The sequence below is a fragment of the Dendropsophus ebraccatus genome, chromosome 4, assembly GCF_027789765.1.
Source record: "Dendropsophus ebraccatus isolate aDenEbr1 chromosome 4, aDenEbr1.pat, whole genome shotgun sequence".
Taxonomy (NCBI): Eukaryota; Metazoa; Chordata; class Amphibia; order Anura; family Hylidae; genus Dendropsophus; species Dendropsophus ebraccatus.
In genome coordinates, this window is record NC_091457.1 from 115,448,694 (window position 1) to 115,579,835 (window position 131,142).

Consider the following 131,142-nt stretch of genomic DNA (forward strand, 5'->3'; position numbering starts at 1 on the left):
TGGATGCAACTGAGCTAGGATACAATAGATGACACTGCGGCACACTTGTAATGAGTGAGCATTATATGGGCAAAAAACAAAAACAAAACTAAAGTGCTTCTTTAATAAAATCAGGACTTGTACTGTTTGCTCAGGGAGTTTTGCTGGTTACATTGAGTTTTACATTTACATTTACATTTATGATGTATTTTACAAGTTGAGTGTAACTTTACTGTGCATATATACAGCTGAAATTGTTCTTAGTTTGCACTGTAAAGGTATCAGGGAGTTCATATATTAAGATTTATATAAATGTTTTTGCAGTTATTCAGCACTCCTTCATAAGTGAATATATATTTATTATACATGTGTTTTGCAGGCTTTTGGCAATAGTTGACGCTGAGTCACTTTTTAATACTTTGTGTTACTCATCGTGTAGGATGTTTTCTTCTCTATTCATGTAAAAAAATAAATTCAGAATTCTGCTATTTTCCGGTTATAAAAGATAAGTCTGTTGTGGGAGCTCTGCAGACAGTTGCACAGGTAAGAAGGTCACATGACTGACAGCAGGTGGCAGCTAGATTGTTGTCGGTTTCCAAGGACAACCAGCTGAAATTTTCAAACTGCTCTGGATGCGAATAGAGAAATAGAAATCCACGCTGAAAAAATAGAACAGAGGCCCAGATTTATCAATCTGTGTAAAACAAAAACTGGTGTAGTTAGTCCATAGCAACCAATCATAGCTCACGTTTCATTTTACCATTGATAGCTATGGGCAAATTAAAGTTTTTGTTTTTCACAGATTGATGAATTTGAAGCAAAGAGTTAAAAAAATGATTTGACTTCCAAGTGAATCTGTGAAAACTGCGGACACTGTTAGATGCTGTTATGTAAGTATAAGGAGACACATAGCACCCTTCATATATCTGTCTGTACTTACAGAGCATGGAAAATGCTTTTATTCTTCAGTTTAAAGTGTTAAAAAGACGTTTCCCAGCCCCTGAAGTGTTAAGAGCTGGAATGCCTCCTTGCCCCCCTCCCAGCCTTCTCCCTACTTAATTGACAGTCAGCTAGAAGCTGAGTCCTGACTGTCAGGCAGGGGATGGGCTGAAAAAAAGAGCATGGAGGCATTCCAGCCTGCAGCACTTCAGGAGCTTGGGAAAGCCTCTCTGACACTTTACACTGGAGACAGGGGCGTAGCTAATGTCTCATGGGCCCAGGTGCAAGAGGTCAACTTGGGGCCCCCCTAAAAAAAAGTCCCCTTTACCCTAAGGCTATGTTCACACACTGTTAAAGTATGGCCGTTGTTGCCATCGGCAACAACGGTCGTACTTTGTATGGGTGGAACACTGCCTATTTTCTATGGGATCCCGGCCAGAGTGTACACACATAGTATACGCTCTGGCCGGGATCCTGTACGGCGCTGCAAACAACTGACATGTCAGTTTTCTGTGGCCAAAATTCAGTGAATTGCGGCCGCAGAAAGACCTGTCAGTTCACACAATGAAGTGACCGGCTCCGGATGCTTGCTTCTTTGTGTGCTATGAGGATGATCTGTGCAGAGACCGGCCATTCCGTGACCCGGCCGGATCACGGAACGGCTGGTCTCATACGCTGTGTGAACATACTCTAAAATAGTACAGATAAGTACAGATGAGCACACGACAAATGCACCTCACACAGCTCAGTCCACAGTAGAATACAACATTTACAGGGCTCAGAGAATTGGGATGTAAGGTGATTTCTTCTTTCAAAAGAGTTGTGTCTTTGTTTTAGGCTGCTGCCACACACAGTTCTGTCACACACTGCAGTTTTGAGAGGGCGGGGGGCAAAAAGTATAATTTCTCCCACAATAAAGAGACCTCATAGAAGAAAAAATTGTAATGAAAGATACAAATTATTATGATGGGAACTGTTACTATAATGTGTATGGCAGCTACAGTGTGCAGTGTCAGTGTATACTGCTGCCCTGTCCTTATATTCAGGAGCCAGGGTGAGAAGTCCTCTCCAGTAACCAGTCATAGTAACCAGAAAGTGATTGCTTTCCTAGCAATATTTTGTATGATAGGAAAACACTTTTTAAAGGCTGACTTCCACCTGCCTGGCTGTGTATAGGTGGTGTGAAATATTGAACAGAGGAAACTCCAAGTTTTCTGGTGCTGGACAAGTGGTGATCAATAAACCCCCGATGCAGCTGTTTATAGAGAATAAGAGATCATAAGTTAGGGCTACATGGAGATTGTGTGCAGCAGGGAGGGAACTGGAGGGGACAGGGAAAAAGTGGATTCATTCTGTGAACTCACTAGCAGCTGTATAGTACTTGTAGCTACTACTGAGGAAACTCACAATAAATCCCACTTAAGAGCTCCTGCCCTTGTGTGTGTCCCCTCCAGTCAGGGGGAGGAAGCCTGATAAGGACAGTGTGCAGGAGCCAGACAAACCTGACAGCCTGATACAGCAGATACACAGCACCCCAGCCCCCGACCCACTCACTCTGGTGATGCTTCTTCCCTCCAGTCCCGACAGCTGCTTATGAGGAGGTGAGTGCTGCACATGACCAGCCCCCTGCTTCAGTGGAGAGAGGAGGGGGATGTGCGATCCCTGACTCGTCCTGGTGAGGGTCCTCAGCTCTGCAGCCTGCCGCTGGAGACTGTCAGACATACAGGGGGGAGGGCCTCAGGCCCCCTATCGGCTCCAGCGCTTCCTGTGCAGCGGCAGCAGCCTGCATCCGTGGGTTTGTGGGATGCGAGCAGCTGCACAAGGTTGGTTAGATTGTGAAGTAGCAAGGGGGGGCGGCCGGGCCCCTCTGACTGGTGGGCCAGGTCGCAACTGCGACCCTTGCGACCACTGTAGCTACGCCCCCTGACTGGAGAATGAAAGCATTTTTCTACATTGTGGAAGCAAAGCTGGATATAGGAAAGGTGCCAGGTGTCTCCTTTATCAAGCAGTTATATAACTGTGTCAGCAGTTTGAATTTTTGATGTATCTGACAGATTTCCTTTAAGTTTACATTATGACGTGATTAAAAGTGTCTGATCTGACTGTATTGAATAAAAGTCTATTAACCTTAGTAGAAGGCATATCCAGTGCTGAAATTTAAATAAGGCTGCTGCCTTACAGGGGTTATCCGATTAGGTAAAATATATGTTGAATCACCCTCCTCTCCTGGAGACTAACAGTTTATTCCGTACATGTCATTACCTTTTTTGTCTCCTTGCCTCATTTTGAACATGGGGGAGAGGGGGCGAGGGATCAACATATGCTTTACCTAACTGGGCAACCTTTAAAAGTATTTACCACCACAACTTGTGCTAGGTGGATGCTGTTTCTGTCCATGTATAAAGCTGTAGTGGGACCTGGAGTTAGTTTTAAAGATAATAATACCCAAATGTGGTCCACAGTATAAAAACATTACTAGTGTTAAAACACCTATCCCCTATCCACAAAACGCTGGAGGAAGGGGGGTATCCAACTCCTGGGACTGCCTGCAATCTCAAGAACCGGTTCCTGAGTCACACCTCAGAATGGAGCTCCGCAGACAATAAATGATGCAACGCATATGCACGCCTTGCTGCTTCTTCTAAGGTGCAACTAATTTGCCCGTCCCCAAGATCCCTATAGAGATTCCCTATACTGTGAATAAGGGATTAGAGTTGGAATACCCTTCAAGTACTTCAGAGATCATCACTGTTTTTTGCAGACCCTGTGAAAATTTTGGAAAACTAACAGCTGACATAGTAGAGATTTATGAAAATTAGCGCAAAAGGAAAGTGGAGCTGCTGCCCATGAGTATAGCCATAAGTAGCGGCTCCAGTTTCTTTTGTGCCAATTTTTATTAATCATCCTTATTGCTTTTATGTTACTGTGTCACACGTTCTATACATCGGTCAGCTAGAAATCCTAAAGGGGAAATTCTGTGAAAATGTGAGAAAATGACATTGGTGTCTCCGGTGATCACCAACCACTTACGATATTAATGAATTATGTCCTGTCCAGGACATGTCATATCTAGCTACTTATATACTGTACACTTGTCCAAAAGACTTCTGAGCGTCGTTTTCCCTGTATAGACATAAATAAAATGATAAAATATATAAAACATGACTCGCAGGAGCTTAACACATAGGGGGACATTAAGTCCGGCGTTTTCTGCTCCGGACTTGAAAAGTCCCCGCAGTGCCGACAGTATGGAGATTTATGTAGAGGCGCACTGCCTTTACATAAATCCTGTGCGCACCAGTGCGTACGCCAGGGAACCCACGCCAGCTCAGAGATAGAGTAGGTTTCCTGACTATTTTTAAGCGAAACAAATGATGACTAGAGCGGACTCTGAGTCTGCGCCCCCCCCCCCCCCCCTTGTGAATATTTTATTTGCAAAACGGCCATTTGTGAATAAATGTATTCGCATCTAGCCCCTTTCCGCCGAAAAATACGCTTTTTTACCTTAATAAATGTCCCCCATACTGTTTATATACTGAGCTCAATAATAACAATGTATGAAGTAATCTCCCCCTAGCGGTGACTGAAGGTAGAGGGAATTTATTAATTTACAGTAGCTCTCTGCAGGGGATTTGCTGCTTTTTATCAGAAAGACAAAGCTTGGAAAGTAATGTAGACATGTGAAGTATTTAATCTGTACAGAAAGTTGGACATAAAATTGACTTGATGTTATGAGGAAAGTACTGTTCTTATCAATCCCCGGAGTCTGCACTATACGTAATAATGTATCTGTCAATAAAGAGACATCATATTTTTTCCCCCATGTCCTCTGTCAGTGGTTTGTATATAATCTTTGGTGATCTCAATGTAATAAACAAGCACTATCTATGGGTTCCCTGCCATCAGTGCATTGTTGGAGATCCGAAAACCATCATGTCTGTGTTGTCCCTTCCTTTCCCTCTTCTCATGCAGAACCCAATGACTGTCCAAGTCTACAGAGCAAGATTATAGAGTCAAAGGGAATGCAGGATGATTTGAGCTCAGCAGCCTGCAGAATTGCTTATGCAGCTCTGGATAAGAATGGGCATTCAGTCTGTAAGCGTATCTTTGTGTAAGCAGTACAGATCTCACACTTTAGGAAGTGCTAGTTGGCGGCTTGTATGCCTTACTGTTATAGAAGGGGGCAACATTACACTCTGGGCTCAGCCTCCTCATAGCAGCTGCAGCCAGCAGAGTTGCCCTCAGCATATGACTAATGCACTAGGTTACATCTAGATAGAGGAGACATAGCAAATTGGTTATTCTTTCACATCTTATCATCCTTTCCACGGCCTGACTATTTAACTATGTGTGGGGATGTAGAGGCAGCGGTCCCATTTGGGCCCTGTATCTTCACATTACAACTCCGAAAATCAAATCCCCTGTTGGCGATTTAAAGGAATTTTACAGTATAACGTTTACTAATTCACCACATTGGCCATTACAGACAGTTTTGGGGGGACATTTCATATGTCTCTACCATCTGGAGTCTCTGCTGTCAGAGTAAGGTGGTAATCTCAATCCCTTAGTTATTGCGCCCCTCGATTACACTGCTGTTATTGTTTATGAACGTGCGGCGGAGCAGATGGTGTTCAGGCATAGACGCTGCACTTAGAGAAACTGTTTTGACAGAAAGGTCAGAAAAATCAATAAAACTGGATATAAACTGAAGGTTTTAGAGTGTTACTGTAAAAGGAGCCATGGTGATAGTAATACACTCCACTCCCGTTGGTACTTCATTGCTGCAGAGTGAGGAAAAGATGAAAGGGAAGAGTGACAGGAAGGACACATAGACTGAGGAGTCCTTCCTATAGAACTGCTACAGCTAATGGTATTTTCTAGACACCAGGACTAGATCCCAAATGATCTTTCTTTTATCTGTCATTTATGGATCTTCTGTTGGATTAGGGAGAAAAAAAAAACTAAAAACATAAAAAGAAATCAATATCTGACCATCAGACCTTTAGAAGGTCACATGATTAGTTTGAGTCTGGTTGCAGCTGTCGGTGACATCCATTCCTGCTGGCGCTATAGATTTATCTCTGCCACCACTTTGTAAAGATTTCTCGTATTCAATTACAGCCCAGGAGACAGAGGTCAGATGCGTTTTTCGTGTTTTTCTACCACAGAAGTAATTTATTTACTTACACAGTCCTGTATCCGGCTAAACACTGTCAGGCTGTAGCTGCCGCACCCCTCACATTACTCCACCAGTATATTTGCAATATGCCTTGAATTTTTTAGTACTTTGAAACCGCCCATAAAAGAGACAATTTGGCCTTGGGTGTTCCATTTACTCAGTTTTATCATTACCTCCTTTTGTGAATGTACCCAAAGGGTGGAGAAGTCGTTCTGTTATCATGTCCAGGTATTAGGTAATCATAACAAATACTGTGGTATTGGCTGTAATACTGAACATGACCATTGGGGGGCTCCTCTGCCTGGGACTCTTATAAGCAGGAGAGATCTCTAAAGTTTTAGTTCTTGAGTAACCATGACTAACACACACCTCACCTAAAATACTCTGTACTGCTGTGATTTTTTTTTTTTTTTTTTTTCTGGCTGCACATATATGTAAGTAAGAAATTGTGATTTTTGTAATAGTAAAAAGGCCATCTAATTTGGATTTCTTAAATTAGCTAGGACAAAGAACATTTTATATATATATATATATATATATATATATATATATATATATATACATATATATATCAGCGGGTTATGGAGACCTCAGCATCCTCCTTTCCTCTTTAGCATGGGATGGGGTCATAATCAGTCATCTCCTAAAATACATCACGTTCCACAGGATTACACAATGAACATTCATAACTATGCAGGCTACAATCCAATACTGTATCCTCTATGATAAATGTAATTTAAACTACTCCTCTCAATCATATCTTGTTCCCCATGGACTGGAGTCGTCTCAGCTTCAATAGTCCCTGAATCTGAACAGCGAGCTGGATCAGAGAGAGAGAAGCTTTAATGACTGATCGCCAGCCTGACTGTAATACACTAATGGCAGGGAGAGTAATCCCCTGTGGTCCCTGGCTGGAAATTAGCTCATCTTTCCAGCTGTTTTTTTTTTTTTTGCACTACACATCCCAGCATGCACAGCTCATCCTTTCAATACTTTTCAATGTTCAGTGCTAAGTATCAGCATGAGTTAAGAGGCACACATGATGTAATGAAGGATATGACTTATGAAAGTCCCCGGGGCCTTTCTATTAGAAAGCATGGATGATGAATGGCGTAATATCGAGTGAATGTCACCCGTAGGATTCATTTAGCTGCTGGTGTAAGACGTGCGTGCAGTGTATATCAGTGTAATGTATAGCTATAGTTATTGCATAGAATGATGTTTAGAAATGCCGGATATATATTTACAAGTTGACATACTTCTCCTATAAACTTTTCTTTATTTCAAATAAAAACATTAGAAATAGAAATCTTAGAAATAATCAAATATATTTTCTAATATTATTTTTACCCATTCAGAACCCTCATCAGGAACAAATAAGAGTGTCTCCTGCTCTGGAAGACCCAGTATGTCTATACACAAAAATTATTTAATGGACAATAGTGTAATTGTGTAATACTTAAAGTGTCACTGTCGTTATAACTTTCAAAATCTAAATCAACAGTAGATGTGATATAAAGCAAGTTTGCAATTTACGTCCATTATTTTTTTTTTAAGTTGTTATCATGGAAAACACGGCACTTCCTGTTTTCTGACATTTTTGTTTTCTCAAAAAACAGGAAATAGCCAGAAAACAGGACGACCTGTGTATCTCAGGCCATCTGAGCGCTCACAGAGAGAAGGCAGTCATGTGACTGATGGACATATTGAGCCGTGACTCTCTGTGCTGGCCGGAATTCCTGGGTTTAGTCTTTTTTTTTTTTCAACCAGCACAAGTCTAAAAAATGACACTTTAATCTTTCCTGTAGTGGTGCAGTAGGGGAATGAAATACCAGGTTCCTACAGATTACACCCCACTGACCTGCTGTTTTGTGTGAGCACTGCACCTTATCGCCATGCTATTAGCAGTGGGGTGATAAAAAACAAAAAGTACTGGAATGAGTGCAAGTAAGCAGCTGATCGGAAGGGCTGCTGGAGTCAGACCCCCACCAATTTAACATTGAGGATGTTTAGGTGAGTAGAAAACAGAGTTATCCAGCGCAAATAGAAAGTAGTGTAAATATTTCATGTCACTGCATTAAGATATACATACAGCCAATATGACACTGAGAGTGGAGATGGCTAACGCATTTCAGGGTCACCACCTCAATATTTGTGTCTGAATAGAACATCTTCATTTTTGCTGTCATATTGGCTGTATGTATATTTTAATGCACTCACAATCAAGATGTTTTTACTGGAATCTATATTAGCTGGTTACATCTTCTTTTGGGCTTTTACCCTCACAAGCTAGTCTTTGTGCCCATGGAAGATGTATCCATGGTGGTCAGCGGATTACTGGGTGTGCATAATGTTTGGGTAAGTGATACATATCAGAGACAAACAAACAAAAAAAGACTCATCAGACCACGTCACTTTCAGGGTTCACAATGCAGTCCGTTTAACATATCCATTTTATGTGGATATAAAGCCAATGAAATTGTGTACATCAGTTTAAAGGGGTACTCCGACGGGGGGGGGCATTTTTTTCCTGACACCGGGGAGGAGATGGCTGTGGGAAACGACGTCCACTCTCCTCCCCGGTTCCAGCGGCGGGTCCCGCATCGTGGCGCTCCGGTTCCCGGACGCTTCCTAGTGTCTAACGCAAACCCGAGACAATACGTCTCAGGTCCGCTCAGCCAGTCAGTGACAGAGGCAGGATCTGAGCGGACTTGAAACGGATTCCGCCTCCGTCACTGACTGGCTGAGCGGACCTGAGACGTCACCTCTCGGGCCCACGTCAGACACCAGGAAGCAGTTGGGAACCGGGGACCGGAGCGCCGTGATGCGGGACCCGCCACTGGAACCGGGGAGGTAAGTGGACGTTGTTTCCCTCAGCCACCTACTGCCCGGTGTCACGAAAAAAATGCCCCTCCGCCAAACTACCCCTTTAATCTGTTTTTCCATTTTTCTGTACGTTAAAAGTAACCATTTGAAAACTGATCCATTATATGGACGTCAAAAACGCAGTTTGAACCCGGCCTTGTGTGTCCAAAATTTGAAGGTTTTCAGCATGGATATTCTGACCGATCCGCAGCTGTTGCCCTGTACACCTTTCTATCATAGCCTTCAGTAGCATTTTCAGCAAATCTTGCTACAGTAACCCTTCCGTGGCATTGCCATGTGCATCAATAAGCCTTGGGCACCCATGACCCTCTTGCTGGTTTGCCAGTTGGAACGCTTTTGGTTGGTACCAACCACAACATACAGGGGAAGACCTGCTGTTTTGGAGATGCTGTGACCCCCATTATTTAGTCATCATAATTTGGCCCTTGTTAATGTTAATGAGATCCATATATTTGCCTGCAAATCTACTCTCTAATCACTCGCTGACTAATATAAGCCCCCCATTGCCATCATAGAATCCGTGTTATTTATGGCTGGACACTTGACTTACAGATCCTAGTGTTGACCACCAGAGGGAGCCACAGGGCTAAATGTTCTGAAAAAAGATAATTTATGTACCAAGCGGTGACAGTTTTATTGCTAGGCTTGGAATCTGATTGGCAGCGTGTACCAATATACTAAATCTATAGCTGTAAATATATTTAGTCGCTTCTCATTTCTCTGTCTGCACAGTGATGACTGTTATATTATCAGGTTTTATGTCATACACAATAATACAGACTATCTGGCCCATTGGCTTGTTATTTATAAGGAACACTATGGTACTATTATGGATGCTGGTAACTGATGGGGACTGCTCCACAATGTACCTTACATTACCTCATTCATTAATGATAAGGACTATTTTGGGATATCCTGGGGCGTTCTGCCCGTTCAGACAATGGAGCGCTGCCTAAGGGCCCAGAGCCAAACACCATGCAGGGATGGATCTCCTAATTCCTTGGTTCCCTTTATAGATTTGACACCTTTGGAGTCATTTTTTTAAAATATAAGGATTGTATTTATGCATAATATAATCCTGCACGATGAACCGCGTCAACAAAAAGCGATAAAAAAGGGCCAGGATTTCAAATAAAATTAATAAAAATTTATCAATTATGTTTCATCTACACAAATATGGTATTAATAAAAACTAGAGATCATGGCGCAAAAAATGACGCCCCATACAGCCCTGTACATGAAAAACTAAAAGCGCTATAAGAGTAAAAAAAGGGCCATTATAATCACACCTGTTTGCAAAAAAAGTTTTACTGTTAATAAAAATAGTAAAACATTAGAAAAGCTGTATAAAATGCATATCCCTGTATTCAGACCGACCTATAGACAAATATATCATGTCAGTTTTACTGTAAAGTGCATCAAGTAAACAGGGAACCCCCACACAATTTGCAGAATTGTATTTTCCCCACAATTTCACCCCATAAATTATATTTTGGGGTTCCGTCATACAGTACATGTTATAGTAGATCGAAAGGCGCCTTCACAAAGTCCTCCTGTTCCTGAAAAAAAACAAGCCTTTACATGGCCATGTAGCTGGAAAAATAAGAGTTAAATTAACATTGCACCTTGCTTTCATTGCTGTGTTGTCCCAAGGCTTTGACTGTGACTGTGTAGCAGTCTTCTTGCAGCCTGGCCTATAGAGCTCAGACGACCATCTTTACATAAATTAAGAAAAAATGTTACCATTGGTAATAAAGGGTCCATAACCCTGAGACCCCTGTGGTGCTCAAATTGGGATAGGGGATCTTACATCTGCAGTCACACTCGGTTCTGTATAGTTCAGGATCTTTTCATCACTGGGTTAATGTATGTTTCGCTGCAGAGCCTTGAAGATGTAAGGAGCCGGCACTGCAGGCATCAAGTCATCTCTATAAATACTGTATTTAGTGGCACCTTCATAACCGGACTGCATTGCAGAGGATGGATGCTGATTCTACTGTAATCAGGTGACAACTCCAGATGAAGCGGGGGGTGGGGAACTATTGTACATCTACTCCAGAGGTCTCTCAGATCCTTAATTTTGCATTGTTAATTGTTTTCTGTCATCAGTTAATTTACAGGAGACTCCAAAATGTATATGAACACCTGTTCTGGAAACTGTGTATTAAAAAGCTGCTGATCCTGCACCATAGCCATCTGAGCTGGGGCAGACGAGCACAGCTGATGAACGGGGATCCTCATGTGATTCCAGGGCCCTACATGATACTGGGCCCCCGGTCACAGAAGGGCCCACACGGTCTAGCAGAGTTTAAGATGCAGTTGAAGGGACATGCACCTGTTCTACACAGCTGCATAGCTCCTCTGATAGGTGCAAAGTTCAAATCCCCTTAGATGTATTTCCTGTAAGCACAGTTACTTGAGAAATGTCTATATAAGCACTATTGTAAACCTGGCTTCACATGAGAATTTTCTTAATACAGACCTTTAGATCTCCTGCATGGACATGAAGGGTTAAACTCTGCCTGGCTACAGCCACCACTAGGGGGAGCTTATTAGCTTACTGCCTATGAGACATCCTACTGAATACAATAAGAGTTGTATAAGTCTCTGGCTTACGTCCTATCACTATGTGTTTATCCCCATTAAGATACACCTATATACTTTGTTAATTAAATTTACATATATTACTTTTCCTACAGTGGTGGACAAGGTTGGCAGCTATACTTGATTTCTCATACATTTAGAGGAGAAGCTAGCTACTTCCTGCCTCACTGATATCTGACCTACTCTACTTCCCAGCATCCATTGTTTCTAAAACAATATAAACCCTGTATATGTTATAAATGTGTGAGAAGGTTCTGGTCAGTCTGACACATTGCCGATAGATGGATCCATAACTGTTCGGTCACCAATCATGTTACAGGCCCTACAGCTTCAGATGCCATAAAACCTGCCTCTGCATCATAAGAGAGATGCAGGCAGTGAATGGCTGGCAAGGAGAACTGAGACAGGGAGCTGTGTGGGTGACCAGGTGACAGTAAGGGTACTATTACACGGGCTGATGGGGGCCCGATAATAGCAGTAAACGAGCGCCGATCTGCTAGATTGGCGCTCGTTTACTGGGCCTATTACACGGCCCGATAATCATTTAACAAGGGCTGAATGGACATCATTACCAATGTCCTTGCAGCCCTTGCTAAACTGGCATACATTACCTATCCCGGGTCCAGGGCTCCTCTTGCAGTCCGCTTCTCCCCAGGTCCAGTGCGCTGCAGCTTCAGAGCGGCCTGTCTTAGCTGAAAGTCCGCTCAGCCAATCACTGACCATGGCGGTCCCGGCCTGTGATTGGCTGAGCAGCCTGTCAGCTAAGACAGGCCGCCCTGAAGCTGGAGCGTGCTGAATTCGGGGAGAAGAGAAGCAAGAGGAGCCTTGGACCATGGATAGGTAATGTATTTATTTTGCAAATCGCCAGCCGCCGGCCGAGCACCGCTATTACACGTAGCAGTGCGCGGTTAGTGGCCGACAATTATAGGTCAGAACCTATATCAACGATGATCATTGTGTTTATTACATGGAACGATAACCGGATAGGGACGATTATCGTTCCGTGGAATAGTACCCTAATAGAAGAGCTAATATGGCTGCAAGATAGCTACAACCTGTCATGCCAGGTGACAGCTCGGTGTCCCTTTGGCCACTCATGGCTGCCATCGGAGGTTGTCACTTGTGTAAAAGACCAAGATGACTTAAAGTTTTAGAGAAGGGAGGTGAGGAAGTTTTCTTCTATAGGAGATTCAGTTTACGGCTTGTATTGTTAATGAGTAAATTCCAGCTTCCCTCAGGGACCGTCTTAAGTTTAGCATCCGTGGAAACATTTCTCCTTGCTGTGTCCTTGTCTGGTTTTTTTAAGCCTCTAAATGTGGAGTAAGCGTCACGTTCCTATAAATGTGCTGGGTAAGTAAACTTTTATTACTAGTCACAGGACTGTATTATATCCCTGCAGTCACCACAAGTGACCACCACAGTCATCAGCTTCTTCAATATATCGTCTCCCAGGAAAGCTGGGTGACGATCAGCAGCAAAATCAGCCTGGCTTTCGAATGGATGGTACCCACCTTTTCTAGGTATGAGATTGGCATCATTGTCTAGTAACATGATAATATAATGTACTGCATTTTTGTTGCTGCAAAACTAAGTACATTATTTAGTAGTCTGGGAAAGCTGGGTGACAGTAACCATAGTAATAGAACTGAAATAGGTCATTATTATCATGCATTGTGTCTCAAAGATTTACCCCGGGGAAGAACAGCATAAAATAGGTTGTCACTCAGCTTTTCCAGACACCTGAACGTCAACAGGCCAGCTTCCCATGCATGCAGGTGCATTTTTGCATTTGTATTATATGTTACTGAATCACTAGGCAGGTTGCCATTCAGGGTCCTGGGAAAGCTAAGTAAAAGCCTCGTAGTGATGGACATATTAGTTGTCACCCAACTTTCATAGGCACCTGAATGTCAAACATATCCAGTTACGCAGCAGAGGTTAGCCAGTTAGGAGTTCAGAAACGCTCAGTCTAATGATGGCATGTGTGTTTGTCACCCAGCTTTCCCAGAGACGGATGTAACCAAGAAACTGATAAACCAAAGGCGACTCAAAGCTCCAATATAACAGGATTTGCTTTTTTATTTAAGGGGTAAATGCCCTTTAAATATCAAAGTGAGTAAAAAAAAATAATAGAATTTAATCCGGTGGGAGTTTTCTATGGAGAATGTTTTCGGTCTTCTTCTTCATTTGGCTGGCAGGGACGGGAGAGAACGAGAGAGAGCGAGAGAAAGAGGTGGGGGAAGGAGGAGGAACAGAGAGTCAGATAAAACGTGAAAAGCAGCGGAGGCACAACATGCTGGATGGAGTCTCATCTCCCTGTCACCCTCCATGGAATCAGCACTACAGCCATAGCAGCAGCCCCTCCAGCCATCCTCTAGGACTCTGCCCCCCATCTGGGGAAAGAACTTCTTCATTTCCAAGTGATCTCCAAAGTGCTGGCACTCAGGGGACAGGAATCACTCAAGGTAAGAGCTTCTTGTTTCATTTCTTAAGGGGAGTATGAGTAGAGGTGGGCAATGCCAATGTCCGGACCTTACCAGTCCCTGTGTGGTGCAGCTGGTACAGGAGAAGGCTTATGTAATCCCAACATAAGAGCAATGAGCGTAAAGAAGCTGAGGAGCATCTGCACAACTCCTGGAATATAGAGCGTCCACCATAAGCACAACCAGAGAGAATTCACCAGGAAAGTAACGGGTTGCACGGTTCTTGCACCATTTTGGATTTTGTACAACTGGCATTGGTTCCCCCATATTATGCCCACAGAGACTTAGTTGTGAATGTGGTATATGGTTCCAGATAGAATAAAAGCTTTTATGCTTGTTCCGATTGGTAAGAGCAATGCTTTATATGATTTATAGGAAATCGGTGACCGTGGCTTGCTGATGATTGTAGTTCCACAATTGCATTATTATAGCATGCTGACACTTATAGTTCATCAATTTCTATGGGTTGTTGGGTGCATGCCTTTTATCTACAGACATCTGGCTGACTATGCATGCTGATATTTGTAGTTCTTCGGTCTTTGTGGGTCATCAGATGCATGCCTTTAATCTACACACATCTGGCTAACTACACATGCTGCTGACACTTATAGTTCTTCAATCTCTGTGGGTTGTGGGATGCATGCTTCTAATCCACACTTATCTGGCTAACTACGCATGCTGACACTTGTAGTTCTTTGTGGGTCATCAGATACATGCCTTTAATCTACACACATCTGGTTACAGTTAACGTACCTGGGATTTGTTATTCTCAGATAGCAAAGATTACTGATACTTGTAGTCCTACTACCTCCTGTCAATAATGGCCTTCTTTTGTTTTATAGTATGGAGGCTAGTATAGCTGATACTTATAGTTCTGTAACTTCCACAGAGTCATAGGAAACAAACCTATGATGGATAGAACAAAGCGTGCAGATAATTGTAGTTCTACAACCTCACAGAAAGTGACTCTATAGACCACAGACTAGGTAAGAATGCTGAGACTTGTAGTCCTGACAGTCCAGGGTGCCTTGGCTGTACCCAATAGAACTGACTGGGAGGGCATATGGGACTTACAATCTCATGGACTAAGTGATCTTCTGCTTTTATTTTCTTACATTTCTGCATGTGGTAAGATCGCCAAGGCCATCATTTATTATAATGCAGGCCATTCTAGTTTTAGTGGTATATTAAGCAGGCAGGATGTCTGGGTACTGCGATATAGGACGGGCACTATATGGCTCATTGTGGCTGGACATTGTTAGGGTGCATTGAGGCAGGTGTTTTATTGGGCTTGGGACTGTGCTAGAGGCATTATGGCTCACCCTTCATGATCCATTGTTACTTGCTATGTTATAGGGCACTCTAATGCATTGTGGCTGGCACTGTATGAGGAACTGGCTGACACTGTCATGGGGGATCAGTGGATGGCACTGTTATTGAGGCATCATGGCTGACACAGTAGTTTTAGCCTAAGCTGCTGCACACCTTCTTTTAACAATAAACCAGAATATTCTAGTTATTCTTTCAATGACTAATATGATATAATATACTGCTACCTCTTCAAAAAAGAGGTTCTGCAGCAGCTGGGGTGTGTATTACAAGCAATAATATAACTCCTACCATATATTATAGTGATAGAGGTCACCTTGGCTTCCAAGCTTTTATATTGTCCCGGGGACTTGTAATCTTAGAATCCCCAGTACATTATCCTATATATTATGTATTGTTTAGATCCGCTGCTGGATATACACAAGGAGGATTATTATCATTGCTGTGATGGAAACCCACATTAACATAAAGCTGTCAATAATCCTGGTACCCACAGGACCATTGCGGTCTGAACATTCCTGTTCCAGAAGAGGTTTGAGGTGAGACCTGATAGATTTGGCCCTCAGATCCCAGTATTTTGTATAGGAACTTGCAGCTTTGTCCTTATATGAGATTATTTTTCAACAGGTGAGGAAGGGTCATAATTGCTAAAGCATGAAAGTGGATGGTGTGGGGGATGGGCAGTCACTTGCTTTATAGGCAACAGCAGCGATGTTGTTTCCATTGTATATCCTGTTTTGTCAGTGCAGACAGTGACCTTTAGCTCAGCAATAAGACATATCTGGTACAACCAGAGCTACTCATCATTACACGTAAACTGACTAAGGCCAGCTTCAAACAACCATAACGGGGTCATAATTTAAAAGGGTTTTCCATGACATTGTCATTAATGACCTATCTTAAGGTTAGGTCAACAATTTCCAAAGAGTGATACCTGGCACCTCCACCAATCCAAGCTGCAACACCCACATACACAGTGAGCAGGAAGAAGACAGCGCCATACATAGTATAGTGGCTGTGATGAGTTACTGCAGCTCAATTCCCATTAAAGAAAATAATGTGTGGTGACACAGCTGATACTTGCATACTGATACTTGTAGTTTTGCCAACTCTAGAGGAGACCCAAAAAACAATCTGTAAGCTATAACTTTAAATGACAAAGCATTCCACAACTTCTAATACAGTCACAGGAAGCCTGTAAACACTAGAGCTCAGACTAGCTAAGAAGGCTGGTACATGGAGTCCTGATAATCCAAGATGACAACTAGGAGGGCATACAGGATTTGTAGTGGTGCATATCTTGGCTGACAAACCACTTTGTCTTACAAGAAACAGTTTTATGGACCCAGTGACTTTCTACTTTTATTTTCTTTCTTTCTCAAGTGGTCACAACCTTGGGTGCACTCTTACACAGCTTGGCGGCTGTAGCTGGCACTGGCATTTCTAAATTGCAGACGGGACCTGGACACTTTAAACACTGGAAATTCCAGGTGCAGTTCCCTATTATCCGTATCCCATTATTTTCCCCCTTATGCTCACGGTAACGGGAACAGAGCTTAAAAAGAAAAGTCCAGGTCCCAAACTTCATTAAGGTTATGCGGTACCTGGCACTTTATTCTAGGCTCCTAACAATAAGTTATTTTGCTATAATACAGGTTATTGTGGTTTTCAGTGGTAGGCTGTCAGTATGGGAGGGTGGTTATATATTCTTTTGAAAAGTTTAATTTTAAAAAGTAAAAAAAAGATTTTTGTATTTTACCAATAGGAGTTAGACACCGAAACACCGAAGCTGGAGACATTTAGGGATGTGCTTTACAGCAAGGCCTATGGGCATAGACACAGCAGACTGGAGGGGACCCTATTTATTTTTGTGGAAGAGTTTCTTATCCATTCTCTGTGACATGTGCAGAGGTCATTGTGCATTGGGGATGGGGAGATGGGGAGCTCTGATCATCACCCAATGTGAATGGCCTGATGCCATCTTATCTGTATACAGGTGTCACTTTTCATTGTTCTACTGTCTGTGATGATACAGGACAGAAAGTGTCAGCTTAGTTTTAGGTTTAGTGGTCAGAAAGAAAACGGCTAAATTTCAGGATTATTCCATAATATAGATAGTAAAATGGAAATAAGAAAGGAAAATTAGCAAAACTTCTTAATAAAATTCTTGCATAAGCAATAGGTCATTTTCTTATGAAACATTCCTTTTAAAGGACAATTTAAACCAGATACAATAAGTCAACTAGCACTTCTCTGAGAGTAGTATTATAGCAGCGGTGCTGGAGGAGGGGAAATGTTCTACTTGCTTGCTATGGCTGATTGGTCTTGGAAGGTGATTCTGAGTAATGCGCTCAGAGCAGTTGTCACTTCCCTTTCCCATTCATCCTCTCAGCCACCTATACAAAGTTCAGTTTGGGGGACATTATGTCTGATACTGTATAGGAAACTGTGGTTAACACGGTTATAAGGGATTTGTGTCTGGCACTGCTTGGGGGGCATCTATCTATCTATATAAAGAATAATCCACAGCACTCAAAGCTAACAATGAAAATATTGTGAATTTATTCCATGTGAAAAAAACGTGTCAATCCATACAAATAACAAAGGTGCAGCATACACAAGATACTGGAGCAACGTTTCAGCGAACAGTCTTTGCCATTTTCAAGCATTACCTTTAAGTGCTGTGGATTATCCTGTATATAGTTACCTGAGCCTTTGGTCAAGGCAAGATCCACTGGCACCACCGTCATCTAAGGAGTGCTGCTGAATTATTCTTTGATTATCTATCTATGTAGCGAAGAGTCCACGGCACACCAGCTCAGGTAGTAAAAAAGTGTAAATTTATTCCAAAAAAGTGTACAAAAAACAGGAGATGCGGCATTTCGATTTTCTCACAAAACCATTTCCTGTTTTTGTACACTTTTTTGGAGTAAGTTTACACTTTTTACCACCTGAGCTGGTGTGCTGTGGACTCTTTGCTACATACTTTGGGAATCCCTAGCCTGGGGACTTAATTCATTCAGCACCCGCCACACACTTTTGGATGTGCAGCTTTTCTCTTTCTGCTATCGATCTATCTATCTCCTATCTATCTAAAATTTGGCATGCAAGCTTTATGTTTACCTCTTGAGAGATGTATGAGCGATGAAATGGAAGGGACTGGCTTCCTTCCAGTGAATATTACGTTATCTCTGTGTATTGAAAGAGATGTCAGTTCTGCTTATAATATAACTCAACTAGTGTTGTCACTTGTCGTGTGCCATCAATACGCTGCCATATGAAAGATTACAGCCTGTATATGAATGTCTGCCTACAAAAAAACATACAAACACTTAAGATTTCCAGCCCTGGAAATAAGGCGGTGATCATGGGTGACAGGATATCATTGATCAATGCTACAGTCCGCCTTTGTACACATTGATGGCTGATAACAGAGAGCAGTGGAGTTCCATTTTATTCTAAACTTACAATCATATTTGCCTGCAAGTGGAAAGTTGCTCAGACCTCTGTTTATTCTAAAAGTCTTACTGTTACTTAAAGAACACTTTTGACATTTTACACAGTTATATAAAAACAGAATGTGCAACAGCAACCTACAGGTGCAAGTGCTTACCCTACATACTCCTCCGGCATACACATGATAAAAACCTGCTCTATAGATATTAAAAAATGAGGATCTTAGCAAAGAGCGTGTACCATGTCATCACATTAAGGTGTTCGCAGAGACATGGTTTCTGATCAACTAGTTTGCTAAGATCCTCATTTTTTTTATATCTACAGGGCAGGTTTTTATTGTGTGCATGCCAGGGGTAATATGTACGGTAAGCACTTGCACCTATAGGTTACTGTTGCAATTTCTGTTTTTTGGTCTGTACTTAAGCCACATGCAGCGTGCAACCTACAGTGTGAACAGAGGCATAGGGGTGCTGTAAATTTTTGCTTTTCTATGTTACACAGATATGTCAAAAGTTTTAATCAGTCAGGTTCTCAGAGACTGCTACTAATTGCAAGATATAACCAAAGGAAGCGCACGGCTATGCAATCTATTTCCCAGCTCGATGCTCAATCACACTTGCGGGCTTCATTATCCATCAAGTCAGTAATGCCTATCGGAGCAATGCAGTGTGCTTGGTAGTGAAGTGCGTGGCTGACTGCTTCTAACAGTCATATCTATTGATAGTAGTAGATAATAGTACTGATATCATGTTTTTTTGTAAGTGACAGTGATCTATAGACTGTAAAAGAGTGTAGAGATGGAAGAAATATCCAACTCTGCTGAATCAGACTACTTATAAGGTTTGTTTGTTGTCTGTAACCACGGAGACACATATGTCCGTATAGGAGTTGTGTGCACAGAACATTAGGATATTTTTAAGCAAGACTATTTGCAAAGTTGTTGCTTTTTTATTTTGTTTTAGATTTACAGGAGTGGACCATAACCATGGTTATGTGGCATACCCATTATTTTTTTTAAGTTCAATAAGTGGCCGCAGACACATCTGGTTCAGCTTATCCCTCAAAATCTATAGGATTTAATTCGTTGAAAAAAAAAGTTCACCTAACTTTGTTTCCCAGGATGTGAGATATCGGGAAGAGCAGGCAGTCCACATACACATAGAAACAGATAGGCCTCTTTGAAGCAAAAGCAAAAGATGTCCGAGGAATAGGCAGCTGGCAATGTCTGCTGGCATCTATACACATCAGATGCAGTCTGCTGGCAGAAACCCTAAAACGTGTAGGCAGCCTTAGCCAATGACCAGCGGCGTCTAGTGAATACACAGGCTGCAATGTCACCAATAGTTCAACTGTGTGAAGGAGATGTTAATTATAATGAAGCTCTATGTAATTCCTGGAAGATGGGGAGCGTCACAGAAAGTAACAGATTGGAAGCGAGCATTGTCTTTGTTGTAAAAGGCGAGTAATGCTTTTTGATGCTGTAAATTAAAAAAACACACTGAGACTTTTATCTTCCTATGAAAACAGAAAGAATATCATCAAAGAAACTCCTGCTGGGAAATAAACAGGAAGGCTGGTGGGCTGTGTGGTCTGAGGAATAACTCCATTACTATGGTTCCAGCAAATAATAATAATAACAATAGTTACATTCTGTATCAACCCCTTTGTTTGCTGGTATCCAAAAGCAACCTATCCTGGTGAAGGAAACACGGTGTACGGTACGTTATACGACACAACCCCAATAAACCTGTGTTCACACATCTACAATTTCATTCTCAACATAATAATTTATGTGATCTCCGCTATCTAGTCTAAAGGTCCCCATACACCTTAGACTTTAGTCAGCTATAGCCACCACTCATGGCTGTCAATATAAGGTATATGAGGCTCTCACGACTGACCATCAACAGATGATGCTGGAGTTGGAGATGATGGAGATCGGGGTCGGGAGTGATGGAAAATAACTGCCAAACCCCTTTGTTGTGGGAGAGATAAGCTGCAGTGAGAGCGTTCTGCCTGAGGCTTAATCCTCCCCATAGAGAACACAGGATCGCTCAGCTATGCCGAACGTTCCTGTGTGTGAGGAGGACGGACAGGAGAGATAACTGACAGCTGAATGATCACTTGTCTTCAGTTATTAAAGATGTTTGGGGACCTTAAGTTGACTGGCTGGGCTGTGCCATATGAGTAACATTACCAGTCTTCATCACTGGTGTTTTTGTCCTAAACAATCCGATGAAGCCTGGTAATGTAATACACATGCAACAAGACTGCAAATGTGCAAATACAGCAGAAGTGCAGCAAAAATTCCATTATTTTACAGCAATTGATCAGAAGTAAGAAGGCTGCTCTTACACAGGGCAGTTTATATGCAATTTTTCTGGCACCTTTGAATCTACAATATAACCAGGTGTGGATGACAAATTAGATTATATAAAGAACAGGTACTACCACTACTTACACCTGGTGTGGAATGGATTCATTCAAACAGAATCTTTATTTTATTATAACCCCCCCTAGTGGTGGTTGTAGGGAGTCTTTATTTTACCATTTTTAAAGGGGATTTGGAGCGTCACTTTTCTACCCTAGATCAGATTATATTGCTGCATGGCTCATGGAGAGGGAGTGCACTGTTGTGTACAAGGACACACTACTGGACTGTTTTATTTTTATTTTTTTTTTTTTTTTGGGGGGGGGTCGAGTTTTCTTTGTATACAGTATAGAAATGTTATTTATGTGTGCTGTATGGTGGAATGATTTATTGATACAAATGGCAGCATCATCTGTGCTCTTCCCCGACCTTTAAGGCCTTTGAGATTTTTCTAATAAACAAATCATAAACTCATCTGCTCCATTCAGCGGGGAGTGAGGCATCAGATGCTCGGCTGTCATCGTGCCGCATCTCAGCAATATTCCCAGACTGGATCTCCTGCCAACCTGACCATTATCATCAGAACATTGCTACTATATTGTACAAGGCATCTGCTTATCTTTTAGTTTTCTACTGGAGACAGTGGGGAACATGTATCAAAAGGCGAAAATGCCTTTTTTGGCGCAGATGGGGCAGATTGGCGTAAAAATATTCGCAAAGGGTATTTTTGTGAATATTTTGTTCGCATCTGCCCCATCTGCGCCACCTTTGTCGGTGGGGCGGAGAGGGGTGTGTGGCAGCACGCAGAGGGGGCGCGGTCTCTGCGTGCGCTGCATTTATCATTTTTTTCTGGTGGAAAAAGGACACTGAAACCTAGGTTTAAAATGTTTGATCGAAGAGGCTCCGTGCGATTGGGATTTATGTAGAGGCAGCGCGCCTTTACATAAATCCTCTGAGCTTCGGAGCTGCGGGGACATTTGTAAGCCCGGTGTAAAAAACGCCGGACTTCAAAAATGTCCCCCTTAGAGATGAGCGAACCTGGAGCATGCTCGAGTCGATCCGAACCCGAACTTTCGGCATTTGTTTAGCGGTGGCTGCTGTACTTGGATAAAGCCCTAAGGCTATGTGGAAACCATGGATATAGTCATTGGCTGTATCCATGTTTTCCAGACAACATTAGAGCTTTATCCAAGTTCAGCAGCCCCAGCTAATCAAATACCGAATACTCGAACCCGAACCCGGTTCGCTCATCTCTAGTCCCCCAGTATGTATATATTATAAGGGAGGATATTTGGAATATGAATTCCTGAAATCCTGAACCTATATGCCATCGATATGATGTTGTAATGTCTATTCCTTTGTCAGGGGCACGTGTTAGGCTTGCAGGGGAGAAACCACCTGTGTCTTCCTTGCATTCCCTTTTGTAAAGATTACTGGTTGTCAGCCAATAAATGTTCAGCTTTCTATAAATCTCTGTGATTTATAGCTATGGGCAATGTTTGTATTGTATTTGCTTCCAGGGGCATACGTTAAAGGGGTACGCCAGCCAAAAACGTATTTCTTTCAAATCAACTGGTATCAGAAAGTTTTATTGATCTGTAGTCTTCTAGTCTTCTACAGTACTTATCAGCTACTGTATGTCCTGCAGAAAGTGGTGTATTCTTTCCAGTCTGACTGTTAGGTCCAGGGTACAGGAGGACATGAGACAGGTAATGCTCTAGCACTGGCACACACCCGCTGACCCTGCCTGTTTACCCTGAATGCCCTAAACGGCAGCGGATGACTGGGCGTCAGTCCCTCGCCTGCACAGGTGTGACACAAAACATAGTAGGTTTGACAGACAAACATAATAATACGTGGTCAGAAATCCAAGTCAGCAACAATCGGTCAGCACAGTACCAAAACGTAGTCAAAAGTCAAAGCCAAAATGTAAGAACCAGGATAACAATCTGAAGGAACGCTAGGTCAAGAAAACACTGAGGAACTGAGGCTGTATCGCAGGCGGGGGATGGGGGAATAAACAGGCTTATCTGGGAGGTGAAGTCCCAGCCCCAGGACTGATTGGGGCCTGGGACTACAACCTCCTGCAGAATTCAAAGCTGACTGGCACACCTGTACACCTGAACGCCCGGCCAGGGAGCAGTGCGGCCCTGGCCACGGCATAGTAACTAGGGAAACCGCCGACACGCATCTAGCAACCAGCTGGGCTGATTATTATCAGGGACACCGTCGGCGCTTCTGACACTGACACAGTGCTCTTTACTGACATCTCTGTCCGAGACAGGAACTGTCCAGAGCAGTAGCAAATCCTCATAGAAAACCTTTCGCTCTGTGGATAGTTCCTGAGAACTATTGTCAGACTGGAAAGAATCAACCACTTCTACAGGGCATACAGCAGCTGATAAGTATGGGAAACTTGAGAATTTAAATAGAAATAAATTACAAATCTATATAACTTTCTGAAGCCAGTTTATATGAAAGAAAACACTTTCGCCGGAGTAACCCTTTAATATAGGGCCATACAGCTAGGCCATTGGGCTATACCCCACTGTGACCATTATAAGTATCTAGGCTTCTGCTGCATCTTCCCTTCCAGGCTCCTATACCACCAGTATAAATGTATGCAATTGCTTTAGACATCCACCAGAAGTAGACAATAGGGTCCAAGATGAAGGATGGAAATACAGAAGGCCATGACAATTTGTCTGCATTGGGCCTTGACACTTCTGATGACAGACTGTAGCCCAAGGGCCCATGGCAGTCTGGTTTGTATGCTCTATGGTTGTTGTGGAGTAGACAGGGGCCTCTGTGACTGATGTCCAAAGGGTCCAAATACACTTGGCTAATCCTGTATAAAAGCAGCCTACAGCTGTGAGGGTGGAGGCGACATGTGCTTACTGCTGTCTAATCCCTGGAAACCTTGGTGTACAGATAAGCAGACTGTCAGGTTGATGTAGCTGAAGGTTCAGCCTCTATTTGCTTGAAATGATTTTGCAAGTCCTGGACAACGTTCTGACAGTTCTCCCTGTCGCGTTCCAGCTGGCTGAACATTTTATTAAGTGGATTTTCTGTTCCTTTATATTTCCATAATACCTCAGCAGAGATTCACGCTTGGATGTAGGTAAAGACAATATCTCTGTACAAATCTATTGTAGCTACTGTATAGCAGGTGATCTCATAAGATCCTAGAATCATGACCACCAATTACATTTCTATCCTCTGTCTATGACTTGGCTTGTGCTTATACTTGATATACTCATCTTCTGTATGGAAGTAGCCAAATATATATGTGAAAATAGAAACCAAATCAACATCTACTCATTACATCTAGCATAGACCATTGAACATATTAGAATATAAGTTGGAAAATCACATAAAGAAGGAAAAGATATATGAGATACACTGGAGAATAAAATAGTAATTTATGCCCTCATTGCATTTGCTGCTATAGATGAGGAGGAAGGACCCCAGTTTTTTTGTAACGCCATAGAAAGATACTGTAGCTGAATCTTGTCTATCTATCTATTGATCGATCGATTGGTCTATCACACCTCATCAGTATCCATATAGTAGCGCTATAATAATACATGCACAGAGGTTCCAGTTGACTAAGTTTTAAGCACTTAAAGGAAATCGAATAAGGGTCTCATAGAAAAACAAGATTCGCCTGTGTAATCTCGTCTTCATTTGAGAAGGACAATGCCCTGAGCTTGGGTTACTACCTGGCTCAAGGCAACTTCATGACACTTTAATGTGTGTCTGAGAACCTTCTGCGTCTGTCAGTCTTCTCCGATTGTGTCCAGAAGACAAAGCTTCACACTTACACAATGGTGACCCCAAATAGGAGCCAACCAGTGATTCCTGCCTTATATGAGATGACATTTTCTCAAGGAAGGTCATGCTGTTCATGTTACATTGGGAATAGAATAAACCAAGAAGTGGGACTGTGGTTGAATCACTATAATGCTTCTTATAGTGTGTGTTTATTGACATATATACAAGTGAGTAGACTTCAAACACAAATATATACAAATAAAGTAGATACTAGTATGATTATTTAGCAAGGGTTGGAGATAGAGGATAGGTCACCCCTGTTGAACCCTGCCTATTTCTAAGGAGGGACCCCCTGGTGTAGGCGTCCCCAAACGTCTGGAGGGACTGACCCTGTACTTGGGTTATAGATGTCTGTCCCCTCACTAATGTCAGTGGTCTCGGTATAGATAGATACAGATATGACGTAAGACGTGGCAGCTGTAGAGATAGGTTATAGGTTAATATTATGATATCATTATGATGGCTATGTTCACACAACGTAAGTTCTGCGGTAACAACGGCCAGGATTTCTGTGGTACTTACGTAGTGCTGTAGGCTGAGGGAATCCCAGCCGGAGTGTATACACAGGTCATACACTCCGTCCGGGATCCCTAGCGGCGCAGCGAGAATCTGACATGCCAGTTTTCTGCAGCTGCTATTCGATGAATAGCGGACACAGAAAACCCTGTCAGTTCAAACTATGGAGCGTGCGGCTCCGGCCGCACGCTTCATTGTGTGCAGTGGAGATTTCTGATGCGGGCGCGCAAGGATGCCGGGATGATATTTTCTGAGACCCGACGTTCTGTGACCAGTCGGGTTACGGAACGGCCAGTCTCATACAGCGTCTGAACATGTCCCCTATAGGGACGTAAAGACATTACAGGAGGACCCCTGAGGGAGTTTGTATGTTGTTTTTTTTTATTATTATTTTCTTTGGAGAATCAGCAATATATAACAACTTTGTGTCCTGATTATCCCTTACAAAGGATCCATTATCCATAGTCAATAGTAATGTTAAGACAAAAAAAAAAAAGATGAACTTTGGGGAGTCTGACCTCCAGAGCCCCAGCAACATCAAGAATTGGGACCTGATTCTCCTGTCTGAATGGAGCAGCTGGTTGGCATGCACACCATCTTAGGGGTCATACCCCTCAAAATCAGACACTTATAACCTATCCTGTGGGTTGGGGATATGTTTTCATTTGCTAGACTAACCCTTTAAACTGTGCATGGCATGAAAACAATGCAAAAACATTGAAGATTTTTTTTCTTTCCCCAATTTAACCTAAAGAAGTGGTGAAAAAATACCCATCCAGCAAAAAACAAGCCTCTTTACTATTTTGACAGAACAATTAAAATAATATTGTTGTGGAATGTGGCAATTAAAGAAAACTAAACCATAAAAAATGATAAAGTTAGCATTTCTGTAACTATACTGATCTATGCAGAAAGTTGTCCTGCCAGAGCTGGTGGACCAGAAATCTCCTTGTGTGGATCAGCACAGGTAAGATCGTAATCAGGTATGAATGGCATATAGCCCATGGCAATGAGCAAAGTGCTGCACACATATTATTCCAATAATATGTTTCTTTGCAACGCATTTCAGCCCTTAGGATACAGACAGGCCTTTCTCAAGCATGAGCATCCCAGTACCGAAAAACAGCATAAAATAACTTCCTGGTCCATGACCCCTCACAAAATATATATCTTGGTATACAAATAAATAAACACACAATTTCTATATAAAAACAAACATTCAATTGTTCTAATTCCGATACTTTGTATCTCACAGTATAATTATCCATAGTGCAAAGAACACAAAGTTTCAATTCATCTTACTATTCATATCACTGCACAAAATAGGCAGGCTCTTAAAGTGAACCCATCAGGGTTTTTTACGCTGCCTAAGCAAAGGGAAGCATAAAACAGGGACAGGCGCCTTTATTATTACCAGGTATGACTACATCTTGGTGGTCCCAGATGGCTTCTTCCCTGCTGGGTTTGATTGACAGGTCTTCCCCTAGCTGTGCATAGGGAAATACACCATATTACATGTGTGAAGTATAGTTACAAGATGCTACTACAGAGATCTATAAATATCCCTAAATCAAGCTATGGCAACCAGAATCAAAACCTCCATTCTTTGAATTTCTGTCAACATTTGGGGAAAAAATTGGCCCCCCCACAGTGGCTGCACGTTACCTTCTGCCCGGCGGTTCCCTCCTTCCTCTTCCTCCTCCCTCCCTTGGCTCTCTTCCGGCTGGTGCACGCATCCCTGTCTCCTAAAGGGTGTGTTTGTTGGCTCCGCTTAAATTTAAAGGGACAGTGCATCCCTGACTGGTTTGCACCAAATCACTTGCACACTATAAATACCTGCACCTGTACCGCCCTTGCTTTGTTGGAGCCTCTGCATGCTTCCCTTAGCGTGTGGTCCCAGCTCTCCGTGGTTCCTGCCTCTAGACCTGTTGTGTCCCTGTTACCTGTGCTTCCAGCCGCGAGTCCTACTGTGTTCATATGGCCTGCCTAAATTTTCCCAGCTTCACCTCGCCCGCAGCCGTTAGCAAGCCTAGCCAGGGGTAGCGACATGGGGGTCGTCTGCCACAGCAAGTCCATCCCACCTTGCGGTGGGCACTGGTAAAGACCAGCGTCTCCTTAGACTCTGCTCCCTGGTGCGGCTTACGCCATCGCAATTGGTGGTACAGCGGATCCATGACTCCAGTCATTACAAAAATGGCAGATGATCAATACTAGAAATACTATTTTATTTTATTAAATACCTCTCTTTTTGATTTGATGACTAAACAGCTTAATTTATAAAGAAAAATCTTGAGTAAGCTCTGAATGACTTTTTATTACACCGTGTATAGTTTCCCAAATGTAAAGATATTTTATCCTCTGTCAATCACAAAGCTCAATAAGAAATTCCTCTGTTATAAGAGAGCTCTATCATGGGAGCGCAGTTACACAGAAAGAGCTCCGCCATTAAGTCACATTCGCTAACATTTGGGAAGAGCTGAGCCACGTATGGTTCCCAATTACCTTTGACTTGTTTGTGATGGGAGAAGAATGTCACTTCCGATTTTGATGGAATGTTTTTGAAAAAAAGATAGTCCCTTTAAAAATTGTTAGCTTAGAACAGGTCTTTCCATTGAGGTAGAAACACAAAAAAAAATCTCCAAGCTGGCAGATTCCAATGACAGCGAAATACATCAGTAGCATCAAACCTTAAATCCACCCGAGGCTCTAGCTAATCCTCTTTACAACTGAAAGCATCATGTACGTTTTACTCTGCTTTAATTGATTACCTCAGCTCGGCTCCTCTGATATACTGCCAGGAAATGCTCTGCCAGAGTCACAGCACCATTACAATAGGGATGGGATTTTAACAACTCTATTCTCCATAAAGATTTTTTCGAGAAAAAAAAAAACTCTATTTTTTTCTGTAATTCTACTCATTTTTATTATCCATTGATTCGGCAAGCTCTTCTATTATGGTCTTCAGTGTAGATTGATAATGAGATTTCAGAAAGGACATCATATCTGAAGAAATGGCGCACCCGCTCGGGCCCACAGAGATAATTGTAGCAATTTTCTTCCCGAGAAGCGTCATTGTTCTTTCACGTCTTCAGACAACGACAGTTGGAGATGAACTTTTGTTTCTGATGTTTTGCTGACCCTTATAGGGTCTCTGGGAGGCAGACCTCACTGTCTTGTACCTCGCCTCGAGGTCACTGCTTCCATCAAGCTGCAATTCAAACCCTGTGATTAAGCCATGAAACAGCTAGATGTGGCGGCGTAGGCTATTCATATCTTCCTGTGTCTCTGCAGATACGCTGCAGGCAACAGATTGCTGTACGGAGATAGCTCAGAGCTATGCATTGATCTCAACAGCGGTTTCATTCAGAGGCCGGATAATGTAAAATAATATTTTGGATAAAAAAAAAGTTTTACTTTTTGTAATTTAGTTATAGTTCATCAAAGTTTCCTTTTTTACCTGCTGAGTTAGAACAGTTGTAACCGACTAGAGGGAGACATAAAATAATAAGCCCAATTGGGAAGGGTACAAATGGGGATTGGAACAAATGTGGTCACACCCCAGCGCCACACATACACAAAAAAATACATATATATTAGAGATTAGCGAGCCTCAGGCATGCGGCATTTGGATACCGGTGGACGAAGAAGTTGGATGTAGCCCTAAGGCTGCCTGAAACACAAGACTATAGCCATAGGCCATGTTCACACAACGTATATTTTACATAAATCATGGCACTTGTTGCAAATTGCAACAACGGCCGTGATTTTTGCAAAACATACGTTGAATTTGAATGAAGGGAATCTTGTCCACAGCGTATACACATAGTATACGCTCCGGCCGGTATTCCATCCGGCCACACGAAAAACTGACGTGTCATAAAAAGCAGCCGCACAAGACATGTCAGTTCACACAATGGAGTGTGCAGCTTCGGTCGCACGCTTTATTGTGTGCAGCGGTGAATTGGAATGCGGGTGCACACTGATGCGCCCGCATTCCATTTCATCAGAAATGAAGATCATACCGCCGGTATTGCAGTACCGGCTGGGATGATCTTCTCTAACACTGGCTGTTCTGTGACCCAGCCATAGGGTCATAGAACAGCCGGTGTCTTATGCCATGTGAACATGGCCTAGTGCTGAATATACAAGTCTTCTAGATGGTGCCAGTCAGAGGCTGGAGAACTTTGCACTCTGGGAAGTGTTGTCTGTGCACCAGGCGTTGTATAGTAATTTAATGTAGGAAAAATTATGAAAATTGTGAATGCAGCCCTGGAGTATAATACAGTCAGTAACTCAGGATCAGTATGAGATAAAGAATATCTCAATATTTTATATTATGTCTTTATTTAAACTTTTCAGAGGTGGACATGTTCTTTTAAAGGGGTACCTCATAAAAAAAGTTTGTCTGATCCACAAAATAGGTGATCAGTGTTTAATGGCTGGAAGTCCTATGCATGTGATGGGGACCTAGAACCTCACTCTGTTCCTTGATGGGGGTTCCAGCACTTGGATCTTCATTACATATCCTGTATTTTGTAGGACAACCCTTCTAAAATAGACAGCTGTCATGGAGTAGACCTTTAACTAGTGGTTAAACCTAACACTCCTGGGCCCCAATGCAAAGTCTATAATATGTCCGCCCCCGGCGCCCTCCACCATGTGCCATTTCTAATACTTGTGCCCTCTAAATGTACTTAAGGTGCCACAGTCCAGGTGGCACTGCCACTTCTTTAAAAAGTTTAGCTACATCCTCGCCTTCAATCCTTTCCACTGTGCGGTCTATGATACCACCTAAGCAATATACGTTAAAACGGGTTAGTGCAAAGTGAGTGCCAGTTATTGGCTAGAGGATATCTCATCATAAATGCTCCTAGTATATGAAGTCAATTTATCGAATTAATTTGACGAGGCATTTCAAGTAATCTAACATAAAGCTATGAACAATCCGACTGTCACCAGCAATTACCATACATACTGATACAACAGCTGGGGGGGCATGCCTCAACCATAAAACTGACTGATCACACTGATTTTTTTTGATTAGCTCCCGTTTTGCAATAATTCACAGCAGGCGATCGATTCAATAAAACCTGTAATGGATTCAATGCAATCCTTTCAATAAATGTACCTATTTGCCTCAGCGGTGAGCATCTGTATTAATGCAAAACTCTCTAAAAGATTTCCCCCCTTTCTCCAGCTGTTTACAGAAAGCATGCGTCCGGTGGGGGCTCCGCCATCTCTAATGCCTCATTTATATTTTATGGACTGCTCTTGTAAATAATATATCTCTGGGCTTTTAAGCTGTTAGAGCTCCTAATTTGGACTTGCTCAAGACAAATGAGATGGAAAATCCTAACAACGGCCAATTATCTATGATTTATATAGGTGCTTTATCACCGGCAAAGTGCTGGCTTCTATCCCTCAAAGCTGTTATAAAAACAGACTTCTAGCTATATCTGCTGAGTGACTGACGCACATCCAGAGCCCAACCGAAGACTCCTACCCATATAGACATCATATAGTTACTGTAGTCATAGTGTTAAGAAGCAACTCTGAACAAAAATAAACATATTGCTTGTGGTTATCCATGTTATTGTCCATAAGGGGTAGTTATATTCTTTACATAGGAGGCAGTATTACAGTAGTTATATTCTTGTATATATGGGACAACACTGTATTATTATGTTAAATCTTTTTCATTGAAAGCAAATAATAATGAACTAAAGAGGTAGACAAACCTGTACAGTGATACAAGATATAGGAATACAGGGTCTAGAGTATACAACCAAGCACATCAAACAAGTTGCAGGTAACCCAGAGGGATATGAGAGAAGAAGATAAAGCTGCAAACCACAAATAGGGCAGGACGATCCTGCAACAACCTTATTGGTCCTAAGGAACCCTCTAGGTATAACGTCCATTTCTTTATAATAAAGCATAGTGTAGGAGTCGGCAATAATCTCACAGGAGTTGGCAATAATTTCAGAAGATGAAACAAAGAAGCAGAAAAGAGAGAAACTAAGAACGAGAAAAAGAAAGAAGGAAGGGGGAAAGGGAAAGCCTAAGGGGGGTTGGAGATCCTATCCCCACACGATGTACAATCATTGCAGCCAACTCAGAAAGTCAGCAGACTCACTGAATGTGTCCTACGTGAGCAAAGTCTGGGTAAAGGAAGCGTGTTTATCCATGTCACCCGCCACCAACTCTTTCATTCTTCTAACCTGGTTCAGTGGTTCAACGAATTCTACCCTAAAAGGAGCCTTATCCGCTAGGGTATGACCACCCTAGCTGCTCCCACAAAGTGTCTAAGGAGCCCCCTCCTAGCTTTTGATGCCGAGCAGGACAAAAGTGCAATCTCTGGGGATGCAACTACCGAGGTTGAGCATACCGTATAGAAAAGCTGGAAGACAGTAGCCCAGAATGGTTAGATTATGGGGCAGTCCCACCAGGTATGAAGATACGAGCCAATAGCTCTTCTGCACCACCAACATGTGGCGGTAGCCAACGCTGTGTTATTTTAAACTTGTACCTATAGAGCAGTATTAGGATACAGTAGTGTAGTAGTTATATTCTTGTACATAAATGGCAGTATTATAGTAGGTATGTGAAATGGAGAGAAGAGTGCAGCTGCACCTCACACCTATGGCTGATACTAAAGCCGCTAAGCTACTTTAAAAACAAACACCAGGAATTTGGTATACAATTTGATCAAACCAATACGCCCCGTTTACCACGTGCAGGTATCCTGGTTCACACGGGTCCCTACGCTAACTCTGTACCGTGTCAGTCAGTGACTGCCTCCCCCGCAAGGCGTGCACATGCTGGGAAGTGAGGCCATGGAATGGCCCTGCAACCCCACTGTCACAGGACCAAACCCAAAATGCCCCACACAAACCCTGCCGGCACCGCCGGCGGAGAATGCTACCCCCAAATGACACAAGTATGAATATGATATTACACTCACCACACTGCTGCAGACAGAATGGGAAAACATGGAGGTACTGACGTGTGAGCACAGGTGTGTTCTGCTAATTTGGGTCACGTGGGTCTTATGAAGGGGAGTGCCTTCCTCGCCGGTGGTGCTGGCTGGGACTTTTTGGGGGGGCACTTTGGGTCTGGTCCTGTGACATGGTGGTTGCAGGGCCATTCCTTGGCCTCCCTCCCCTGCATGTGCACGCTTTGCGGGGGTGGCGGTCACTGGCCGACACGGTGTGGAGTTAGCGTAGGGATTAGTATCAGCCATGGGTGTGATGTGCAGCCGCTCCTCTCTCTCTATGTCTGATTATAATAGGTATATTCTTATTTATAAGTAAAGCGACATTTAATGCGATTCTGTACCCACAATCTGCCCTCCCTTCCAAATTGCTTGTACCATAAGATAGCTGCTTTTAATCCAAGATCTGTCCTGGGGTCCGTTCGGCAGGTGATGCAGTTATTGTCATAAAATACAACTTTTAAACTTGCAGCCCTGTGTCAAATTGGCGTGGCCTAAAGTGTCTGTGCCCTAGGCCTGCGACGCCTCTCCATCCCTCCTATCCGCCCTCCTCATCATTAGGAATGCCCCTGGGCAGGCTTTCTCCTAATCATCACTTGTGTGAGCACTGCACATGGGCCTTAATGATCCAGCACATGTGCAGTGTTCAGACAAGTGATGATTTTAGCTCGTAGTGACAGCCGTCTATTGATAATGATGGACATGAAAAATGTTTTTGATCATTATTTGCTGTCTTCATTTTGCTCTACAATCTTGCAGTGGTAACATACCCTTATAACAATTAAATTCTTATACATACGGGGCAGTGTTATAATAGTTTTATTCTTGTACATAGGAGGCAGTATGATACTAGTTATATTCTTGTACATAGGAGCAGTATTATAGTAGATATATTCTTATACACAGGGGGCAGCATTATAGTAGTTATATTCTTGTACATAGAAGCAGTAATATAGCAGATATATTCTTGTACATAGGGGGCAGCATTATAGTAGTTATATTCTTGTACATAGGAGCAGTATTATAGTAGTTTTATATGCACAAGCCAAAAAGACAGAAATGGCTGCACATCGCACCCATGGCTGACACGAAAGCTTATTCAGCTACATTTAAAACCAACATCAGAAGTTAGTATATAATTTGGCCAAACCATATTGCCTCATGTACCACGTGCAGGTCTTCTGATACACATGAGTCCCTAACCAAAAAACATCACTGTGCCGGTCAGCGACCACAATCCCCGCAAAACGTGCGCAAGCAGAGAAGGGGGGCCACGGAATGGCCCTGCAACCCCATTGTCACAGGACCAAACCCAAAAGGGCCCCCCCGAACCCCGCAGGCGGCACCGGCGGAAAAAGTGGAAGCCAAGCAACACAAGTGTGAACAAGCTCTTACCTCTCTCCATTCCTCTACAGGTAGAATAGTAGTTTTATTCTTGTACACAGGGACAGTATTATAGTAGTTATATTCTTGTACATACAGTAGGGGCGGTATTATAGTAGATATATTCTTGTACACAGGGACAGTATTATAGTAGTTATATTCTTGTACATAGGGGCAGTATTATAGTAGTTTTATTCTTGTACACAGGGACAGTATTATAGTAGTTATATTCTTGTACATACAGTAGGGGCGGTATTATAGTAGATATATTCTTGTACACAGGGACAGTATTATAGTAGTTATATTCTTGTACATAGGGGCAGTATTATAGTAGTTATATTCTTGTACATAGGGGGCAGCATTGTAGTAGATATATTCTTGTACACAGGGGGCAGTATTATAGTAGCTATATTCCATGCTAGATGTGCAGCTAGGGAGGGAGGACGGATAGTGTAATTTACTACTTTTTTTTTTTTTTTTTGGAAACTGTCAACAAGTTGCTGTTGACAGACCTGCTACCTCTTCGCAGTTATGTGTATGGTGATTCTGGGTCTTTACACAAGCTATATTTAGAAAACAAACTCAAACTGAATAAGATCCATCAAATGCAGATGCCCATATAATCAGAATTCAAACAGAAACAGATGATGGATTTACTGTTGTTAGAACCATGACGCCTATCCAGAATCCAACAGCCTGCAAATTGCAGCAAGGAAACTCACTTCTGCAAAAATGTCTTAGTCAAGGAAGAGTCTTACTTGTAAAGAACCTTGTACCAACCCATAGCTTCCGTCAGTGTTGCCCCACTTGGGGGTCCACTTACCTGGATCTTGACCCTTCAGATGTGGGTGAAGATGAGTTTTCTCATTTTATGATCCTTTAAACCACATAAAACCCGTCTTTGTGTGTCCCGATCGGAGTGCAGAGACCAGGTAGATCATGAAAGAGCAGTCTACAAGGAGTGTGGTGGCATCTTAATAATTCATGAAGAAACCAGGGTCTGGGAAGCAGAGACATTTGTGTCACCTGAATAATGCAGCATGCGAACAACTTAGTGTAAGCTCTCTGAGAAACTGAGAACTAATATGGGAAGGTTTTCTATCCCTGGTGTCAGCTAGGCCTGAGGCTGAGCAATGAAGCAATATTATTAAACTTCATTCTGTGAAAATGACGCAATACCAGCTCTGCTTAAAGGGGTTTTCCCATCAAGTTAGGTGATATCTATTGGATTGCAGGGGTCCTGACTACTGGGGCCACCCAGAATCCAGAGAGTCATTTTAGAATAGAGATTCGCTCCATTAATTCTCTATGGGAGCCACAGAAACACCTGAGCATTGTACTCTGCTATCCCTGGCAGCTCCCATGTACAGAATAAAGAGAGAGACGAGTAAAGCACTAAGCTGTCTTTGCAGCTCCTATAGAGAGTAAATGGAGAGTTCCTGGACAACCCTCATACAAGGTCCTAGGAGATGAACCTGCTATTCCTGGATTTAGATTCTTCTAACAGGCTGCAAGCCTAAAGTCATACCCTTGCATTATAAGGTATCCACAAAACTGTGTATTCACATTACAAATATAACACATATAATAAATCATTCAGAGAAATCTGTGATCTCAATGACAAGTTTCACTTTAACCATCATATTTAACTGTCTCTTTAATGTTTATAGTGGGAGTGAAGGGTGCAGTGAAGCTAACCCTGTAAAACTTCTCATCAGATATTTCAGAATTAAAGATCTCTTATACAGAGTTTATCTTTTGAATTATATGATACAATTCTGAATATATTTTACCAACAGTAGGGGGAGCATAGGAGCTTGCTGCATACTGTTTATTTATTATTACCACATTATCTTTTCCTATGTGTTCAGATTGGCTTAAAAAAGTTCTGATGGTCCTGCTAATCAGTGCTTCCTGCTTTCATTTCGATATGCTGGAAATACAAACCCAATTACTGGCTGAGGCAGGTATCCGCCATGGCCAGTAATTGGCTGAGCAGGTGCATCTGGAATTTCGAAATTAATTTAGGGCGCCATTAGGGCAACAGCAGTGTGAGATCAGGCAGGTGAATTTTATTTTATTTTTTATTGTAACTTCAGCTTACAACTACAAATTTTGTGTGGCTGAAAGCCCCATTAGACCCCCCTAGTGGTTGCTACATAATGACAGACTCTTACCATTTAGTTCTATGACTATGAAGGCACACATATGGTTTAGAGCTTTGTATCCATAAAACTGAGCTCCGACCATACTGGTATATATTAAATATACTGATATATATTCAGCCCTGAATACTGGACCCAGACCTGTGTTGAATGGTGGATATTTACCTTAATATAGAATTGCTCTTAAACCTGTTGTTCTTGTATACTCACCCTGGGGCCGCTAACAATGTATGGAGCTGGCTCAGGAGTCGTCTATTTTAACTATTTAAAAAAACTTAAAAAGACATTTAAACAGTACTGATGTGTGTCATTGGTGGTATAGGGGTCCATGACTACCATGACAGAGCTGCTTTTACAGGCAATACTAACAGATCACAGATAAATCAATTCAGTGCATAATAGCAATGCATTGAATTAAATGAGCAGTAAAATGATTGCTTATAGAAGTTTCCTAAAAAGTGATACACCCCCCCCCAAAAGAAAAACAGTGAACGAAGTAAAAACAACTCATCCTTAAGAATTTCATAACAAAGTACAATTGGATCCACGAAAAAATCAAGCACTCATATGGCTTTGTAGATGGAAAAAGAAAAGCAAGAAAAGCATTATGGTTCTTTAAAGGCGAGAGGGAAAAATGAAAACCCAACTAGTAACATTTCCTGCCTCATTAAAGGGTTAAATAAGGCTGGCTGGAATATAAAGTGCACAGACTGATAATGTGAATATAATAGGTTTATGGTAATTTAATTTAAATTTGCATATAATTGTGGATCTGTCACATTTTGCCTGTCCTCACTGAAATATAACAGTCAGTGGATTCTCTTGGTATCATCAGTAATATATATATATATATAAATCTAATCAACTGAGAATTGTGTCCGAGGGCTAGAACTTACAGGACAGCATTGCAAAGTGAGATGCTGCAAATTGCATGCTATTGAGACCACAGGCCAAGAGCAGCGGGATTTCAGAGAGCAGGAGATAATTGCTTCATGTAACTTTGTCCATCGTTTTCCTTAAAGGACAAGTACATTCTGACATTAACAATTTTTAGGATAAGAATTGTTAGTTTTGATAAACCTGACTTTCTATTACCGTCATATAAATAATCAGTATATTGGTGGAGTCTCTCCCATGTGCTTCCCACTACTCCCTAGACCCTGACTGCCCTTGTTCTGCATTACTGTATGGCTACAGTCCACATGCCGAGTTTTATTAGTGTTAATGGATGTGTTGCAGGTTCTTGGTGGTAGCCTTTATGGGATAATATAGACCTATACACAGCTCTTTTTGCAGGTGGGAGTCTCAGATGTATTATGTGCGCAACATGAACTTTTTAAATATTTGCTCTTTTTTTTACAGTGAAAGCAAGTCAGCCATATGGTGTTACCCACTGAAGACGATGCTGAATATGGAAAGTATCTGATGTTGTCCTGCCAACCCCTGTTATAATGAAGCGACCATCAGCCATACAATGACTCTGGATCTATAGATTCCTGCCCCAGGAACAACAGATGTTGAGTAATATCATCTACTCCGTAGAAGCCCTGGCTGGTAATCGATGGGATCCTTTCCCTTGGCTGGCTGATCTGCATCACATATATCTAGTTGTCTACAATGCCGGTTTCCATAATGGCCTCCAGTGGCATCACATCCCTCTACTGGGAAGTCTTTCCTTCGATGCCCACATGTCGGGTTTATTGCACACCAGCATACCAAGATGGGCATTTGTACGTGATGGGAGGTTGTAGCAAAACAGGACTTCCTTTGGACACAGTGGAAATGTTGGATGTGGTGTCACAAACTTGGGCCGTGTTACCATCATTGCCAACCCCGCGAGCTGGAGCAGCGGCAGTCACGGTGGGAAAACAGGTTATGGTGATCGGTGGTATGAATTATGAGCAGTGTCCATTAGCAACAGTAGAGATCTACAACAGCGATGAGGGAAAGTGGGAAAAAAAGGCTCCATTGTGCCAGCCATCCATGGGGATCAGTGCCATTGAAAAAGGTGAGATGATGCTTTATATCAATCTTGTTAATTGATGTCACAAATATGAGGGACAAAAGACTTAAAGGGGTTGGCCACTTTATAGTAAAATAGTTTAGTGTACAGTATTAATAAGTGTATTCACATTACTTACTAATAGCAGCTCCCTGTGTGCCTCATAGAGCTTAAATCAGACTGCCCTCCTCCAGGCTGTACTGTCCTACTCTGTGTTGAGTCTGTCCATAAGATGGCTAACATGGAGGAGCATGTGACCATGCCCCGCCCCCAGTGTCCTCCATAGGCATATACAGTGGACACTGTGGGCGGGGCATGGTCACATGCTCCTCCATGTCGGCCATCTTATTGACAGACATATTTTTTAGGTAGATTACATGTTTATGCCAGACTTATCTGTCTACATAAAATGTTGAGTCATTTTGCAAATGCATTACATTAACTTTTTTTTTAATGATCAGGAATAACAGCCTGTATTATACTGTACTCCAAAGCTAAACAATTCTGTTAGATGTTACTAGATACAGTCAACGCACTTAATGAGAATACAGTAGCTTCTCAGTTCTTAAACTGCTCGGTTCTTAAACTGTTTGGAACTTAAACAATATTTTCAAGGAAAGTTTGCTTTGGTTCTCAAACCCTTGCTCGGTTCTCAAACACTTTTTGGGCACCCAATCTTGAAGTACAGTAATACTACAGTATTTGAACGAATATTTACCTGGAAGTAACATTCAGAATTCAAACTGTGCTCAGTATCTAAACGTTTTTGCGAGTGTGGATCATGGGTTGTTCCTAGTGAGTTAAGAACTGGTGAGGCTTCACAGTACAGTACTGTATAAGACTGCTGGAGTGCATATACAGTGCAGTAGAAGTACAGTCAGTGCACCACCATCTCCCATCCTGTAATGTATAAGACTGCTGGAGTGCATATACAGTGCAGTAGTAGTACAGTCAGTGCACCACCATCTCCCATCCTGCACAGTACTGTGTAAGACTGCTGGAGTGCATATACAGTACAGTAGTAGTACAGTCAGTGCACCACCATCTCCCATCCTGTACTGTATAAGATTGCTGGAGTGTATATACAGTACAGTAGTAGTACAGTCAGTGCATCACCATCTCCCATCCTGCACAGTACCATATAATACTGCTGGAGTGCATATACAGTACAGTAGTAGTACAGTCAGTTCAACACCATCTCCTATTGCGTTCAGTACTGTATAAGATTGATGGAGTGCATATACAGTACAGTAGTAGTACAGTTAGTGCAACACCATCTGCCATCCTGCACAGTACTGTGTAAGACTGCTGGAGTGCATATACAGTACAGTAGTAGTACATTCAGTGCACCACCATCTCCTATCGCGTTCAGTACTGTATAAGATTGATGGAGTGCATGTACAGTAGAGCAGTAGTACAGTTAGTGCACCACCATCCCCCATCCTATACAGTACTGTATAAGATTGATGGAGTGCATGTACAGTAGAGCAGTAGTACAGTTAGTGCACCACCATCCCCCATCCTATACAGTACTGTATAAGAGTATGTGCACACTGAGTAATTTTGATGGAAACTCCGTCGGGGAATTCTCAGCTTGATCATTCTTTGGACGGGCGCGAGTGCGAGCTGAGAATTCCGCCACAGAGTTTCCGTCAAAATAACTTTGTGTGCACATACACTAAGACTGCTGGAGTGCATATACAGTACAGTAGTAGTACAGGCAGTGCACCACCATCTCCCATACATTACAGTGCTGGGGGGGGGGCACTATACAGTAAAGGATGAGTGAGGAGTTGGTGACTACTGTACTATAATTGCTGGTTTTGTTGAATGTTTCTTGGTTAAAATGTCCTGTACAGTATAGTGCTGTTCTATATTGTACAGTAGTGATTAAACTGGGCACTTTTCAATGTAATGTATGGGTACTCTATATAATTATTGGTTGTTGCTGGAATCAATTAAACACATTTACATTATTTCCTGTGGGAAAACACTGCTCGGTTCTCAGACTGCCTTCCTGAACCAATTAAGTTTGAGAACCAAGGTACCACTGTATTGTACAATGCCTGTTTTGAAGCCAACAGGTGTGTGTAGCCCATTAACTTCAATGGGAACTATACACTCACCGGCCACTTTATTAGGTACACCATGCTAGTAACGGGTTGGACCCCCTTTTGCCTTCAGAACTGCCTCCATTCTTCATGGCATAGATTTAACAAGGTGCTGGAAGCATTCCTCAGAGATTTTGGTCCATATTGACATGATGGCATCACACAGTTGCCGCAGATTTGTCGGCTGCACATCCATGATGCGAATCTCCCGTTCCACCACATCCCAAAGATGCTCTATTGGATTGAGATCTGGTGACTGTGGAGGCCATTTGAGTACAGTGAACTCATTGTCATGTTCAAGAAACCAGTCTGAGATTATTCTAGCTTTATGACATGGCGCATTATCCTGCTGAAAGTAGCCATCAGATGTTGGGTACATTGTGGTCATAAAGGGATGGACATGGTCAGCAACAATACTCAGGTAGGCTGTGGCGTTGCAACCATGCTCAATTGGTACCAAGGGGCCCAAAGAGTGCCAAGAAAATATTCCCCACACCATGACACCACCACCACCAGCCTGAACCGTTGATACAAGGCAGGATGGATCCATGCTTTCATGTTGTTGACGCCAAATTCTGACCCTACCATCCGAATGTCGCAGCAGAAATCAAGACTCATCAGACCAGGCAACGTTTTTCCAATCTTCTACTGTCCAATTTCGATGAGCTTGTGCAAATTGTAGCCTCAGTTTCCTGTTCTTAGCTGAAAGGAGTGGCACCCAGTGTGGTCTTCTGCTGCTGTAGCCCATCTGCCTCAGAGTTCGACGTACTGTGCGTTCAGAGATGCTCTTCTTCTTACCTTGGTAGTAACGGTTGGCTATTTGAGTCACTGTTGCCTTTCTATCAGCTCAAACCAGTCTGCCCATTCTCCTCTGACCTCTGGCATCAACAAGGCATTTCCGCCCACAGAACTGCCGCTCACTGGATGTTTTTTCTTTTTCGGACCATTCTCTGTAAACCCTAGAGATGGTTGTGCTTGAAAATCCCAGTAGATCAGCAGTTTCTGAAATACTCAGACCAGCCCTTCTGGCACCAACAACCATGCCACGTTCAAAGGCACTCAAATCACCTTTCTTCCCCATACTGATGCTCGGTTTGAACTGCAGGAGATTGTCTTGACCATGTCTACATGCCTAAATGCACTGAGTTGCCGCCATGTGATTAGCTGATTAGAAATTAAGTGGTAACGTGCAGTTGGACAGGTGTACCTAATAAAGTGGCCGGTGAGTGTATATAGCTAGGTACACTTTTGCATTGTTTTTTCTGTTGTTCTGCTCGGTCATTAGAGTGCAGCATGCTTGCTATTTTGTCCACTATTTGGGAGAGATCCATCGACAGAGGCTCCCAATGGTACTGCCAATACAGGTGTGAACCCAGCCTTAATATGTATGCAGTCAGCTTTCCCTGGTAAGAAGCCAGAATTTTCCCAGCTAATTCTAAGGTAGGAAGCCCTCTGCTTAAAGGTATCCTGCCACCATACAAATGCAGCACAATCTACCAGAATAGTATGAAATAGGGATAGCACCTGCAGTAAACAGGAGTTAAAAATAGAAGAATCTTTATTTGGACAACGCATTTCGAAGGGTTCAATGTTCTGTTCATCAATTCCCAACAAGGAGAGTAAAAAGCTTCCTGAAACGTATTGTCTAAAAAACTTTTAGTGCAACGATCCTGCTTACAGCAGTGCTATCTCTGTGTCACACTAGTTCCAATATCTGACTGGTGTTTAGGGAGCTGCAGCCATTGGACACTACCACCCTTGAAGTAAGGTCTCCTACTAGTGTTGTACCTGGCACCTACACAATACCTTAAATTAGTGGGTTTCTACAAATCAGGTATGAACCAATGGTTCATGATCTTGCTTATTCTCTAGTCTCTGAGTAGGACCACCCACTGGACTCTTACAGCGAAAGTACCATCCGGTGCATTTGCTTTAAGTGCAATACTCCTATGGCTGACACTAGTGCCTCTCGGCTGCATATAAAACATCAGAATTTTGTGTATGAATTGATCAAGCCACACTGCCCCATACCGCGTGCAGGTATCTGATACACATGGGTCCCTACACAAAGTCCACACTGTGCCGGTCAGTGACCACCACCCCCGCAGGCATGCACAGTCAGGGAAGGGAGGCCATGGAACGGCCCTGCGACCCCCATATGACAGGACCAGACCCAAAAATGCCACACCAGAACCCGGCCAGCACCACCGGCGGAGAAGGTCGCCCCCAAACAGCACGAGTCTGGATAAGGTATTGCGATCACCATAGCTACTGCAGATAGAATGGGACAAACAGGAGGGATTAAAACCATGTGCACTCAGGTGTCTCCTGCTGATTGCGGTCATGTGGGTCTCACCAGGAGGAGTGCAAAAACACTGAAAAAGAAAGAAAGCAAAATGCAATACAAGAGAGAAAAGAGCGCTGCACCTCACACCTATGGCTGACGCTAGTGCCTCTCGGCTGCATAAAAAAACATCAGAATTTTGTGTATGAATTGATCACCTGTGTACATAAGGGGAGGATCTCCTAGTATTCTCCCATTCTACCTGCAGAGGAATGGAGAGAGAGGTAAGAGCTTGTTCACGCTTGTGTTGCTTGGCGTCCACTTTTTTCGCCGGTGGCGCCTGCGGGGTCCGGGGGGGCCTTTAGGGTCTGGTCCTGTGACAATGGGGTTGCAGGGCCATTCCGTGGCCCCCCTTCTCTGCTTGCGCACGTTTTGCGGGGATTGTGGTCGCTGACCGCCACAGTGATGTTTTTTGGTTAGGGACTCATGTGTATCAGAAGACCTGCACGTGGTACAGGAGGTAATATGGTTTGGCTAAATTATATACTAACTTCTGATGTTGGTTTTAAATCTAGCTGAATAAGCTTTCGTGTCAGCCATGGGTGCGATGTGCAGCCATTTCTGTCTTTTTGGCTTGTGCATTTGCTTTAAGTATTGCCAATGTATACAAAAGCCCCGGAACGGGGAAGCCGTTTCCGCGGTCCTCTTTTTGAACTGTGGCCCAGGTTCCGTGTACGGCGCCATTCTATTCACGGGCACTGGTCCAGGAGTGAAGCACTGGAGGTACCGCTGGCTGCCCGCAGTGGAAGGAAACCCCCACCCCCTCTATGACGCGGCCCAATTACAATCAATGGAGCCGCGTCATACAGGGGCCTGGTGCTCTTGAATAGAACAGTGCCGTACACGGGGATTGGGCTGCGGTTAAAAAAAAGGCCGCAGCATCGGCTTCCCTGCGTCAGCGCCGTTCTATCCATGGACAATATTTAAAGCAAATGTACCCTCATAATTAGCCCATTTATGCCCAGAATAAGCAAAGATTTCAGTTTATAAAATCCTCTGACTCTTTTCCCCCAGCATGATCTATCAATTTGCTCATCTCCTTCTACTCGATAACATGCTGATGCTCAGACTGCTCGTTCAATATGACAGGAGCCCTTTAACTGGAGGGATTCTGATAGCACTTTTGAGTAGGATGCGTGATGTTTATGGGGGTGCTCTGTTTGCAATATCAATAGGTCGAATCTCCCCCCTAAACATTTTTAAGTTTAATTTGCCAAAGTGTTTTTATCCAGACATCACAGTTGTCGTTCACCTTGATCTGAACAGACGGGCAAAAGTCAAATATTGTCCTTGGTACAAATGTCGTCTCCGGTCTTTTCATCATCAGGATTCATTAATTCCGTCCCAAATGTCAGTCGCCTAATTACCAATTTAAACAATTGATCTTTAAAACGCCAGAAGAAACAAAGAATCCTCCCAAATGCAGACTTCATTGCTGACTTCCGACGAGCACCTAATAGCTGACACAATAACTAATTAAAATGTCTTGTAACAACAGATGATTAATGATGAAGTTTTCGCGCTGTCAGTCACCGGAGACGCCGAAGAAAAGCTGAGCTTCTATGATAAAATGTACACAAAAAATAAACAGGCGCGGATTGTTGCCTTGGCAACCGAGCTGAGAGTTGCCATGGAGCCTCTTGCACATACATTATACTGACCTGAGTATAATTAGTCTGGATACCGTGTGTCTTATTAACCTTTCCAAAGGCTAAGGATGGGTCACTTCCATGACAGCTTTCTCTTGCTTGTTGTATGAACTGATATTAGTAGCAAATATGTAGCTTCTAATTTTTGGAAATGGGAAACAGTTACTGGTATATCACATTTTCTCCATTGCAAGAACATTACCAGTGCCCCCACAAGTGCCAGTCAAGGCAATGACAGCCACAAAGTGCCCATACCAAACAAAGGTACCTACCACGGTCTCCCTATAATAATGATAGCTCCATTACTCTGACAGGTGGCTCTTACATGTGGTTGTTAGCCTGCGGCAGTCAGGTGGGTTGAAACATTGCAGCCAGCACCTGCAGTTGCCACTTCAAGCAGCATAATCTGCCTGCCGGTCACAAATATTAGGAAATCTCCAGACTCAGGGCTACCTGTTAGCGTACGGCATATAATTACCGGTAGCCTTAGGCTATGTTCACACGCTGTATAAGACCGTCTGGGATAAACCTCCATTTTATTGAATTGGGATACGGGTGCACACGGATGTGCCTGCATCCCAATTCAATAGAATTAAGGTGTATCTCTGCTGGTACTGCAGTACTGGCTGGGATAAACTTCACTGACCTCGGCTGTTCTGTGACCCAATTCACCATTGAACACAATGGAGAGTGCAGCCGGAGCCGCACACTCCATTGTGTGACCTGTCAGGGATGTGTAGCCACTATTCAATGAATATTGGCCGCACAAAACTGACGTCAGTTTTCGCTGCGGCCGCTAGGGATCCTGGCCGGAGTGTATACTATGTGTATACACTCCGGTCGGGATCCCATTGATACCATAGTGCATAATACAAAACTTATTTTGTGTGAACATAGCTTTAGGAAGCCCTGGAAAAGGGCTATAGGCTGTATCCATGTTATCCAGACAGCCTTTTTCTACCACCGGTAATCAAATACAGAGCATTCAGGTTTGAACAGGTGCTCGAGGTTCGCTCATCTTTACTATAGTCCTTAGTGGTTACAGTGTCTACAGTGGTCCCATCAGTCCTTCGAGAATCCTCTAGGCTAGCACAGCAGAAAGGCAGTAGCATCAATGGTATTGGGAATTAGCTGCCGGGTTAATACATTACCTGTCCTCGCTCCCACCTGCTTCTCCGGCTCCCAGGTCACTGGCGCACTGAAACAGTGACTGCAGCGAGATAGCGCACTGATTGGCTGAGCGGGGTGCCAGTCAGTGTCGGACTGGCCCACCAGAGTACCAGAGGATCCTCCGGTGGGTCCCCAGCTTTAGAACCTGCACTAACACTGACTGACATGTTGTTTGTCTCAGGTTCTTCATTGGTGGGCCCCCAGGATCATTTCCTCTGGTGGGCCCCAGGTACCCCAATCCAACACTGGTGCCAGTAACCCGGGAGCCTGAGAAGCAGGTGGGAGCGCAAACAGGTAATGTATTAGCTTGTTAAATCCTGGCAGCTGCTGGCTTAATAAGGCAGTGGCTACATTCTCACTGTGGAATGAAAAATTTACTGTGAGAATGCAGACCCATAGGCAGGGGCGTAGCTAATGTCTCCTGGGCCCTGGTGCGAGAGGCCAACTTGGGCCCCCCCCCCCCCTCCTTTCACGACCAAGTGATGCTATTGTTGTGTGTGTGTGTGTGTGTGTGTATATATATATATATATATATATATACACACACAGTGGTGCCTTGGATTATGAGCATAATTCGTTCCAGGACCGTGCTTGTAATCCAAATCCACTCTTAAACCAAAGCAAATTTTCCTATAAGAAATCATGTAAATGCAGACAATTGGTTCCGCACCCCAAATATATTTATTATTCTGTACTGTACAGTAATGGAGAGGATGGGAAACACAAGGGCTGACAGAGACTGCAGGGAGCATGAAGGAATGAGCAGGGCAGATGTGGGCACATACATGCAGCACTCTCTGTCCGGGGAGAGAGGGGTTACAGCTATGGAGAGATTACCCCCCCACACACAGTCCTGTCCCCTGATGTAAGCCCCAGCCTGAAGGGGATCTGCTATGATTTGGAAGGTGTTTAGAGTACAGTGCTGTAGACCCCACTATGCAGGCCATGCCCCTTCTCCACTCGCGCTCCCACCCAATACAGGAAGTTCTTAAACCAAAGCAATGTTCTTAAACCAAGTCACAATTTTGAAAAACTGTGAGCTCTTAAACCAAAACGCTCTTAAACGAAGTTACTCTTAAACCAAGGTACCACTGTATGTATATATATATATATATATATATATATATATATATATATATATATATATACACACACACACACACCAAGACAGATATTACCTATTACCGCCATACTGTTACCGACCAAATCCTGTATACTGAGACCAATATTACCAGTAATACCAGTATATAGGGAGGAAACATTACCGCCACACCACAACCACTACCATCACCACCATATTGTTACTGACCAAATCCAGTACACTAAATCACCTCATCCAGTCATATAGAGGTGGCCCCAGCTCCACACAGGTCCTGTACACCATATACATTACAGTGCAGTTATATCAGGTGACTCACAGGAGACGTCTTTTCTGATCGGAGTTCTTTCCTTTTCATCATCTTCTCCATCTGTCCTGGGCCGTTATGAGAACTTCTCCGAGCCACGAATCCACAGAATCTGCCAGACAAACATATTAGGCTCCTTATACTGGCACCATCCTCATCTCTCTACACACTGCACATCTGTACTGTCCCCTTTACACCCTCATTTAGTGGGTAGCCCTGACTCTATGTGACCTCCTAATAATATATGCCCCCCTCTGTGTATTCCCTCTCCCCCTATGTTGCCCCCCCAAATAGATGGCCCCCTCCCTTATAGATGGCCCCCTCTACCCCCTCCCTTATAGATGGCCCCCTCTACCCCCTCCCTTATAGATGGCCCCCTCTACCCCCTCCCTTATAGATGGCCCCCTATACCCCCTCCCTTATAGATGGCCCCCTCTCTCCTCACCCTCCCTTATAGATGGCCCCCTCTCTCCTCACCCTCCCTTATGGATGGTCCCCTCTCCCCCCACCCTCCCTTATAGATGGTCCCCTTCCCCCCCCCTCCCTTATAGATGGTCCCCTTCCCCCCCCTCCCTTATAGATGGTCCCCTTCCTCCCTCCCTTATAGATGGTCCCCTTCCCCCCCCTCCCTTATAGATGGTCCCCTTTCCCCCCCTTTATAGATGGTCCCCTTCCTCCCTCCCTTATAGATGGTCCCCTTCCCCCCCCCACCCTCATAGATGGCCCCCCTCTTTCCCCCCACCCTCATAGATGGCCCCTCTTTCCCCCCACCCTCATAGATGGCCCCCTCCTTCCCCCCACCCTCATAGATGGCCCCCTCTTTCCCCCCACCCTCATAGATGGCCCCCTCCTTTCCCCCCACCCTCATAGATGCCCCCTCCTTTCCCCCCACCTTCATAGATGGCCCCCTCCTTCCCCCCCCACCCTCATAGATGCCCCCCTCCTTTCCCCCCACCCTCATAAATGCCCCCCCTCCTTTCCCCCCACCTTCATAGATGCCCCCCTCCTTTCCCCCCACCCTCATAGATGGCCCCCTCCTTTCCCCCCACCCTCATAGATGGCCCCCTCTTTCCCCCCACCCTCATAGATGCCCCCCTCCTTCCCCCCCACCCTCATAGATGCCCCCCTCCTTTCCCCCCACCCTCATAGATGCCCCCCTCTTTCCCCCCACCCTCATAGATGCCCCCCTCCTTTCCCCCCACCCTCATAGATGCCCCCCTCCTTTCCCCCCACCCTCATAGATGCCCCCCTCCTTTCCCCCCACCCTCATAGATGGCCCCCTCCTTTCCCCCCACCCTCATAGATGGCCCCCTCCTTTCCCCCTCCTTTCCCCCCACCCTCATAGATGGCCCCCTCCTTTCCCCCCACCCTCATAGATGGCCCCCTCCTTTCCCCCCACCCTCATAGATGGCCCCCTCCTTTCCCCCCACCCTCATAGATGGCCCCCTCCTTTCCCCCCACCCTCATAGATGGCCCCCTCCTTTCCCCCTCCTTTCCCCCCACCCGTACAGGCTGATAAAAAAAACAAAACTTAACTCACCTGACATCGCGCTCCCACGTTGATTCTCACTCCTCCTGGTCTGTCCCCGGCTGCTGCGCGGCTGCCGGGGGTGTCGCGTCTTATCCCCGGCAGCGCGCGCATCCCAGAACTCCCTGCGCGCCGGAAACCGGAAGTCAGGGCCCAAGGCGCGCAGGGAGTTCTGGGATGCGCGCGCTGCCGGGGGTAAGACGCGACACCCCCGGCAGCCGCGCAGCAGCCGGGGAAAGACGGAGCCAGACTCTTGTGACCGCAAGCAAAACAATGCTTGCGGTCACAAGAGTGATTGATCGGGGGGCCCCGCGGGCCCCCCTTGTGGCGGGCCCGGTCGCGGCGGCGACCCCCGCGACCACGGTGGCTACGCCACTGCCCATAGGCCATGACAGGCCAGAGTATCGCAGCATATTTTTCTGTGAACCTGCAGAGTGAAATCTGCGGCAAGCTCTGTGTGTGAACGCACCTGAAGTCACAGTATATGTCATACATGTTTTATAATTATAAAGTCCCATCTCTGGTGTTGCAATGCTGGAGATTGCAAGGATTATGTAGATTTTTAAGTGAGTTGTTTAATGCTACCTCCCCAATTTCCATTACAGAAATATTATATTGTTCTAGAGATGTGACCTGCATTTATTGGGAATATATGGCGTCTCCTGGGGATCTGCCATAAATAAGGTGGGAATATACTTTTAACACAGAGATTTGTTCTTCTGTAGCTGCTCTCTAATAGATGAAAGACCTAATGTCTTCCTTTAAACCAGACAACTCTTTTTAGTTTGCCAAATGGACTGTCAAGGGTTAATGGCACTGTTTTACCGTTCACTTTCCTTTTTTTCAGTCCATTGGGCTTTGAGGTTTGAATCTCTTTGCTTTGTGTTTCTGTACATACATGACATTCATCTCTCTCAATCCGCTGAGGCATTTGGCTTTTTTGATGTCAGCTAAGATATAAGATAGAAAATGATGGTTTTACTTCTGCGAGCAAAATGTCAGGATAAATTAGAGCACACTGGGTGACCAGACCAGCGGGAATCAGCAATCGGCTGGGTACACAGACATACTAGCACCTCAGCCTCTTTGTCTCATGCGATATGTGTCTGCAGCCTTCCATGAAAATACGCCAAGAACGCCAACATCGACAGGCAGAACGAACATACTGTCTGCTGGAAATGTTATCAAAACAAATGACTAGGAAGGGATGAAATAACCCAAAGATATAGAGACAGGCAGATGGCACAAGCTAACAAATGTGCTAATTAGATGTCCTGCATTGTCATTATTGGTAGGAGTCCATACACATCTGACAGTGAAGAAGACACTATTAGCCAGAATGGAGAGTGTCTACAAAGAACGTCTCTTGCTCTGGAGGACCTGGCATGTCCATGCATTATATAGCAAACCTATTGATTTCACTGATAACTGTGTAATGCTCTATTTGTCCTGTGGGGGTGCTGCAGGGAGATTTAACAGCTGCTGCCAATAAAAGCTGATCTTTAGGAATCTCAACATCAGGATTACCTGTGATTATATTGTCTGGACGGCCTTATAAGTAATGTCTTTTATATATAGTGTTTTCTGTTTTATAGAGTTTTTATAGGGATTTTTCTGTTTTATAGGGATTTTTCAAAACTGGCATATCTGTACACTGGTCTGGTCTTACCTAAATCCCCGCCCCCATGGCACATACTTCTCAATAGATCCAGCATATTATGGGAGCCATGCAAGCATAAATCATAGTAGGTTACTTAGTATATTGTGTCCCTCCCTGGTGGGTGAGCAGGGCATGGATCAGCAAAAAGTTAAAAATGTTTGTGCAAACCAACTTGGTTGCGTTAAAAATTTACAACACCTATGTAAGCCTGGTGCGGCAATGATAGAGTCCGCCTATGCCTCTGCATTTTTTAAGAAATAAAGGCCATTCTCCATAATTCCTCTAGAACTGTAGACAGCTACTTTGGGATAATTACATCACGTACTTGACTATCAAACGCTCTTTTATTATAAGGTGAAATCAATTGTCTTAGGAAATACATAATGCACGGTCACGTTAGGATGTTCCCAGTTCAGGCCATATGCTTGTAAGGCTTTTCAATAGAGGGTTAAGTGCAGTTAATCTGTATGGACTCAGCTGGAATATCTGTGAGAATTTCATTATCAGGCATGGTGGAGACAGAAAGGGACACTGACGACAATGCGTCTCTGCCAGCTATATTAAGGCCCTATTCCCTATTCGACATCGGCCGCTACGGACGATAATCGTCCGGTCGAATATAGTGCAACGATCAGCCGACATCGTTCATGTCGGCTGATCGTTGCATTCGCTTGTTTTTCAACATGTTGAAAAACAAGCGACTGATACAGCAACGATCTGCTGCCGTCGCTCCGTTGAATAGGAGCATCGGCAACAGACACTGCTGTAGCCTATGGGCTGCCCGGACGATCAGCGATCACCCGGAAGCCCCCCCGCAGCTCCCCGCCGCCCCCTCCCGCACTCACCCGCTCGCTGCAGCCGCGCTGAATAGCGGCGGCAGCGAGCGTGGAACGAGGAGCAAACGAGTGCTGAGAGCTGAGACCCGTGAAATAGGGCCATTAGACATGCCATGAGTTATGTTTTCTTTTCTTTTTTTATTTTGCGCTTGAAAATAATCTCAGCTGGGGCCTCCGGGTTCTTTTACTATAGGTGATCTGCATCTACAGTTGGTTACATGTGTTAGGTTCAGATCATTGAAAGAAAGAATGGAAAGGGTGAAGCTTAAATTAATAGGAGTCTCATTCTGGGGCTGTTTCCATTCAAAGGCAGCACAGCCTGCAGTTTGTTTTTACCATGCTATTTGGGTAATATCTTAAGTTGTAAGGGTATCAGGGGCAGCAGTAGGTGTAGTACTAGGCAAAGAGCAGGATGGTGCAGTTTAAGGGGCAACAGGATGTTAGTTTTGTGTGTAGACTGGAGAATAGATAGGGAGAGTTCTTGAAAAGTGAAGAGCCAAGATGGGAGATCTCTTCCTGGCAGGTATTAGTACTGTGGTCATTTATATCGTCTGTGAAATGCCTTTGTAGAACTTTATAGTAAGCATCTCTGTGGTTGGAAAAACATGCATTACCTGTGTGGGTAGTCCAGTCATGCCTCAGATGTTGCTGAACCTCAAGCACCCCCTTAGGGTGCATTCACACGTACATAATCCACAGCAGATCCGCAGCAGATTTGATGTTGTGTTCAGTTATTTAGTTACATTGATATCTGGGCCATCAAATCTGCTGCGGACCGTGTACGTGTGAATGCACCCTTAAAGGGATTTTCCAGCGCTACAAAAACATGGCCACTTTCTTCCAGAGACAGCCTTACTCTTGTCTCCAGCTTGGGCGGGGTTTTGCTGCTCAGTTCCATTGAAGTGAATGGAGCTTAATTGCAAACCGCACCTGACCAGGAGACAAGAGTCGTGCTGTCTCTGAAAGAAAGTGGCCATGTTTTTGTAGCACTGGATAACCCCTTTAAAGAGTATTTCAATATAAATCGGGCAGCAAATGTAATCTAGGACCGCAATGCTGCGGCTGATGACAACATACCCCCCCCCCCCCCCAATGTTTAGAGGTATCTTCAGCCTCCCCTGCACAGTGCAGGATACTATGTACAGAATGATACCTGTTTCAGTGCGGCTGCCGCCAGGATAGATAAAAAAGTGTTCCCAGTGCAGTTAATGCATAGTCACGTTGCCATGGAGTCTCCAGGGAGACAAGTGATTAAAATTAGATCCGATCTTCTGTTGTGTTTGTAGTATTTACGTGCAGACTAAAGGGGGCTAGGACCAAGGTAGGGGGGCGGCAGAATTACAAAGCTGTCTCGGCCAGAGCATGAGAGAGATTTGTCTGTGTGGCACTATACCCAATTACAAGATAAAAAGTTACCCCGCATGTCCATGGCACTGTGCCCAAGAGTGTGATCTATGTATATTTTGGGGTGTGTTATGATCTTAATAGTTGTACCTTGTCTGAATAGAGGAATATATATTACGCTAATCAACAATCCTGATTAATATTGGACAAACATGGATTTTTGACCAAAGGGTGCCATGTTGTCCTAGCAAATGTTTTTTTTGGAAGATATCATGTGCGGCTAAAAATGAGCACAGATGTTGACTTTTAGTTAAAGACTTCAGTGCAATACAGTTAAAGTAGTAAACAGCTTACTAGGTGAAGTAAGAGTTAAGAGAAGAAGTGTAGCTTGACTAAGAAGAGGTATACGGGCCATCTTTGGGACCTTGTCTAAGTAGTAGTGTAGTAATGTACTGTCTGGATAGCATAGAATGTGACTTAGTGCAGTCATTTTCAACCAGTGTGCCGCGACACATGGTCGGGTGTGCCACGGGGAAAGTTCCCCAAACTATAGTGCCCCTGTGAAACAGGAGAAAACAATGGGGGAGAGAAACCTGGGGTTGTGGGAGAGAAACAGCGGAGAGAAGCAGGGGGGAGAGAAGTTTGGTGGAGAGAAGCACAGGAGAGGAGCATGGGGGAGAGAAGCACAGGAGAGAAGCAGGGGGGAGAAGAAAACAGGCCCAGGTTTCACAGAGTGAGTATAAATACATTTAGAATCTATATTATTAACTATATGTATAATATGTACTGTTTTAGTGTCATTTTGTGCCATTTCGGTTGGTGGTGTCCCCCGGGATTTTTTAAGTATAAAAACTGTGCCACGGCTCAAAAAAGGTTGAATATCACTGACTTAGTGTACTGTGGAGAATCCTCATACTCACAGTTAGAAGTAAACTTTAGTTAGAAGAAGACCCCCTTTTGCCAAACCAGTTTGGAAACTGCGGGGTTTGGTAGGACGAGTCCCAGGCTTGAACAACTGGGCGAAGCAAACTCCTCAAGACTTCTCAAGGTAGTTGAGCGGTGATCAGTAGGATACATCAGCTTAGGCTCTTTGTTTTACTGGGGATCAGTCCCTTGACCTTTATAGATTGATAGACTTTAACCAGGTGGTATAAGACTTAGTGCACACCAGTACCGTAACACTACACTTACAATCTAAAAGATACATCGATTTAGACAGGTCAGTGGGAATGACTTGACTGTTCCAGTGGTCCATAGCCCTCAACACACTTTATGTGTCCTTTATTTTGCTCCAGGATGTGGAATTTGCACTTCTGCCAGTAGGGGGTACCAAGTCACTGTCTAAGAGTGGTCTTGGTGTGGGTAATGGCTGGCCAGGCAAGTCATATAGCCCCAGTGCCATGCAACTGGAAACAAGCAGAGGTGGAATGGTTGCCAGTGTGGGTAGAACAGTTATCGCAGGTGGCACAGGTTAGGTGTGAGCAGATGTGTCATGGCAGGTGGCACAGGAGGATACACACAGGTCAGAGAGAGGCAACATCAATAGAACAGGCACAGGATAATAGATCAGGCACAAAAGACCTTTGCTATGCAAAATTATGCTATTGAGACAGGGGTGAGCTGACATGAAAGCCTTATAGGACAACTGTGGTGATTTTTTTTCAGCTCCTAAGCAAGCTGTCAGTCATTTGAAGTGGAAGGGAAGTGTAATTTTTTTTTTTTTTTTTTTTTTTGCTGGAGTTCCTTTTTAAATAAGTAGTCCCAGACAGGGATAGTTGAGAGGACAAAATAGGAGTGCTGTCCCTTTAAGTTTCAGGAAGAGCATGCATGTGCACCCTATGGACTGGGCCAGGATCTGCAGTCACAGAAAAGGACGCAGGCGGAACTTTGCCTGTGGGTGCTGACTGCTTGAGTATAGTTGGAATCTATTTATTAGAGATGAGCGAGTACTGCTTGATCGAGTAGGTATTCGATGGAATAGTACACTATTCAAAATACTTGTTTTTGAGTATTTGACCAAAAATGCTGTAAAAATTCAATTTCCCTCCCACCTTCCCTGGTGTTTTTTTCAACCAACAACTATGCGGGGGGGGGGGGGGGGGGGGCGGGGTTGGGGTGCTTAGGCACTAGGAGCACAGAGGCAGAGAGAAAAAAAGCATATACATTCATTGTCTGGCTAAACCATGTGACCTTCAGAGCACCCCGGCATGCTTTCCCTGCTGTCCCAATTGCATTCCACAGGTGTTTGCATCATTTTCTAAGGTGTCATGGTGGACTTGGAAAAGTCACAAGCATTTTCCCACAGACTTAAATGGGGTTCGATATTCGATCGAATTTAGTCGAGCATATCGGTCTACTCAAATCAAATTTCGAATTTTCAAATATTTCACTACTCGCTCAACTCTACTATCTATCTATCTATCTATCTATCTATCTATCTATCTATCTATCTATCTATCTATCTATCCCTGTCTATAATTGTACAATTGAGCAGCTGTAGTAAGGTAGTAGATAATTGAAAGTCATCTGAAGGTAAAATCGCCTCCTTTCTTGACAATGCACAATTACATTTTGTTTAGCCCATTAAATAGAGAGGATTCAGTCGTGAACGATGCCCACTGAGTGCCAGCACTGACATAAAGCTTAATCAAATCTCAACCAAGTAAATGTTATCTGCGAATATTTGCCAAGTGACCGCATGGGGCAAAGCGCAGTAATGGCTTCTGTCTCTCTCTTTTGAAGATGTGAAATTAACATGGCGTGGACAATCAACTTTTCTCATAAAACTGTAAAGTCATCGCATATGGTGTGGAAGAGAGATGAATGTTCTCATTACCATACTGTTCAATAACCAGAGCCGTGGTAATTCACAGAAGTGCTGATACAGCAGAGGGCATGCCGCAAGACATAATGCAGCTCTGAGGAGACAAGGGCTGGGGGAGCTGGAAAACAGGTGCCAACTTTACAACTGCGGCTGCCTGCAATGAGGAGGACTGACTGCAGCATAACCAAGTAAATAACTGCATCTAAATACAAAAAGAAGCAACTCTGCAAATAGTCCTGAGCATAAAACCTTTACAGTTTTGTGTATACAGCTCCTATGCAGACATATATGCCTCCATGGTTATAGGGTAAAAGCACCTCTGGTGGTGCCTTATCTCCCTGTGAACAAAAGGGTCTGGGAGGTAAAATATATGTCCAATTTTCGGGGAAGAGTCAGGAGACCACCATACACCTTACATGTTCAGTCCATTCTCCCAAGATTGGTAAGTTTGGTTGACATGTACTGTATCTTAACCCTTAGAGGACCAGGCTAATTAAAATTTTAGCGTTTTAGTTTTTCCCTCCTTGTGCCTAAAAGGCCATAGCACTTGCATTTTTTCACCTAGAAACCCACATAAGCCCTTATTTTTTGCGTCACTAATTGTACTTTGCAATGACAGGCTGAATTTTTTTCATAAAGTACACTGCGAAACCAGAAAAAAAAATTCAATGTATGGTGAAATTGAAAAAAAAAAAACACATTTCTTTTATTTTATTTTTTTTTCATTTTTACGCCGTTCGCCCTGGGGTAAAACTGACTTGTTATATATGTTCCTCAAGTCGTTACGATTACAACGATATGTAACATTTATAACTTTTATATTATCTGATGGCCTGTAAAAAATTTAAACCATTGTTAACAAATATATGTTCCTTAAAATCGCTCTATTCCCAGGCTTATAACGCTTTTATCCTTTGGTCTATGGGGCTGTGTGAGGTGTCATTTTTTGCGCCATGATGTGTTCTTTCTATCGGTACCTTGACTGCGCATATTCGATTTTTTGATCGCTTTTTATTACAATTTTTCTGGATTTGGTGCGACCAAAAATGCACAATTTTGCACTTTGGGATTTTTTGTGCGCTTACGCCATTTACCGTGTGAGATCAGGAATGTGATAAATTTATAGTCCAGGTGATTACGCACGTGGCGATAACAAACATGTTTATTTATTTCTTTTTATTTATATCATGGGAAAAGGGGGGTGATTCACACTTTTATTAGGAGAGGGGGCTTTTTATTAATAACAACACTTTTTTTTTAACTTTTACACTTAGGGCCCTATTCCACTGGACGATTATCGTTCAGATTATCGTTAAATCGTTCGAATCTAAACGATAATCGTTCGGTTGAAATGCAGTTAACGATTAACGACCGAACAAGAAATCGTTGATCGCTTTATAAGATCTGGACCTATTTTTATCGTTGCTCTTCGCAAAACGTTCGCATTAAATAAGACATTGTTCGGTCGTTCGCAATAGATACAAACGCAATAGCGAATAAATAGCGAAGAAAAAAAGACCGCAATTACGATCATAAGTAACGATTATCGTTCCATGGAAATGAGTGAACGTTTTCAGGTCTTTCGCAATATCGGTCGTTTGAGATTGTTAATCGTTAACGATTATGCAAACGATAATCGTCCGGTGGAATAGGGCCCTTATACTAGAAGCCCCCCCCTGAGGTTACGGTTATTCCCCCTGGGGGACTTCTAGTATAAGTACACTGATCTCTCATTGAGATCTATGCTGCATAGATATGCAGCATAGATCGATGAAATAGGCACATCGATTGCTTCTGGCTGCTGTAGCAGGAAGCAATTGAGTGCCGAGCCGGGATCAGCGCCATTACGGCGCTGAGCCCGGGTGGAGGAGGATGTGTGGATCGCTCCTCCAGGACAACGTCCCGGAGGAGCCATCCACACCAGGGATGGCTGCATTCAAGTAATCGGATGCAGCTGTCAACTTTGACAGCTGCATCCGATTACTTTATTAGCGGGCACGGCAATCGGACCGTGGCCGCGGCCCTGGGCAACGAGCAGCACCCGGAACCACGACGGTTCAGATCGCGGCCGCCACGGGGCCCCGCTCTGAACACATGTAGGCGGCCCTGGACGTACGGGTACGTCCAGGGTTGCCTAAGGGTTAAAGGGGTACTTTATTGATTTGTTTTCTTTCTTTCTTATAAACTAGTTTCAGAAAGTTATATAGGTTTGTAATTTACTTCTATTTAAAAATCTCCAGTCTTCCAGTACTTATCAGCTGCCATATGCCCTGCAGAAAGTGGTGTATTCTTTCTAGTATGTCATGTTGCTCTCTGCTGCCACCTTTGTCAATGACAGGAATCATCTAGAGTAGTAGCAAATACCCATAGAAAACCTCTGGACAGTTCCTGTCACGTACAGAGGTGGCAGCAGAAAGCACTGTGTCAGACTCGAAAGAAATGTAAGACTTGATATTTTTAAATAGAAATAATTTATAATCTGAATAACTTTCTGACACCAATTGATTTGAAAAAATCACTGGAGTACCCCTTTAGGCTATGTTTTCACTATGTACATATGAGTCCAAACAATGTCTGTTGTTGTAAAACCACAACTGGAATTAATGTTCATGATAATTAATTACGGCCATTGATTTAGTGTTAAACAATGGCCATTCACTAAAGAACGGCCGTTGTTAGTATGTAGTGGGAACATAGCCCTAATATGAATAGCCAGCTTAGTTTTGTTTCAATGTCAGTAAACCATCAGGCTATGTTCACAAAAAGGGGGACATTTACAAAGGGTCCGGCAGAGGCACATGCCAGGGAGAAGGAGCTTAGGGGGTGTGACAAGGTGGAGAGGAGGAGTGGCCTCCTCCTGTGCCTCATTTATCATGATTTCCGCCTGCTTGCATGTGTAAATCATGATCCAAACCTACACCTGCAGATGTAGATTCTGTACGCAGGTTTGGGCACCCTGCCGTTCGGATTCACTAAGAGGCTGGAATTTGGACGGGGAAAAGAGGGTGGGGCTTAATTTAATATCCCCTTCATTAATCCCCCCATAGTGTTTAACTAGCATCAATTTTGCTGCAAATTGTGCAATTCACAGTAAAATCAGTATTTTTGCAAAGATTTAGACCACATCAAATTTTTTCAATTTAACTCCAATTCACAATTTGAATCAAAATAGAGCTGATAATGCTAATTAAACGCCATGTGTGAAGGAGACAGAAGAAGTGAATTAACATACAGGACCAGACTACAGTTATGTGAAGTCTGGAGGTACATTGGACTGCACAGGAGCTGTAAAACAAAATTTCTAATAAAGACTGTCTGCGAGGCTGCTTCATTTTCACTACAGGCCTTTCATGTCTGTGATGTCCGTGTAACATGGAATGTGGGAATAAGGCCTGAGACACATTTGCTGTGTTTTTTTAACTGTTGATTTGTTTAATAAATGAAAAAGTAAGATACTTTTTAAATAGTCTTCATTAGCTTTTACTGAGAGTAAAAGTCCCCATACACTTTATACAGTACCTATGTTTGGCCATTAGTGTTGGGGGTTTGTCAGGACTCCACTGACAGATCAAGAGAATAATGGTTGACCTCATGATGGAGATCAACCAAAACACTGCGGAAACACCATCACATGTTTCTAAACATCAGTAAATCTAGGAACATTGCCCCCTGGGAAATCAAATTTGCAAAAATACTGCATAGATGCCATCACATGTTTCTCAATGATAGTGAGCTAGCAAGACCTTTTTCTGGGAGAGAACAAAAAAGCCAAGGGGGGTCTCCAGTCAAGAAAACCACCTTCCAACAAGCCACAATCAAAAAATGGCAGAACTTGCAAAATACCCCAGCAAGGTATCCATCCACAGACAGCTGTTTCGGGTTATTTGTCCCTCATCAGTGTGGAGTAGGATTGTGACTAGTGGGAGCACGGAAGCAGAAAGTGCATTCAAGAGAATGATGGTTGACCTCAGGGAGATCAACCAAAACACTGCGGAGACACCATCAACGTCAGTGAATCTAGGAACATTGCCCCCTGGGAAATCAAATATGCAAAAATACTGCGGGGATACCATCATGTGTTTCTGCATCCTTCCCATCTGTCTGTCATTCTTCACCGACAGATCAGGCCTAATAGAAATTCATTGCCAGACTCCTTTGTTTTCAGAGCAGTCAGGCTGCTTACACCTCCCCTCCCACATCACCTCCTCGTAGAACTCACAGCAACATTAGGCATTGGCAAATGTTCGTGTGTTTGGGGAGTGCAATGGCAGCTAATGCCACCACCATGTTCCATCCAGGATGAGTGGTCCGGGTTCTTCTGGCATGGCGCCGGGCTCTGCTTCCGTTTACCTAGCCATGTGGGGTGCTGCAGTACTAGATTCAGCCTCTAAAGGGGGCATGTGCTCCCTCTCCAGATTTAAGGGGGCAGTATCCTAATTATTTCTCCATCCCTTTCTGCAACTATTTAAGGAGGCACATTTTCCTTGCCTGATCGTTAAGGTCCATTGGTCCTATGAAGGTGTTTCTTTGTTTACGCTGTAAAATTATTCCATAGTCTCCTGCACCTGTAATTACTCTGCCTAGTGTTCTTGTACTCTCCGTCCAGATTTCCATGTTCCCGCTGTGGTGTTCCCGGATCCTGCTGTCTGGTCCTGCACTCCTATCTGCATCTCACTGCATCCTTCTTAGACTATTGTGCCTGTACTGTGAGTTTGGCATCTTGGGTGGCTGATACCCCTTGCCATTGTGTCCCTTATCCTGCGGGAAAGTCTATCTCCACCATCTGGAGTATCTCGTGAAGAAAGGAGGATAGGCTTAGACAACACCCCTAATGATAGATTGGCATGTGACACAGTGGGCTCACGTCTACTCATCCTGACAGAGGGTTGCAAGAGATACCTGTCAGACAGGGGCTGGCTGGCAGATTTTAGCCTGGGGGGCAAGCACACGGCACTGGCCCTTGACTGGCAGGCTAGCGGCCCATCCTTTAAGGACCACTCTGGCCCTTACCTGGTATTACCCTCCCCAAATAAGTGCGGGAAAGGAGGATACCACATGCGCCACAGAATTATAGTATTGTGGCCAGTGTTCCCAGCCACGAAAAGCCGTTGTAATTGTCTTACCTCCGGATGAAATGTCTCAAGCCCCTGAGTACTTCTTCAAACCTAGTGGTCTCTCACATGCTATATAGTATGTAATGAGAGCTATCCCAGGATATATATCTATTGGATTAAAGGGAACCTAGCTCAGGTGCACAGCATAGTACCTTAGGGGGCCTTTACACTGAGAGATTTATCTGACAGATGTTTGAAGCCAAAGCCAGGAACAGACTATAAGCAGAGAACAGGTAATAAAGGAAAAACTGAGATTTCTCCTCTTTTCAACTCCATTCCTAGCTTTGGCTTCAAAAATCTGTCAGCTAAATCTGTCTGTGTGAATGCACCAGGGTTAAGGTACCATGCTGTGTACCTGGTGACCCTGTTATCAGTGCTGTAATCATTTACATTGCCCTTCTGGTTCTCTTATCATGTTACAACCATCAGCCCTGAATCTCTACAGCACCAGCTGTTATCAGAGGAGGTACTACAACTCCCAGCATATCCTGAGGGCTGCAGACTGTCAGTAAATGCTGGAAGTTGTAGTGTTTGCAGCTGTTGTACTTGGAGGATTCTTGGTGTATTGTATACTGGAGGCTTTGTGGGAGATCAGAATACATAGTTCTGTTGGGGCTCAGTGTGTGGATGAGACCCCAGAACAGAACTGATACAGTTATATACCGTTACTGACCAAATCCAATACACCAGTATATAAGAAACATATATTATCACTGTGACCACAACCATTACCACCCTATACTAACTAATACCACCAAACCATAACTGAGATCCAGTATACCCAGACCAATAATACCAGTATAAACGAAACAAATATCACAACCCCTTCACCACTAGTCACTAACTAACATCCACTGTACAAATACCAGGATCATCCCCATAGAACATGGGTCTCAAACTTGCGGCCCTCCAGCTGTTGCAAAACTACAATTCCCATCATGCCTGGGACAGCCAAAGCTTTGCTTTGGCTGTCCCAGGCATGATGAGAATTGTAGTTTTGCAACAGCTGGAGGGCCGCGAGTTTGAGACCCCTGCCATAGAAGGTTCTCATTATTAAAATGTGTCTGCTGGTCGAGATATCATGTGTAATCGAAGATACATAATGAGCTGCTAGATAGCCACTTCCTACTATCTCTATCTATCTATCTATCTATCTATCTATCTATCTATCTATCTCCTATCTATCTATCTATCTATCTATCTATCTATCTATCTATCTATCTCCTATCTATCTATCTATCTATCTCCTATCTATCTCAGGTATAAGAACACAGACAATAGAGCACACTTGTCAAACTCCGTCCCTCCAGTTGTTACAAAACTACAAATCCCATCATGACTGGACAGATAAAGCATGATGGGAATTGTAGTTTTGCAACACTTGGAGGGACGGAGTTTGAGACCCCTGATAAGTTATAAGACCTTATAAGTGATTATAGTGCAGTTACATTCAGTGACTCACAGTAGGCGTCTTCTCTGCATAAAGAGACGTCCACTTTTCTTTTTCTTCTCCATCTGGTTCCGGCCATCATGAAGGCTTCTCTGGCTATGACTCCTCCTCTCCACGGGATCTGTCAGACAGACATTTTAGGCTTCTTGCTCCAGCAACATCCTCATTTGTACATCCCTCCATATAGAATGCCCCCCCCCCCCCGCTGCACATCTCTCCATATAGAAAAGCCCCCCTGCTGTACATCCCCCATATAGAATAGCCCCCCTGCTGTACATCCCTCCATATAGAATAGCCCCCCCACCGTGCACATATCTCCATATAGAAAAGCCTCTCTGTGCATCCCCCATATAGAATAGCCCCCCCCCTGTGCATTCTCCCTTATAGAATAGCCCCCCCTGTGCATTCTCCCTTATAGAATAGCCCCCCCTGTGCATCCCCCCTTATAGAATAGCCCCCCTGTGCATTCCCCCTTATAGAATAGCCCCCCTGTGCATCCCCCTTTAATAATAGCCCCCCTGTGCATCCCCCCTTATAGAATAGCCCCCCCTGTGCATTCTCCCTTATAGAATAGCCCCCCTGTGCATCCCCCCTCATAGAATAGCCCCCCTGTGCATCCCCCCTAATAGAATAGCCCCCTGTGCATCCTCCCTAATAGAATAGCCCCCCTGTGCATCCCCCCTAATAGAATAGCCCCCCTGTGCATCCCCCCTAATAGAATAGCCCCCCTGTGCATCCCCCCTAATAGAATAGCCCCCTGTGCATCCCCCCTCATAGAATAGCCCCCCTGTGCATCCCCCCTAATAGAATAGCCCCCTGTGCATCCTCCCTAATAGAATAGCCCCCCTGTGCATCCCCCTCATAGAATAGCCCCCCTGTGCATCCCCCCTCATAGAATAGCCCCCCTGTGCATCCCCCCTCATAGAATAGCCCCCCTGTGCATCCCCCCCTAATAGAATAGCCCCCCTGTGCATCCCCCCTAATAGAATAGCCCCCTGTGCATCCCCCCTCATAGAAAAGCCCCCCTGTGCATCCCCCCTAATAGAATAGCCCCCTGTGCATCCTCCCTAATAGAATAGCCCCCCTGTGCATCCCCCTCATAGAATAGCCCCCCTGTGCATCCCCCCTCATAGAATAGCCCCCCTGTGCATCCTCCCTCATAAAACAGCCCCCCTAAGCATCCCCCCTCATAGAATAGCCCCCCTGTGCATCCTCCCTGAAGGGGTTTAAAAAAAAAAATAAGAAAAACAACTCACCTCTCCTCGGCCCGGATCTTCAGTCTGCAGCAGCTTCTCCCTGCTGCTGCAGCAAGGCGGCTCCTCTCTCCGCTCTCAGGTCCTCAGCGGCGCGTCAGGGAAGTGACGTCACCGCTGGGGACCTGATGCAGGTGCCTGCAGACGTGCCTGCGCGCGGCACGTCTGCGGCTACTGGGGGGGATCAGGCGGCCTGAAAGAAACCGAGGGAATAGCGCGGCGGCCGGCCGCGCTATTCTTTCAGTCTCAATTGTAGCAGAGGGTCGGCCACGGGTCGCGGCCCACTCATTGGTGGGGAAGACCAGCCCGGGGGGCACATGCCCCCTTGCCCCCCGGCCCAGCCCGCCCCTGCTGTCAGATGAACATGGGAGAGGGAGATTACAAACCAGCTTAGAAAATGGACCGAATGGAGAGAAATAGAGAACAAGAAGAGCAGCAAAAGGCAGTCTGCAGGGAAGAATCATAGAGAGAGAAAATAGAGCTCCCCTAGCACATTATAGGGGCTGTAGAAGAAAATGTAAGCACAATCTTTTTAATAAAGACCTGTAATGTTTTTTGCACAGTAATAAGTACAAGGCGAAAATAGATGTCCATAGCCTTTAAATTCATAAAATATGAAAAACTTTCACTTACAGTCCTTGTCTGCGTTCTCTGTAAAAGTATGGAGGTGTTTAGAACTGGTCCCCCTACAGTGTATGCCCCACTTTGAGAAAAAAAAAACCCCTGGAAAGATTGATGTTTATTTTAATGCACTCAATGCAATAATGCAGTATATTGCTGCCTTTCCCCTGCAGTGCCTGTGGGATATGGAGGATTTAGGAAAACTGGAACTATATTATACAATCCCTGGGTCAGCTTAATCCCAGAAGGAGCAGGTTTTCCTGTATTTCAATGTAAAATTATAGGTAATCCATATTAATATCCCAATGAAATGTACAAAATGGCAAACTCAGCTCTGCTACCTCTGTATATGACAATACATTATTCATCAGAGACTGCTGAGAATAAAACTCTGGAACGCCACGGGTTCTTCTTACCAGGCCGACAAACATCATAAATATCTGCCATTTAAACCGTAATTTACAGCCGACCAGTTGTTGTAAATGTGTTTCAAAGAAGCCAAATAATATTACATCCCGCATGCAGCTTATCTCCCGGGCAGCCACAAGAAAATCTATTTTAATTAAGAACTTTCTTGTCTCCTTTTCTATTTTCTTTCCTCAACCTCACAGAGATTTCCATAAAATCTACATAACACACAGAGGCCTCATCTCCCTCATATTTCCCACAGGTAAAACCATCAGGATCATTGGCAGCTAAGGAAAAGTTTTACATGTAATTAGTTTGAAGTTGGGCGGCATACCTGTCCGTGACAGAAGCGGTGATATCCAAGCCGCGGGAACCTTGGGGGCAGCAGTGAGGTGACATCATGGCTGTATTGTCACCATTTATCACAAATAATTAGCTAATCCTCATTCCCCTGAGAAGATAATTATAAAGGAAAGGGTTATAATCAACTTCAGTCGCTGCCGCTATATCCGTATTACAGAGGATGAAAGATCTGCACAACAGGGGATAGACCTAACTTCCTATCATTCGTCCCCAGTTAGCAGAAAAGCTATTTTCAGTAAATGAAAGGATATGTAGACATTTGCATCCATTGTCTTTATCCAAACCATTATATACAAAGAGACTTGATTTTAAATATTCCTTTTTCTTTTTGTATACAGCTCTTATACAGAGAAGCAAACCCTGTGTATAGTATAGAGGATATGTACTCATTATAGTATAGAGGATATGTACTCATTATAGTATAGAGGATATGTACTCATTATAGTATGGAGGATATGTACTCATTATAGTATAGAGGATATGTACTCATTATAGTATGGAGGATATGTACTCATTATAGTATGGAGGATATGTACTCATTATAGTATGGAGGATATGTACTCATTATAGTATGGAGGATATGTACTCATTATAGTATGGAGGATATGTACTCATTATAGAATGGAGGATATGTACTCATTATAGTATGGAGGATATGTACTCATTAAAGGGAATGTATCGCCAAGACTTGTTTTTACAGATTACAGACAGATACTGGAACATGTTCTAATCTGTTTATTTCTGATTGTACTTTTTTCAATATATTATTATGGGGGCAGCCATTATGTTGGAGCTGTTTTTAACATGCCCATAGACAAAATGAACATCCCAAGAGCCTATTCTTTGTATAGGATACACTTATAGGCATGCTCAGTAACTTCTGTGATGAGTGAAAAGATCACTCTGTAGGGAGGGAAAGGCTGAGCTGCTATTGTTTTTGCTATCTACTTGTCCTATCTACTCAGAATTACTTTATAATATAGATGGTAAATGGAAATTTTTAAAAAACGTCAGCAACAATTCCTAAATGTTAAATCTTAAATGTTACCAACTGGGTATTACCTTTATTATTATTATTATTATTTATTTTTAAAGTGCCCTTGATTCCAGAGTGCTCTATAAGTCAGTGATTTTCAACCTGTTTTGAGCCGCGGCACACTTTTTATACTTAAAAAATCCCAGGGCACACCACCAACCAAAATGGCACAAAATGACACTAAAACAGTACATATTATACATATAGTTAATAATATAGATTCTAAATGTATTTATACTCACTCAGTGTGAAACCTGGGCCTGTTTTCTTCTCCCCCCTGTGCTTCTCTCCTGTGCTTCTCTCCACCATACTTCTCACCCCTGCTTCTCTCCTGTGATTCTCTCCACCATACTTCCCCCCCTGCTTCTCTCCTGTGCTTCTCTCCCCTATGCTTCTCTCCTGTTTTTCTCTCCACCATACTTCTCCCCCCTACTTCTCTCCACCATACTTCTCCCCCCTCCTTCTCTCCTATGCTTCTCTCTATTGGGGGCCTTATTACCTTTGGGATCACGTACAGGGGGATTCCTGCATGGGGCCGCCTTCTAGGGTATTACATACAGGGGGTACTTACATGGGGGGCTGCCTACTGGGGAATCACATACAGGGGGTGCCTACATGGGCTGCTGAGAAGTGTTTTTATAGCAGTCACTAAGAGGCCTCATTCTATGTCCATATGCTTTTGTATGGCATGGCAGAAATTGTTCAGGTCTCCTGTGTCAGGGTGGCACAGGAGCTCAGCTGTCTCACAACAACTTGGTTTTCCTTCTAACCGCCAGGAATGGAGAAACCACTGATCCTGGTTGTTTAACCTTTTACATGCTGCAATCCAACCATAACCATGGCATCTAAGTGGTTATTGGGAGGTCTGATTTAGGTGTGCATATATGTACACCTATCCAACTGTGCCTTTGGCAGGGACAAAAAGTTTGTTTGTTAAGATAACGAAGACAGACAACTAGCTTGTCCCTGCCAGAGGCACCGGTGGCAGAGTTGCAAGCTCTTTAGCAGGCAGCCACCTTCTATGTGCTTTGTATAGTACTGGTGTTTTCATGTACAGCAGAGGGACCTTAAGGCCCTCTTAGGCACCATGGCTCGGCTGCAACTGCCACCTCTGCACAACCATAGCTGTACCACTGGGTGTGTGTCACATTGATTATGCTATCATCCTGTCCTATCACACAACTGTCTGGTCTATAATTTACATTTGAACTAATAATATCGTTTTTCGCCCTAGCTTGTTCCTTGTATAGAACATTCAGTCAGGGTAACTGGAGTGCAACAATGCGACGGATCCCATTGGTGTACTCTGGCAGCAAGGAGCAACGGTGCAGAAAACATTAATTACATCTGCTTGCACAGCTTTTATAATTACACACACACAAAAAAAGATGCCGCCGGGACCGGATGATTTTTCTATTGTGTGTCAGAGACTTCAGTTTAATAAATTAGAATATGTTACAGTAGAAATATTCACAGATGCTTCATTATTTGCAGATTCTTCTGGAAAAAATATACGAAAATGTCACCATGTCGTATTCTTCATTAATGTTTTTGTACTTATCATAAATGTCTACAGTGTATACCTATATCTACAAAAAGGTAGTGGCTTATTGGTTTCAAACACCCCTGAGGCATTTGTCCCGATTTTGCCGAGACTTTCGCAGATTTTAGGAGACAATCACAGCAAAATCATGTCCCGGGTATGTCCCGGGAAGCCCCGCCCCCACTGCTATAATCCCCGCCCCACAGAAGCCCCGCCCCCGGTTGTGTGCTCAATGCGATCTCCGGTGACATCCGGTGGCTGAAAGTGGCTAGGACAGGAGCTGTAGAGCCCAGGAAGTAAATCCTCCCCCAGCCAGTGCCCATTGCTGCCCTGCAGGTGCTGTTGCCACTGTGCTGGGGCTAAGGGTTAGGGTCTCCTGCCAGGCTATGCTTAGTTGGTTATATCTGGATCCAGCTCTCAGACCCTCTATCATAGGTTCTGCAGCAGCTGGGATTTGATGTGAGGTTCTGCAGCAGCTGGGGTATGTTGTGAGGTTCTGCAGCAGCTGGGGTGTGTTGTGAGGTTCTTCAGTAACTGGAGTATATGAGGTTGTGCAGCAGCTGGGATGTTATGGGGTTCTGCAGCAGCTGGGGACTGTTATGAGGTTCGGCAGCAGCTGAGGTGTGTATTATGATGTGCTGCAGCAGCTGAGGTGTGTAATATGACGTTCTATGTGTATTATGATGTCAGTGTAGCACCGTTCACCTTTATAAGTACAGCCTCTTACTTTATAAAGAACCAGATATAATCTTTTAGCTGTAATTTTCGTACTACATATTCCAGCATATAGCACAGCTGCTTCAGAACATATATTATACTACTGGTGACAAGCCACACCCAGCAAACCACACCCACTGTAGGCCACAGACCACACCCACTGTAGGCCGCACTCCACACAGACCACACCCACAATTAGCCACACCCCTTACCAACGCTAAAGTGTTCCTGGAAGGATTTTTCAAATGTTGGCACTGTTGCCTTGCTATGCTGTAGTCCTGGTTTTAAATCCCACCAAGTACATCTACATGGAGCTTCAATGTTTTCCCTGTGTTTGTATGGGTTTTCTCTGTGTGGGGTTAAGATTGTGAGCCCTATTGGGGACAGGGATCAATGCGAGCGATGACAATCTCTGCAAAGTGCTGTGGTATACATTGGCATTATATGAATTAATTATTCATTTTATGTATTATGTCATTATGTATTGTGTACCAAGAAAAGTGAAGCTGTCAGCTACACTAAACTGCTGACACTATTAGCTGTAAAAAAAAAAAAAGAGAAAAAAATGTTTTTATTCTCATGTGCAGTGTCCAAGAAGACCCCTCCCATCTTTATCCCTGGTTTAGACTTCGGCATTCGGTTGTCTGTTAAGCAGGGATATGGATGGGAGGGGGAGCGAGGAGACATTCCAGATTGCTGCAGGATCTTGGGGAAGTCTTTTTTTTTACACTCTTCTCATGAAAGTAAAAGCATTTTTCTACATTCAAGAACAGATATATGAAATATACCATTTGTTCCGTTGACTGAACAGCTATTTAATAATGTAAGCAGTTTGGAACATAGATTGTCACTGTCAGGTTCACTTTAAAGTGACTGTAACCACAAACTGTGTTGTACATCTGACTGTGATCAATAAATATCTCCGTAGTATGTACAATAAGTTGTCCACCTTCCAGTAGGAATAGTTTATAGTACATGCTGACTAGAGACTTATTAATATTCCTGGATTTTTTTGTCTTACAGATGGGAAGATTTATGCACTTGGAGGAATGGGTGCGGACACCTCCCCTCAGGCCTTGGTCAGACTCTATGAGCCAGTTAAAGATAACTGGGTGCCACTTCCCTCCATGCCCACACCACGTTATGGAGCCTCCACTTTCTTGCGTGGAAATAGAATCTATGTTTTAGGTACGTTTGTATTATTATAATTCTTTATTGTCTCATTATCATTTGAGAATGGGGTCCAAAGGGGCAAACTAAGCAGGACTTAGTGAGGTCTCGTGGCAATGTTAGAGGCAATGTAATTTACACTTTGCACCGGATAATCTGTACGCATGTGCGTAGACCAAAACATACGCTTCTACGGAATGTTCCGCGAACACGAACCGTTTGATAGAAAAAAAATTAATGTTCGTGTTCAGGATCCAAACCGAACATGGGGATGTTCGCTCATCACTAGTCTATAGGTGTAGAACTAACCAACAATGACAATGATAAGAGGAGATTGGGAAGCAGGTCTCAGGGTTCTATTACACATGGTGGTTGTCAGCTGTAGTTGTAGCCTCCCCTGTAATAGGGCTAACAATCAGCCGCATTACTGATCAAGCCTTCTAAAGAAGATTGAAATTGGCCTTGTTTACAGATTGCCCCAGGCCTTTTAATAGGTCCCTTAGGATCGTATTACAAGCCTCGATGTTATGATCTGCTAGTTCAGCTCTTGCTTATACAACCTATTACACAGCTCAATTATCGTGCAACAGGGGCTGTGCGGACATCATTAATGATCTCCGTGCAGGCCTTGCTTTAGTGTAATATAATATATATTTACCTGCCCCCGCTCCCCTGGTGTTCTCCAGTGTTGTGTATGGCATCCCCCTGTCACTGCTTCTGGAGCCCACAACTGGCCCCATCTCTGAAGTGATGGGCCGCTCAGCCAATCACTGAAAGAGACAGGACAGCGCAGCGGACACTGATTGTTTGAGTGGACTGTGACTTCAAAGACATATTTGGAAGTCCCAGAGGCGGCTGTAGTGAGAGGAGATTCACAGAAACAAGATAGGGCCACGGGGGAGCATGGACAGGTAAGTATTAACTTTATTATTTTATATAGGATATGATTACACTACCTATTACATAAAGTGATATGTGGTCAACGACCAATGATAAACTTGCCAAAAGATAACGATCAGCCGATGATCATTGTCCTGATTCGGCCGATTATCGCTCTGTGCAAAATCGGGCCCTTAGTGAGACACCACTTGAGGAAGGTGACCTACTGGGCAATGTTTTGGCAGGAAAACTATACTACATAGATCCATTAAGAGCAGGAGCTAAACAGATCTAAAGTGTTGAATATTTTTAGATTCTTGCCTTTACTTTAAATAGCTCCACCCACTGTAAATGTAACCACTAAGCTTTTGTGCCTCCAAAGGGAAATTAACCACCAAGTTCAAGCTGCTCTTGCTTACAGCCCTTACAGGCATTTGATCCAAGTGCAGGTCTTTCTGACGCATAATGCACTGTGCACACTCTCTATGCACTATATTATCTTTGATAGATGCACTTCTATCGTCAGCAACCAACTTTGTAATGCACACCAATGCTCATTGTCATGTCAGCGTAGGGCTCTAATACATTCACCTCTGCAAACATACTCTCCTATACAATGGTCTGCCAGCCCTAAACAAACATAGACTGACGAGTGCACAGACTCAAAGCATAACACAGCAACACAAATACAGTAATGAACCGTTCTTAAGGCTGCATACACACACACACACACACACACACACATACATATATATATATATATATATATATATATATATATATATATATATATATGTATCAGGGGAAGAGGATTCTACATATGGTTCCATCTCCTTACTTCCAGGTTGTATCTGTTATGTACTGTTAGGCTGGGTTCACACTTTTTGCAAAATGGTTACTTTTAGGCTATGTTCACACTACGTAAAAGTACGGCCAATGTTGCCATCGGCCACAACGGCCGTACTTTATGTGCCTGTGAACACTGCCTTTACTTCAATGGGATCCCAGCCGGAGTGTGTACTCATTGTATACGCTTCGGCCGGGATCCCATGCGGACCCGCAAATAACTGACATGTCAGTTTTCTGCGGCTGCTTGCTTCATTGTGTGCAGTGGCAGGTTCTGATACGGGTGCGCGCTGATGCGCCCGCATGAGCACACTACGGCCAGAAAGATCATCCCAGCTGGTACTACAGTACCGGAACTACAGGAACGGCCAGTCTCATACGTTGTGTGAAGATAGCCTAAACACGCACAAAAACATGTTCAATCACATTTTTGTGTATGCTAAAAAAAATAACGGAAGTCAATGGAAAAACGGATCCAAACAGATTGCACATAATTGCATCTGTTTTTTCAACCATTTTTATTCTTTAAACGCATATGTCAAACAGACTGCAAAAAAGCAGTGTTAACCTAGCCTTACTACACTTTGGATATTCTATACTTTTGGTTACCTAAGCCTGACACTCTCCATGACACTGAAATAGCACTAATTATACTGTAGAGAACTGTATTACTACATAGAAAGCTGAGATCTGTAGCTCTGTATAAGCTACGGTATTTTGTACAAAATTTAGACACAGGGCCACATCACGTTCCCTTGCTTTACATGCTTTTTTCTTCTGATTATTTCTTCTTCTATGCATTAAGCTGAAGGCCAATCTCAAGCCAAGTCCCACAGAGATTTCGGGGCCAAGAAGCAAAGCTCCATCCAATTACAGTGTAAAGGTTCACGTCAAAAATTAAACAGTCTCCTGGGTGAAGGTGTTAAACCGCTAACAGCAGCGGCTATAGAAATCCTTCAGGGAAAATGCTGAGAAATTGCTGAGATCGAGTTATCTTCCATGCTTACAGAAGCTCAAAGATAAATGACTGGGGGGGTCACTACATAAGCAGTTTTATACATGCAGATTTAGGCTATGTTCACACATACACCACTAATACAGAAATGCGGAACCACTCAAAATTACACAGAATATATTAATAAAAAAACAATGAAAAAATAAATACCATTAATAATGATCCTGACTGCTAACACACAAAACAATAACACAGGGGGGCTTGAAATGGAGGACCACTACTACAGTGCAAGTACCATATCATATAAAGTGCAGTACAATAACAATGTAGTATACAGGTAGGTACATAAGATCATGTTTGCAGGGAAGCAAATTCATGCAAGTGCAAAAAGTATATATAACAGGTGCATAGTCTATACCTGTAAACAAGCGACAATTACTGAGGTCCACACGTATCCCCGCCCCAACATACGTTTCAGTGACAGCCTTTACCAATATCCTCTCAATAAACGCCGGGACAGTGGCTATGTATGGACTTCAGTAATCGTCGCTTGTTTACTGGTATAGCCTATGTATTTTTATATATATACTGACTAAGGCCATGTTCCCACTGTGTAAGTTTTGTAATAATCACAGCCGTTGTTACAACGGCCGTGATTACTACGGAACTTACGTAGTTACTTTCTAAGGAATCCCGGCCAGAGTGTATACACATAGTATACACTCCGGCTGGGATCCCTAGCGGCGCCACAAGAAACTGACATGTTAGTTTTTTGCAGCTGCTATTCATTGAATAGCGGCGGCAGAAAACCCTGTTGGTTCACACAATGGAGCATGCGGCTCTGGCAGCAGGGAATTCGGATGCGGGCGCGCACGGATGCGAATTTAGCGGCGGTTAAGATCATCTGGCCGGAACTGCAGTAGCGGCCGGGATGATCTTCTCTGACACCGGCCGTTCCGTGACCCGGCCGGGTCACAGAACAGCCAGAGTCTTACTCTGTGAGAACATAGCCTAAAGGTTGACAGAAATACTATATGTGAACATAGCCTTAAAAAGATATACCACCTTATTTTCAAACTAACACCACCAATGGCCACATGGTAGCATACACCACAATTATCAATGACACATGGTAGGTGTGTGTGTGTGTGTAGGGGGGTTATGTTACCAATTTTATATTGGGACCCATTAGCTTCAAGAGCAGCAACAAAGAAGGTCTCTGACACTGGAGGATCAGGAATGCCCATACTATTGCATGGACAGTCTGTTGTCTTCACTGAGCTCCATATAATTCTTCATTTTCTGTGTTGTGGTGCCACAGTGAAACTGAACACTTGCTGATGTTTTATCCTACAGATTACAGCTGATCGCTGGGGATTATTCGATGTTATAATGGGAAAGCCAAATGTTCCCATAAAAGTTTGATAACCCAGCATACGGATCTACACATTATTATATTTCCAGATATTAACTCATGTGCACAATTCAGTCATTATACCAATATGCCTTATCTACCCCCACATCACATCCCTGAGATTATTACACACATTTATATTCATATAATCAGCCCCATGTAAATTCACACCGAGGCCTCATTGGCAATGAGTGATTGTAGGACGTATTAATAAGAGCATTTCTTTTGAGCGTTAACAGCATAATGTGCTATATATTTAGAATAATGTATTCAGCAATGTCACCCTATGGGACATAGTTGGTCGATAAAATAGGAATTATGTAGGATCTCATTTTACTCCAGAGGTTGATTTTAATGCCGGTTGTGACCTTGTAAATAACGTAGACCCCCGTCACCGCCTTGATAAATCACTGGAGCTTGAGGGGGCATTCAGAATAGCATCACAGAATATATCTCTAAACCAATCTATATTTTTGTATATTAAAATATGTAAAACACTGTAATAACAGAAAATTTCCATATAATCTTGAAAATGACTAAAACCGTGACAGCTTCTGCTAGACACTGAACACTTAGGAACAGCTGAAAATACAAATTTCCAATGCTTTTTCTTCATGTGAGAAGATATGCTGTCAAAAGACAACCCTATTGCTGCCCTACTATGCATTAGGGCATCTCTGCTATTCTGAAAATGATAATGAACTATTGGGCACAGATTCCTAAATAATACTGCCACACTATGCTATCATTACAACCTCAGTCAATGTAGAACCTATAAAAAGATTACAGTGCAGTTACATCCAGTGACTCACAAGAGTCATCTTCCCTAATTGGTTTACTTTTTCTTTTTTTCTGTATCCAGCCCACATGATTTCTTTCATCCGTTATTAAATAAAGTGCAAAAGAGTAACAGCATCTAAAGCATTGGTAAATTGCAAAAATAAGGTGCTTTTATTCCATTTTGAAACACAGGTATGAGCGACATTTTAATGACAAACAGGTTTTTCTCAAGCTCATACAAAATAGGTTGTAACATGGTATTTATATGACAATAGACCAATCACATTTCACATGATGTCATACATAATTAGCAAATCAGTAATAAGCTCCCTAAAATAGTCTTACATAAGCTTTAACATTAAACATTAAAACTCACATAGGACATCTCAGATATGTACAGGAACATCAAAACGAGGAGGAAATCCAGCAATCCATGAACTGCGCTATGCACATGCGCCAGACTGTCCCGTAAGCACTGCGCATGTGTGGATTCAAACCAATCCATCAGCGGTCTGGCAGCCTGTCATAGGTTAGATGACTGTTGCCAAGGTGCTTAGGATGCCGCTAAATGGCATCAGATAGAAGCAGAAGCATTCCACTCCCACAGAGCTTCGGCAGCAGCAGAGATCACCACCCCGATACACTCACAGACATACACACAGGCTAAGGGACATAATTGTAAAGAATTTTGAAGAGACATCCATTCTGGACAATTCTAGGCATATACAAAAACAAAAACAAAATATAAATGCTATAAAGATGCTGTCCAGGAAGCAGAAGTGCAATATTGGAAAACGTCAGAAATTCCTCCGATGCAAGAATTTGTAAACGCGGTAAACACCACATACAAATATGAACAGATCATAACTAGAGGATTGTTGAAAATGAAAACATTCAACAATAGGTGGGGGTAATGGAGAAACTCTCCATACTATGTAGATGGCTGACAGACTATTACATATATCTTATCTTCTCACTTCCCTATCCCTTTCTCCATCACTAACCCCACAATTCTAATATCTGGGATCAGGTTAATAAACCTACTAAGAAATTGAACATCCACAATAAATATACCTCTTGACTTGACCGGTAACACCCTGGACATATTCAAATGACACTCACCCACACATCAAGTTTCGAGTTTACTTATTTCTTTATTACTCAGGATACTGTTAACATGGACATAACATTAATGATATTCAGTAAGACTCAAAGTTTCTTTCTTTCTTTCTTTCTTTCTTTCTTTAGAATTTTCGTTAACTGCGTGCTTGCCCATGGCTAACAATCCTACCCTTCCCTCCCCAATCTTCTCATATACTACTTTGTTTGTATTATGTACAACTATAACCAGCCCAGATTGTTGTTAAAATGTTTGAAAAATGTGTTCAATAAAAACTATTGAAACAGAAAACACTCCACTTCTGCCATCTGTACTTCTCAGAATTATAATTTTCAAAATGAGAGGGCAAAGCATGTAAAGACTGCCTGTCTATAGGTAATGGTGGTGGTGGTGGGGGTCACAGGGAATGACTCTACATCTAGCAGAATATGTGTGTAAGTTGTATGTGTAATACAGATACAGTATATTGACTTCAATGATAACTATGTAATGCTTCATTTTCCCAGTGGGGGTGCTGCAGCAGGACACCTATTTTCTGCCCAGAGCCTTTGGATTGTCCTAGGTGTGCATAATGGCAGCCATTACAGTGCTCATAGGGGTTGTCACTCAATCAATGCTAGTTGAAGTCCATGTTAGAGACATCTTATTGGAAATTAAAAGAATATAAACAATGTCAACGGCTCAAATGCTTCTTTTTTTTTGTTGGTAGGGGGTAGGCAAGGTAAACTTCCAGTAACAGCCTTTGAAGCCTTGGACCTTGAGGTAAAGAGCTGGACTCGATATCCCAGCATCCCAAGTAGGCGTGCCTTTGCCAGCTGCACCATGACAGAGACCTCTTTCTTCAGTCTTGGTGGTTTACAGCAACCCGGACCCCACAACTTCTACTCCCGGCCACACTTTGTAAACACTGTGGAAATGTTTGACTCTGAGCAAGGTGAGTGCATCAAACAATACTACAACCCGTGTTATTTCAAGGACACATTATAGTAATTATATTCTTGAACATAGGAGAAGTATTATAGTAGTTATATTCTTGTACACAGGGACAGTATTATAGTAGTTATATTCTTGAACATAGGAGGCTGTATTATTGTAGTTATATTCTTGTACATAGGAGACTGTATTATAGTAGTTATATTCTTGCATATAGGGACAATATTAAAGTAGTTCACAGGTAGACTACAATTGTTTCTTGCGGTGACACGCTTCTTCCGGTCTACGGATGGTGTGCTCCACACACTTCTCCCTGCATTGATAAAGCTAAGCCAAGAATAAACTGACCTGAAGTTATAGTCCGCTGGTGAGTTCCCACTTCTGTTTTCTCACTACTTTTACATTTTGTCTCTGGTTAAGCGGAGCACCGCCGGTCATAGCGGTCTTGTTGGTCGTGATTGCCTGCTCGTGGTCCTGGTGTCGGAGAATACCTGGGTGGTGCCGCCCACTTCTCTCCCCCTGTAGTATTATAGTAGTTAAAGTGTTGTACATATGGGGCAATATTAAAGTAATATAGTAGTAATATTCTTGTACATAGGTAGCAGTATTACAGTAGTTTTTGTATTTTATAGTAGTCATATTCTTTTACATTAAAAATGAAAATGCATTATTACTAGTGGAATAACATAGAAATTCAATATTATTGGCATAAACCGTGTTACCCAATAGATAACAGTAGTTTTTATAGCCGAAAAGGGTGAAATAACTCATGTGGAAGGGAAGTCAAGAACATTTCCAAGTATTCTGTAAAACAACTACTATGCCTTAGACCTCTGTATTCCAGAGACATGAATAAGCAATGGTGCAAATGATACTTCACAGTACACAGAAATCTATTTATGGCCTAAGTTGGCCAATTTATATCTTACCTTCACACATCCAGAATTATAAAGACTCGCCTAAAATGCCTGGTACTCAAATTTTAACCATCTCACATCTTTCACGATAAGGTAGATTGACTAATAAAGGGTATGTATACTAGCCATAATCTGCCTATTAGGGATGGTCCGAACTGAGTTCGGTTCGGGTTCGTATGAACCCGAACTCTCGGTAATGATTACCGCTGTCTGGCCGCTCCGTGCAGCGGGCGGATCCAGCGGGAGGGCCACCTGGAAAACTGGGATACAGCCATAGCCATAGGCTGTATCCCAGTTTTCCAGGCGGTCCTCCCGCTGTATCCGCCTGCTCCACGGAGCGGGCAGACAGCGGGAATCTGATGCCGAGCGTTCAGAGGGTTCGGACCATCCCTACTGCCTATGTAAATGGTTCCATCAGATTATGTAAATATCTGACTTACAATTTGTCCCTTACTCAGTCACCATGATGGCTATGATTATATGTACAGTGATCAGGAGAGAAAATAGTATTATGTGCCTGCTTATCCAGCGTAAGATAAACACAACTTCTTTCTTCCAGAGACAGCATCACTCTTGTCTCTAGTTTGGGTGGAGTTTTGCAACTCAGTTCCATCAAAGTAAATGGAGCATACTTGCAAACCACACCTGAACTTGAGACAAGAGTGGTTCCGGGTGCCGGGAGTAGAATTTATGGGGTCCAGGTTTCTCTGGAAGAAAGTGGCCATGATTTTCTAATGCTGGGTAACCCCTTTAAGAAATATAAGAGTGAAAGGTTGATTTAGTACCTGTGTGTGAAGGGATATATATATTCCCATACCTGCCATTTTTTTCTTTTTCCCTGGTGGTTTATTATTCTGCTGTGTTCCAGGTAGATAAATGTCCAGACATGTCTGTAATCACCATGTAATTTTCTGTTAGTACCATGAAAGGTTGATGTTGTCGGGAGCATTAATATAAGCCGAAAGGAAATCTCGACTCCCTGTACATCTCAAGGAACCTCATAGACGCCTGAGGACAGCGGCTGTCTGTCATTGCTTATTGGGGCTGGGTTCACACTATGTATATTTGAGGCTGTATTTGTGAGGCTGTATAGCAACCAAAACCAGGAGTGGATTAAAAACACAGAAAGGCTATGTTCACATAATGTTGTAATTGAGTGGATGGCCGTCATTTAATGGCAAATTTTTGCTGTTATTTTAAAACAACGGCTGTTATATTGAAATAATGGCAGTTATTTACCGTTATATGACGGCCATCCACTCAATTTCAACATTATGTGAACAGAGCCTTTCTGTGTTTTCAATCCACTCCTGGTTTTGGTTGCTATGAGGACCTGACTTGAGGACCAAATACTGCCTGAAGTATACAGTGTGTGAACCCAGCTTAATAGTAACAGTCTTTTCACAACACCATTCAATCAGTTCCAACATAATAAATTATCAGAGCAGAACAGTAATAAATCATATACTGGTGTAGAACAAGTACATCTCGCCTGCTGTGTCCGCCTAGCATTTCTTAAGTATTCTGCTTGTATAGTTGGTAAATCTATGGTTGAGTCTCCAAGAAGATGGCCTGTACCATTCAGAAATCTCAGACTACCCCAACTTTACTACTTGACTTTGGCAATATAACCTATGAAGATATGTAGGAGAAACAGTCACCGGCACTACTGAAGCATATGTGGACTAACTTCTAGTATGGATTTAATTATGGTAATGAGTTCATATAGTGTATGGGGTGCTCACTTCTACGAAAATGTAGCATACTATGGTAGACATCAAAAAAGAGAGAAAAATGTTGCGGGCACTCAGCATATAAAAACTTATTCTTTATTCATTTTCTTCTTAAAACATCATAGCAGGACGAGCATGGGAGAGGACGCCATTAGAAGGATATGGCATCCTCTCCCATGCTTGTCCTGCTATGATTTTTTATTAAAGAAGAAAATGAATAAAGAATAAGTTTTTATATGGTGAGTGCCCTCTACATTTTTCTCTCTTTTTTGATAACCTATGAAGAACTATTGTCAAGGTTTTAGAACAGAACAGTGGCAATTTTTATAAAAATATTCCAAGGTCCCCCATCCAGCCTAAGACCATCATCAACCCGTTCTGGCTTACCCCACCAAATAACCCTATGAAGTAACTTTATATACACTACCGTTCAAAAGTTTGGGGTCACATTGAAATGTCCTTATTTTTGAAGGAAAAGCACTTTACTTTTCAATGAAGATAACTTTAAACTAGTCCTAACTTTAAAGAAATACACTCTATACATTGCTAATGTGGTAAATGACTATTCTAGCTGCAAATGTCTGGTTTTTGGTGCAATATCTACATAGGTGTATAGAGGCACATTTCCAGCAACTATCACTCCAGTGTTCTAATGGTACAATGTGTTTGCTCATTGGCTCAGAAGGCTAATTGATTATTAGAAAACCCTTGTGCAATCATGTTCACACATCTGAAAACAGTCTAGCTCGTTACAGAAGCTACAAAACTGACCTTCCTTTGAGCAGATTGTGTTTCTGGAGCATCACATTTGTGGGGTCAATTAAACACTCAAAATGGCCAGAAAAAGAGAACTTTCATCTGAAACTCGACAGTCTATTCTTGTTCTTAGAAATGAAGGCTATTCCATGCAAGAAATTGCTAAGAAATTGAAGGTTTCCTACAACGGTGTGTACTACTCCCTTCAGAGGACAGCACAAACAGGCTCTAACCAGAGTAGAAAAAGAAGTGGGAGGCCGCGTTCATTAAATAGTACCCGCAAAACACCAGTGTCAACATCTACCGTGAAGAGGCGGCTGCAGGATTTTGGGCTTCAGGGCAGAGTGGCAAAGAAAAAGCCATATCTGAGACTGGCCAATAAAAGAAAAAGATTAAGATGGGCAAAAGAACACAGACATTGGACAGAGGAAGACTGGAAAAAAGTGTTGTGGACGGATGAATCCAAGTTTGAGGTGTTTGGATCACAAAGAAGATTTACAGCAGAAGCAGGCAGCTGGTATTCTATCGGTAATGGAGTGGCCAGCGCAGTCACCAGATCTGAACCCCATTGAGCTGTTGTGGGAGCAGCTTGACCGTATGGTACGCCAGAAGTGCCCATCCAACCAATCCAACTTGTGGGAGCTGCTTCTAGAAGCGCGGGGTGCAATTTCTCCAGCTTACCTCAACAGATTAATAGCTAGAATGCCAAAGGTGTGCAATGCTGTAATTGCTGCAAAAGGAGGATTCTTTGACAAAAGCAAAGTTTGATGTAAAAATAATGTTATTTCAAATACAAATCATTATTTCTAACCTTGTCAATGTCTTGTCTCTATTTTCTATTCATTTCACAACGTATGGTGGTGAATAAGTGTGACTTTTCATGGAAAACACTAAATTGTTTGGGTGACCCCAAACTTTTGAACGGTAGTGTATATGTTCCCAGAGGTGCAACCTAGGCCCCAATTCAAAATTGTACTATTGCATGTAATTTACAGTCCTAATCTTCTACTGGGCCCAGGTGCAACTTCAGCCTCTGCTCCCCCTATACACACTTCTCAAAACTCCATTCAGATATGAGCTTTGGTTGCTACATATCACTTGGCAGCAAAAATATAATGGAGCCAAAGGAATCGTCGATCCCAATAGTGATGTCTTGTGTAGTGTTTTTAGGTTTTACAATAGCCCCCCACCATCACCACCACCACCAAAAAAAATCATACAAATCACAAATAGCATCATAACATGCAATAATGGAATCTTCAGATGGATGTATTGATGATAATATAGGTTGGTCCATGGAGGATCATGTCTTGGGAGATGACTCAATTTCTCAATTATCAATCTTTTATCTTTAACACACCTCTGTTCAAAAGAAATGTGAATGCAATTCTTGTCGTCCATGTAGCTGTGACAGCATTGTAAGAATAGATTTTATAAAGCCATCAATCATTCCTTGAACCTCTTCTGCTCTCGAGTGCTGCTTTGTGCCCTTCGAGATCCATCTATTCCAAACATCACATCTGGCTATTTAATGTCTTCATTCTATTACCATGTAAATGAAGAGAGCAGCAGTATGTAATGGAGGACACAGCTAGAGAAACCAGTGCCACAGTGTGTGTGTGTGTGTGTGTTTTTAAAGGAGATAAAGAAGAGGCATACCATTCTGGATTCAATGTCTGGTATAATATCTCCAACATAGCAGCCATTCAGGTGTAGCAGAGCTGAACAGTTTGTATAGTGCTTATTTAAATCACTAATAGATCGGTTTTGCCATTTATCTCTCTATTTCATAGCGTTCTTTTTGGATATCTAACTACAGCAATGAGCCAAAACATTAAAACCACAGGACAAGTGAATAACATAGATTGTCTCTTGACACCTTTCAGGAGGTACCATATAGTAGGCAGCAAGAGAAAAGTCCGTTTTTTAATGTGTGATTTTGATAATTCCTAAATTGTGACGGCTATGCAACTGGGTGAGAGCATCTTCAAAAGGTCTGACCGGAGAAGGGGGGGCGGTGTGTAGGGGTTAGTACATAACAAAAGTGGTCAATGGGAGGACAACAAATAACCTAGAGATAGCATTGATGAGCGGAGACAGAAGAGCTGATCTGACAGAAGAGCTACTGGAACACAAATAGTTAAAAAGTTATTGCTGTCCACTGCTCTTACACTGGGTAGAAGGTAATCAGAGCTGGACCATCGCACCATGGAGAAATGGATGGAGACCTGGTCTGAGAAATATTTTTTTTTTTTTTTACATTATGTAAATAGCTGGGTATGTTTACCACTGGAATGGATGGCACCAACCATGGGTTCTGCAATTCATGTGAATATTTAACACATTCCACCCTTTAAAAACATTAAAGGGGTACTCCAGTGGGGGTGCACTTTTTGGCTAGGACCGGGGAGGAGGTGGTCAAGGGAAAAGACGTCCACTCACCTCCCCGGTTCCAGCGGCGGGTCCCGCATTGCGGCGCTCCGGTGCCCGGTTCCCAGCCGCTTCCGGGTGTCTGAGGCGGGCCCGAGACGTGATGTCTCAGGTCCGCTCTGCCACTCAGTTAAGGAGGCGGGATCCGTTTCAAGTCCGCTTAGATCCTGTCTCTGTCACTGAGTTGTTGAGCGGACCTGAGGCGTATTGTCTCAGGCCCGCGTCAGACACCAGGAAGCGGCTGGGTGTGTGACCCTTAATAAATAAGTACACTGGTCTTGATAAATGTCCCTCATAGGCCTGTATTTTCCCACGCTTTGTGGATGAGGCTTTTGGTGAGGTTGTTCAGGGTCTAGATGCGATCAGTGGTGCTTCCTGGCTTTTGCTAAGGACAATATGCTGGGCGAAGAAGATGAGGATTCAGATCACTTATTTCTCAGCTAAGATCAAAGCCATGTCAGAAAACAATATATTTTAGAGAGGGTTTTTATGACTTTTTTTTGCTGCTTCACTTTTTCCACATAAAAATCCTTGGCTGCACTTCCAGGTTTTGCAGACTGAGTGTATCCATACAAGACATGCTACACGGAGTATCAAACGCTATATTGTCACTGTGACCCCAGATCAGCTGCAGTGTAATGATGGGGTAAATCACTGCACATCACTACACCGACACAGATAACAAATGGAAATGGTTTTTGGAGTTCGGTCAATAAAAGTGACACGTATCCTACATAGAGATGTAATCACTCTGCTCATGACCCACTTTTTCCCAGACTTAATGGAAATCTGAATGCTAATAGACTCTGTGTAACAGCCAATTTATAGTCAGTTTTAACTTTATTTTTGTTTAATAAATGGAATAAAAATGAACAAATTTCCAAGGCTTGTCATAATAATGGCAACACGTGTGATTTTATATTTAACCCCTTCCTGACATTTCATGTACATGTGGTAAACGGGAACTGGCAGGTCACAGGGGTCTGTCAGGAGGTCCTACGAGGTCTTTGAGGCCTCTCATACCTGCCCCAGGACCTGACAGATCAAGAGCATAGCATTATGAATGTACCCCAACTGTGCAGTTCCTAAAGAACAAAGGGGTATATGTAATCAGTTCTTAAGCAATCCAAACTGGAACTAAATACCAATGTAAAAAAAAAACCATGTAATTCACCTCAACTAGAGCAGTGGTAATAGACAACTTTATTGTCCCCTCAGCCTTGTCTTACTTTCTCTAAGTGAGAGAGTTTTAGAAAGACCTTGTTCCCAATTTAGAATATATATTGAAACATAGTCATTGATATTGAGAATATTATAAATCTGAGATACGTGACAGGGGCCATAGGGTGAATTCATACACCGTCATTCAAAGAAGGAACAGGTCATCAGGTGTGTGGACTCTGCCACTTTAGGGTGTGCAAAAAGTGAAGGATCTAGCATATTATGTCATGAAAAATTCAATGTCTAAACTCTGATCTATAAAAACATTACCTATATCAGTGATTTTCAACCAGTGTGCCGCGGCACATGGTCGGGTGTGCCGTGGGGAAAGTTCCCCAAACTATGGTGCCCCTGCAGATCGCCCCACTGCTGCTGTCCGCCTCACCTACTGTCCGCCTGTAGCGCCCGGACGTGCTCCTCCTATCCAATCAGCGAAGACCGGGAGCGTGGTGCGCACCACGCTCCCGAGCTCCGCTGATTGGAGGAGCACGTCCAGGCCCTACGGGCGGCCAGTAGGTGAGGGGGACAGCAGCGGCGACCATCTCGGAGGAGGTGAGGAGGAAGGGGGGGAGAGAAACCTGGGGATGGGGGAGAGAAACAGGAGAAACAATGGGGGAGAGAAACCTGGGGATGGGGGAGAGAAACCTGGGGATGGGGGAGAGAAGCATGTGGGAGAAACAGGGGGGGGAGAGACATGGAGAGAAGCAGGGGGGAGAGAAACATGGGGATGGGGGAGAGAAACAGCGGAGAGAAGCAGGGGGGAGAGAAGTTTGTTGGAGAGAAGCAGGGGGGAGAGAAGTATGGTGGAGAGAAGCATTAGGGAGAGAAGCACAGGAGAGAAGCATGGGGGAGAGAAGCACAGGAGAGAAGCAGGGGGGAGAAGTATGGTGGAGAGAAGCACAGGAGAGAAGTAGGGGGGAGAAGTATGGTGGAGAGAAGCACAGGAGAGAAGTAGGGGGGAGAAGTATGGTGGAGAGAAGCACAGGAGAGAAGTAGGGGGGAGAAGTATGGTGGAGAGAAGCACAGGAGAGAAGTAGGGGGGAGAAGTATGGTGGAGAGAAGCACAGGAGAGAAGCAGGGGGGAGAAGTATGGTGAAGAGAAGCACAGAAGAGAAGCAGGGGGGAGAAGTATGGTGGAGAGAAGCACAGGAGAGAAGTAGGGGGGAGAAGTATGGTGGAGAGAAGCACAGGAGAGAAGTAGGGGGGAGAAGTATGGTGGAGAGAAGCACAGGAGAGAAGTATGGTGGAGAGAAGCACAGGAGAGAAGCACAGGGGGGAGAAGAAAACAGGCCCAGGTTTCACACTGAGTGAGTATAAATACATTTAGAATCTATATCATTAACTATATGTATAATATGTACTGTTTTAGTGTCATTTTGGTTGGTGGTGTGCCCCGGGATTTTTTAAGTATAAAAAGTGTGCCGCGGCTCAAAAAAGGTTGAAAATCACTGACGTATATGATACAGACATTTGTCAAGTCACATGAGTGTTAAGGCAGCACACAATCTATCGCTATAGAGTCAACATGGATGAGAGGATTGGGCAAAGGATCAATGGAGCCTCTGTAGTAGTTGGCATTCGACAAAAGGACCACTGTACTAATGGACACAAATGGAGCCTGGAAGACTACATTGGCGGTAATGGGGTCCGTTAGGTTTTACTCTTGTATCCGTCATTTTACAGATGTGTAACAAGATAAAAAATGCTACATGCAGCTTTTCAAGGGTGCCTGAAACAAAGCCTCGGATGCAGTGTGAACTTATCCCAAGTGTGGTCCTAGAATAGAAACTGACTTTTTTTATAGTAGAGCACAGAAGACCGATGACCAACAAAACTTCATTCAAAGTTATTTTAGCATTTACTAAATTTCCATGATTGTCAGCCAAAACAGGAAAAGTTGTAAAAGTTGTCAATGTAGAAGCCCGACATACGAAGAATTGGATAGTCACAAAGTAGGCATCAGATGAATTGACACCAATAAGATTGTTGGCTTGCCTCAAGAAACCATATTACATCCATCTCAAGCCCCTTTCAGTAATTGTGGTTGGAAACACATTATCCTGTCCCTTTTCCTTTTCAAGGGGAAGATTGAGTCACATGACCCTTCCCAAGTTCCTGTGTAAAAGGTCATCTCTGGAGTGTTTCCTTAAAGTAGTGCTTTAAATCTGACATCAAGGCATGTAACAAAGCAATAGGAATAGATCCATTCATTCTCCAAGGAAATGCTGTAGAACAGCGCCAAAAGCAGTTATCACCATAGGATCATGATTAGAGATGAGCGAACCTCGAGCATGCTCGAGTCGATCCGAACCTGAACTTTCGGCATTTGATTAGCGGTGGCTGCTGAAGTTGGATAAAGCCCTAAGGCTATGTGGAAAACATGGATATAGTCATTGGCTGTGTCCATGTTTTCCAGACAACCTTAGAGCTTTATCCAAGTTCAGCAGCCACCGCTAATCAAATACCGAACGTTCGGGTTTGGATCGACTCGAACTCGAACCCGGTTCGCTCATCTTTAATCATGATCTGACCAGGAAATCGGAATAATCTTGGCCTTCTAAAGAGCCAAGGAAAAATATGAGCTATCCTGGACTACAAGAAATAAACAGAAGAAAAATATGTATAACCTCTTGTGGACTGGGTGGCTATGTTCACATGATGTTTTTCTGTCTGTTTTTTCCCCTCTCAAAATGACATCCGTTTTGGTCGCCTGTCATGACAATGACTGCTGTTGGTATATTATTCTAGTTCAGACCCTTTTGGGTGTGGTTCATTGAATTTAGAAGTAAAGACAGTGAAAGGACGATGAAAAAAATGTGTGTGAACAACTGAAAATAACGTCTGTTGTTTGCAAAATAGCATCCGCGAATGATTGTCATTACCATTATTTGACATCTGTGCAAACAACATCCATTAGGGTATGTGCACACTATTGATTCGGAGCGGGGAACTTCAACCGTCCCATAGGCTCCATTCTATGCTAAGGAAGATTCCGCCATCTGCTCAAAGAATTTACATGTCAATTCTTTGGACGGACAGCAGAATCTGTCTGAACATAGAATGGACCCTATGGGATGGGTGAAATATGCTTGAAGTTCTCATTCCCTTATTCAGCACACTCTATATATTGGGCAGGCCATCATTCCATTGACTTCAGTTATAATTCGGTTATAACACCTGTTAGTTAAAAAAAACAAAAAACAGTGGACACTCTTTCTCTCTTTTTTTTTTTTAACGCTTGAACATAGCCGTTCAATGAAAGCCAAATGTCCTCATTCATGAGTAGAAGTAATTGTGTCGGTTAAAGGCCTTGATTTGAAGGAGGTCTCAATTTAGTAAGGTCAGGTGTCCTGTCCTTGCTAATAAATGCTTCCTTGATTAACTTAAGACATAAGAAATGCTTTCTCAGCTAATCGCTGGCCTTAGCAATGACTTGCCTCAGTCAGCGATTGGTTGAGCATGCATTTCCTGTGTGCAAGGACTAGATAGGTGAGTATGACTTATTTGTTATTTTCCTTATTCTTAGTTTCCCAACACCAGGCAACCCTGTTTAGCACTTTTTACACAAGCTCTTGATAAGGAGAGTGAACATTAATATAAGTATCCATTTCTGATCATTACCTATTGTAAACATCCGTACCAGGGCCGCTTTAACCAGAGGGCACATGGTGCACCGGGCCCACTGGTTAAAGGGGCCCACCCTGCGCAGGGCCGGCCTTTGCTCTGTGCAACCATTGCGGTCGCACAGGGCTCCGGCCACCAGCCTGCCAGGGGGGCGCCATCGGGATGGGTAAGTTACCCATCCATGGCGCCCCCTGCAGGCCCCCCCCGCCTGCTGCTGCGCTCTGCACTGTAGCTATGAGCGCTCGTAACAAGCGCTCATAGGTACAGGCAGCAGCAGCGGCACTGACAGGTCGGGAGCCATTGGCTCCCTCCCTGTCAGTCATCCTTGTGGCCGCAGGCAGTGCTTTGCCTGCCTGCGGTCACAAGAGGCCGCTCTCCCGTAGTGGTATCGCTGCTGAGTGACGTCACTCAGCGCCGACACCGCGAGAGGGGAGAGCAGCCTCTTGTGACCGCAGGCAAAGCACTGCTTGCGGCCACAAGGGTGAGGTGAAGAGAAGAGGAACGCGCGGACCCAGGTGAGTATAAAGTCTTTTTTTATTTTTTATTTGCTATATGGGAGGGGCGAGCACAAAGGGAGGCTATATAACGGGGGGGGGGGGGGGGGGGGGGGGTTGTCAGCACACAGCGGGGGTGTATACTACTAGGGGTGCCACAGGGGGGGGCCTATATACTACTGGGGGGGGCACACAGGGGGTATATATAACTCGGGGAGGGCACAGGGGGGCTATATACTACTGGGGGTGCAAAGAGGGTATATATAACTTGGGGAGTGCACAGGGGGGCTATATACTACTGGGGGGTGCACAGTGGGGTATATATAACTGGGGTGAGTGCACATGGGGATATATATAACTGGGGGAGCGCACAGGGGGTATATATATAACGGGGAGCGCACGGGGGTATATATAACAGGGAGAACAGAGGGGGGCTATATACTACTGGGGGGTGCACAGGGGGTATATATAACTGGGGGGGGTGCACAGGGGGGTATATATAACTGGGGGGGCACACAGGGGGGTATATATAACAGGGAGCATAGAGGGGGGCTATATACTACTGGGGGGTGCACAGGGGGTATATATAACTGGGGAAGTGCACAGGAGGGTTTATATAACAGGGAGCACAGAGGGGGGCTATATACTACTGGGGGGTGCACAGGGGGGTATATATGACTGGGGCGCACAGGGGGTATATATAACTCGGGGAGGGCACAGGGGGGCTATATACTACTGGGGGTGCAAAGAGGGTATATATAACTTGGGGAGTGCACAGGGGGGCTATATACTACTGGGGGGTGCACAGTGGGGTATATATAACTGGGGTGAGTGCACATGGGGATATATATAACTGGGGGAGCGCACAGGGGGTATATATATAACGGGGAGCGCACGGGGGTATATATAACAGGGAGAACAGAGGGGGGCTATATACTACTGGGGGGTGCACAGGGGGTATATATAACTGGGGGGGGTGCACAGGGGGGTATATATAACTGGGGGGGCACACAGGGGGGTATATATAACAGGGAGCATAGAGGGGGGCTATATACTACTGGGGGGTGCACAGGGGGTATATATAACTGGGGAAGTGCACAGGAGGGTTTATATAACAGGGAGCACAGAGGGGGGCTATATACTACTGGGGGGTGCACAGGGGGGTATATATGACTGAGGCGCACAGGGGGTATATATATAACTGGGGGAGCACACAGGGGGTATATATAACAGGGAGCATAGAGGGGGGCTATATACTACTGGGGGGGTGCACAGGGGGTATATATATAACTGGGGGAGCGCACAGGGGGGTATATATAACTGGGGGAGTGCAGAGGGGGGCTATACACTACTGGGGCACACAGGGGATATATATACAACTGGGAGGTGCACAGGGGGGTATATATAACTGGGGGGCGCACAGGGGGTATATATAACTGGTATATATAATGGAGCGCACATGGGGGCTATATACTACTCAGGGCGCACAGGGGATATATATATATATATATATATATATATATATAACTGGGGGATGCACAGGGTATATATATATATATATATATAAATGGGGGGGTGCACAGGGGTTATATATAACTGGGAAAGCGTATGGGGGGAGCACAGGGGATATATATACTACTGGGGGGTGCACAGGGGATATATATACTACTGGGGGGTGCATAGGCAGACTATATACTACTGGGGGGTGCACAGGGGGACTATATACTACTGGGGGGAGCACAGGGGATATATATATATACTACTGGAGGGTGCACAGGGGGGTATATATACTACTGGGGAATGCACAGGGGGACTATATACTACTGGGGGGAGCACAGGGGATATATATATATACTACTGGAGGGTGCACAGGGGGGTATATATACTACTGGGGAATGCACAGGGGGACTATATACTACTGGGGGAGCACAGGGGATATACATACTACTGTGGGTGCACAGGGGGAGTATATACTACTGGGGGAGCACAGGGGATATATATACTACTGGGGGCTGCACGGGGGGTATATATACTACTGGGGGATGCACGGGGGGGTATATATAACTGGGGGAGCACAGATGGGCTATATACTACTGGGGGCAGCACCTAGTGGTCTACAGTACTGGGGGCAGCACACAAGGGGTCTATATACTACTGGAGGCAGCACAATGGGGTCTATATACTACTGGGGGGTGCACAGGGGGTATATATACTTCTGGGAGCAGCACCTAGTGGTCTATAGTACTGGGGGCAGCACACAGCTGTGGGGGAGCACAGAGGGTGTAACTACTATATAGGGAGAAATAGGGGGTAACTACTATATAGGGGTACATAGGGGGGTAACTACTGTATAGGGGTACAGGGGACCTTACTACTGAATGTGTTGGAGCCTAAAATGTTTCTCTGGCAGATTCTGGAGAGAAGATTCACAGCCAGGGAAGACTTCAAGGTGGCCCATGCTGGATGGAGTGAAAGAAAAGGTGAAAGACTCTGATGAGAGAAGACGCCCCCTGTGAGTAAATGGATGTAACTGTTATAGGGCTGTAGTGATAGTGGTCATGGTGTGGCGGTATTATATAATGGTATCATTGGTGATATTGTTATGAGGTAACTAACATATGTATTGGGGCTCTTAATACAGTGTGGGGACATTTTCAGGGGATTATACTGTATGTGGAGCTCTGATTCTGATAACGCTGGGTTGGGGGGGCCCACTCTTGAGTCCTGTGCACTGGGCCCACCAATGTATTAAAACGGCCCTGATCCCTACGATCAGTCAACAAACTATATAAAGCTCATTTGTCAACTTATCACATATTATATGTGAACATGAATGTATATCCATGGGCAGAAAGGTTTGAACAAAGAATTATACTGTGAAATTGAAGGTGAAAGATCAGTCATCGACCTTCTATATTGTGAGTCACTGCTCAAAAGGAACAGTTTATCTGCCAATGTGCAAGGACCCCTACACTAGAAGGCACAAAGAGAAACCCTTTAATTATTTTTTCTTGTATTTTTGATAAGCCATTGGCCACATCCAGACAAGGTAGTCTTGGAAGATGACCATCTCCCTCCACTAATTGCATGACTGTGATTTCCTAATCTCCTTGGGCTGACTGTATCACTGAAGGTTACAATCAGCGCAGCCCTCTTACATTCTATACCCTGCCTTACTAGTAAATGAAAAAGCTATTTTTAGTCACTAAGTAATCAGGGTAAGACATTTGCCCTTCTTATCCCCCCATCTCCGGCCCCCACCGCTCACGCTTGAAGTGCAGCTTTATTCCTTCTTGTAGCTTTTTCATTTTTTTTTTTCGTGGTGGCAAAATTGCTACTGGTTAATGACATTCATAGGCTTCAGAGCAGACTCTGTAATTTTGATGTTGTGTGACCCAGGAATTGATAGGAAACAGCAATTATCTGTGATGCACTAGCCCCGGCCAGCAGATAAATGGCTGTTATTAAACTTTTACAAACCCTACATCTAACTCCAGTAATTCAGCTCTAAAGCTGAGGGAAGTATCATCAGCCCAACTGCTCTCATTGTGTACATGTTCTTTATAACACTGCATTCAGATATATTCAGTAATAGAGCAGGTTTAGGTCCATATGATTGTCCAAAGTAGGGAATTCTAGTTTTATTATTGTACATAGGAAGCAGTATTATATTCTTATATATGTGGCAATATTATAGTAGTTATATTCTTGTACATAGGGAACAGTATTAAAGTAGTTATATTCTTGTACATGAAGGCAGTATTATAGTAGTTATGTGAATATGGTGAGAAATAAAGAAGCGGGCAGTCACCAATAGTGTGCGTCTTCTGGCTGTTTATTCGAGGTTCACTTCAAACATGCAGGGAGGGGGAGCAAGTCACACTATTGGTGACTGCCCGCTTCTTTATTTCTCACCATATTCACATTACGTTTCTGTCTTAAGCGGAGCACCCCGTCTTACTGCTGTCCTGGTAGTTGTAGCGACCTGTCTGCAGTCAGAGCTTCCAGGTGTTGGAGATTGCTTGGGTGGTGCCGTCCACCTCTCCCCATATAGTATTATAGTAGTTGTATTTCTGTACATAGGAGACAGTATTATAGTTGTTATATTCTTGTACATAGAAGGCAGTATCATAGTAGTTGTATTCTTTTACATAGGTGGCAGTATTATAGTAGTAATATTGTTGAAAATAGGGGGCAGTATTATGGTAGATATATTCTTGTACATAGGGGGCAGTATTATAGTAGTTATATTCTTGTACATAGGGGGCAGTATTATAGTAGTTATATTCTTGTACATAGGGGGCAGTATTATAGTAGTTATATTCTTGTACATAGGATGCGCCATTAAGGTAGTTAAATTATTTTACTTAGGTTTATTCTGACCACAAGTGTCCTGGAGGCATGGCCCAGCTGATAAAGTGCCATAGCTTCACTATGTCACCTCCTCACTGCTTTGTAATAACACCAGCCCTGCTAATTGTGAGAGGAGGTACTTTGTAGTCTGTTACGGCACCTTCAATCATATCTCCTGCTTACAGCTATTGCAAGTGGCAAGCGGAGAGTCTTTGAGACGCTTTTACAGAGTTATTAACCCCTAGCACTAATTTAATAGAAAAGGGGTCGGCTACTGTTAGCCCATGTCCACATGAATGATTCCTGGGGCAATTAGAGGTCTCGAGGGCAAGTGGAATGTAACAGTCAAAGCACATCCAACAATGGAAAGAGAATATACATTTCTATTACTGCTCTAAACCTGCATTGGAGTAAAAATAATTTCACAGTCAGTGTGGGGGTGCACAGTTATTGGTCCACAAGAAAAAAGCCAAGCATCATAGCACAATGAAGGAGATGTATGAAATGTAATGCAAAGGAAAAAGATGCAAAATGTACAGGAAAGAAAAGTTCACCAGTGCTGCTACATTCATTCCTGACTATTAGACCGGCTGAGTGAGTATTCTGAATTCACCACAGACCCCACAGTATAATAGTATAGCAGACAGAGAAGGATGGTCTGGAATTGTTTTATATTTTTGAGCTTTATTTTAGATCTTTTAAAGTGAAGCTGTCATTTGTGAATCCCATTTTAAACCTTTATTGCCAGAAACATAAAACCTCCACTCCAACCACTGGGTAAAATCGGGCGCTGGTCCAAGATAGGAAAAAATTCCAAAATGGAGATAAAAAAGTATATATATTTATTAAAACACAACGCGTTTCGAAGTCGTGCTGACTTCTTTCTCAAGTGTATAACAACAGAATGTTTTTCAAGATCTATAAAAAGGGTGGTTTGCACATGCCCAGTAGCAGCCAAAGATACAGGTGATGTCTAATTACATACATAGTACCTCCCAACAGGGAGTGGGTCAAGTTACAAGTAAACCTGCTTTCACTTAATACATAAAACACTTCTACAAAGAAGAAATAAGAGGCAAGCAAACCAAAAAAAGATAAATACAAACATCAGAGGATAAAAAAAAAAAAAAATATATATATATATATAAAATATATAATAAATATATAATAATAAAAGCCTATCTTGTATTCTCAATGGTTTCGTTTAATCCCTGCGGTGTAAGAGTAGCTAATTTAAAAATCCAAAAGGATTCCCGATTTATCAGTTGTCTATATCTGTTCGGGTGATTTTCTGGGATTTGTTCTAGTATAATAAGGGTTAGATCAGTGGGATTATTCTGATGGTGACTTGAAAAATGTTTAGATATACTATGAAGAAGGAAAGCTTTTTTTATATTAGACCTATGTTTATTCATCCGTGACCGCACTGTCTGAACAGTGCGGCCAACATACTGCAGTCCACAACTACATTCCAATAGGTATATGACGAACTGTGTTGCACAATTGAGTTTACTACGAAAAAAATATACTTCCCCTGTGATATTAGATTTAAATGTGGTAACTAAAATCGGGGGCATCCATTATTCGATTTATTCGTATTTTATTTTAGTTACCACATTTAAATCTAATATCACAGGGGAAGTATATTTTATTCGCCCGATTTTACCCAGTGGTTGGAGTGGAGGTTTTATGTTTCTGGCAATACCTGTTTGGTTTCTGGGAGTGGCTGCGGTCCACACACATGTGAGCATTGAGAGTTGTGCCTTGCATTTGCACAACCACACCAGGTGAGAGTCCTCCTATTACTCCCCTGCACTCACCCAAGTCTTGCAGACCCCACACATTGGAGCGCTGTTCACATTTATCTATTTTAAACCTTTGTCATGCTTACATAGCCATCCGCACATAGATGAAGATGGTACCATTGTAATGGGTGTCCTTTTTTATTTATATTTTTTATTTATTATTTTATATATGCTACTGCATATATGTGACTGTCAGCTGAGCACAGCTGGCAGAGGAGGCAACGAGTGGCTGTGACCAGCGCCGCAGTGGCAGGCCAGAGGAAGGACTTGGGCTTTTGCAGAGAGTGTTCGGGGTGTGGATGAGTGAATCCCGAACACCCTGCAGGACCCCCTCCACTGTGCTCAGATGACAAGCACTGAAGTGGGTGAATACACTGGAGTGGGGGGGGGGGAGGGGGGGGAATTTGTGCTCAACATGAGTAATGAGCTAAATTATATATACACACCCCGGACCGGTACGTCAGTGGTACATTTCATGTTCAAGGAGAAACCTCCTCCACTAACAGTGTAGGCCCGCCCAGGACCAGGGCGTCACTGTGACGTCCCGTATTCAGGGCGAGCCATCCAGAGAGCCATTTGTCAAGCTCTGAAAGCCCGTACTTAGATAGGGGCCGAATGAGTTGGTGACGTCACCGCACCATGTCAATAATCTAAAAAACAAGAGAAAGAGCCAGAATTGGCTATAGAAGCCAATGGCACATATTAATGATATAGCAAGACATGTTTATTAGACAAATATTAAAATAACTCAATAAACCCCTTTAAGATACATCCATCTCTACACCAACATCATATAGAAAGCCAACATGTTTCAGCCGAAGCATGGTTTTGTCATGACTTTTTCTTCAATAATACTTTGAATGTTTTAGGAGAGGCAAAAATACACAACTGGCCCTTTAGCTGCCTGTGTCCTTGTTGACCTCAGGTTGGACCAGTCCATCTGTTTGCTACTGGGAGCCAACTCACAGTATTTTTAAAGTCATTTCACGTGATCTACAATCTCAGGAACTTTTCATCTGACTACCTTGACTCCGCAAGGATTAAATCCTTGTGCCATCTACCAGGCGCTGTTGGTGGAACTGTTTAAGCTATGTACCTCCACTCTATAGATAAAGTTGAGTAAAGTTACCCAATTTGCTGCAACACTCTTGAGTCCCAGTGTCTTGGTTTTATTTGCACTACTACCACCAAGGACCTTCTGGTTCTCACCAGCCTTACATTGTTAGTTTGGAAGTGCCCCTGGGGCTAAAGACTGAACTGTGTATTCCCTTTTCCTTACAGGACCAGTAATTCTAAGGGTAGGCTGCATTCACAATTTGTGCGCATAGACAAATTTATAGCCTATTGTTTTGTATTGAGCTATACACATGTTCAGTGTTTTCATGGATCCCCAATCATGGAACGGATTGCCCATTGAAATCAATGAGATCCGTGTTTTTCACGAATGTACAAGGATGTGACATCCGTGTCCATCTGTGAAAAACACAGATGTGATGTAATCAATGTAATTTAAAATGCTTTAAACAGATCCGTGAAAAACACGGACACAGATGTAAACACGGATTTTCCACGGATCACGGAAGTAGCTAGCAGACCACAATCACAGACCAGGAAAAACACTAAACGTGTGAGTGCAGCCTAACACTTGTGGTTCAGCTGTCTACTCCTACCACTATGACATCTTATCTTCTGATCAAATGGGACTATATGTACAAGCTGGCTCTGCCCTAACATAGTCTCCTCACCAGAGTTCTCTGCAAATGCATCTACAATAAAGCTAATAATAATTCCATTATTTATATAGTATAATTATTATTAGCTTTATTGTAGATGCATTTGCGGTGACCTCCAGGGTGCTGTAGCCTTGCAGTGTTAAGTTCAAATCTCACCAAGGGTAACGTCTGCAAGGAGTTTGTATGTTTTCCCCGTGTGTGAGTTTTTTCGGGGTACTCCGGTTTCCTGCAACACCCAAAACATACAGATAGGCGAATTTAGTTCAAGAGCCCTAATGGAGACAGGGACTAAAATTGACAAATCCATGTAAAGTGCTTTGGAATCAGTTGGTGGTATATAAATAAAGGGATTATTTCTATCAAGAGCTCAAGCTCAATAATTTTGGAAACAGTAGCAGTAACCCATGATCTGTCCTGCTGGCAGTCTAGAAAGATCATACGTAACTAAGATGTCTAGTCAAGATCACAAGGAAAGTCCTGCTAGCAGGATGACAGAGTAGGGTCCCTAGAACATAGGAGAGGATATGACCAAGGAGACCTCTGTTGCCATACATTTGATTAGGATTGTTGTGTGTACTGGCCATGTAGCTTTTATCTTTGGGGTTGTGGCATCATCCTTATTTCTGGGCTACCCCACAGTCATTTAAAGTCTATCATCCTTCAAATCTCCACTTTGTAGAGAACAAACAGTAAGTGCTTTATTCTATCAAAAGCGCTGAGCACTGCCGCAGCCATCCATTTCATTCTGGAACACTAACTGTCTCCCATAATCACTTCTGTATCATCCACACATGATCATAGCTCTGCTCCTACAGCCTGAGGGCACACATCTCCATCTATCGCCAACATCAAGATAAGCATTGCTGGATTATATTTTCTATTCTGTATGACAAATGGGACTTTTTGTTTTGCTTGTGATCAAGTATTTATTTACTGGTGAATTGCAACTTCTGTGAAACAGTTGTTCCCTCTCAAATTAAAAATTTAGGCACTGTGTTGCCTGGATGTTGTACTCCGCCAATTTGCATTTATTTTGCATTCATTTTCTAGAATAGTTCCATAGAAGTTGCCATCAAGCTTTCTCAGTCTTCTGAATAACAAATTAACCTACCGGTCACCATTCTCATGTAATGAGAAAAAACCCACGCAGCCCATAGACTTCTAGTGTAAAGCAGTGCTTCTCAATTCCAGTCCTCGTGGCCACCAACAGGTCATGTTTTGAGCATTTCCTTAGTATTTCACAGGTGATATACAGTAATTATACTCTTTGTTCTTTATATGGTATACCCAGTAGTGGATTATAATAGGGGTGTTTCGGGCGGCAGCCCGGGGCCCTGAGCTCCTGGGGGGCCCATGACTACCCAAAAAGACATACTTTCAGTGGTGTACTGTCTCCTGGCTACACTTCCGCCATGATTTGCAAAAATCACAGTTTTTTTATGGCAATTTTGCACAAATCAGGACATCATGACATATCTGTCCTGTACTATGAACGCCAGGCTAGTGTTGCCATAGTTACAGTGGGGTGGGGGGGGGCCCAGGCCTGGTGAACAGCCCGGGGCCTATGGTAAAGTTAATCCGCCCCTGTGTATAACCTAAAATCATGACCTGTTGTTAGGCGATGAGGGCTGGAATTGAGAAGTACTGTTATAGTGTATATTAATTGGTCTTCCCAGGCTAGAGCCTTTCATTGCTTTGGCTAACATATTCTAAGGCTGCATTCACACGTCCCTTATACTTTGTATGGGATATCCTCAAAACATAACTTGTTCCATGAGGACTGGAATTGAGAAGCGCTGTTCTGAAGGGGTTTTTTCCAAAGAAGTCAACATTCTTCAAATATCCTTTAAAATAGGGTTGTCCAAAGTGGCACCATGCTTAGTATTCTGAAGGGCAAGTTGGCTTAATCTCTTTAAACTAACTACATCTATCGGAATTTTTTAGGTTAACATTTTTGTTGTGGGATCTGAAAACATAAAGTGTAAAGGCACGAAAGAGAGTCATGTATGATCTTCTTAGTCCGCCACTCACCATAGATCCACTGCACAAGTTCCCTCGAGCTAAACATGTATGTTATCGGGGGCATCTGAGCAGCCACCCTGTGTGTATGGCCGACTTTACAGGATTGATTAGACGTAGTGGGTGGGAAGGAGCTGACATTAGCCCAACATTTACTGATAGTATTCAGCAATGTCTTCAATTACCATGACAACTGACAGGCAGATATGACGGTCCAGGCAGCGGAGCAGATGAATGAATTGGCCTCACTTTAGGCAGGATCACAGCAGCTGCCTCAAAGCTGCATGTCCCAAGGGGTGTGAGAGAGAAGCACACGCTGTTCCTCGCCTTTCTCTTTTTACCAAAGCAAGAATCACTGTGTGTTATCCTGGAACATTCTCATTCTTTAACTCCATATGATAAAGGTGGGGACTCTTAGTGGATGAGAAATCAATGGGGTTAACTGTTTGCTTGGATTCAGGTAGAGATGAGATGGTTTTAAAGGCGAAAGGACAAACACGGTGTATAGGAGGAGTAGAAAGTGTAGAAAGCATCTGTCACTGACAATATAGGAAGGGCACAGAGCGAGCGCAGCATAGCGGGTTCATCTGGGACTGTAGGCAAAAGGGGGAAGGTGGAAGTATAGGAGAGAGAATAGGAGCAGAGGGATAGTAAGGGGTTAAAGGCAGCTAGACAGGAAGTTTGAAAGAAGACAGGGGATTGGTGCTGGTCACTCACCAAGGGAGGAGTCGGAGTCCATAAAAGGAGGAGGAGCAGGTGGATCTTCAGTTGCCCGCCAGACTAGCTTCTGCCCGCCCAATGTAGCAATGTTGGTTTGTGAAGGTCAGTTGGGTTGAGCCTGCGTAGGTAGGTCTTGCAGGACACTTCAAATGGGCCTGGAAAAAAGGGGACCCATCATAGGGATGGCTTCCCTTCTTTACAATTTTATCTGGTGATGGAAAGTGTTGAGTGTTAAGTTATGTGTTGTTCCCTTCTGGTTCGGTCTCTGGGAACAGTGTGGTGAATTGGCAGTACCATCTGACATATTGTCAGCTCCTGAGTCAGCGCAGTGCGGCTAGGGGGAAAATTAGTCCGGTGTTTATACTGCCCTGATGGCGGCCTGCCAGACCTCTCTGGATTTTTTACAGATTACTAAAATTATTTTTGATAATATTTTTGATAAAATTTTGATAATATTTGTTGACACGTTATTTATTGTTATGTGTTGAAGCATTTTAATAAAAGGCTCTTGTGGCAACACTAAAACTGGTATCGGTTGAAGTCATTGGCAAATGAAGGAAAAGGGGGTGGGGGTGGGGGGGCTTTGGAGTAATGGCTTAAAAAGGGGGAGTGTGTATATGGGGGCAGCCAGAAGGAACTCAGCCATACCCAGAGTCAAGTAACACATGAATGATTCTGTGAGCAGACACTCATTGCACTGATATATCACATTCAGCCCATGCTTCCTACAGCCATCAACCATAAAAACAAAAACTCCTGCCTTATATTATCTACTTCCTCCTCATGTCATCTCTGACCCATCAAGGCATAAACTCCACAAGTCCTCTGAAGGTGGCATTGTAAATTATGAGGTGAAGATTCCATGGGTCAGACTTGTTTTCCCAGCATATGTCACAGATACTTGATTTAGATCTGGGGAATTTAGAGGCTAATTCCACACCTTGTACTCTTTGGGGGACATTTATTAAGTTCGACGTTTTCTGTGCCGGACTTAAAAATGTCCCCACAGCTCCGCCGGTACGGAGATTTATGTAGAGGCGGACTGCCTCTACATAAATCACGTGTGCGCCGGTGTGCGTATCTTTAGGCAGAAACAGTGATGAATCGCGCGGACTATGAATCCGCGCTCCCCGTTCTGCCCCTCCACACCCCCGGTTGTTGTCAAAGTTACCCAGATCCCTAACTTTTGTTGTATTACTATCTTCTGACTGTTCATTTGCTGCCTAATATGTATTCAATGTTATTCACTACAATTTTTTAGTTTTTCATGCTTGGTAATTGCATATAGTAAGATCATCAGTCTAAATGATAAGGGTAATACAGGTAGGTAGTACCATCTGTGTCTACATCATTTCCTGAGAGTGACAAAGAGGCGGTACCATCTGCTTTTACATCATTTCCTGAGTGTGACAGAGGCGGTACCATCTGCGTTTACATCATTTCCTGAGAGTGACAGAGAGGCGGTACCATCTGCGTTTACATCATTTCCTGAGTGTGACAGAGGTGGTACCATCTGCGTTTACATCATTTCCTGAGAGTGACAGAGAGGCGGTACCATCTGCGTTTACATCATTTCCTGAGAGTGATAGGGAGGCAGTACCATCTCTGTCTACAAAATTTGCCAGAAAGCAGTACTATTTGTACCAGCATAATTTATTGAGAGAGACAGTAGGCACTACAATCTGTGTCTGCATTATTTCCAGGGAAGCTGTAATGTGTGTTCTTATACAGTATAATTTACAGGCAGAGACAATGAGACTGTGATATATGAATGCACATAAATAACAGGGCGACTGTACTATTTGTACCTACATCATTTGCAGAGGAAGACGGATGCTTTCTGACTATATGGGCCCCCATCTTTATGCTACCAACAGTACAGTACAGTATATACTTCTCCTAACAAGGCCAGATTACATAAATATCTACACTTAGAGATAGCGGTCACCCTACTATCACATAGACTATGCATCAGCCACTGCACGTGCATATATTTGTTAGGAAAATAATATTTCAAAGAGAGCAAAATTCTTTATTATGTTAAAAAGAGAGAGATTGTAATATAGAGAACAATGTACTCGAGTTTTCATTTAATCAACTTGACGTTTCTTAAAAGTTTATCTATGTAACTTGCGATGGGAATAGCCCTTTAAGAAAAGGCTGATTCGCTGCATTATTTTTAATTGTTTTATATACATTTTCTTCTTTTTGGTATACAAGTCCCATGTTTTATTTAAATATCTAAAGTACAGGCAAGAAAAGCTTCTTTATCCACTTCTTTTCAGGTGTATTCCTTTAAAAAACAAAACAAGAAAAAACCTGTGCTGTTATGTTACATGTGATATAGAAGTTGCTCGCATCTCCTCCTGAGGTAAATAAGTGTGTATTTTACCTGTGCACAAGGGCAGCTATTACAAACCTTCATCTTATTGTCTGCAGATGACAGGTAACATGGAGAACACTGTATCTGGCAGAGAATAGAAACCGTCACCAGACGTGACATTCTAGCTGAAGACTCATCATTTGCTTGTCAACCTCCTCCTTGTGATATTCCCAGTTTGTAATCACACTCCACATCCCCCCTGTTTATTGCCTCCCATTGAGCTCTGACAAACTTTTTGTTTTAGGAAAGAGAACAGTTTGGAAACTGTGGGGAAAATGCATTGTTAGTTTATAAGGCTGTAAAAAGACAAGACTCTAAAAGCCGTATTACAGTACATGGACTGATTTGCTGAATAAACGAGCGCTGCCCTGCTAAATCAGTGCTTGCTTACAGAGCCTGTTACACAGATCTATTATTATTTGGCAAGGGCTGTATATATATATATATTGTTAGTGATGTCCGTGCAGCATAAGCGAAATTTGGGGGGTGCAGGGGGGGCTGTGGCTCCTGGGCCCACACTGGCAGGGGCCCACTGAGGTCTCAGAGGCTTAACCCTTTAAGGACATGGCCCATTTTCGTTTTTACGTTTTCGGTTTTTCCTCCTTGTGTTTAAAAGGTCATAGCACTTGCATTTTTCCACCTAGAAACCCACATGACCCCTTATTTTTTGCGTCACTAATTGTACTTTGCAATTACAGGCTGAATTTTTGCATAAAGTACACTGCGAAACCAGAAAAAAATTCAAAGTGTGGTGAAATTGAAAAAAAAAACGCATTTCTTTTATTTGGGGGAACTGTGTTTTTACGCCATTCGCCCTGGGGTAAAACTGACTTGTTATGCATGTTCCCCAAGTCGTTACGATTAAAACGATATATAACATGTATAACTTATATTGTATCTGATGGCCTGTAAAAAATTCAAACCATTGTTAACCAATATACGTTCCTTAAAATCGCTCCATTCCCAGGCTTATAGCGCTTTTATCCTTTGGTCTATGGGGCTGTGCGAGGTGTCATTTTTTGCGCCATGATGTGATCTTTCTATCGGTACCTTGATTGCCCATATACGTCTTTTTGATCGCTTTATATTAAATTTTTTCTGGATTTGATGCGACCAAAAATGCGCAATTTTGCACTTTGGGATTTTTTTGCGCTGACGCCGTTTACCGTACGAGATCAGGAATGTGATTAATTAATAGTTCGGGCGATTACGCACGCGGCGATAGCAAACATGTTTATTTATTTGTTTACTTTTATTTAAAACCTGGGAAAAGGGGGGTGATTCAGACTTTTATTAGGGGAGGGGGCTTTTTACTATTAACAACACTTTTTTTTTTTTTTTTACACATATACTAGAAGCCCCCCTGGGGGACTTCTAGTATATACACTTGGATCTCTCATTGAGATCTCTGCAGCATAGATATGCTGCAGAGATCCATGAGATCGGCACTCGTTTGCTTTCGGCTGCTGCAGCCGAAAACGAATGAGTGCCGAGCCGAGGACGGCGCCATCTTGGACGCGTCCCCGGCCGGCATCAGTAACGGAGATCGCTCCTCCGGGACAAGGTCCCGGAGGAGCGATCTCCCCCACTAGACACCAGGGAAACGTTGCCTCCGGTAATCGGAGGCAGCTGTCAACTTTGACAGCTGCCTCCGATTAGCTAATTAGCGGGCACGGCGATCCGACCGTGCCCGCTAATAGCAGCGGTCCCGGGCTACTCGCGGCACCCGGGATCGCGGCACTTCAAAGCGGGGCCGCCGCGCGGCCCCGCTTTGAAGTGCAAGTGAGGACATAGGACGTACCGGTACGTCCTATGTCCTTAAGAGGTTAAAGCGTAACTGTCATGTTTTTTTTTTATGCAGAAATCAGTAGTATAAGCGATTTTAAGAAACTCTGTAATAGGTTTCATCAGCCAAAAAAGCCTCCTTCTGTACTCAAGAAGCAATCTCCCAGCCTCCCCCCCCCCCCGACTTCTTATCTGTGCATTATCAGGCAAACACGTATTCATTACAGAGAAGCCAGTGAAGACGGGCTCTGCTCTCTCCATTGTAAGCCTATGAAGGGGGGAGGGGCTGAGGGAGATGAGGGAGCAGGAAGAGGTGACATGACGGTCAGCTGTTTGGAGACTCTCTGGGCACCTAAAACGCTAAATTCAGGTGTCAGAAAGGTCAGTGCTTATCTATGAACTTACTGAGAGAAGATTGCAGGGTGTTGTGCTGTGCAGGACTGCTCCGTGCTCAGTCACTCCTAACAGCCCCTCCCCTCTCCATAGCCACATAATGGAGACAGAAATCCTGCTTCATCTGATGTGAGGGGGGAGGCTGGGAGATTGCTTTTTCACTACAGAAGGAAACTCCTTTAGTACATAAAACCTATTACAGAGTTTCTTAAAATCGCTTGTACTGTTGATATTTAATGTTTTCAGAAAAATGACCCTGAAATGACAGTTACGCTTTAATGCTGTCTGTAAAAGCTATTTCTTTTGCAGACAGCCTGCAGAGCAATGAGGAAGGACCTGTGGTGATGTCATAAGTGGGCGGGGCTGAGAACTGGAGAGGATTCTTGTGGATGAAGGACCTGTGGTGATGTCATGAGGGGGCGGGGCTGAGAAGATGCTGGTGCATGAAGGACATGTGATCATTGTCCTCTTATATCTCCTCCTGTAATGTGATAGATAGATAGATAATATATATAGGAGATAGATAGATAGAGATAGATAGGAGATGGATATCTAGCAGCTCATCACATATCTTGGATTGTACATGTATGATCACGACCAGCTCACCCCTTTGAGGCTATGTTCACACTGCGTATGTTACTGCACGTAATTTTGAGGTTGATGCGTTCGCTTGAAAGCATACGATATACGCCCGCACAGTTCACACTACGTATGAGCTTACGGCCGGATCGTATACGGCGCTGTGAAAAATGAACAAGACCATTGTTTGAGGACGGATTTCCATGCGGTTCCATACGAAGTACTTATTTCAGCCAAATTAAACTTGATTTTTCGATCCAAAAGGTTCTGTGAGTTTTATTGGGCTGGGCGAAGATTTCCAAGTAAATGACCTTATTCAGATCGCTTCGAATCAAGCTAGGGAAGCATAACTGTACTACGGGCGTATGTTCGCGGTTCATACGCATCCGGCCGCATGTCGATTTTTCCCACGCCCGTAGTTTCAGCCGCACATGTACGCCGGCGTAAGAAATGCGGCCGGACTCATACGCAGTGTGAACATAGCCTTAATGTCTAAAAACTTATTACCTATACCATTATTATTTTTAGGCAAAGATAATCTGGTTAAAAGGGTTCTCCAGAATTAAGAAAAAAAAAACATAGTTGCTTTTTTCCAAAACAGCGCCACCCCTGCTCTTAGGTTGTGTGTGGTATCACAACTTGGCACTATTCACTTCAGTCGAATACCACACACAAACTGAGGACAAGAGTGGTGCTGTCTGTGGAAGAAGGCAGCTATATTTTTCTAATCTTAAGCACTTTAAATTTTATTGTGGTTCTATATGTGAAATGTACAGAAGCCTCTTACGCTGCTCTTTATCCTTATCCACTATGAGTAATGTAGAAGAATATTCCCTTTATTATTCAGAAAGCCTTGTCACCTGCTGAGGTTCCCTATGGGTAAGGTTGGTTGGGGGCCCGCTCAGACTCAATGGCCCCCCTAGGCTGAACCCCTAGCTACTCCCCTGCCGTGCTGCCCTTGCCTCAAGTGTAAAATAATAAACTTTATACATACCTGTCCACATCCATGCTTCCGGTTTTCTTCTAGCTTCTGCGGCGGCTGTGGGAAGAAGCTTGAAGAACATTGGAAAGTAGGGATGGTCCGAACCCTCCGAGGTCCGGGTTCGTATGAACCCGAACGCTCGGCATCAGAACTCCGCTGTCTGCCCGCTCCGTGGAGCGGGTGGATACAACGGGAAAACTGCCTGGAAAACTGGGATACAGGCTATGGCTGTATCCCGCACGGAGCGGGCAGACAGCGGGAATCACTACCGAGAGTTCAGGTTCGTACAAACCCGAACCGAACTCGGTTCGGACCATCCCTATTGGAAAGCATAGTCAAGTATGTGTAAATTTTGTTTTTCTAGACATTGTTCAGTTGTCGGCTGCGCATCGCAATTACACGTAGCAATGCATGGCCAGTAGGCGATGATTTTTCAACATATTGAAAGACAACGATCAGCCGATATTTGTCTCTTTGGTTGATCATTGTCTTTATTACATGGAGCGATAATCTGCCGAATCAGCCTGATTGGGCAGATTATCGCTCTGTGAAATGGGGCCTTTAATTCACCCCTAGTCATACTGTGATGATCCAGAAGAAGACAAAAACATCCCATCTCTAGATATCTGAATATGAGCATTCTATGCTTCTTTGGATACATCCCATGATTTTATTCACATGGCAGCAGCTACTTGGCTTTGTTTGCTAAAGTTTATGTTACTCCACACCAGTATCGACAAGTCCTTTTTGGCAGCAGTTTTACCCAGTGTTTTATTGTTTAGCTTATGATCATACATTTGGCCCCATTCCAAAACCTTACATTCATCAACAATAAACTTAATTTATCCTTTCTCTGTTCATGCCTCAAGATTCCTCAGATTTCACTCTAGTATTATATCATGTTCCTCTGTGGTGATTTCCTTAGGCACGGTTCACATTTCTGCCCGGGCTTTGTCAGAATTTCTAATTATTTCGCAGGATCAGACAAATAAAAATAATAATACTGCAAACAGTAATTTTTGGTCCACTCAAATCCTGCAGTATAAACTGGAACCAGGCGGAAACACTATTAAGGTCTGTTGGATCTCTCAGGTATCCATCTGCATTGGTACGTGTCTATTATTGACGAGACCATCTGAATCTGTTTTATCGTACCCATGAGTCTATTAAGATGCTTTTAAAAGACCCAATTTAGCTTGTGTACTTTTATGTTTGACAGCATTGTCCCAGTTTTTATCATTAAAGGGTTATTCCCACCTGCTGATAATTCAGATAATTGGCACTGCTGCCTCTCCGCTCTCTTCCTGGTGCGTATCTGGAGGGACTGTGTTGGGACACAACGATGCAAGGCTGAATCAGCTATGTCTCCCACTGAGGTTATACATGTATCCAGGGTCAATCCAAGCCCTGGATATGTGTGTGATCTCAGTAGGATACTCTAGAGGGGAGTATATCTATACTTACCATTCCCTGAGGTCCCGACCACCTATCTGGCATCTCAGCCAAGCTAGGAACGGTGGTCAAGAACCTAGGCAACAAGCTATCAACAGTATGGAGAAACAAAGGGGCCAATCCTAAAAAGAAAGCAATTTTGATAATGCAAAGCATTTGCAAAGTTGCTTTCTTTTGCATTTTCCATCACCTAACAAAAGTTTAGTTTAAGGTCTTCTCTTAGCTGCTGTAACCTGTCCTTCCTTATGTTTAGTGGTTTTGTTTAGTCTTTAGCCAGGGACAATTGCTACAATAGATGTTGAGTGAGGAGTTTATGAAATTTGTATGTCTTACAGGAATCTGGAGCAAACCCTGCCGGTCCACGCGGATGAGGGAAAAGAGAGCAGACTTTGTGACAGGGTACCTGGGGGGCCGAGTGGTGGTAGCAGGAGGACTGGGTAAGTCTGTCCACATAAGGTTGTCCTGACCGGCCAGTATTAGCTGTGGGCCGTTCTTCATAATAAATTTACTCCTCACAGTAGTAGAATCCCTCAATTGCTATTTCATCACACTACTTTTAAGGTGTCAACAATGCCCTATATCAGGTCATTGTTTACTCCCCACTGAGGATTTCAAGGTCGTGCCAGATGATACCAATAGCACCTCTCACCTATGGCTGCCCAAAAGTATGCTAGGGATCCTGAAATCGAATACCCTGTATTTACCCTGTAGATTTTCCTTATGCAGCATACACCTCTACCATACAGTATGTCTCTTGTAGCTGCAAGTAGGATTTGTGCAATGTTTAGAAGATATTTTGGACCATTCCACCCCACAGTCCATCAATATTGCTAGCATGCCTATTGTGCACAGTCCTTTTCCAATCTTGTCACAGCATCTTAAAGGGGCACTCCGGTATTAGCAAATTGTATTTAAATTAAACCCCAAAATGTATAACTTTCTAATATAGTACTGAATTATACTACTGAGCAACTACTCAACCAGGAAGTACAACCACAAAATACACAACTAACCCCCCCCCCCCCAAAAAAAAAACAAAAAAAAACAAAAAAAAACAACATTTTTTGGGGTGGTTTAATTCCCACAGCAGAGATAAGGTTTTGATGTTGGTGTAAAATATTCTTTTTACTTCAAATATAGCATTGTGGGTTTGTTTGTGGAGCTTTTTGGTAGAAACCAAAGTGAGCTCTGAGATTCCAAAAATATTTTTGTTTATGAATTTTTCAGCTTATAATTGGCATTTCTCCCAGCATTCATAGTCTAATAGGCCTCTGTGACTCAGCATAGTCCAGTGTAGCCAGCACTGCCTACAGTCCTTTGTACGAAATGACTTAATGAATACTTGTCACAGATAAAAATAACAGCCGATGAGACTCACTTTACACCATTATCTCTTCATTCATCTTAAGACGTTTCCATTTATAGCTGAACGGCTGCTTCTCATGACGCATATTAATTATGGCTCTTTGTCTCCGCTTAACTGCAATGCACATCTATAAGAACAAATATGGGTCTCATTTATCAAAAAAAAGGCCACCTTTAACCAACCAAAGCTTGGCTTTTATATCTTAAACTGCTAAATGTGTTACATTTCAAAAATGTCTCTTTACCCCAGAAAAACTGCTCTATAGTTTTTGCCACCAGGTGTCTTACTCCTCTGCAGTGTGCTGTTCACAGCCTGTTGTTAGGGGTAATCTGTCACAGTAAGACAGAATACAGAAAGTGACGGTGGGCTTAGCATATGCCACGTAAAGGATATAGGAAGAGAGTCTGGGCTGTGTCCCTGCAAGCTGTGTCCATTCTCCATAATCTGCACTCTCCATGCAAGGTAAATCAAGGTTTTTCTCTCATCTCAGAAACCAGTTTCTGTGGTTAGTGTGACCCCCTACCTTGCTGTGCTGCTTTGTGTGTACAGTGTTTCCTCCTGTATCTAATCTCACCCTTCACACTCCCTTAGGCTAGATTCACATGTCTGTGATATATAGTCTGTAAGCTCATTGCATATCACGGACAGAACTCTGCTCAAATGAGATTCTTTGCATCATAATTCATTATATTGCAGTGCGTTCCGGAACAGTTAAAGCACTATGCTATTGACACATCTGTGTTAGTTGAGCAGTGTGCTGCTCTAGCTGTTTGGGAGCTGAATGCATTATAATAAATTATAATGCCGGGAGTCCCATTAAAGACAGAGTTCAGTCCATGATATAAAAAGAGCTAATGGACTGTATATGACAGATGTGTGAATCTGGCCTTAGTCTGCAGTTATGTCCTCAGCAGCACTATGTCAAGAGGAGAGGACTAGCTGAGCTGTGACTGGACAGGCAATTAAGGGAGGAAATAACTGTATGTGCACTACTAGCAAACAGCCAAGCTCTGTTCCCACTAAAATGGAGGGGGCCCGCAGGGGCTCAGTAACTGCTGTGAGAGCACTAAAATAATCCTGAAGGGGTAATATGACCAACCAACTGCATATTTTTGAAAATCACTGGAATTGACAGCTACACTTGAAGAACAATTTTTATTTTTGTATTTTCATTTTTTCTTTCTTGCCAGAACTGTTTTGTTTTACATCTAAAAAACCCCATCTAGGGCTTGTTTTTTGCAGGTCAGATTGTAAAGATGTAAAGACACCTTCACACATTGCTATTAAATGAATGGGGATACAAATATATATTTAATAAAGATATATTTTAAAATATATATATTTGTGGGGTGAAATTGAAAAAAAAAAGGAATTGGGCGGGGGCGTTCTTTTTATGCTACTCACCATGCATTATAGCGGACTTGTTATCGTAGTTCTGTAGGTCAGTTCAATTCCGACGATACCCATATTTACATAATTCTTGTATAATTTAAGGTGTGTACCTCTCATATCACGCTGGCAGAAGGATATGCTTTCAAAACCCTGGTGGTGCGCTGTCTGTTCAGGCATGCAACAGAGATGGAATAAGGATGTTGCCGGAAGAATTCTGTCACCCACATGTGCCTGAACAGACAACAGACCAGGAGAATTTTGACAGCATATCCTGCTGCCATTGTGTAACGAGAGGTACACTTTAAATACTTTTAACTCGTGACTGTATGAAAAGGTTTGTTTGTAGTCTGTAACCATGGAGACAGATCTGCATAGAAGCCTCAAACATAAAACCTTAGGGTTTCTTCCTATTTCTATTGTTGATACTCTAGGGATTAACCAAACTGGTTGCAAAATTATACAGCTTATTAGGTTATGTTAGGTTTATGTTAGAGTATTTCCGTTCGTATTTTGGCTAGTCAATTTTCAACCAAAACCGTTTTTTTTTAATCCGCTTTTCCATTGACTTCCATTATTAAAAAAAAAAAAAAAAAACAGATCAAAACGGATCAGTTTTTTTTTTAAATGTTCACAAATACGTAGTTGACCTTATTTTTGTGTCCGTTAAAATAAAAAAATGCATTTGTTTTGATTTTTTTTATAATGGAAGTCGATGGAAAAACTTATCATAACAGATGCACACAAAGGCATCCGTTTTTTAAAAAAAACTAATGAAAAAAACGGATTGCAAAAACCTAGTGTGAACCCAGCCTTACATTCCTGATTTTGGTTGACAAAATATTGACCAAAATTGACGGAAATATTATGTGTTAAAGGGATTATCCAGTGCTACAAAAACATGGCCCCTTTTCCCCCTACTGTTGTCTCCAGTTCAGGTGTGGTTTGCAATTAAGCTCCATTTACTTCAGTGGAACTGAGTCAGAAACCCCACCCAATCTGGAGACAAGAAAGAGGGAAAAGTGGCCATGTTGTTGTAGCGCTGGATAACCCCTTTAACATAGTTATATTCCAAGACTTTCCAAATGAGACTTGAATTTATAACCTCAAAGAAGCAGATTGCTTACAGAACATATCTCCGGGCTTCTATAATATATTACATATGCCAGTTTCCAAGCAAGTATTATGGAAAAGAACATTTCTAATAATTTCCTGTAGCAGGACAATTGGCGTCATGAAATGTAACACATCGCACACCCCGAACGTCACAATACAATGGCCGTTCACTGCAGGGGGGATATTGTCTGGTTGCTGCGGTATGAAGCCTTCACAGAACTCTGCTAGAAACATCTTGTTAAAAGCCGATGAAATCTCTCAGGGAAAGGAAAAAAAAGCTTTTGAGTTCCGATTGATTAAATCCTATTCTGGTTTTAGAGTCTAAATCCTAATAGCAGCAGCTGGATATATTAGGGCAATGTCCCAATTTGTCTCAGCAGCCAATGCTCCAGTACACAGTCATTTACTTTAAGAATGGCGTAAAGAAATATGCAAATACTAGTTTTTGGTTTTTTTTAATTTCACGGCAATGGATTGATTTACATTTAGAAGATTTTTTATTATTGAATATATCTTCAAATTAATAATGAGTGACCTGAGCATGTTGCAGGCTGTTGTCGTTGTATAGCAGCCACTTATCATCTAACTGCAAGGGCCAAATTATCTGACAGTAGGAGCTAATTCATATCACAACAGGGGCCAAATCATTGTCAACAAGGGCCAAACTAAATGCCCATACTTTCTATGGAAACAAGAGACAGCACCCCTATACCCTCCCTGCCAGTTATGTGGCCATAGCAAAGATCAAATGGGACCACAGTAAAGAAAGACTGGGCAGGATTTTATCATTTGTGACTCTACACTCGCTACTTTATAGTTAGTTTCAGCAAAAATGTCTTTCATATTGTTGTGTGATGAATTTGTGCATTGTTTTTCAATGTACTTTTTTGTCATGTGATTTGTATACAACGTTTTTAGTGGAGTGGAGTTGTGCAAAAGGTTTTTACAAAGCCGCCTGCACCCCCCCCCCATAACGCTCCCTTCCCTTCTCTCTGGCGCAAGTGGCACAGACAGCCCACTTGCGAATAAATAATTCGCAAATCAAGCGTTTGCAAATATTTTTATTCACAAGTGGGCCCTCTGCGCAAAAAATGCCTTATGCGCCACCTGATAAATGTCCCCCAAAGTGCACAAGTATCTAACATAAAAAAACAATTATAAAATTTTAAGCGAAATGATTCTTTGTGAGAAAATTTCAAACTTTATACCTCAGAAAACTGGTGTATAAGCCTTGATAATTTTACTCCCTCTCTGTGCTGTTTTTTCCAAATTCGTGAGTCTCTGTTAATTCCACTTGAAAGGGGAATCCTGCACAGATTCTGGCCAGCCGATAGCAAAAGAGAAGCGACCAACTGGGGCTGGACCCCCTCTATTCAAGGACCCCATGGCAGATGCATAGGCTGCTTTTGTTGTACATATGCCCGAAAAGTGGAGTTTGCATTTTACTGATGAATTAGCAATAAAAAAAAGTCTGAACGAGACCAGTTACTCTAAATTGTGCAATATCGAAATAAAAAAAAGTGAAAAAGCCCAGCTTAGAAGAGGACTGAGCTCCCAAAATTGTAGTTTCATTGTAGCATATTTTTCTTTTCTCAAGGGTGTCTCGAGACTGTCTTCCTTTTGTTTCTTAAAGTGTAACTACCATTTAAAAAAAACTTCTGACATGTCATAGCAACATGTTAGAAGTGTAGAACGGTTAGGGTCCTGCTGCTAAGAACCACCGACAATTGCTAAAATGAAGGGGCTGCCATGTGCACCTCCGCATACTCTGCCCCTTCATCTCTGCTGCAGGAAGGTGAATTCCGATTGCTAAAACGAGTAGTCTGCAAAATTTAGCTCCCTGTAGCAGGGATAAAGGGACAGAGCGCACAATCCCACACACGGCACTCTCTTAGTTCTAGCTATCGTCAGGGTTCTTAGCAGCCAGACCCCAATCGATATATACACTTCTGACATGTCGCTATGATATATCAGAAGTTTTTTAAAATGGTAGTTACACTTTAAAGCGACTCTGTACCCACAATCTGTCCCCCCCAAACCACCTGTACCTTCAGATAGCTGCTTTTAATCCAAGATCTGTCCTGGGGTCCGTTCGGCAGGTGATGCAGTTATTGTGATAAAAACAACTTTTAATCCTGCAGCGCTGTGTCTAATGGCCGGGGCTTACATTTGTATATGCATTAGGCTGGCACACCTCTCCTTCCCTCCTCCCCGCCCTCCTCAGCATTAGGAATGATCCAGGAACATTTACTGCTGTTTGAGCTTTGCACAGGTGTCTTAACGATCCAGCCCATGTTCATTATACACACAGGTGGGGAATAGGAAGCAATCTGCCTTGAGCATTCTTAATGATGAGGAGGGTGGGGAGGAAGGACAGAGAGGTTGTGCCAACCTAATGCATATATAAATGTAAGCCCCGGCTGTTAGACATAGTGCTGCAGGATTAAAAGTTGTTTTTTATGACAATAACTGCATCCCCTGCCGAATGGACCGCAGGACAGATCTTGGATTAAAAGCAGCTATCCGAAGGTACAAGTGGTTTGGGGGGTCAGATTGTGCGGACAGAGTCGCTTTAAGCTGTGTTTCAACTCACCGTCAAAACCATGCCTATGTTACCTCCCCAGTGGTTAAAAAAAAAAAAAAGAATGAAAAAGAAAAATTGTGGTAGCACAATGTTGACGGGATTATCTTAAACACTGCACGGCTATTAGTTAGAAAATGGGGGTCTGGGGCCAATGTGGAAACACAGTCTTACTAGCCATATAGGGATGTATAAGTTGGTACAATTGGGCCAAGTAGTTTAACATCAAAACAACATGCTTAATAAACCTCTGTTAAGTTTTATCCTGAGGCATGAGAACAGGAGAGAAAGAAAAAAATATGAAGTCCTGTGTTATCTATCATTTTTACATTAAGAATAGTACATTTTCCAGCAATAAAGGGGTTAACTGTCAATTTCTAGCCATGATTTGCAGCTCATTAGACCCAGGATCCAACCCAGCAGATTTACCAAGCCACAAAGGTTAGGATGGTAATTGACACTTCTCAAATTGAATATTTTTTTCCTGATTTAATGCAGACCTCTAATGACTTAAACATGGGGTTAGCCTCATCTATGTGATGTTAAAACAACCACACCTATTTATATCTGACATAGGTACAGTCTTCCAACCTTGTGGATGTGTCTGGTTAAAGGGAATGTACAATCAGAAATAGACCTATTGTTCAAATCAAGTTTTATGTTAAAGAGTTCCTATTATTTAACAAAACTTTTGACATCTCAGAGAGGTTCTGGGTGTTCAGGACCCCACCTATAAAGGGGTTATCCAGAGTAAAAAAAACATGGCCATTTGCTTCAATGGAACTGAGCTGCAAAACCTACATCCAAACTGGAGACAAGAGTGGTGATGTCTCTGGGAAAAAGTGGGCATGTTTTTTTAACGTTGGATAACCCCTTTAAAATGAGCCAGGAGAAGCATGTGGCTGTGCACTTCACTCTCCCACTCACTGTGATCTCCATCCAGTTGCAAGAGATGACCCCAAAGACTTAGGATTTTACCAGCTGCACAAAAAAAGATTACTTGCTTGCCAGCTGATCGCTGGCCCTTTTATATGGGCCATTTATTTGGTGAATAACCGCTTCTAGAAATCGGCCTGTAGAATGGAGCATATCTCCTTCAAATGGATGGAGAGCAGTGTTAAGCGGGCATGCTTGGTCAATCATACTGCTCAATTAAGCATCGGGTGCTGTTTAAATATTTACACTACTGTACTATGGAGCACCCAACATAACCATTCATTATGATGGCGGGAGCTCCAACACTGTTTATATATTAAAGGCCCTATTACACGGAATGATTATCGGCCAATAATCTTCCAGTGTAATAGAAGGCAATGATCAGCTGACATGAACGAAGTTGGTTGATCATTGCTGTTGTTTGTCTTTGAACATGTTGAAAGACAAGCGACTGTGATAGCAGCGATCTGCTGCCGTCGCCCCGTGGAAGAGGAGCGGTGGCAGCAGATCGCCACTATCCTCTATGGGCTGGCCGGACGATCTAGCCATGACCCTCCCCCCACACACACACCTCCCCACAGCCTCCCCTGCACTTTCCGCTCTCTGCCGCCACGTGCAATAGCGGCGGCAGCAAACGGGGAATGAGGAGCTTGCTAGACACATTGTAGGTGAACCAGGCACCCTTTGCTCTGCAAAGCAGGGGAAACCTGTTTAAATATTTCAGTCTTCTATTGATTTCTATGGGGTTTGTTACTTGAGTCATTACTTGCAATCTCAATTAGTGTTGAGCGAGCACTAAAATGCTTGAGTGCTCGTTACTCGAGCATTTTTCAATGCTCGACTTGAGTTACAAGCACTCAAGCATTTTAGTGCTCACTTAACACCAATGGAGATTGCATCAAGCACACAGCCAAAAGCTTTTCCTGACTTATTCTAATGATATGTAGGGGTCTATCATCCAGAACCTGAATAAAACTTTTGACATGCCTCTGTGAATTTTTGGTGGTTTCAAAAAGAAGCCCCCCCCCCCTTTAGAGCAATTTTTCTGTGACTGATTTTCCTCCCATTATGGCCTATGGAAGCTGCCCCTCTATAACCAGACCACCCCCTTATCTGACCAAAGAGCACCTTTTTAGTACATTTTTTTTAGAAGGAAAACCCTTGATAAGACGACATATTAGAGTTATATGCACCCAGAATCATCTTGATACAGATCTGCATTATACTGCATCACCACACTGGACCAAAAAGGAGTAGGAGACTTGTGGGGACATAAAGAGAGAGAGATGCCACCAGCATTGTGCCACATCATTGGAGCTAAGAGGGCAGGAGGAATATTTCCAGCACAAGCAAGCATAATACTGGGGTTAAAGGAGAAGTCCGGCCAAAACTATTTTTTAATATGTTATTACTTATGGAAAGTTAGACAAATTTCTAATGTATATTAATTATGGGAAATGCACATATAGGCCTATTTCCCTTAGTTTAGTAGATCAAGGAGACTTCAGATTCTCTAAAAAAACGTGACGTCACGAACCGGGGGTGTAATTCCAATGGAGTGTCCAGCAGGGGCGCACTATACATAGAAGTCAATGAGTACCATTGACTTCTATATATAGTGCGCCCCTGCTGGACACTCCATTGGAATTACAATGGATGTGTATGAGAATGTACTGTACAGTATGTTTTTGATTGAATACATTTATGGAATACTTTGGGGAGCAAGTATCCTTGCTCCCCAAAGTAATCCATAAATGTATTTAACCAGTACGTTTGGATGGCACCGAGCAGGGAGGGAGAAAAGTGCTTCTACCTCCCCCCTCCCTCCCTGCTCGGTGCTGCTGCTGTTGCCACATATGCACAGTACTACTCCCCCATTAGCTGTTCATAATATGAACAGATAATGCGGGAGTAGTACCTGTGCTATTCCGATAACGAACGCCGCCGCCGCACAGCTGCTTGTCCCAGCACTTCAGTATGCCCCCTCCACCGCTCCCCCTCCTCCACCCAGCTAACAAGTTGTAACTATAGCGCCGCTCATCGCCGCCTCTCTCCGCCGCTCATCGCTGCCGCTTACTGCTTCTATCCACTGCTGCTTACTGCCTCTCTCCGCCGCCTCTCTCTGCTGGCACATACCGCTTCCCGGTCCGCACTGCATGCCGGCCAGGCCGGCCGTCCCTGGCCGGCATGCAGTGCGGACCGGGAAGCGGTATGTGCCAGCAGAGAGAGGCGGCGGAGAGAGGCAGTAAGCAGCAGTGGATAGAAGCAGTAAGCGGCGGCAATGAGCGGTGTTATAATTACAACTTGTTAGCTGGGTGGAGGAGGGGGAGCGGTGGAGGGGGCATACTGAAGTGCTGGGACAAGCAGCTGTGCGGCGGCGGCGTTCGTTATCGGAATAGCACAGGTACTACTCCCCCATTATCTGTTCATATTATGAACAGATAATGGGGGAGTAGTACTGTGCATATGTGGCAGCAGCAGCACCGAGCAGGGAGGGAGGGGGGAGGTAGATGCATTTCTCTCCCTCCCTGCTCGGTGCCATCCAAATGTACTGGTTAAATAAATTTATGGAATACTTTGGGGAGCAAGGACACTTGCTCCCCAAAGTATTCCATAAATGTATTCAATCAAAAACATACTGTATAGTACATTCTCATACACATCCATTGTAATTCCAATGGAGTGTCCAGCAGGGGCGCACTATATATAGAAGTCAATGGTACTCATTGACTTCTATATATAGTGCGCCCCTGCTGGACACTCCATGTAATTACACCCCCGGTTCGTGACGTCATGGTTTTTTAGAGAATCTGAAGTCTCCCTGATCTACTAAATTAAGGGAAATAGGCCTATATGTGCATTTCCCATAATTAATGTACATTAAAAAAAATTCTAATTTTCCATAAGTAATAACATATTAAAAAATAGTTTTGGCCGGAGTTGTCCTTTAAGAATAGTTAATAGAGATAAGTCTTTGCATAGAACCAGGAATGAAAGGGGCCCGGGGGAGACATCCTGGGGACGATGATTACAATGGGAAACCTTGTATGGGACCAGGAATAGGATGTAGATCCATGCTGTGGACTATGAGCAGGAAGATATGATGGGCAGGTATAAAAGGAGAGCAGTCCTGGACACAAGCAATGAGAAGGGAAGCTAACAGCAGATTAGAAGAAGTAAACCCACTGTTATGGTCTTATAGGTCTGGGGTCTGTATTATGGCTGTCCACTGCACTTTATTCATATGGTAATGAGGATATATCTATCATAAGTTTAATCTGACATCTTTGCTGTTAGAGGCTTAACTTGCAGGACTCTCGCTGTAAAGAGCTGCACTGTTGGAAAACTAGCGGTGGGAAATAGGGTAAAAACTCTATTTCTGTCTATCTAATCTCTCTGTTTTTTGTATGGTATCTATCAATCTGTCTGTGTCATATCTATAAGCACACTATATGCTCTGCATACCCCCTGTACCTGCACTAATGCCATGGTGTGATGGTGGGAGTGATTGACTTGTCTCCCTCACAATGATCCCTGGAATTATGTGTAAAGGTCACATCTATCACTGAGAGACAGGGATGTCGGCCAAGGCTGCAGGCAATAAGGAGATGGAGGCGGCTGCTTGATCGGGGAAGCTGTAGGTAGACATGTATTATTTATTAGCACCATACACACTACACTCACTGTAGACAATTTCTTGACAATGAAATTATGGGAAAAGTGAATTTTCCACTTTGTCTATATTGTTACATATCTTGGGACCTGGACCAAATGCATTAAAGCTTTGTTGATAGAATATTCTGGGCAGAAATCATGAATGAAACCGGATTATTGTATAATGAGGTCTGGTCCTATAGATTTCCATGGCAACGGTGATTGTGAAGAAGGCTGCGGGAAGGTGGACGCACCTAAAGGGAGCGGGCTCCATTCTGTACGCATAAAGCCTGACCTTTCCTACACAATGACGCTGATCTTCAGGGCTCTCGCTGTGATAGATGCATCACGTATCACAAATTTCCTTTCATGCTCAGGATTACCAAATGTCACACAGTTAATGGATACAAATATTCTTTCCATTAGATTGGTGAATCACCACCACTACATGCTGGTGATCAGCATACACTATATGGGCATAGTATTAGGACACCTACACATTATACCTTTAACTACATCTCATTCTAAATCCATAGGCATTAGTATGGCGTTGCCCACTCTCCATTTGCAGGTATAACAGCTTCCACTATTCTTGGAAGAATTTCTTTAGGATTTTGTAGGTGCCTATGGGAATTTCTGCCCATTCAACCACAAAAGTGTTAGTGAGATCAAACTCTAATGTTATACAAGAGGACCTGGTTCACATAACAAATGTGTTTAATGGGGTTAATGGGCACTGTCATTATCAATAAATAATGTTAAATCAGGAAGGGAGGTGATATACTACATCTTTGCAAATTACTTTATTTATTTTTGCCTGTTTTACATATAAAATACAATGGTATAAAATTGTCCACTTGGTGTCTCACTCATTGTAAAACTGCAGTCGAGGCTCTGTCACTGAGACCATTTGGTCTTTGGTAACAGCATAAAAGAGACCAAATGCAGGAAGTGATGTCAGTTGTCCCTCTGCTCTGCATAGACTGGCCCAGTGAAGATGAATGCTGACTGGCCTGTGGCCGTGGACGCCCCTGTGTTGAGTAAACGAACTAATCTAAGGCCCTCCCACCAGCTCTGAGTGAAATGTAGAAGCATGAGCAGGATAATGGGGGACTATATGGATACCTGGAGCTGCTAAATTAGAATAGACAGCATGTATAAAACAAGCATTAACTATATATTTGCTGGGGCATATTATTTTTTATGTCATGACAGGTACATTTTAATGTGTACCTGCGCTTGTTTTTTGTTATCATGCTGTAAAACAAAGCCATACTTACCAAAAATACAAGGCCATTTCTTGAAGGCAGATTTTTAGTACTGTACTTGTTGAACTGTTTTGTACTGGTTGAAAAAAGAGACTAAATGCATGAAGTCCCAGTCAGTACAGAGTGTGACGGCTCATTGTTTCCATGACTGCCTTGTGTGCACAGATGACCTGAGAAACACTGGGCTTACTCTGTTTAGACTCTTTAAAAAAAAACACAGGAAGTCTAAACACAGGAAGTGCCATGTTTTCCATGATAACAAAAAAAATAATAATAATAATTATAATGAATGTAAACTGCAAACTTGCTTTATATCACATCTACTGTTGATTTAGGTTTTGAAAGTTATAACAAAAGGTACACTTTAAGATCAGGGCTCTGTACAGGTCAGTCAACTTCTGGCAAATATAGACTGCTTAATGTCCCCTTTTACATTGGCACCATATGACAGCAGGAAGAGTGCATATGTCTCTGTAGTAGTCTGCTGCACAGGTTTCATGCACTTTACTCATGTACACAGGCATTTAGCTAAACAAGAAAACTTCTTTATAGTGGCTCCAAATTGGATCTTCAGCAATGCTCTTGTAGGGTTTAATTATAAATTTATACATGATCTTCTGCCAGCAGCTCTGTCATGTATATTGCAGGAACCTTGGTAAGCTATTCTCTGCTTATGCTCAGGACTATCTATATTGTGGTGACGCTGTCGACACCCCTGGTTGTCCACACTGAATGACAATTCTGTACTGACTAATGAGAGTTGTGCCAGTCTCATGAACATTGTAAGGAAAGCTGCTGGTAGCACAATCAATCAGGAACAATAGGGCACGGTGATGAAAGTGATGTGTTCCATATTTATAAAAAGAGAGCACTCCATTTTTATTCTTGTTCTGGAACAGGGACATATATGACAGATCTGGAAAATGAGGAGTGGTTGTTTGCTCTGGAATCAAGAACTGACATAGATAAGATTCTCTCTCTTTGTGGACAGGGATTTGGGTGGGAAAGAGGGGGGGGGATTGGATGGGTATTATAATGGATGATATATATATGTTTGTTGCATGTCAATACTGTTAGAATTGGCGGCTTTGTACATATAACATATGTATTTATTTTTCTGCATTTTTAATGGAAAAATAAAAAGTTATATTAAAAAAAGAACTGACGTGTTAATAGGTATACACAATTGCTAAGTGAATACATATAGCTTATTAGGATGTGAAGCAATAAGGATGTGAAGTTGGGCTCCCCAGGATCCATTATAGGCTGTAGACACCTTTTGTATTAAATTTCCTTTATGTTTATTCAGTTTTCTGTGTGTAAAATATAGCAACTTTCTAAATAGTGTTATTTAAAAATGTTGTAGAAGTAAGGAGGGGAGAAGGTTACACAGCAGCTCAAAGTACAGACAGAAGGGAGAGAATCCTTGGAGGACAGCTCACACTAAGTTAATAATGGCATTCGTATTCAATAAACACAAGGTGATGGGATTGTGTCACGTACATGATGTATAATTGTACTCAATGGGTCATGACATGTCACTTCTTTCAGCGGATAACGGAATACACTGGCCCATAGAATGGCGTCTATGGAGCCAGCGGAAAGGCGCGCGGCCGTGCGCGCGGACAGCCAACAGAATTCCGCGAAGTTTATTTGCGAGAATTCCGTAGTGTGAACCCACCCTTATATGTTTTTTTTTTTCCTGGTATTGCAGCAGCTAGAGTGAAGTCAATGGAGTTAGGATGCAGTACAACACACAATCCATGGACGAGTGTGGCATTATTTTTTTACAGTTTTTCTAATCTGTATCACCCCTTTAATTTTTAGTTTTATATGTCTTTAAATGCAGTAGACAGAACCAGGTTAATTTATGCACACACCCACCCCCTCCCCACACACACACACACAATGTAAGGTATTCAGTGATAAAGGGCCCCTTCATCTAATGACTCCTAAACAGTACAAAACAATTAGAATGGGACAAGTAGTGGGAAAACTTTTAATAACTTGGTTGCCATGACCTAAAATTGACATTGGTGTTAAGCCCCTTCTTGTCTATGTATGTTCCAGACTGTTGCAAAACTACAAACGCCATCATACCCAGAGAGCTAAAGCCAAATCTGTCCCTAGTCTAGACTATAAATCTTTGTAAACAATTGATGTTATGAGTTTGTAAAACATTTCTGTAAGATATGGATAATACCCTGTAAACATCTTTTTGTTTTATTAGGAAATCAACCCTCCCCTTTAAACTCAGTAGAAGGCTTTAACATGGTGAAAAAGAGATGGGAATTTTTGCCTTCAATGCCTACAGGAAGATGTTCATGCTCATGCATTCAGTCCAACAACATGCTCTTTGTCATTGGTGGAGTAGGACAGGGGCCCAGCAGTGCTGTTGAAGCTTTATGTGTCTTGGAGGACATATGAGAAGAACCTTAAAACTTACAAAAACTTAACCAACAAATGTTGGTAGTGGAAAGTGCCTGATCCTCTCTTGTCATGAAGATTAGAGACCTACAATGTTCAGTTACCTGCTATTCTTCGGTCGAGGAAAGTTTATTGACAGAAGATGGATGAAGACCGAGGAGAATTATCTCTTGATGATCCCAGGACATTATTAGTCTTGGTCAGCTCTGTATACGGCCAAGTATAGATTCATCTGAGTAGTACAGTTGAGTAAGACCAACTGAGTAATATTCTAGGAGTATAGTAGAGAATTGTATCCAAACCAATTAACACATGTGGAAGGTGATACAAAAATATAAAGTAGACCAAAAACAAGGTAGTAGAAAGTAATATTTACTAGTATGATTGACAATCCTACTTGTAATAATTCAACCTGTCCATTGTTGTTAAGTTTGGATGTTTGAAGCCAGATTCTTACTGTATGTTTTGGACAACATGTGACTCTTTATAAGGGATTTATTTTTTATTAAGATGTTGTTTTCTCTTTTAACACGCAGTTGTCTTAAGAAATATTCAGTGTACAGTATGCATAAACTATATGATAAAAAGTTGCAGCAAACAACCAACTTGTGTCTTCTTCTTTCATTGGATTGGTAGACCTAAATGGGCATGGGCAAGGACAGAGTTTCTATTTGATATATGCTTTTTATTACTTCACATATACATCTAAAAATTGAAGAAATTTACAATTGAATTGCTGTATATTGTGCCTTTTACTCTAGACTGCAATGTTGATGTGTACACTAGTTGGGTATATGGTTACCATTTTCCATGGTGGTGGTGTGGCTGGCTTTTGCAGCAGAAATTCAACTCATGCCTAACACTAGATTAACACTGGGGCCCTGTAACTACAGTATGCACTATACTTTATTAAAGGAGTACCTACTATTTCTTCCAACTTCATAGTGACACGTCAGAAGATTGTATCAGTGGAACTTTGGGCACTGAGAACCCTACAGATTTCTAAAATGAAGATACAGAAATGCTCACTTGCATGTATTGTGCCCCTTCATCTATGCTCTGTGTACTTCAGGGAGCTGAGGCAATAAGCAAATTTACACTGCTGGTCTATGAGCCCAGTGAAGTGCATTGTTGCCTGATCCTCCACAGCTATATCTAGAGATTAAAGGGGTATTCCCCCCAAAATTATTTTTGCATTAATACGTCGCCCACCCGTAGCTTTCCATCTTTCCAATATGAAGGTATTAAAGATTCTGTACAGTTTTGCTGTTATCTAGGTACATCTACCCCCACGGATTGCAGAGAATCATCAGACCTCAGTCCAACCCGACACGCTCCCTGCTCCCGGCCCGCACCCTCCGAGACTGTCTCCCTCTCTAACTGCAGCCACCCCAGTCACCGGTACCGTGTGCCCCCCCCAGCCCCAGAGCTCACCCCCTGACTGTGCCCCCTGTCACCCTTGTCACTTGCGCCCCTCGCCCACAACACCGCCGTGCTCATCCACGGCACCTCACCTTCCTTACCGGCGGCACCCCTCAACAGCCCCCCCCCGCCCGTTGGGCTCATCGGCGGCGTCACCCGCGGCGGCGCTTACCCCCCCCGCTGGGTCACCCACGGCTCTCTGTTAACCACAGCTCCCTCGTCCCGCCTGCTCACCACCAACGACATCTTCCTCCGCTCCTTCCTCTGACCTCCGCTGGCTTTTTCCGCAGCACCTCCCGTGACCTGCGGCAGCGCTAACCGGCACCCCCCTCCTCTGCTGGGCTCAATCGCGGCACCCCTCCACCCTTGTCAGCCGCGGTTCACTCGTGCCGCCCGCTCACCACCCAAGCTTACCGGCGGCATCCCCCCCACCGCTAGGCCCATCCACGGCACCTCCCGTCCCGTCGTGCTGCCCGCCCACCGACCCAGTATACCAGCGGCATTCCCCCAAACCCCCCGCGCTGGGCTCAATCACGGCACTCCCCCTTCACCCGCGGCTCACTTGTGCTGCTCGCCCGCGGCACCCCTATCACCCTCACCATCCCAGTTTACCGGCAGCACCCCCTCCCCCTGGGCTCAAGAGATCGGTCTCACCCGTCCACCCACCTATCTCAGCTCTGCTGCGCCGAGTCACCATCCCAGCTCTGCTGCGCCGAGTTACCATCTCAGCTCTGCTGCACCGAGTCACCATCTCAGCAATGCTACGCCATTATCACTATCTCAGCTCTGCTACTTCATCATCATCAGGCAAGAGCATTGCATGATGGGAAATGTAGTTTCCTATCTTAATAATAGACCATCTTTTAAAAAAAGTGTAACTCAGGAACGACAGCAGCTAGAAAGATGGGAGACGGCTCAAAATACTCAGGGGGACTTGGTAAGACCAGCTAGGTTTGGGAGCATTTCATTTTTTTTGCTCTTGGGGGGAATACCCCTTTAATGGAGGTCTCAGCACTGAGATCCTGACCAATGAAAACTTTTGACATGTCTGCATGACCTGTTAAAAAGTTTTATTTTGTTTTGCGAATAACAAGTAACATTTAACCTTCATAGTTGACTTTAGCTACTGATAATCTTGAATCCAAGGGAGCCCAGTTATTTTTTCCTTGGAAATGTGCAGGATACCTATTGTCCTCTGCTGCTGATCCCCCTAGCAGTTGATATGTCTGCTTTCTTGGTAGCCATGGCCAAAGATCATAGACAGGAAGTACAATCTTTTATACAGGATGATGTGAAAGTGGAGATGGATGCCCCCTAAATCCCCGGCCACATGGTATTTATACCCTTGCTCACTTTGACAACTGCTCTTGTATAGCAGTTTTTTTAATTGTTTCTCCGTGTTTTCATGTTGTGTTGCAGCCAGCAGGATTTTTGGCAGTAGCGGTTATTCCTGACTGTCCCTGTGGGTAATATAGACTATAAATTCGTTCTCATTTCAGAGACAGAGTGAAAATAGCAGCAGGCAACCTGATCATGGTGTGAGGTGACAGACTTGTCTTAAAGCATTGCCCAATTTTAGCCATGCAGTGAATTGTTTTGAATGCCCGTCATGTTTTGCCATTGGTAATCTGTGATTTCTTTGTCGCGTGGTCAAGCTTCCACCAGAATTTTCTATTTTTCTAATTCTCGTTTTGTTTATAAAGCTGTGTTTTATGCATCTATTTTATGTTCTAACTTGAAGCCTCACTGGCTGGCAGCAGAGGGCACTTCACCCCTCAATAGTACAGAGGGCATCATTGCTGCCAATATAAAGACTGGACAAAGATTTCACACAACATGATAGACCTTCCCTCCATAGAGCCAATTACAGTGTACTTGTTGGCACCATACCCTTTCTAGACCTGCAGTATGATAGTATACTATGTCTAGCATGAACAGTCAGCAGTTCTTACCCTCAGCTCTAACAGCCCCAGAGAAGTGACAGGTTTTATCCATCTGGCTACAAAGCACAGGAGCTGTGGTTAGGAATAGAGATGAGCAGAGTTTTCGGATTTCTGGTTTGTGAGAACCCGAACGATCGGCGTCGGATTCCCGCTGTCTGCTCGCTCCGTGCAGCGGGTGGATACCTCCTAAGGAACGCCTAGAAAACTAGGATACAGCCAATGCCAATGGCTGTATCCCAGTTTTCCAGGCGTTCCTTAGGAGGTATCCACCCGCTGCACAGAGCGAGCAGACAGCGGGAATCCGACGCCGATCATTCTGGTTCTCACGAACCAGAAATCCGAAAAGTCTGCTCATCTCTAGTTAGGATCTGCAGGCAATGGGTTTTAAAGGGTATGGTACCTACTTAATAGTAAAATGAATAGAGGAGAAGTACTACACCTGGTATCACCTGGTGAAGAAGAGAGATCTATTTTCAAATGCATGTTCCTACATGATCTGCAATAAAAAAATCAAGATAAAATATCCATGCATCCGACAGTGCTCCATGCTTTTGTTCTATACACCTACTGTACATAGAAACATAGAAAACAAGTGTATCATGGATTTAGTAGTCGATAATGGGCTTGTGACCTTTACACACGTATTCCCTATATGGACATATATGGTACAAGACTAAGTCAATATTTATCCGCAATGCGGTTGTATCTGTGTTTCTGATGGCAGCACCATTGTTTCTGCATGCTGCTCTAGGATTGTTTTCTGTCTTATCACTGTTGCACAGAGATGATGGTGCCAGGTGAGCACCATTGTTGCAGCTCTGACATTGGCTTAGCCCTACCACTTTCCCTTTGCCGCAGAGCAGCATTCAGTTATCCGTTTTTTTTTAAAGGGGTAGTGCGGCGCTAAACAATTATACACTAAATAACACACATTACAAAGTTATACAACTTTGTAATGTATGTTATGTTAGTGAATCCCCCCTTCCCCGTGTTTCCCCCAACCCACACCAGACCCGGAAGTGTAGTGCTTTATACATACCTGCCTCTTGCCGACCCCGTCCGCCATCTTGTGCCAATGATGTCATCTTCGGACTGACGGCCGAACCGCTCCGACCGTCCCTAGTGCCGGCCGCCCTCTGTCGTGTCATCAGCTACTCAGCCGCGATTGGCTGAGCACAGTTTTACACTCGTGGTACAACCGACAGAAGTTGCTCTGGTAGTGCAGTTAATCCAGGCTGGTACATCAATGCAAGCTGTGGTAAGAAGGTTTGCTGTGTCTGTCAGCGTAGTGTCCAGATGCTAGACATGGGTTCCTCCAATGCTGGACAATGCTAGACCTCATGTGGCTGAACCGATTGAACACATCTGGGACATCATGTTTCGCTCCATTCACAAACATCAAGTTGAAGCACAGACTGTCCAGGAGTTCAGGTCTGGGAGGAGATCCCTCTCACCATCCGCAACCTCATCAGGAGCATGCCCAGACAATGGGGGGAGGTCATACAGGCACATGAAGGCCACACACAATACTGAGCCACATTCAACATTGTACAGAACAAAGTATTCAATGAGTGTATTTCATTCATTCTAGGATCTAGGATGTGTTATTTGAGTGTTCCCTTTATTTTTGAGCAGTGTATATGGGTTTCATGCTTGTATCTTTTCAACGGCCCTTCCAACATATCGATACATAGATAAAGTACATGTATTAGATTTATTTGTAAACTGACATTAAGATCTGTGGTCTTGTACCAAGCACTAGTCTCCGTTATGTTGTGCACAGGTGACCAGCAGTTTTTTCAACCCTATGACTAATATTTAAAGTTTCGGAACTTCTACAGCTAGTCTGGAGGCCGGAACGAAAACATTTTTTAAAAGCAATAATATCTGACAGGGCAGAGCTATATATCAGGACAGTGAGATGAAAGGTAGGAGGATGAAAGGCTTCATCTTTCTATCCTGTACTCAGTTTAATTGGAAATTTGTTTTGACAAATGGATCTGGACAAAGAATAAGAATCAACCTCAGACTCCTGATATAATCATTAGTAATAACAACAAACTTGTACAGTATATATCTACGTCTACGGTATACACACTACACCGGCTGAATAAAGCTACTGAATGGGGCCACAGCAGAGTCTAAGGTCCCTATTACATGAAGTGTTTATTGTCCATATTCGGCCGATAATTCCTTTGTGTAATAGAAGACAATGATCAGCCATCATGCACAATGTCGGCCGATGGTTGTCTTTCAACCAGCCTAGCAACTATCTGCTGCCATTGCTCCGTTTAATAGAAACAGTGGCAGCAGACTGACGCTTTCTCCTATCCTCTTCCCACTGCACTTACCTGCTAACTTTCGGCACGTGTAATAGTGCCGGAAGCGAGGGGGAGCGAGGAGCTAGTGAGTGCTGACCTGACAGGTCGGTTTCCGCTTGCTCCTCTCGGCTTTTAGGGACTCACTGTTATTGCTGCTTTTAATTTCAATAAACAAGTTAAAAGGTGGCCAGCCCCTTAAAGGTTGGTGAAGGAAAGACAATGCTCTGGGGTTGTTTACCAGGGCTTGGATTACCTCCAGCGTCTCAGCGTCTCAGCATATGAAAATGTTTAGCACAATTGTATGTGTCGAACTCTTTGAGAACAGTTTGGGTTCAGCCTTTTGCTGTCCCAGCCATGACTGTGCCCCAGTGCACAAAGTAAGGTCCATAAAGGCATGGTTGGGTTTTTGAACACCTTGAAGATGAACCGGAACCGAGATTGTGAGGCAGGAACTCTCACCCAACATTAATGTTTGACCTCACAAATGCTCTTCTAGATGACACACAGACACTTTCAAAATCTTCTTAGAAGGGTGGGAACTGTTATAACTGCAAAGAGGGAACCAACTCCTTTTTATAGCCTGTGGATTTAGAAGATTTCCTAAAAGCTCCAATTGGTGTAATGTTTAGGTGTCCCAATACTTTTGTCTATCTGTCGTTATTTGGAACTGTACACTTTGATTTTAGGTCCCAAAAATTTGTGGAATTTTGACTAATTGATGCCACCACTTGGGGAAGCTAAGGTGGGCCAGTCTGATTGTGTTTCAGAGTCTTTAGAGCTTGTAGCCATAAGCCCCTATTACACAGGACGATGGAGAGGAGCAAAAGAGCGCCATTAGCGCTTGTTTGCTCCTTGTTCCCTGCTTGTTGCTGTCGCTATTACACACATCGGCAGCAAGCCAGTAAGAGCCAGGGGGCCGCGGGGGGAGAAGGGAGGTGGCTGCCCTGGTGATGGCTGGATTGTCCGGGCAGCCCATAGAAGATAGTGGCGGTCTGCCGGCTCCACTCCTACTCCACAGAGCTATGGCAGCATATTGCTGCTATCTAAGTCATTTGTCTTTCAACATGTTAAGAGACAACGACAGACAACGACAGCCAGCTGATCGTTGTCTTCTGTTACATAAGACGATTATCGGCCATAATTGTTTTGTGTAATAGGGCCATTAGTAATGATGTTTTTTGGAAGACCTGATACCCAGGTACATGAATACTATCCATACACATCATTCAAGAACATAAGGGACCACCACTTGTTGCACCTACAGTATGTGCCTCCTAAGTGAAAAAAAAATAATAATAATTTATGGTGACTCATGTACTCCCTTCTTTGTTTTGTTAGTGTTGCAGGGGAATCCATCGTACCGTAGGTTTATAATAGGATTAATCTGACCTGGATTTCCATAGTCTTTATAGTTGTGTCACCATCTACCTTTGTATGGTAATGTATGCCCTTTTACAGAACTCCAATATCCATTTCAAATGGTTTTTATTCACAAGTATATAACAGACTTTCTGCATTACCTTGAAGTATATACACGGTTAGGGGAAGATTGAAGAGCTGTATGGCTGCCAAGTTTGACAAGAGGTAGCAATTAAAAAGCAAACCTTAAAACAGCCCGGAGGGAGCTGGCTCTGCTGAGTGTAAAGGCTTCTCCGCTCGGCGAGATTTCTGAAGTCACACTGAGTGTTTCAAATGTCACTTATGTTCTTGATCAAGAAGTTAGATGAAGGGTGAAAGGTAGAGAAGATCTGTCTCTTATAAATGGTCTCCACAAATAACATCTCAAGAAATAATTCTGGCAGAGGTTAAGAAGAGCTGCCGACAATGTAAAGGTCTACATCCTAATAATATAGGTCGGTCTCCTCAATAATTTAGCAGAATTAACCTTAAACACAATTTAGCATGGTGGTTTTTGGGGTCTGAAACACCACAAAAATACAGAACATGTTTTACTGGCATTTTTTAAAATTTATTGTATATTAGTATGGAAACTTTTTTGTCATTTTTGTCCCCTAGAAACACCAGGAAAAATGCCAACATTCACAGAGAAGTGTTTTTTTGTTTTTTTTTAAACTTTTTGGTTTGATATGGTTTTACATTTTTTTGTCTATTGCCATTCACAAAACAGGAACCTTCTTGAAATGCTGAGAACAAGAACGCGTGTATCCAAAATATGATGGAATTAATTATGCCTTTCATGTATTTATCTGTACCTGACATTCTTGGATGGATCTTGACTAAGGGTACTATGACACGAAACGATAATCGGCCAAATCGGCCCTATCCGGCCAATCGTTCCGTGTAATAAACACAACGATCAGCAGATTCTGCCGATGTTGGTTGTCATTGGCTGATCGTTGATATAGGTTCAGAGTTATAATTGTCGTCCAACGACCGTGCACCGCTTCGTGTAATAGCAGTGCACGGCCGGCGGCTAATGATTTGCAAAAGAATACATAACCTATCCATGGTCCAGGGCTCCTCCTGCTCCTCTTCTTCCTGGGTCCCACGCGCTGCAGCTCCAGAGCGGCCTGTCTTAGCTGACGGCCACTCAGTCAATCACAGGCCGGGACCGCCGCGGCCAGTGATTGGCTGAGTGGCCTGTCAGCTAAGACAGGCCGCTCTGAAGCTGCAGCGTGCGGGACCCGGGGAGAAAAGGAGCAGGAGGAGCCCTGAACCCGAGATAGGTATACCAGTTTAGAAAGGACTGCAAGGACATTGGTAATGATGTCCCTGCAGCCCTTAGTAAACGATTATTGGGCCGATCTGCGCTCATTTACATTTATTATCGGGCCCCTATTGGCCCATCTAATAGTACCCTAAGAAACAATGGTTTGTCTGGACGAGTTAGATTCCTGTCTGTGCTTTAAATTTACCTAAATGCTGCCAAGCCAGTGGCCTTTCTGTGCACCCAGAATATAAAGCAGGAAGCTAAGTATACAGAAATGAAGTGGTGAGAGTTACTTCTAGTTTTTGTGTTTTTTTTTCCCCAAAACTTCAATTTGCTGTCAAGGAATGTTTATACCCAGAGGCTAAAACCTATCCTGATCTTAACAAGCGGCTTTTTAATTTATTCTATTATGCATTGATGATCCTTTGACTAATATGTAGAACTGATAATCATCTCTTCATTTTCATATACCCTAATTAAAAATTCTGAGCTTAATAGTGAGGGGGGTCCTATGTTCAGGATCCTCATCATTTAGCAATAATAGAGAGAGTCTTCAGGTTGCTGAATGCTTTTCTTGAAAAATATAATATTACAAGTAAGGGGCATTAGATCTCTGGTGATATGTTGACCCATGGATTATTCTGGTTGCCATTGGAGTCAGGAAGGAATTTTCTCCCTGTCAGGGTATGTGCACACTGAGGAAAAGGCGAGGAATTCAGCTTGAAATTCAGCTCCAAATTCCTCCCGTAAAATATGTACAGAGCAAAGTCCCATTGTGTTCAATGGGTTTTCTGCTCTGTTGTTCACACTGCAGAATTTCCGAGCAGAATTTTCTGCTGTAGATCTGCTAGAGGAATCCTATAGAAGTCAATGGGGGGCTTAAATTCTGCTTGAATTCTGCCTGAAAACTTTCTGCTTCAATTCCTCGAGAATTCCTCAGTGTGCACATAGCCTCATGGGGCAATTGTCATCTTCCTCATAGGGGATTTTGCCTTCCTTTTGGATCAACACAGTAGGGTTTCTCTAGGTTGAACCTGGTGGACTCTTGTCTTCTTTCAACCTTATTAGCTATGGTATGTGGAGAGGCTTTCACCGGCACTACTCCTAGCACTTAGTCAGTCAGTACAGCTGGACGTAAAGTGGACTAATGTAGTTCGAGACCGGGGGTGCTCCTTATTTGGTATAGGACATCAAAATGCAATTTCATATAGAGAAAGAAGAAGCCAAGAGCACTCACCCGTCGGTAGTGAAGATTCCTTTATTTCATAGTGCAATAAAATAGCGGGATTGCACACTGATCGGGACAGACGCCATCCTATTTAAAGCGTGGTCATGATGGCCATTTCTCGCGCATGCGCGCTTCGACGGATCAGCTTATTAGCTTATTAGCTATGTTACTTCTCTGGAGGACCTGTCCTGCTCTGCATTACACAGACAGCCCATTGATTTTATGGCCGCCATCTAATGTGTCATTTCTTCTGTTGTGTTGCACGAATAGTGAACATTGTGGCAGGTTTCTCAAAAACAATACCTGCTTATCACTGGGTGTCCCAGTAGTGGGGCACTTTATGATCTGCCAATTGCCGAGAGACCCTTTGAAGTAAAGATTATGCCAAAAAAGAAAATAAATTCCATTCTTCCTGTACTACAGTAATCTAAAGAGAATTTTCTTTTTTGGCTGGTGGTAGCTCAACTAACATAAACATACACATTCAGTTTTGGGCTCCATTAATTTGTATTCAATTAATCACTTTTGAATCTCCTTTATGTTTTTAGTTTAATCTTCACATTGTATATACGTAGAGAATAAAGAAGGTGATGAGACGACGGTGACGTGTATCACCAGTGTGTGAGTAGGAGAGCGGATGAGCAGGTGCGGGATATTTTTAGTGCTTTTGACAGTAATGAAAAATGCTTCAGAGTTTCCCATTTTCAACATACAATAGGCCCCTCGCAGTGACTGGCCTCCTGCATGTTTTGCACCTGATGAGCCATGGCTTCCAACATTTAACAATATATGACTGATCAGACATTGATAGAAATAGCAAATGGCTTTATTATTGTGAATCTGTAAATGCTATATGTGATGCATATGGGAAAAATGTCAGGTAGGTTTTTTCCAGTATACTGTAAAGAAGTAGAAACGGTAGAAAAAAGTTCCCTCCCACTCTACAAACCATGATAATTGTGCCTAATCCATGATCTAGCCCTGCTTAGCCACCTTCGTCTCCCTAGCAAATGGGTCCAAAAATAATGGTGGCAAATATGATTTTTTTTTTTTTAAATTCCCCAGTGTTGGCAGGTGAATTGAACACTAGATCACATCTGACCTCTGCAGGTCACAGCAGTGGGAAATTCTGTGATCAGGGCAACATCAAAAGATCATGGTGTTGTATATGGGTCCCCTGCAAAAAAAATGGAATGGCTCATTGGGCTAATGTCCTTAATATTTCACCCATTATTTTCTTTTGTTGGACATTTGGTCATCACATTTTTACAGCAAAATTATGTTATCATTTTTCCAACACTTACATAAAAAAACTACATTTTTGCAATAAATCATATGAGTACTGTTCATGTCATAAAAGAAGATGAGGCCCTTTCTCAAACCTCCATTCAATGGCCTTTTCCTATTCTCTGCATATTAAGAGGAACAGAAAGAGAGATGCACGCTGAGCTACTAGTGGGTGGGGCAAAGCTTTCTCCTTGCTCATCAAGGGCAGTGGCAGTAACTTCATTTAAAGGGAAGTTGAAGTGGAAGCATAACCCTTTGGCACCCATAGGAGACTCCCCTATGGTACATGATTCCTTATTTTTACAATTTTCGAAGAATTTGTGTCTCACAATGTCTGCTTGAAAGTCGCTTATACTGTCTCTAAATATTTCATAATGTGCTAAACAAAACTGTCACAGTGAGTATAAGCACAAATAAAATGCAAGTCATCCTGTAAAAAAATTGAAATTTTATTGTAGTAGCTTTAAAAAACAGTTAAGGCTTACAAAAATGTATTCTATAATATAACATAGATGATATAAAATGTATAATATATTGCATAGCTTTATATTGTATGATAT

At 43.2% G+C, this 131,142-nt stretch overlaps 2 protein-coding genes across 3 annotated transcripts in view; both read left to right on the top strand.

Moving 5' to 3' along the window:
- The window catches only part of LOC138788690 (uncharacterized), a 14,480-nt gene extending 13,122 nt beyond the window's left edge, over positions 1 to 1,358 (top strand). For both annotated transcript variants that reach the window (XM_069966805.1, XM_069966806.1), the window contains exon 7: positions 1 to 1,358. This exon is cut by the window's left edge and continues 2,354 nt beyond it. The gene's annotated coding sequence lies outside the window, so the exon portion shown is untranslated.
- Positions 1,359 to 13,009: 11,651 nt separating this feature from the next.
- On the top strand, positions 13,010 to 120,304 carry KLHDC8B (kelch domain containing 8B). The gene is made up of 7 exons (XM_069966807.1): positions 13,010 to 13,107; positions 13,786 to 14,052; positions 37,481 to 38,126; positions 68,521 to 68,685; positions 75,371 to 75,595; positions 105,309 to 105,410; positions 119,514 to 120,304. Exons 3-7 carry the CDS (start codon positions 37,736 to 37,738, stop codon positions 119,708 to 119,710), a joined length of 1,080 nt encoding a protein of 359 aa, XP_069822908.1. The 5' UTR covers positions 13,010 to 13,107; positions 13,786 to 14,052; positions 37,481 to 37,735; the 3' UTR covers positions 119,711 to 120,304.
- The last annotated feature ends 10,838 nt before the right edge of the window (positions 120,305 to 131,142 follow it).

Bases quoted from the DNA above. Each gene is read 5' to 3' on its own strand.
- KLHDC8B (XM_069966807.1), top strand. From the start codon at position 37,736: ATGCCGGTTTCCATAATGGCCTCCAGTGGCATCACATCCCTCTACTGG. The intron at 38,127-68,520 runs GTGAGATGATGC...TTTGTCTTACAG, and splicing joins GATCAGTGCCATTGAAAAAG to ATGGGAAGATTTATGCACTT. The intron at 105,411-119,513 runs GTAAGTCTGTCC...TTGTTTTATTAG, and splicing joins GGTGGTAGCAGGAGGACTGG to GAAATCAACCCTCCCCTTTA.